General features: G+C 47.6%; 1 protein-coding gene, 1 long non-coding RNA gene and 1 other non-coding gene across 3 annotated transcripts; 1 reads left to right on the top strand and 2 right to left on the bottom strand.

Annotated features, from left to right (window-relative positions):
- Nucleotides 1-9545: 9545 nt before the first annotated feature.
- On the top strand, nucleotides 9546-20154 carry LOC103784551 (uncharacterized). Its single transcript, XR_001338278.4, has 3 exons — nucleotides 9546-13866; nucleotides 14860-15004; nucleotides 19883-20154. It is a non-coding gene; the product is annotated as an uncharacterized LOC103784551 (long non-coding RNA).
- A 1114-nt stretch (nucleotides 20155-21268) lies between these two features.
- On the bottom strand, nucleotides 21269-109943 carry KANK4 (KN motif and ankyrin repeat domains 4). The gene is made up of 10 exons (XM_003809158.8): nucleotides 109615-109943; nucleotides 67219-67304; nucleotides 58945-60828; nucleotides 57214-57325; nucleotides 54031-54249; nucleotides 52465-52552; nucleotides 48264-48483; nucleotides 38219-38361; nucleotides 32617-32817; nucleotides 21269-23486 (listed from the first exon to the last, which is right to left on the bottom strand). Exons 2-10 carry the CDS (start codon nucleotides 67232-67234, stop codon nucleotides 23382-23384), a joined length of 2988 nt encoding a protein of 995 aa, XP_003809206.4. The 5' UTR covers nucleotides 67235-67304; nucleotides 109615-109943; the 3' UTR covers nucleotides 21269-23381.
- LOC112438325 (U6 spliceosomal RNA) lies at nucleotides 88663-88766 on the bottom strand. Its single transcript, XR_003026778.1, has one exon. It is a non-coding gene; the product is annotated as a U6 spliceosomal RNA (small nuclear RNA).
- Nucleotides 109944-113478: the final 3535 nt, after the last annotated feature.

Genomic DNA, 113478 nt, shown 5'->3' with positions numbered 1-113478 from the left:
TTGCGCCACTGCACTTCAGCCTGGGCGATACAGCGACAGTCAGTCTCAAAAACAAACAAATGGCCGGGTGCGGTGGCTCACACCTGTAATCCCAGCACTTTGGGAGGCTGAGGCAGGTGGATCACCTGAGGTTGGGAGTTCGAGACTAGCCTGACCAACATGGAGAAACCCCGTCTCTACTAAAAAATACAAAATTAGCCAGGCGTGGTGGTGCATGCCTGTAATCCCAGCTACTTGGGAGGCTGAGGCGGGAGAATCGCTTGAACCCAGGAGGCAGAGGTTGCAGCGAGCTGAGATTGTGCCATTGCATTCCAGCCTGGGCAAAAGGAGCGAAACTCCATCTCAAACAAACAAACAAACAAACAAATAATTCAGACCTTGGTCTGGCAAAGGAGGCAGCCACCATCACTAGTGTTTGACAAAGACTCAGAGGCAGAGGCAGTCAGGGGGAGCAGAAAAGCGTCATAGTGAAATAAAAAGCGATGGCCTCAGGTATGTGTGTCCTCTGATTGGAAGTTGTTGGCATGGAGAGGCTAACTAGAAGCAGGACTTCTTATGTGAGGGCTTTGAGGAATATCTTTTTCTCTGCTTGGTCCTGAGTTTGGAGCAAAAATAGGGAAATTGGCCGTCGCTGACCAACTCTGACCGTTCTGGGCCAATTGCTGCAAAGGTTGTGGTTTGGCTTCCCCAGTGATTGCTGCAGAAGTTGTTGGTGAGAATTCTGTTGTCATGTATGCTTTGGCCATTGTCTGTTTGTATATTGAGTCTCTTCCACCTGAAGGCCTAGGATGAAATATGTATTTCCCTGTATCCTCCATTGCATTCTCATTTTTACCACCACAAAACCATATCCCTTCTCTGATTAGTGAAGTTGAGAATCTCTTCATATATTTTTCAGCCATTTAGAGTTTGTCTTCTGTGAATTGCTGATTAATATCTTTTATTTATTTATTTATTTATTTTGAGATGGAGTCTTATGCTGTTGCCCAGGCTGGAGTGCAGTGGCACGACCTTGGCTCACCACAGCCTCCGCCTCCTGGCGGGTTCACACAATTCTACTGCCTCAGCCTCCCTAGTAGCTGGGATTACAGGCGCCAGCCACCATACCCAGCTGATTTTTTTTTTTGTTTTTTCTTTGAGACAGAGTCTGGCTCTGTTGCCCAGGCTGGAGTGTAGTGGCACGATCTCGGCTCACTGCAACCTCCGCCTCCCGGGTTCAAGCGATCCTCCTGCCTCAGCCCCGCTAGTAGCTGGGATTACAGGCATGTGCCACCATGCCTGGATAATTTTTGTATTTTTAGTAGGGACGGGGTTTCGCCATGTTGGCCAGGCTGGTCTCAAACTCCTGACCTTAGGTGATCTGCCTGCTTCGGCCTCCCAAAGTGCTGGGATTACAGGCGTGAGCCACCGTGTGCAGCGCGAAAATTTTTGTATTTTTAGTAAAGATGGTGTTTCTCCATGTTGACCAGGCTGGTCTCAAACTCGACCTCAGGTGATCCACCCGCCTCGGTCTCCCAACGTGCTGGAATTATAGGCATGAGCCACCATCAGTGTTCTTTCATCAATTTCAAAAACAAACAAACACCTCTTTTCTTTTTATTGCTAGTTTGCAGAAGTTCCTCATATATCTGGTTAGTAATCCCATTTTTTTTATTGTTTTTATTTTATTTTTCTTTTTTCTGAGACGAGTCTCGCTCTGTTGCCCAGGCTGGGATGCAGTGGTGGGATCTCGGTTCACTGCAGCCTCTGCCTCCTCGGTTCAAGCAACTCTCCTGCCTCAGCCTCCTGAGTAGCTGGGATTACAGGTGTGTGTCATCACGCCCAGCTAATTTTTGTATTTTTAGTAGCAATTCACCATGTTAGCCAGGCTGGTCTTGAACTCCTGACCTTGTGATCCACCAATCTTGGCCTCCCAAAGTGCTGGGATTAGAGGCGTGAGCCACTGAGCCCGGTCAATGATCTTTTTTTTGAGACGGAGTCTCACTCTGTTGCCAGGCGGGAGTGCAATGGCGCGATCTGGGCTCACTGCAACCTCCGCCTCCCGGGTTCAAGCAATTCTCCTGCCTCAGCCTCCCGAGTAGCTGGGACTACAGGCACGTGCCACCATGCCCGGCTCATTTTTTGTATTTTTAGTAGAGACGGGGTTTCACCATGTTGGTCAGGATGGTCTCGAACTCCAGACCTCGTGATCCACCCACCTCATTCTCCCAAAGTGCTGGGATTACAGGTGTGAGCCACTGCGCCAGGGCCCGGTCAGTGATCTTAAATTTCAAATGGTTCATCTGTGTTTTTCAAACTTACGTTATTTGTATTTTCGTGTATTGCCTTCAGGTGTTTTTTAAAAAATTTTATTTTTAATTGTGCTTGCAATCACATAAGATTTAACTTGACATCTTAAACATTTTTTTTTTTTTTTGAGACGGAGTCTTGCTCTGTCGCCCAGGCTGGAGTGCAGTGGTGCTATCTTGGCTCACTGCAAGCTCCGCTTCCCAGATTCACGCCATTCTCTTGCTTCAGCCTCCCGAGTAGCTGGGACTACAGGCGCCCGCCACCACACCCAGCTAATTTTTTGTATTTTTAGTAGAGATGGGGTTTCACCATGTTAGCCAGGATGGTTTCAATCTCCTGACCTCATGATCCACCCGCCTCGGCCTCCCAAAGTGCTGGGATTACAAGCGTGAGCCACTGTGCCTGGTCGACACCTTAAACATTTTAAGTGTACGGTTCAGTAGTGTGCTAAGTATATTCATATTATTGTGCAACAAATCTCTACAACTTTTTCATCTTGCAAAACTGAAACTCTATGCCCATTAAACACTAATTCCTCCTTCCCCCTACTTCTAGCAATCACCTTTTTACTTTCTGTTTCTATGATTTTTCTTTTTTTTTTTTTTAGGGACAGAGTTTCACTCCATCTCCTAGACTGGAGTACAGTGGCATGATCTCAGCTTACCGCAACCTCCGTCTCCTGGGTTCAAGCGACTCTCCTGCCTCAGCCTCCTGAGTAGCAGGGAATTACAGCCTCGTGCCATTACTGCCCAGCTAATTTTTGTATTTTTAGTAGAGATGGGGTTTCACCATGTTGGCCAGGCTGGTCTTGAACTCCTGACCTCAAATGATCTGCCCGCCTCGGCCTCCCAAAGTGCTGGGATTACAGGCATGAGCCACCATACCCAGCCTGTTTCTGTGATTTTTTTAACTATTCCAGATACCTCATGTGAATGGACGGATACAGTATTTGTCCTTGTGTGACTGGCTTATTTCACTCAGTGTGACGTCCTCGAGGTTCAGCCATGTTGTAGCATGTGAAAGAATCTTCTTTTAAAAAGGCTGCATAATATTCCTTTGTATGTTTATACCACATCTTCATGTACTCACCTTTAGATGGACGTTTTTGTGGTTTTCACCTCTTGGATATTTTGAGTAATGCTGTAATGAACATGGATGTGTAAATATCTTTTTGAATTCTTGCCCCAAAATGGAATTGCTGGATCATATGGTTTTGTTTTGTTTGTTTATTTTTTGAGACAGAATTTCACTCTTGTTGCCCAGACTGGAGTGCAATGGCATGATCTCAGCTGACTGCAACCTCCGCCTCCCAGGTTCAAGCAATTCTCCTGCCTCAGCCTCCTGAGTAGCTGGGATTACAGGTGTGTGCCACCACGCCCAGCTAATTTTTTTGTATTTTTAGTAGAGACGGGGTTTCACCATGTTGGTCAGGCTGGTCTTGAACTCCTGACCTCAGGCGATCCATCTGCCTCAGCCTCCCAAAGTGCTGGGATTATAGACATGAACCACCCTGCCCAGACCAGATCATATAGTAATTCTACTTTTAAGTTTTTTTTTTTTTAAACAGCGTATTGTTTTGTCACCAAGGCTGCTATGTAGTAGCATGATCACAGCTCACTGCAGCCTTGGCCTCCTGGGCTCAAGTGATCCTCCAACCTCAGCTTCCCAAGGTACTGGGATTTCAGACATGGGTCACTGCATCCAGCCTATTTTTAGTTTTTTGAGGAACCTCCTTACGGTTTTTTACAGCAGCCACACCATTTTACATCCCCATCTACTACCAGATTTGTAAAGAAATAGAAACATCCTAGGGACTTAGAAGCTCCCAGCCCACGTGTCTTTGTCTTTTTTTTTTTTTTTCTTGAGATGGAATCTGGCTCTGTCACCCAGGCTAGAGTGCAATGGCACAATCTTGGCTGACTGCAACTTCCGCCTCCCAGGTTCAAGGGATACTTCTGCCCCAGCCTCCCCAGTAACTGGGACTACAGGTGCACGCCATACTGCCCGGCTAACTTTTGTATTTTTAGTAGAGATGGGATTTCACCATGTTGGCCAGGCTGGTCTCGAACTCCTGACCTCAAGTGATCCACCTGCCTTGGCCTCCCAAAGTGCTAGGATTACAGGCGTGGGCCACTGACTACACCCGGCCGTGTCCCAGGCAGCATAGGAAGAGAGTTAGAGGGTACCTGTAGATCACCAAATTCTTGCAACCACCTCGCCTGGCCTGAAAGGAGACTTCTTAAGGGAGGTGATAACTGAATCAAGTCCTGAAGGATCCTAGGACTTAGCTCAACAAGGGCAGGAAAAAGGGCTTCCAGATAGAATAGCCTGCCGGGTGTGGTGGCTCACACCCGTAACCCCAGCACTTTGGGAGGCCAAGGTGAGCGGATCACGAAGTCAGGAGTTAAAGAACTGCATGACCAACATGGTGAAACCCCATCTCTACTAAAAATACAAAAATTGGTCGGGCATGGTGGCGAGCGCCTGTAGTCCCAGCTACCTGGCAGGCTGAGGCAGGAGAACTGCTTGAACCCAGGAGGCAGAGGTTGCAGTAAGCTGAGATCACACCACTGCACTCCAGCCTGGGCGACAGAGTGAGACTCTGTCTCAAAAAAAAAAAAAAAAAGAAAGAAAGAGAAAGAATAGCCTGAAAAAACCTAGAGGAGAGAGGAGGACTTGTTTTTTGAGATGGAGTTTCACTCTTTCACCCAGGCTGAAGTGGCACGATCTTGGCTCACTGCAAACTACGCACTCCCCGCCTCCCCTTGGGTTCAAGCAATTCTCCTGCCTCAGCCTCCTGAGTAGCTGGGATTACAGGCATGCGCCACTACACCTGGTTAATTTTTGTATTTTTAGTAGAGAGGGGGTTTCATCATGTTGGCCAGGCTGGTCTCAAACTCCTGACCTCAGGGGATCCATCTGCCTCAGCCTTCCAAAGTGCTAGGATTACAGGCATGAGCCACCGTGCCCAGCTGGAGAGAGGACTTGACTCATGCAGAGAATTATTTCTCCTTTAGTATGGCTGGGGCTTAGAGATATTTAAAAATCCATATTTTTTACTTCTCTATTATTAGCTTTTAAATGACAGTATGCAGACATTTAAGCTTTCTGTATGGTAGTATAAAAACAGGGCAGCAAAACTCCAGGCTGTTAGGGATTGTGACATCTATCTCTCTTTTCACTGCAACAATGGAGGATGTGAACTCAATACCGGTGGCCCAAATATTTTTATGCCAAGAAAGACTTTCCTTGACTTGATAGATGGTCTTAGTGGGAAAACCAGACATTAAAGAATGTTAAGGCTTCTGAGTTATATGAAAGGGACAATACTGTGTTCTCTGAACACCTGAGAAAGAGGACTGAGGAGCCTCACACTTCAGATGAGACATTGAAGAAGTCTAGAGATGTTATTATACAACAGCCTCACCCAAGTCTATAAACAAATAGGGATATTTCAATTATTTGCTTAACTTGCATAAGAATATGAAAAGTAGGCCGGGCATGGTGGCTTGCGCGCATAGTCCCAGCACTTTGGGAGGCCGATCCCCTGAGGTCGGGAGTTTAAGACAAGCCTGACCAACATGGAGAAAGCCTGTCTCTACTAAAAATACAAAATTAGCCGGGTGTGGTGGTGCATGCCTGTAATCCCAGCTACTTGGGAAGCTGAGGCAGGAGAATCACTTGAAACCCAGAGGTGGAGGTGGCAGTGAGTCAAGATCGTGCCACTGCACTCCAGCCTGGACGACAGAGCGAGACTCCATCTCAAATAATAATAACAAGCAATTAAAGCTGCTAAAAGTCAATTATTTATTTATTTATGTTTTGAGATAGAGTCTCGCTCTGTTGTCCAGGCTTGAATGCAATGGTGCGATCTTGACTCATTGCAACCTTCACCTCCTGGGTTCAAGCAATTCTTGTGCCTCAGCCTCCCTAGTAGCTGGGATCACAGGCGCTGGATAATTTTTTTTGTATTTTTAGTAGAGATGGGGTTTTGCCATGTTGGCCAAGCAGGTCTCGAACTCCTGACCTCAGGTGATCCGTCCAACTTGGCCTCCCAAAGTGTTGGGATTACAGGTGTGAGCCACTGTGCCCGGCCAATTTTTAAATTAAATCTTTCCTCTAAAATAACCATTGGACCTTGCAGTCATTTTGTTTCTAATCACCATATATACAAATGTAAATTTTTATGAATAAGAATTTCCTTTATTTAGTCCTATCCTCCTTCTCCACCCCACCCTTATGGTAGGACAGGCTAGCAAGACTGGAATTAATAGACCAAAGGGTCTGGTCATTTTATGGCTTGTGCTACGTATTATCCATATTACTTTCAAAAACAGAGTTAGTGATTTATACTGTCTCAACTGAGAGAGCTGGCTTTTCACCTCTCCCTGTCAACAAAGGGCATAATTTAAAACACATTTTAATGAAGAAAAAAATGGTACCTTGCGATGCTCAATGTTGACTTCTAGTGTGATGAGAACACCTCTGTTTGTATTACTTCCACCATACTGCACTCATCTAGCTATGCAAATTGGGCTTTTAATTTTGTATCTTTTTTTTTTTTTTTTTGAGGCAGAGTCTTGCTCTGTCGCCCAGGCTGGAGGGCAGTGGCATGATCTCGGCTCACTGCAAGCTCCACCTCCTGGGTTCATGCCATTCTCCTGCCTCAGCATCCCCAGCAGCTGGGACTACAGGCGCCTGCCACCACGCCCGGCTAATTTTTTTTTTGTATTTTTAGTAGAGATGGGGTTTCACGGTGTTAGCCAGGATGGTCTCAATCTCTTGATCTCGTGATCCGCCCGCCTTGGCCTCCCAAAGTGCTGGGATTACAGGTGTGAGCCACCGCACCCGGCCTTTTTTTTGAGAAGGAGTTTCACTCTTGTCCCCCAGGCTGCTGTGCAATGGCACAATCTCGGCTCACTGCAACCTCTGCCTCCTGGGTTCAAATGATTCTCCTGCCTCAGCCTCTTGAGTAGCTGGGATTACAGGCATGTACCACCACACCTGGCTAATTTTTATATTTTTAGTAGAGATGGGTTTCACCATGTTGGCCAGGCTGGTCTCAAACTCCTGCCTTAAGTGATCTGCCCACCTTGGCCTCCCAAAGTGCTAGGATTACAGGCATGAGCCACGGCGCATGGCCGAATTTTGTATCCTTAAATGCGCTTTATGCTGGGCGTGGGGGCTCACGCTTATAATCCCAGCAGTTTGGGAGGCTGCAGCAGGAGGATTGCTTGAGCTCTGGAGTTTAAGACCAGCCTAGGCAATATAGTGAGACCCTGTCTCCACAATACATTACAAAATCTGGCCAGGTGTGGTGGTGTGCGCCTGTAGTCCTAGCTACTTGAGAGGCTGAGGTAGGAGGATTGTATGAGCCCAGGAGGTCGAGGCTGCAGTGAGCTGTGATCACACCACTCCACTCCAGTCTGGGTGATGAAGTACACCCTGTCTCAAAAACATAAAAATAAGGCCAGGCGTGGTGGCTTACGCCTGTAATCCCAACACTTTGGGAGACCGAGGCAGGCAGATCACCTGATGTTGGGAGTTTGAGATCAGCCTGGCTAACATGGTGAAACCCCATCTCTACTAAATATACAAAATTAGCTGGGCATGGTGACGCACACTTGTTATCCCAGCTACTCAGGCTGAGGCAGGAGAATCGCTTGAATCTGGGAGGCGGAGGTTGCAGTGAGCCGGGATCATGCCACTGCACTCCAGCCTGGGCAACAGAGTGAGACTCTGACTCCAAAAAAAATAAAAATTAAAAAAATGTGGTTTATCTTATTTTTTTACAGGGCTAAAGAACTGGGTCTATTTCACCCACCATATCTTTTATTCCCTCTAATTTCATGTTTTCAACTTTTTCTTTCATTGGCTTTAATTCATTTTTGATTCATTTGTGTGAAGTGTCCTTTATTATATCTGCTTGGGGTTTATTTTTTTTTTCCTTTTTTTTTTTTTGGAGACAGAGTCTCACTCTGTCGCCCAGGCTGGAGTACAGTTGCATGATCTCGGCTCACTGCAACCTCTGCCTCCCAGGTTCAAGCAATTCTCCTGCCTCAGCCTCCTGAGTAGCTGGGATTACAGGCACCCACCACCATGCCCAGCTAATTTTTTTTTGTATTTTTAGTAGAGACAGGGGTTCACCATGTTGGTCAGGCTGGTCTCAAGCTCCTGACCTCAGGCAGTCCACTCGCCTCTGCCTCTCAAAGTGCTGGGATTACAGGCATGAGCCACTGTGCCCGGCCTCATTTATTTTTAAAAGTTACAAAAATGGAATTAAATGAGAAGACAGACATCAGACAAGATGATGATAGTTAAAATTTAAGGGGAAAAATAAGACTCCATGAAAAAGATACAAACCAGCCCTTTTTATCTTTAATTAAATAGAAAATACAAACTAATTCTTTTAACTTTTATTTATTTATTTATTTATTTTGAGACAGGGTCTGGCTCTGTCACCCAGGCTGGAGTGCAGTGGCGCGATCTTGGCTCACAACTACCTCCGCCTCCCCAGGCTTAAGCAATCCTCCCACCTCAGCCTCCCAAGTAGCTGAAACTACAGGTGTGCGCCATCACGCCCAGGTAATTTTTGTACTTGTTGTAGAGATGAGGTTTTGTCATGTTGCCCAGGCTGGTCTCGAACTCCTGGGTTCAAGGGATTCACTTGCCTTGGCCTCCCAAAGTGCTAGGATGAGCCACTGCGCCCGGCTACTTTTATTTACTTTTTGTTAGAGGTAAAAAGAGAATAAAGGTGGCCAGGCACGGTGGCTCACGCCTGTAATCCCAGCACTCTGGGAGGCCAACGTTGGGAGATTACTTGACCGCAGGAGTTTGAGACTTGCCTGGGCAACATAGTGAGACTCTGTCTCTATTTAGAAGAATAAATATAAAAGAGTAAGATAAAGAACTACCCGTAAATATGTATTAAGAGATTGTTATAGACTGAGTGTTTGTGTCCCCTCGAAATTCATATGCTGTAGCCCTAACCTCCAATGTGATGGTATTTGAAGGTGGGGCCTTTGAGAAGTACTTAGGTTTAGATCAGGCCATGATAGTGGACACCTTGCAGTGGATTAGTTTCCTTATAAGAGGAGGGACAGAGAGCTCTGTCTTTATGAGCACACACCAAAGAAAGGCCATGTGACCATACAGTGAGATGTCAGCTGTCTGCAAGCCAAGAAGAGGGCCCCACCAGAACCTCACCGTGTTGGCACCCTGATTTCAGACTTCCAGCCTCCAGAATGGTGAGAAAATAACAGCCTGTTGTTTAAGCCACCCAGTCTATGATACATTCTTAAAGCAGCCTGAGGTGACTAAGAGAGAAGTTTACTAGGAATGGGTATAGAAATTTTATTTAAATGTATTTTCTGGGTTTTTTTTTTTGAGACAGAGCCTCGCTCTGTCACCCAGGCTGGAGTGCAGTGGTGCAATCTCGGCTCACTGCAACCTCCGCCTCCCGGGTTCAAGCGATTCTCCTGCCTCAGCTTCCCGAGTAGCTGGGATTATAGGCACCTGCCACCATGCCCAGCTAATTTTTGTATTTTTGGTAGAGACGGGGTTTCACCATGCTGGCCAGGGTGGTCTCAAACTCCTGACCTCAGGCGATTCGCCCGCCTCGGCCTCCCAAAGTGCTGGGATTACAGGCGTGAGCCACCGCGCCCAGCCGTGAAATGTATTTTCTTTTTTTTGAGACAAAGTCTTGCACTGTCACCCAGGCTGGAGTGCAGTGGCGCGATCTCGGCTCACTGCAACCTCCATCTCCCAGGTTCAAGCAATTCTCCTGCCTCAGCCTCCCAAATAGCTGGGATTACAGGCGCCTGCCACCACACCTGGCTAATTTTTGTATGTATTTTGAGATGGAGTCTCGCTCTGTCACCCAGGCTGGAGTGCAGTGGCGTGATCTTGGGTCACTGCAACCTCTGCCTCCCGGGTTCAAGCGATTCTCCTGCCTCAGCGTCCTGAGTAGCTGGAACTATAGATGCACCCCACCACGCCCAGCTAATTTTTTGTATTTTTAGTAGAGTCAGGGTTTCACCGTGTTAGCCATGATGGATTTTTGTATTTTTAGTAGAGAGAGGGTTTCACCACATTGGACAGGCTGATCTCGAACTCGTGACCTCAAGTGATCTGCCCACCTCGGCCTCCCAAACTGCTGGGATTACAGGCGTGAGACACCACGCCTGGCCAAAAGGTATTTTCGTTGTTTTTTTTTTTTTTTTTTGGTTTTTTGAGACAAGGTCTCACTCTGTCACCAAGGCTGGAGTGTAGTGGTGTAATCTCGGCTCACTGCAATCTCTGCCTCTTGGGTTCAAGCGATTCTCGGGCCTCAGCCTCCCTAGTAGCTAGAATTACAGGCGCATCCCATCATGCCAGGCTAATTTTTGTATTTTTAGTAAAGATGAGGTTTCGCCATGTTGACCACGCTGGTCTTGAACTCCTGACCTCAAGTGATCCGCCCACCTTGGTCTCCCAAAGTGCTGAGATTACAGGTGTGAGCCATCACTCCCAGACTAAATGTATTTTCAACATTAATAAAGGTGAGTATATATATAGTTTCTCTTTTGACTTAATAATTATATTACAAAATTTCTTTCTTTTTTTTTGAGACGGAGTCTCACTCGGTCCTCCAGGCTGGAGTCCAGTGATGCGATCTTAGCTCATTGCAACCTCTGTCTCGGTTCGAGTGATTCTCCCGCCTCAGCCTCTCAAGTAGCTAGGATTACAGACATGCGCCACCACACTCAGCTAAGTTTTTTTTTTTTTTTTTTTTTAATGTAGAGACAGGGTTTCGCTATGTTGGCCAGACTGGTCTCAAACTCCTGACCTCAAGTGATCTGCCCGCCTTGGCCTCCCAAAGTGCCAGATTACAGGCGTGAGCCACTGCGTGTGGCCCAAAATTTCTTAATATAGCACCATCTTTGATTCTTCAATTTCTGGAATAAACTCCACTTGATCTTGTGTGTTATTCTTTTTTTTTTTTTTTTTTGAGACAGAGTTTCACTCTTGTTGCCCAGGCTAGCGTGCAATGGCACAATCTCTGCTCACTGCAACCTCTGCCTCCCAAGTAGCTGGGATTATAGGCGTGCACCACCACGCCCAGCTAATTTTTGTATTTTTAGTAGAGACAAGGTTTCACCATGTTGGCCAGGCTGGTATCAAACTCCTGACCTCAGGTGATCTGCCCAGCTTGGCCTCCCAAAGTGCTGGGATTACAGGTGTGAGCCACCATGCCCAGCCTGCTGGCACACATTCTAAAGAGAGCCAACTGGCACAACCTGAGGACTTCTGAGAGGACCAGAGCACCAGTGGCGTCCCCATCCACCTTCCCTCCCTTCTCCTCCAGGTTACCTAAGGGAACCCCAGAGGAATTCAAGGAGGATGGGGTGATTCTGAAGCTACGGTCCAGCATGGCATGCTATGGTCTTGAAGCCTATGAAATTCACTCTTCAACAAACTTGGCATCTATGTTAAGCATGTGAATGTAGAGAGTTATCAATCAACAATCGCCTTTAAGATTATTGTAATCCCCTAAGTACTTCGGCCCCAGGTAGCCACCCACTGCTGGATGTCAGAGGACATCCCGGTGCTCTTTCCTGCCTGCACCCCTAGTCTGGAATGCTTACCCCACGTCTCTGCTGAGTGAACTCCTTCCTATTCATGCTTCAAGACCCAGCTCAGTCCTGGCTCAGCTGACCCCTTGGTTCCTGTGTTTGTTCCCTGCTGGGCTGTGAGTGTTTTTATATTTTGTTTTTCTTATGTCCATTTAGATTTGAATATGAATGTTTTATTTTATTTTACTTATTTTTTATGTTTCTTTGAGACAGAGTCTTGCTCTGTTACCTAGGCTGGAGTGCAGTGGTACAATCTTGGCTCACTGCAACCTCCGCCTCCTGGGCTCGAGCAATTTTCATGCCTCAGCCTCCCAGTAGCTGGGACCACAGGCACCCACCACCATGCCCGACTAATTTTTTTTGTATTTTTAGTGATGGCCTCAAGCAATCCTCCCGCCTCAGCCTCCCAAAGTGTTGGGATTACAGGCGTGAGCCACCACAGCCAGCCTCGAATGTGAGTGGTTTTTGTTGTTGTTGTTGTTGTTTTTTGAGACAGAGTTTCGCTCTTGTTGCCTAGGCTGGAGTGCAGTGGCACAATCTCGGCTCACTACAACTTCCGCCTCCCAGGTTCAAGCGATTCTCCTGCCTCAGCCACCCGAGTAGCTAGGACTACAGGCATGTGCCACCACGCTCAGCTACTTTTGTTTTTTGTTTGTTTGTTTGTTTTAGTAGAGACGGGGTTTCACTTTGTTGGTTAGGCTGGTCTTGAACCCCTGACCTCAGGTGATCCGCCCACCTAGGCCCCCCAAAGTGTTGGGATTACAGGAGTGAACCACTGCGCCCGGCCTCGAATGTGAGTGCATTAAAACCCAGATCGGGTCTGATTGGGGTTGGCACCCAGGTGGCTCCATAATTGTTGCTGTCCTGAATTATTGCCCTCTTTGCTACTTGGACCGAGCCCCATCTTGGACCACCGACTTCCTCTGACTCCTGGTCAGGCTCCTGGGTGGCAAATCCTGGCCCCTGGTATGGTCCCGCCTGCCTCTCTGTCCCCTTGTCTACCTGACCAGACCTCTGAACTTCAAGGCCTGGATGCCCTGTCTCTCCTCCTGTGAGGCTCTGTCCTACCTCACGTTGGGACCTAGGGCACTCTGTTGTACAACTCCAGGGAGCACCATTGTGTCTTCTGTGAATGGCAGCTCCTGGAACACAGTGCGCCCTCAATAGGGCATGTCAGCTGTGGGCTCAGACATCCTTTGGGTCTGGCAGTGCTCCATTTCATGTGCCCTGTCACCCTCACCCCTCTTTTTCCATCCCACTTCTCCTAGCTGGACCAAGCTAGGCGTCATCTACAAGCCCAGTGTGCTGACCAGGGAATGTGTGGGGCTTGGGGCATGGGGACAATAAATAACATCACTTTTCTCATTTCCCAGGCAGGGAACCAATTGAAAGATAAGATACCATAGACAGACATCAACTTTATTCCTGACTAAAGCTCAAAAGAAGGGCGTGGCGTAGATTTACAGTGACCATCCTAACACTCACGCGCAGAGTCACATGGTCCCACACTGGGCTGGACCAGCCCTGCTAAGCCCACAAGAGGTGGGGAGAACAGCAGCCGCTTCCTCTTTGTGGGGACCAGGCCTGAGCTTCCCTCCGTTCCTGTCCCGGATCTGACCACTGGGATTGTGGGAGAGGGTGTCAAAGGACAGTTTTCTCCCATAGTTTTCCCTTCCAGGGAGAAGAGTGGAAATCCCCTCATCTCAAAGGCAACATGAGATTGGAGAATGTACTCTCAAATCCCCAAACAGCAGCAGAAAGGCCCCGCAGCCCTTTCCAGACCTCTCCCAAGCGTGGAAATGGACCAAGGGCTGGATGGGGCTCAGAGGGGAGGTCAGGCGGGACTCCCTCAAACAGCAGCTGGGGTTCCTCTGTTCCAGGCCCAGCTCTCACTGAAACAGGAGAGGGTGTGAAGGAATGGATTTGGAACTGTCAAGAACTCCTTCCTTAGTGGGCAGTGGAGGTAATGCGGGGTTCAGACCATCTGTGCCCTGGACAGAGGCCTCTTTCTTCCCCAGGAATGCTAAGCACATGGGCATCCTGATACCTCAACTCCTCCAGTCCCAAATACTCTGCCTGTTTGTCCCCTTTGTCCTGAGCCACCCAGTAGGACCTGCAGGTCAGGCACTGACTTCATGTCAGGTCCCCGAAGCAGTTTTGTTCTCTCAGCAGTGTCCACTGGCCTGCAGCCAGGCACCTCTCTCCCCCAGCCTGGGTCACTGGCAAGGGAGCAAGAAGAGTTCTGGGCTCACAGCAGGCAGTGGAGTGTAGTCACAGAGCCTGATCTGTCTTTAAATCCCAGATCCTTTGCTTACTAGGCTGTGTGGCCTTAGGTGAGTTACTTAATCTCTCCGTGCTTCAGTTTCTGCATATGTAAAACAGGGATAATATCTAGCTCACTGGGTTATGATGAGACGTAAGTAACTTCATACAAACCCCTTAGGACTGATGCCTGGGCATTTCTAAGTACTCAGTGAAGGCAAGCTGCTGTTTTTATGGGCCCAGGTCTAGGAAAAAAGAATCAAACAGCCAGGGGAAAGGGGATGCTCTCCACTGTATATTAAGTTCTATCATAGGGACCATTTTAGCTAAACACAGAAAAACAGAGGAGGGGGCTGGGTGTGGTGGCTCATGCCTGTAATCCCAGACCTTAGGAGGCTGGATTGCTTGAGCCTAGGAGTTCCAGACCAGCCTGGGCAATAAAGTGAGACCCCCATCTACAAAAGATACAAAATTTAGCTGGGTGTGGTGGCGCATGCCTGTAGTTCCAGCTACTAGGGGGCAGGGTGAGGTGGGAGGGTAACTTGAGCCTGGGAGGCAGAGGTTGCAGTGAGCTGAGATTGCGTCACTGGTCTCCAGCCTGGGTGACAGAGGGAGATCCTGTCGCAAAAAAAAAAAAAAAAAAAAAAAAAAAAGACAGAGGAGGAACAAGGAACAATTATCCCCCATTTTACAGATCAAAAGCTGAGTGAAGAAGTGGTCCAGCTGGAATTCAACACCTGAGATATCTGACTCCAGATACCAGCCCTTCCTTGCTTCCCACTAGCTGCCTAACCCAGAGAGGAGATTGGGAAAAGATAAACAAGTTACAGAATTCAAGAGTAGGTATCATCTGGGGTCTTCCTGAAGGAACAAGTGTTGCTCCAGAGAAGCCAGAAATTCTTATCTCTGCTTGGCTCTAACCACCTCTTTAGGCTTTATGACTGGAGTCCCTTTGGCCCCTTAACTCCACAAGGCTGACCCTGGTGATCAGCAGCTGAGATCTACATGATACGGTCCAGACACCAGAAGGAGACTGAATCTCTCTCCCAAATCTCAGCTCTAAAATTCCCAAAAGAGGGCCTCATGGGCCCAGGCAGTGTCTGGTGTCTGTCCTGCAATGGCCAGGAGCCAGGTTTTCTTGTAGGAGTGTGACAGCTCCTCCTACAGTCGGGGATCCTGGATGGGGCTGAGGAGAAGTTCCAAGGCAAGGAGGATTGGCATCTGCTCCATAAGTGCATTCTTCTCTTTGCACTTGATCTTTTGTCTACCTCATAGATCCTTCTTGTTCACACTTTCAGCCTGTCCTTTTTTTTTTTTTTTTTTTTTTTGAGACAGGGTCTCGCTCTGTCACCCAAGCTGGAGTGCAGTGGCATGAACTTGGGTCACTGCAGCCTCCATCTCCCAAGTTCAAGTGATTCTCCTGCCTCAGCCTCCCAGGTAGCTGGGATTACAGGCATGTGCCACCACACCTGGTTAATTTTTTTGTATTTTTAGTAGAGATAGGGTTTCACCATGTTGACCAGGCTGGTCTTCGACTCCTGACCTCCTCAGTGATCCACCCACCTAGGTCTCCCAAAGTGCTGGGATTACAGGCATGAGCCACTGTGCCCAGCGCTTTCAGCCTGTTTTGACCTCTGTTCATGCAAATTTTACCTTTCCCTTTATGCCTCACTCCACCTCACTCTCTTCTCCCGGATCGCACCCCACTGTGACTGCCTGAAATGCCACATGTTTCTTCATTCAGATTTCTCAGATAATTCAATGGTTCCACCCATCATTCCACACCAGGCCACTTCATAGACAATGACTCACTTAAGGACAGGCTGCCTCAGGGTGCACAGCCTGTATTCAGGAATCTGCTAGAGCAGCACATAGCTGTACCTTCTGCAAGGCTGTGGGCTGGATGACTCCACTGTGGGCGTGGAACATGGGCTGGTGTCATAAGGAGACATTCTTTATGCCTTAGGCATTGAAAGGATACTCCTTCCGAAAGGCCTTTCCCAGCATTTCCCCCTGAAATCCACTAACCATAGCATTTCACTGTTGACACTGCCGTGTGGTGCTAAGTGCAGTTGTCTAACTCCTACTGCCACAGGGATTCAAGTGTACAATGGCTTACACGTGTGAGAAGATTATTTCTTGTTCAGATATCAAATGCAGAATAAGCAGTCCATAGAGGAGATGACAGCTTTATGGTGTTGGGGACCTATGCTCCTTCTGACTTGCTGTTCTATCATCCCTTGGACGGTGGCCTCATCTCCTTGGATCAAGATGGATCACTACCACATTCCAGCCAGTGGGAAGGGGGAAATGCATTTCCTTTTCCTTTAAATGTGGGAGCCAGAGTTTGCACACCTCACTTCACTCACACCTTGCCAGTCAGAACGTAGTTACAGGGTCACATCAAGCTTGAAGGAGAGCTGGCAAATGAAGTCTATTTTGGGTGGCCATGTGCCCGGCTAAAAGTTGGGAATTCTATTAAAGAGGAAGAGGAAGAGAAGAATGCATATCCCACCATTCTGTCACCGTTTTTGACTGCTCTCCACTCACTATCCAGTCTGTCACATGCTGGCACATCCCATTCCTGATGCCTTGCCTATGGGGCTCTATTCTTCATCCCCACCAATACCACCATGCACTGGGCCCTTCCTGCTTTATACCCACTGTCTCATTAGAACATCCTAGCTGATCCCTTTGCTTTCAGTCACCTTCTGTGATCATTCTATTAATAAATAGCAAATCTGATCATATGCCCCTATTGTTTAGAAATCAATGGCTCCCCACTGCCCATAGCAGTAAGATTTTGAATCCTTTTTTTTTTTTTTTTTTTTTTTGAGACAGGGTCTCATTCTGTCACCTAGCCTGGAGTGTAGTGGTGAGATCACAGTCATCGCAGCCTTGACCTCCTGGGCTCAAGTGATCTCCCCACCTTAGCCTCCCAAGTAGCTGAGACTACAGGCACACATCACAACGCCTGGCTAGTTATTAATTTTTTTTTTTTTTTGGTAGAGATGGGGTGTCACTATGTTGCCCAGGCTGGGCTCAAGTGATCCTCCTGCTTCAGCCTTTCAAAGTGTTGGGATTACAGGTGTGAGCAACTGCATTCAGCTGAGTGCAGATTTTTGAATTCCTGAAGTTGTATGCAAATTTTGCCTTCTTTTTTTTTTTTTATTGCAAAAACTTTTTTTTTTTTTTTTTGAGATGGAGTCTCACTCGCTCTGTCACCCAGGCTGGAGTGCAGTGGCACAATCTTGGCTCACTGCAACCTCTGCCTACTGGGTTCAAGTGATTCTCATGCCTCAGCCTCCCGAGTAGCTGGGGATTATAGGCGTGCACCACCATGCCCTGCTAATTTTTGTATTTTTTAGTAGAGATGGGGGTTTCACCATGTTGACCAGACTGGTCTGGAACTCCTGACCTCAATGGATCAGCCCACCTTGGCCTCCCAAAGTGCTGAGATTACAGGCGTGCGCCACCGCGCCTGGCCATTTTACTTTTTCTTTCTTTTTTTTCTTTTAGAGATGGGGTCTCAATCTGTCACCCAGGCTGGAGTGCAGTGGTGCGAAAATAACTCACTGGACTCAAACAATCCTCCTGCTTTAGCCTCCTAAGTAACTAGGATTACAGACATATGTCACCATGCCTGTCTATTTTTTATTTAAAATTTTTTTTTGTAGAGATGAGGTCTTGCTATTTTGCCCAGGCTGGTCTTAAACTCCTGGCCTCAAGCAATCCTTTCGCCTTGGTCTCCCAAACTTTTTCTGTTGAGGCCTTTGCATTTTCAAAGGGGTCTGTTATTCCCCTCAAGTTACAGGCACAAGTCCAAATTCCAAGTATCCGTGTACGAGTGTGGTATGTTTCCTGACCTCCCTTTCACGTCTCCTGTTTAGTCACGTCTCCTGCGTAACTGAAACTAAAGTCATTTTGAAATTGTCTCCATTGCCCAACAGGTCACACTTTTTCTTTTTTTTCCTTTTTTTTTTTTTTCGTGATGGAGTCTCACTCTGTCGCCCAGGCTGGAGTACAGTGGCGTGATCTTGGCTCACTGCAACCTCCACCTCCCGCATTCAAGCGATTCTTGTGCCTCAGCCACCCGAATAGCTGGGATTACAGGCGTGAGCCAGCGTTCCCAGCCCAGGTCAGGTCATGCTCTTTCACATGCCACATCTTCCATCCACCTGCTGTTATATCTAAACTCCTAGGCATCGTTATGGCTTAGCTGAAAAGCCACCTCCTCTGGGAGGCTTCCTTGACTCCCTTTGTCCCAGTCAGTCTCCGCAGCTCGACTCAGGCCTCCAACACTTGTCACATTTCATAGTGGTCGTTAGCTTACATCTGCCCCCCACCAACAAACCATTAACTCTGGAGCCCAGGACTCTGAATGGACACTCCACAAATGTTTATTGAATAAATGTCACTCATGCTAAAAAAAACTGGAGTGCTGTTTCTAACATGTGAATCTGAGCATTGCTTCCTTTTTGCGGAGGAGCGGGGAATGGTGTCTGGCTGTAACCCAGGCTTGAGTGCAGTGGTGAGATACTGGCTCACTGCAGCCTCTGCCTCCCCAGTTGAAGCGATTCTCCTGCCTCAGCCTTCCAAGTAGCTGGGATTACAGGAACATGCCACCACACCCAGCTAATTTTTGTATTTTTAGTAGAGATGGGATTTCACCATGTTGTTCAGGCTGATCTCAAACTCCTGACCTCAAATGATCTACCCATCTTGGCCTCCCAAAGTGCTGGGATTACAAGCATGAGCCACTGTACCCAGCATAGGCACACTAACATTATTTGAATGGCCCAAATCAATGTTCTCTCTTGTTTTGGAGCTTTATTCTTGCTTCTTCCTCGGCCTGGAACGTTCTTCTGCTCCCTTTTGCCTGGCTAGCTCCTACGTATCCTTCAGATAGTTAAAATATCCCTCAGGAAGTCTTCCTGGATCCCCTCCCCACTTCTAGGTGAAGGGGGGACTAGGCTGAGGGCCCCATCTATGCACACCCCCAGCACCCTATGTTCGCCCAGTTGCAACGTGGCTCTCACTGCAAGGCGGTGGCTCATTTGTCTTCCTTCCCTGCTCACATGCAGTGCACTCTGTGCCTAACTCACCCGCTGGCGTAGCCCCAGCCTCAAGCACAGCACTTGGAAGGGAAGAGGTACCTGATAAATGTGTTAAATGTGGGTTAGAGGAATGGATTTCTCCATTTTAAATCTTGATTTCAATAGCTTTCTGTTGCCTTTGGAATAAAGCCTTACCACAGCTTTTACAGCACTTTCTGATGTGGTCTCCATGTAATTTTAGTCTCGTCTCTTAAAAATATACCCTTTGATTTCAGTGTCCCACTCAAACATGGTAGCCACACTGAACTGAATGAAGGCCCCCAAATGCCTGCTTTCCCTTCTTTCAGCCTCTGCAGTGAAACTGCCATTGCAAACTTGTAACAGACAGTGAAAGAGATCTGACCTAACCAACTTCGTCTTGCTTCTAACCTCCAAGCTGTCCTTGTTCATTCCTGGGCACAGGCTGAACTGACTTTGGGAGGAAGTTTATAGTTTAAAACAAAGACGATAACAGCCCTTTCCCAAAACAAACCTCCTTCTTGCCTGGGGACTAGACTGCCTTTGCAGGACAAGAAATTAGCCACAAGATTAGAAATTATGGTTTAGGAGTCATGCAGCTGGAGACTACCAGGTTCTGACCCTCCCTAAACTGCTCCTCAGATCAGTGCTTGAGACATTTTGCAGACCCTGCACTTGATGGATCGGCTGGCACCACCCAGATCAATAAACTGGCTCATCTGATCTTGCGGCCTCCACCCAGGAACTGACTCAGCGCAAGAAGACAGCTTCGACTCTCTATGAGTTCATCTCCAACCTGACCAATCAGCACTCCCGGCTCACTGGCTTCCCCCCATCCACCAAGTTGTCCTTAAAACTCTGCTCCCCGAATGCTTGGGGAGACTTATTTGAGTAATAATAAAACTCTGTTCTTCTGCACAGCCAGCTCTGCGTGAAATTACTCTTTCTCTATCGCAGTTCCCCAGTCTTGATAAATCGGCTCTGTCTAGGCAACGGGCAAGGTGAACTCACTAGGCAGTTACGGCAGTACTCTTCTGCCTGGCACACTCACCTCTCATTCCGCTTCCTTTTCTGCCTAACATCCAGTAATCTTTAAGTTCATTGGCCCTTTCTCCAGGAAGCCTCCCTTGACTTTCTAAGGCCAGCTCTGTTGCCCTTTAGTGGTACCTCTCTGGGCTTCCTTCTGACCTTCTATGTGTTTTCCCTAGTGGATGATGAGGCAAGAGACTGAACTGGACTCACTGTGATGTCTCTAGTGCTGGGAACAGTGTCAGGCACCTGGCCGGTTTATAAATATATACATATATATTTGAGACAGAGTCTCGCTCTGTTGCCTAGGCTGGAGTGCAGTGGCACGATCTTGGCTCACCGCAACCTCTGCCTCCCGGGTTCAAGCAATTCTCCAGCCTCAGCCTCCTGAGTAGCTGGGATTGCAGGCGCACACCACCACACCTCGCTAGTTTTTAAAAATATTTTTGGTAAAGACAGGGTTTCATCATGTTGTCCAGGCTGGTCTCTAACTCCTGACCTCAAGTGATCTGCCCGCCTCAGCACCCCAATCAATAGATATTTTTAAATGAATTTTAGAGCTGAGGGACAGTGACAGGAAGGCAGGCTGTGCTTGTTCATCTCACCACACTCTGAGCTCAGACATTCCAAAGGAAAGAAATGGTTATAAAGGATGAGATCATACGCTCATGTCCAAAACTCAAGATTAAAATAAAATTATTAAAAATCTCAGAAAGGATGGACAGTCTTTTGATAGTGATGAATAAGTAATCTTCAAGCTCTAGAAAACCCAGTTTGCTTTTCCTGGTAAATAAGTTGTTTTTAATATGATTTCATTTTTTTAAAGTGACCCAATGAAAATTGCCACCTAATATGAGATGCAGAAATAAATCCTAAACAGGCAACACACGACACAGACCCCATACTGCTGTCTGCAGAGACAATAGGAAATAAGACCCGCACTGCAAATTCCCAAGAACCAAGAGCAAAGATATGCAAAGAAATTTTGAGACAGAAGACTGAGAGGCAGCATTTTAATATAACAAACAATAAGGATAGGCCAGAGGCTTGCTACTCAAAGTGTGATTGTGGCTCGATAGCATCAGCATCTCCCAGGACCTGGTTAGAAATGCAGAATCTCAGGCCCCACCCCAGACCTACTGCCTTCTAACAAGATCCCAGGTGATTTGTATGCACATAAATGTTCGTGAAGCACCGGGCTAGAACATTTATTAACGTAGGATGTTGCTCTTACAATGTATTTTGAGGTCAAAATAAACTCATTTAAAGCATTTTTTTTCTCATTATTTGCTCCATTCTCTCCACCTCTGAGTTGCATCAACACGTCATTGTGTTCTGGGACTCTGAGCCTCTCTTATGAATCACAATGGCAAAAGAAGTTTGCTGTACCATTGCTGTAGATGGCCTTAATGGGTTACAAATTGGATTTTTTTTTTTTTTTTTTTTTTTGAGACAGAGTTTCGCTCGTTACCCAGGCTGGAGTGCAATGGCATGATCTCGGCTCACTGCAACCTCCGCCTCCTGGGTTCAAGTGATTCTCCTGCCTCAGCCTCCCAAGTAGCTGGAATTACAGGCGCCTGCCACCACTCCCCAGCTAATTTTTGTATTTTTAGTAGAGATGGGGTTTCTCCATGTATGTCAGGCTGGTCTCAAACTCCCGACCTCAGGTGATCCACCTGCCTCGGCCTCCCAAAGTGCTGGGATTACAGGTGTGAACCACCGCGCCCGGCCACAAATTGGATTTTGAAACTTCCATCAGCTGCTTCTTGTGCAGCACCTCCCAGGAGGTAGGTTGTATGATAATTTCTGTTTTTAGAGATGATGAAATTGCGGCCCAAGGAGGTTTCACGACTCACCAAAGGGGCACCCAGCAAATTGGCATCCGAGCCAAAATGAGAATGCAAGCTTTTGGGTTTCCAAGGTAAAGCTCATCAAACTTTGACATTACTTCTTTTTATATAAGGGGCTTTTTTTTTTTTTTTGCATAAGAGATTTTAAGAAAGAGCAGATTTAAGAAAGATTCGGATGACTTCACGTGAGCTACTGACCATATAAACCTTGCATGTGCTGGCCCCAGGGAATATGGAAGCTTCGGAAGGTATTGCTCTGCCCTGCCTGGGTCCCTTGCTCCTATTGCAGCCAGAAGTCCCAAAAAACCTCAGAACAGATATTTGCTTCTAGGGGATATGAGGGGAAAGCACCGGGAATTACCATGAGGTAATGGATACGGCTATGCAGGTGGCTTCTTGATGACAATAACCCATCCTCAGGAGGAAGCTTTTTTTTGTTTCTTCCACAGACTCAAAATAGCTGAGAGAATCTGACTCTGCCCAAATACATGTGGTGTGTGTCATTGGATTGAATTTCTTTGTTTTCTTTATTACATAGCAACTTACTAGATAATAAATTTCTTAATTAATTCCAATTTCCCTGGAGCAAATTGGAGCCACTAGATGACTCAGAAATAGTCAAGACTGTACATATGGCATTGATGCCAAAGTGCTTCTTCTACCCTGTCAGATTTTAAGATTTCTCCGTCAACCCCATCGAAACAAAGCTCCCAAATGGTGCTTGTTCAGTTTCACCAGTCTGCATGGTGATTCTTCTAGGGTCCCCTACAGAATGCTTGCCAGGGGGTTGGCTTAAATCCCCTCCCATCTATAGACATGCATATCAATGGGACATATTTGTATACACTTGCTTAAAAAACAAAAAGATAGTGTACTTTAAAATTCCATGTAAAAAGTATTGCTTTTCTAATGTGCTAATGTGCTTCTGCCTGCCTGCTTGCTACACAATGTTACAGAGGGTAGAGTCATGAGGAATTCAAGGCTGAAGATGTTTTGGATGTTTGGATGACACCGATGTACCCCTCACTTTGCACCTTGAACCCTGCTCTGAAGCCCGTGTAGTTTTGGGGCTTGGCCTAAGGCAAAAACTACAAAGCATCCTAATGAGCAGAATTATACAACAGGAATGTATGTGCATATTTGACATAGTTTCTTCTCTAGAGGGGTGGCTCTCTGGCCTGTGACCTCTGCCCTCTTCAAGGGCAAGGGAGGAGTCCAGAGAAGAAGGCTTTTGTTCCCCACGGCCAGTTCTTCTGCAGCCCCTACAGCCCCAGGGACCTGCCCTGCTCCGCGTGGGCTCTCAGAAGCCCAGCAATTTCCATATGGGTGGGTGACTTCAGAGCGATGGACAAAGCTGTGCGGCCAGCCTACGGGAGAAAAAGGAAAGGAGAAATAAATATCATCCAATCTGCCTCCTGCCCAGGGGAGAAGGGCAAGTTGGGAGTAGGGGGTATGCCTGGGACACAGGTGTCTATTAAGGCTTCCAGAGACCTCGGTAGAGAAGATTCAAATGGCATGAGGATCACCAGAAATACGGTCCCTTCCACAGAAACAATAGTGACTCCTGGGAAATCTGTGACAACAGAAATAAAGAAGGGCCATCTAGTTTTTAATGCTCTTTTTTTTTTTTTTTTTTTGAGATGGAGTCTCACTCTATCGCCCAGGGTGGAGTGCAGTGGCGCAATCGGAGCTCACTGCAACCTCCGTCTCCTGGGCTCAGGTGATCCTCCACCTTCAGCCTCCCAAGTAGCTGGGATTACAGGTACACACCATCATGCCTGAAAAATTTTTGTATTTTTTGTAGAGACGGGGTGTCACCATGTTGCCCAGGCTGGTCTCAAACTCCTGGGCTGAAGTGGTCTGCCCACCTTGGCCTCCCAAACTGCTGGGATTATAGGTGTGAGCTACTGAGCCCAGCCCCACTTTTTTCTACTTTAAATTGGAAAACAGGAAATAAAATAACTCTTGCTGTTCCATTACATGTATCTAAGTGAAAGTTCGCATTTTGGTGTGTTTTCCTCCAATCTTTTCTCCTGTGCAAATTTGTTGTTGGTTCTTTTTTTTTTTTTTTTTTTTTTAAACCTGTCTCACTATGTTGCCCAGGCTGGTCTTGAACTCCTGGGCTCAAGTGGCCCACCCATATTGGCTTTCCAAAGTTTTGGGATTACAGACATGAATTTGTAATCCTGTCCTGTCCTGCACCTGTCCTGTTGTTGGTTTTTAAATAAAGGAATTATATTGTATACCAACTTTGAATTTGCTTTTATTCTTAATTTACCATGATATGCTATAAGATTTTTATCCATTCTTACATAGCCATTATAATGCATGATTTTTCTTTTTGGCCGTGTAATATTCCATAATTTACTAATTTTTGCTAATTATGGAAATATTCCATAACTTCCTTTCAGTGGAAATGTATGTTGTTTCTAAGTCTCTGCCATCATAATCTTAGTGCAAAAAGCATTTTCCCATTTTTAATTATTTCCTAAGGACTGGTTCTTTTTTTATTATTATTATTATACTTTAAGTTCTAGGGTACCTGTGCACAACATGCAGGTTTGTTTGTTACATATGTATATATGCGCCATGTTGGTGTGCTGCACCCATTAACTCGTCATTTACAGTAGGTATATCCCCTAATGCTATCCCTCCTCACTCCCCCCACCCCACGACAGGCCCTGGTGTGTGATGTTCCCTGCCCTGTGTCCAAGTGTTCTCATTGTTCAATTTCCACCTATGAGTGAGAACATGTGGTGTTTGGTTTTCTGTCCTTGCGATGATTTGCTCAGAATGATGGTTTCCAGCTTCATCCATGTCCCTACAAAGGACATGAACTCATCCTTTTTCATGGCTGCATAGTATTCCATGGTGTATATGTGCCACATTTTCTTAATCCAGTCTATCATTGTTGGACATTTGGGTTGGTTCCAAGTCTTTGCTATTGTGAATAGTGCCTCAATAAACATACATGTGCATGTGTCTTTATAGCAGCATGATTTATAGTCCTTTGGGTATACACCCAGTAATGGGATGGCTGGGTCAAATGGTATTTCTAGTTCTAGATCCTTGAGGAATCACCGCACTGTCTTCCACAATGGTTGAACTAGCTTACAGTCCCACCAACAGTGTAAAAGTGTTCCTATTTCTCCACATCCTTTCCAGCACCTGTTGTTTCCTGACTTTTTAATGATCTCCATTCTAACTGGTGTGAGATGGTATCTCATTGTGGTTTTGATTTGCATTTCTCTGATGGCCAGTGATGATGAGCATTTTTTCATGTGTCTTTTGGCTGCATAAATGTCTTCTTTTGAGAAGTGTCTGTTCATATCCTTTGCCCACTTTACAAGAAAAAGGACTGACTCTTAGAAGTGGGCTCAGAGGCTGGGTGCAGTGGCTCATGCCTGTAATCCCAGCACTTTGGGAGGCCAAGGCCGGTGGATCACCTGAGGTCGGGAGTTCAACACCAGCCTGCCCAACATGGAGAAACCCCATCTCTACTAAAAATACAAAATTAGCCTGGTGTGGTGGCACATGTCTGTAACCCCAGCTACTCGGGAGGCTGAGGCATGGGAATCCCTTGAAACTGGGAGGCAGAGGTTGCAGTGAGATGAGATTGCGCCATTGCACTCCAGCCTGGGCAACAGGAGTGAAACTCCATCTCAAAAAATAAATAAATTAATTAATTAAATTAAATAAAAAGAAGTGGGCTCACAGCATTAAAGGACATGCACATTTTCACCTCCTGATCTGTGATGTCACAGCACTCTTTACATTGACACGGTGATGCAGGAAGCTGGCAGTCCCACTGTCTAAAGAAGCTGCACCCAGAGGGCTCTCATCAGGCACCACCGGCCTGACTGAGCAGCTGCAGTCTCTTATGAATGAGCTCAATCCCATGTACAGAATTCTGAACTCTAAACAGCTCCAAAAACCACACTCTTTAGATAACTTCTTGGGAGCTGAAACCTGACCTGAGGCTGTTGGCCTACTGTGAATATTTTGACATTTTGCTGCTGTAAAGGGTTTGATGGGTAGAGGACACCCAAGACCCCACTAGATTGTTCTTTATTGCATATGCACAGATTTACTTCCTAAAATATGGACAATTCTTTCACAGAAGCAGGCAGGAAGTGTAGGAAGTGTAACACCCAGCTGAACACTCTTCAGGCTTTTTCCCATGCACGGGGATAGAATCCAGTGGCCATCAGGGCTCCCACGCATGCAAATAACTATAAAGCACGGCAAAGCACTAAACAAGTCAGAAGACAGGAACAGAGTGAGCTCAGGGGAGAGGACGGGCACTGTGTGCCAGGGCGGGGTAGAAGATGGCTCGGGGGGAGGCAGAGGAAGGAAGTGGCATTTCAGTGGGACCCCCGAAGATGGCACATGGGCTTCTCAAAACATACAAACTCTTTCCCCGAAAAGCCCTCATGACTCCCTGGACTTTTCTTTTACCACTCGTTGTATGCTCGTATTTGTGAGGTTATGTGATAAATTTCGGTCTCCATGAGGTCAAGAACTTGATCTGGCCTGTTCACTGCTACATGTTGGCACCTGGCCCAGGGCCTGGCATTTGGTCGGCCCTCAACAAACAATGTTGAAAGAGAGAATGCTGCACAAGAACCTAACGGTATTCATTCAAGCTGATGGAATCTAAATCCTAGTGAATGGGTTCTTACATTGGAAAGTACTGGAACAAAACAAAGATTTTAAGCAGGGAGTCCTGTAAAAGCCTCCTAAAGGAGGAGCCTGGGTTTATGTAGGCCCGAGTTCCTGCTCCTGAACTTCATCTGCTGTGCCTTGTCAATCCTAAGCCTCTATGTAAACACAGAGTATGTACTGACAGTGTTTACGGAGAAGAGCCACAGGGCCAGTCCCAGGGGAGGTGCACCTTTTAACAGGGTCCATCTGGAGGAGAGCCTGCAGCTGTGGACTCCTCGACTGCAGACATGGAGAGCAGAGGACCCCATTCAGCTCAGGAGGTGTGGCCAGAGAGACCACTTGGCGAGGGTTAGTGTTCCTCAGATGCCTCTGCCAGAACTCTGGGAACAAGCCCATGCCATGCAGCTCCCATGGGAGCCAGGTATGGTGAGCCTCTGCTCGACAACACTCCAGAGCTGCTCTAGGAGACCCCGACTGAAGAGATGGGGAACTAGCCAGGTATGGTGCAAAATTTGCGTGTAACTTCAGGGATTCAAGAATCTGCACTTGGCCAGGCGCACTGGCTCATGCTTGTAATCCCAACACTTTGGGAGGCTGAGGCGGGAGGATCACTTGAGCCCAGGAGGTCAAGGTTGCAATAAGCCATGATCGTGCCACTGCACTCCAGCCTGGGCAACAGGGTGAGACCATACCTCAAAAAAAAAAAAAAAAAAAAAAAGGAAAGAAAAAGAGAAGGGTGCAGGCAGCTGGCACAACTGTGTGTGTATCCATGTGTTGGAGAGGGCTGTCTTTGAATTCATCACTAGTCCACTATGCATCACCCAAAGATGAGCAAGGCATAACCTCTGCCTTCAAGAAGTTTTCAATCTGATGGGTGCTTTAAAGAAGCTGCCAAAATGAAGGGTGGGCTCTGGGACCCAGAAGAGGCTGGGTGGCAGATTTCCTCAAATTGTCTTTAAATCTAGGGAAAGGGCCTGGCCAGCTGTTCTGGGAGTTCTGCATTTATACCGAACTTTAAATGTTGATGAAATAAACCAATTTCAGGACATGAATTCTCTCCCAGTTTTCCAAAGACATTCCCAAATGAGCTCTGCTGCTAACATCTAAGCCTCCATAGGAAAGATGAATACGGAAATGATATGGTGGGTATGATAAGGGCCAGACTTTCCCTCTAAATGTGAAGCACCAGGTACAAGCCTTGGTGCTTGGTAGAGCCTTGTCAAAAGCTCTCTTTTCCCACTGAAATGTCTCACCCTGTGGATGGAGACACTGTGCTCCCCAAAGTCACCCTTGGGAATCTGCATGTGAATCAACCCTGACCCAGGTGGGCAGCATGTGACCCATCCATGAGTGGGGTCTGGAACCCACCTTACCTGTGGGCCCATTACCTGCACTACCTGGGCACCACTGTGCCGGCTGGGCTTTCCCTAACTTACTCCAGTTTCTGCCATGATAGATTTCCTCCTCCATTTCCTGATTGGCACTCCAGTCCCTCCCTTCCAGGCTTATGGCCTACCCGAACTCCAGCCTGCCCGGTCCTCAGCCTGGCCTGGCTCTCCCTGATCCAGCACTTCCCCAGGATTAGTTACCTAAACCCACCTGGATTTCAGTGTTTGCCTAAACCAGGCATTCTCAATTGCAGCACTATTGATATTTTGGACCAGATAATTTTTTTTTTTTTTGAGACAGAGTTTTGTTCTTTCACCCAGGTTGGAGTGCAATGGCGCAATCTCAGCTCACTGCAACCTCCACCTCCCAGGTTCAAGCAATTCTCCTGTCTCAGCCTCCTGAGTAGCTGGGATTGCAGACGCGTGCCACCATGCGTGGCTAATTTTTGTGTTTTTAGTAGAGACAGGGTTTCAAAATGTTGGCCAGGCTGGTCTTGAACTCCTGGCCTCAAGTGATCCGCCCGCCTCGGCCTCCCAAAGTGCTGGGATTACAGGTGTGAGCCACTGGACCTGGATGGATAATTGTTAATTCTTTGCTGTTCCTGTGCGTTGTAGGATGTTTAGCTGCATCCCTGGCCTCTACCCACTAGATGTCAGGAGCATTTGCTCACCCACTTGTGACTAAAATTGTCCCCAGACATTGCCAAATCTCCCCCAGAGAGTAAAATCACCCCTAGCTGAGAACCACTAGACTGAACCAAGTCTGTCAGTGGCTTCTCCCTTCGGGGGTCAGTCGCCCTACTCTGATTGGTTCCCCTAATTCAAGACCTTTGTTCTCCCTGCTCCCTCCAGACACTGTCTGTAAATGCCATGTTCCCTGCTGGTTGATGTGGTGTTTTTTTGTTTTTTTTTTTTTTTTTAGCTATCACTGTTCATCTATTCATAATTAAAATAGTTACCATCCCCTGTGTGCTCCTAGATGTCAGATTCAGCCTTTATAAACATTACAGTATTTAGATAGAGTCTACTGCTGTCCCCATTTTACAGATGAGCATCTAGAGGCCCAGAATACTTAGGTCACCTACCCAAAGGCACCTACCCAAAGTCACTGAACCTAGATTCAAACTTATGAGTGTTTAATTTTTTTTTTTTTTTTTTTTTTTTTTTTTTGAGACAGGGTCTCACTCTGTCACCCAGACAGGTGTTTCCTGGTATGATCATGGCTCACTGTAGCTTCATCTTCCCAGGCTCAGGCAACCTTCCTGCCTCAGCCTCCCAAGTAGCTGGGACTACAGGTGCAAGCCACCACAGTCAGCTAATCTTTTTCTATTTTCTGTAGAGAGGGGGTGATATGGTTTGGCTGTGTCCCCACCCAAATCTCGTCTTGAATTCCCATGTGTTGTGGGAGGGACCTGTGGGAAGTAATTGAATCATGGGGGCAGGTCTTTCCTGTGCCATTCTCATGATAGTGACTAAGTCTCATGAGATCTGATGGTTATTATAAGGGGGAGTTTTCCTGCACAAGCTCTCTCTTTGCCTGCTGCTATCCATGTAAGATGTGATTTGCTCCTCCTTGCCTTCCGCCATGATTGAGACTTTCCCAGCCATGTGGAACTGTAAGTCCAATTAAACCTCTTTTGTGAATTGCCCAGTCTTGGGTATGTCTTTATCAGCAGTGTGAAAACAGACTAATACAGGGGGTCTCACTTTGTTGCCAAGACTGGTCTCAAACTCCTGGGCTCAAGCAATCCTCCTGACTTGGCCTCCCAAAGTGTTGGGATTACAGGCAGAAGCCACTGCACCTGGCCTCATGAGTGTTTAAAGTCCATGCTTCTAACAATCATGCTTGAGTTGTCTGAAATGCAACAGATCCCACAACTCTTCCACCATCAGAAAGCAGCCACTTAGCTCTCTCATACCTGTGACAGACCTCCAGAGATACCCAGGAGAGCTCTCAGATCCACTGCCTGATTATCCTAGCTAAGCAGGGACTTCCAAAGCTCATGCCTGCCTGCTTGTCCCACAGGCCTCCCATCTCAGGCCTCTTCGGGCATCAGCAGTGGCTACTCCTTAGAGGGCGAGGGGCCTTTGATGTACAAACCTGTTCCAGATTAAGGGCTGCCTCCTTCTCCCCCAGGACAACCCAGCAGGGAGCTCATTAACACAGATCCTTTGACCACATAATGTTTGGAAAAGGAGGCTCTGGTTTCCAGTAGCCCACCCCTGTTCCCATATGAATGTCAAGAAGGTCAGTGCCCTCTAATGATCTTAGAAATGGCTTTGGGGTGAAGCTAAGCTTCACAGGACCTAGAGTCACTGGATGGGTGCCTGCTGTCTGGGTGTGACTGAGGGACTCAGCAGCTTAAATTGCTGATGAGTCAATCTTTGGGTAGTTTAAATGTGGCCCAGTAAGAGGTGCTGTCCCTGGGTAGGGAGAGGACTCTCTTCCCCTCTCCAGGTTTTTGTTCCCTTTGAATTGTGGCTGTTAAGAAAGCATAAAGTCATCTGCTTAAATCATTAAATTACAGTGCCAATATTAAGAAGTCAGACCTGGGCTTGAATCTCTGCTCTGCAAATCAGTAGCTTGAAAATCTTAGGACAGTTACATAACATCTCCAGGCCTGTTTTCTCATAAGTAAAAAGTGGGGATCGATATCTATCTCACTGGATTACTGAGAGGATTAGAGGTAATGCATGGGAAAGGTTTAGTTCCCAGGAGCACTCTAGAAATATTATTATATCTACTGTAATTATCAGGAACAAGGTCACTTACTGTTGACTTACCTCCAAAGTTTAGGGGTTCACTCATTCATTTGTTGATTGTTTCAATGATATGTGGCGGGCACTCTACCAGGTGTGGGGGATTCAGCAGGGAGCCAGAGACATGGATGCTTCAATGTGACAACAGTGATGATGATGGAACAGTTAAGGGTATGGGCCCAGGAGTTTAATGGAGCCGGGTTCCACTAGCTGAGTAATCTTGGGTATGTAACCTAACCATTTGATGCCTCCTCCGTCTCCTTGAGCAAAGTGGGGCAGCAGGAAGACAGTCAATCTCACAAGATTGTTGCGGGGTTTAAATGAGATGGTCCATGGCAAATGCTTAGTACAGTACCTGACACAGAGTAAGCCCTCCATATGTGTTGGTTACTATTGTTACTGATTAGTTACTATTGTCATCATCATCATTGCCATCACCTTACGAGGAAGTTTATTTAAGAAGCCTGTGACTGACAGTGCAACTTCAAGTAGGCTGGCTTGATGGAATGGGCTGCTTCAGAAAGTGGGTCAGTGTCCGAGAGGCACTTTCAGTTAAATGACTACAGAGATGACTCTGTAAGGTTGATTCCTTCTGAAGGCTTTTGAGTCCCTGCTGGACAGCAGAGCTTCCCCATCTAAGCTACTGCCTCAAAGCCCACATGCTGTTATTGCCATGACCAGATGAGACTCAGGGCCAAGCCAGGCCTGGGAATATTCACCCAGGATGGTGTTGTGAAAGGTCAGGGTTGTGGGTTTCACGGCTCTAAGACTCCAAACATTTACCATGAATCATCTCATTTATTTATTTATTTAAATTTGTTAGAGACAGGGTCTCACTCTGTCACCCAGGCACTGCACCAGGAGTGCAGTGGCCTGACCATGGCTCACTGCAACCTCAACCTTCTGGGCTCAAGCAATCCTCCTGCCTCAGCCTGCTGAGTAGCTGGGATTACAGGCGTGCACCACCATACCTGGTTAATTTTTTTTTTTTTGAGACAGAGTTTCACGTTGTTGCCTAGGCTGGAGTGCAATAGTGCGATCTCAGCTCACTGCAACCTCTGCCTCCCACGTTCAAGCGGTTCTCCTGCCTCAGCCTCCTGAGTAGCTGGAATTACAGGCTCCCACCACCAGGTCCAGCTAATTTTTGTATTTTTAGTAGAGATGGGGTTTCATCATGTTGGCCAGGCCGGTCTCAAACTCCTGACCTCAGGTGATCGACCTGCCTCAGCCTCCCAAAGTGCTGGGATTACAGGTGTGAGCCATTGCACCAGGCTATTTTTTTTTTTAAGAGACAGGGTCTCACTGTGTTGCCCAGGCTGGTCTTGAACTCTTGGCCTCAAGCAATCCTCCTGCCTTGGCCTCTGAAAGTGTTGGGATTACAGACGTGAGCCACTGTGCTGAGCCTCTTATTTAAATCCCACAACAGCCTTAGGAAGCTGATTTTGTTGCATTGCCATAGGATTCCTTGAATTCTGCTGGCTGGCAAGGCACTCTGAGGAGGGGAAGTTAAACAGCTACTTTTTTTTTTTTTTTTAAGAGATGGGGTCTCCCTATGTTGCCTAGGCTGGTCTCGAACTCCTGGGCTCAAGTGATCCTCCCGCCTCAGCCTCCCAAACTGCTGGGATTACAGGTATGAGCCACCCTGCCCAGCAACAGCTACTTGTTAATTGCCTGTAAGTCTCACCTTGTCAGTCAGGCTGCTGTCGCAGGCTGGGTGTGCCAGGAGCAGCCGCACCAGGTCCACGTTGCCATGGTGACAGGCCAGCATGAGGGCCGAGGATCCATCGTGGTCCTGCAGATTGACATCTGCCTGGCAGCTAAGCAGCGCTTGAACCATGTCCTCCCTGTCGTGGCTGACTCCCAGCATCAGCGCAGTCTGGCCTCCCTGCATGCAGAGCCACAGGGATGTGGTGAGGTTGCTGCCAGTGGGGAAGGACCCCCTCTCCAGCCTGGGTGTGCTCATCAGAGACTTCTCAATAACACAACCACTGATTTGAATCTCCTGCCCTCGATATGGGACATAACCTTCTCTGCTTGGCAAAATTCTACTCTTTTAAGACTAGTCAAATGCTACATCCTCTCTAAAGCCTTCTCTCACTCCCCAGGCACGGGAATCCTAACACAGCACTCACCACTTAGTATTGCAACTTGTCAACTTCTCTTTCTCATGGATTGTGACATTGTTGACGGCAGGGACTAAGTGTTTTTGTCCCTGTCTCCCCAGTGTCTAGCACCAAGAATGTGCTGATAAATGTTGAATGACGGAACAGATGAAGGTTTAATGCTTGAGCATCATGGCTTCTTACTGCCTGCCCCAGCCTGACTTTCCCCAGGAAGCCTTCTCTGCTCAATGCCTCTGAAATTTTCAGTTTAAGGATACCCAGAACCCTCTTCTCTCAACACGATCTCTGGTTGCATGTCCTGTGGTCATTTCTACTCTATAGACATTGACAGTAATCTTGGGCATCTCTGTAATCATAGGTGGACGTAGCAATGAGCTGGAATCAGAAAGCAAGCTCTAGTTCTACTGTTTCCTAATGCATGATTCAGGCCACATCACTGTCTTCCTTGATTCTTGGTTTTTCTTTTCTTTTTTTTGAAGATGGGGTCTTGCTGTGTTACCCAGGCTGGAGTGCAGTGGCACAATCACAGCTCACTGCAGCATCAATCTTCTGGGATCAAGTGATTCTCCCACCTTAGCCTCCCAAGTAGCTGAGCTCATGGGTGGCACGTGCCACTCAATATACCTGGTTAGTTTTTTTGTTTTTTTTTTTGTGAGACAAAGTCTCACTCTTGTCGCCGAGGCTGGAGTGCAATGGCACGATCTCAGCTCACTGCAACCTCCGCCTCCAGGTTCAAGTCATTCTCCTGCCTCAGCCGCCCAAGTAGCTGGGATTACAGGCAGCTGCCACCATGCCCAGATAATTTTTGTGTTTTTATTAGAGACAGGCTTTCCCCATGTTGACCAGGCTGGTCTTGAACTCCTGACCTCAGGTGATCCGCCTGCCTTGGCCTCCCAATGTGCTGGGATTACAGGTGTGAGCCACTGTGCCCAGCTTGTTTTCCTTCTCTTAAAAATTAATGTAACAATTGGGGCCGGGTGCAGTGGCTCACGCCTGTAATCCCTGCACTTTGGGAGGCCAAGGCGGGCAGATCACCTGAGGTCAGGAGTTCAAGACCAGCCTGGCCAACATGGTGAAACTCTGTCTCTACTAAAAAAAAAAAAAAAAAACACACAAAAATTAGCTAGGTATGGTGGCGGGCGCCTGCTATTTGGGAGGCTGAGGCAGGAGAATCACTTGAACCCGGGAGGCAGAGGTTGCAGTGAGCTGAGATTGCACTACTGCACTCCAGCCTGGTCAACAGAGCAAAATCTGTCTCAAAAAAAAAAAATTAATATAACAATGATTTGTCCTGTGTACCTCACAGGGCTTTTGTGGGAATCAAGTGAGATAAAGGATGTAAATATAATGATGTACAGTAATAATTTTTCTGATTACAAATTGACCATCATTTCCCATAGATTTTCTTAATTTTGTTATATACACTATATGTGTGCGTGTTTGTGTGTGTGCGTGTGTGTGTGTGTGTATATATATATATATATATGTATTTTTTTTTTTTTGAGACAGAATCTCGCTCTATTACCCAGGCTGGAGTGCAGTGGCATGATCGTGACTCACTGCAACCTCTGCCTCCTGGGCTCAAGTGATCCTCCTACCTCAGTCTCCTGAGTAGCTGTGACCATAGGCATGTGCCACTACATCTGGCCAATTTTTTTTTTTTTTTTGAGATGGAGTCTTGCTCTGTTGCCCAGGCTGGAGTGCAATGGTGCAATCTCGGCTCACTGCAACCTCTGCCTCCCGGGTTCAAGCCATTCTCCTGCCTCAGCCTCCCGAGTAGCTGGGATTACAGGCGCCCACCATTACGCCAGGCTAATTTTTGTATTTTTAGTAGAGACGGGGTTTCACCATGTTGGTCAGGCTGGTCTTGAACTCCTGACCTCAGGTGATCTGCCCACCTCGGCCTCCTGAAGTGCTGGGATTACAGGCATGAGCCACTGCACCCAGCACATCTGGTCAATTTTTGTATTTTTTGTAGTGATGGGGTTTTGCGATGTTGCCCAGGCTGATCCTGAGCAGTCCACCCACCTTGGCCTCTCAAAGTGCTGAGATTACAGGCATCAGCCACCGTGCCTGACTGTGCGTATATTTCTTTTCTTTTCTTTTTTTTGAGATGGAGTCTCGCTCTGTCACCCAGGCTGGAGTGCAGTGGCGTGATCTTGGCTCACTGCAATCTCCGCCTCCTGGGTTCAAGCGATTCTCCTGCCCCTCAGCCTCCTGAGTAGCTGGGAATACAGGCGTGCATCACCACACCCGGCTATTTTTTGTATTTTTAGTAGAGATAGGGTTTCACCATGTTGGCCAGGCTGGCCTCAAACTCCCGACCTCAAGTGATCAGCCCGCCTCGGCCTCCCAAAGTGCTGGGATCATAGGCGTGAGCCACCGTGCCCAGCCCCCAGCTGTTATTAAAGCCAGATGACATATGCAGATGGTCCTCACATCTGCCCCTCTGCCTGATGCAGGGCCCCTTCCTTCCTCATTGTCCTCCCGGTCCCTTTCAATATAATTTAATTCAATGAGCATTTATAGAGAGCTACTATATGCTGCTGCACTGCCCTGGAGATCCAGAGAGAAGCAGCTTTTTCCTAGGAATACACTCCCAGTGTATTCCCATTTAACCTGGTACCTCTGCCTCTCTTCACATGTGAAGGCGCAGGGGGAGCTAAAGGGAATGGCTGCAGCTATGCATTCTCACCCCTCCTTTGGTGACCTGGAATGAGTCCCTTGCCCTCCTACAGCATCAGTTTCTTCTCTGTACAAAGAAGGGGTTGATTTTGATCCTCTTGCAAGCAATCCCTCTTACAAGAGGGACAATTTAGAAAATAATTAACGTATTTATGGGAAACATTAGTTAAAATGAAACATTAGCTGTATTGAGTCTTATGGGACAGGAGTTGTAGGTGACTAGAATACCTTGAAAACCAGAAAGTAATCTATAAACATCGGCTTCTGGACGTCACTAGGGTTGCTATTAGATGAAGTATGCAACGGTGACTTTGCCATCGGGTTAGGTTACTATCTGCAATCACTCTGGGGGAGTGTAGGACAGTGGTGCTTAATATATTGTTAGGAGTCCATTTTCCATAAGTCTCTTGCTTTTTTGCACATCTTGTGAGTAAAGCACACCACAATCTGCCCTTTTGCTCTAGACTATCTTTTTAAGGCTGTTTATATAGTGAACAGCCTTGGAAGCTGGAGATATTGTCTTCTTTGGAGAAAAGGGCAGGCAGGCTTACTGTCCATTATCAAAGCTTCAGGTTCCCTACACTCAGGTGTCCTGTCCTGTAACACAGCCCACTCCATGCTTAGCTTTGTGGCCCTCCTCACACTGCCCTGTGGGAGCTGGGATTTGGGCAATGCTGATGCTGTGGCTACTGCTTCGGCTGTGGGTAATACACAGTCCTTTGTCTCGGGCACAGAAGTCTCATGTCTTCTGCCAGCATCCACAAAACTGTAGCAGGCTACCTTGTTAGCTTTAACGTGGGGTAAAAGCCCAGACTCTTCACAGTTCTCAACAGTTACCTTATCATCTATGATCACTCCAGGGGAAAGGAGAGTTAAACATACTCCATTCATTCCTGTAGGTTCAAAAAATGGGCAAATGACCTTTTGAGGAGTCCCCGTTGTTCCATGTGGAGCCTTGTCTAACTCAAAGCCCTTCTGGGTAAGGACCACACCCCCACCCTGTGTTCTCAAGCAGAGGGCCCCAGAAGATGAATAGAGACATTCCAACCCTCTGTGCTGCCTTTGCTGTCTTAAGATCCTTTTTGGAGTGAACCCCAATCAACTTGTACTTAATCACTCCAGGAAAGATTCAGAGGCCGGGCGCGGTGGCTCACGCCTGTAATCCCAGCACTTTGAAAGCCCGAGGCGGGTGGATCACCTGAGGTCAGGAGTTCAACACCAGTCTGGCCAACATAGTGAAACCCCATCTCTAAAAAATACAAAAATTAGCTAGGCATGATGGCGGGTGCCTGTAGTCCCAGCTACTTGGGAGGCTGAGGCGGAAGAATCGCTTGAACCCGGGAGGTGGAGGTTGCGGTGAGCCGAGATCAAGCCATTGCACTCCAGTCTGGGTGACAGAGTGAGACTCCATTTCAAAAAAAAAAAAAAAAGATTCAGAGTACCCAGTCTTGGCTCAGTTTAAAAAGTTATCAGAGGTGTCTAGAGTAACAAATGGGCTACTTTGGTAGTGCATGAGTTTCCTGACACTGGAGGTCCTGGAGCTGGAGACCAAGCAAAGAAGCAGGAGACCACCTGGTAGGATTTTGCAAAATAATAAGGGGTAGACCTAGGTGACATTTAAGGGCTCTTCTGACCTAAGGCACAAGTGATCCAGTGAATTAGTGGAGCCCACGTGTCCTGAATCCCTGGCTATTACATTTGTGTAGGGCCCCACTGGGTCTTCGCAGCAACTGCTGCTCCCAGCCTGGCCCATAGCACTGCTCCTGGGGACTGGGGCATGATTTGTGTGTCTGGAATAATACCACTCACAATTGTTGGTGCAGAGGTAAGGCAGATAGGAGTGTTTTGGGATCTGGTTATTTCAAGGGCTGAGGCAGCATGCCAGGTTGATTGATAATGACCTGCAGAACTCTATAATAAGCCTCTGAGCTAAGCTGAGGCCTGGAAAGTGGGAATCCTTATACCCCTAGGAATGATCAGCCAGTGCTTCTGTCTGCCCTGGCTATCCACACTTTCCTTCAGTCTGAGGACTCATGACCTTGTTAAAAGGCTTTGGGGTGATAGAGGTGAGAAGTTCTTTAAAGGACTGGACCTCCAAAGAGCCTAGTTAGGTGCCTGTGGGCCAAGATCAAGGTGGGTCACCTGTGAGGGCTTTCTTAGAGCAGCCAACTAGCAAATGCCTTCTCAAGATGGCAACTGGGAATGTTGGTTCTAGAGGTTGCATCCAGATGGAATTTGCTCAGTTTCAGACTGGGACTTATATTAGAAGCTCACTGACCTCTGTGCAAGCCTGGCTGGGTCTCGGGAGCCTATAAGGAAAACTGAATATTCAGGCTTTGCCTGATGCCATTTGGAGGTCCCAGCCTCCTTGGGTTAAAAACTACATGGATCTGCATGGAATTTCTCACCCCACTAGCAGAATAAAGCGGGAGGTGCCCCTGCATTTACTGAAGAGGAGATCATGTTCATTCCACCCACCTGAGTAGCTTGAATGTTCACATTTCCTTCTCTTAAGAGCTTCCAGACAACAGCCATGTCTTCACTGGTCTCTGCGGAAGCCAAGGGAGTGATCATTACGGCAGTGTAGCCAGCTTTGTTCTGATGGTCCACATTGCAGACGCCTGCAAGAGAAGCAATGGGTGCTGGAAAGGCTCCTGAGGGGCCAGGAGCCAGACTCCACTTTAGCCGTTTCAATGGGACACTGCTTGCTGGTTAGAAAGCCATGGACTAGAGCAATGCTTTCCACAGCTGGAGCCAGCGGTTTACATTTGTAGCAGCCTTTAAAGATGGTTTCTTGTCTTCTCTTTTTTTTCTTTCTTTCTTTCTTCTTTTTTTTTTTTGAGACAGAGTCTTGCTCTGTCACCCAGGCTGGAGTGCAGTGGCTCAATCTCGTCTCACTGCAACCTCCACCTCCCAGGTTCAAGCAATTCTGCTGCCTCAGCCTCCTGAGTAGCTGGGATTACAGGCGTGCGCCACCACACCTGGCTAATTTTTTTTGTATTTTTAGTAGAGACGGGGTTTCACCATGTTGGTCCGGCTGGTCCCAAACTCCTGACTTCGTGAGCCACCCTCTTTGGCTTCGCAAAGTGCTGAGATTACAGGCATGAGCCACTGCGCCCAGCCAGCTGGTTACTTTTCTTGACAAGTTTTCTGAGGATACCCAGCAAGGGAGGCCCACAACAAAGCCAGAGATGGCCAAAGGGCCAGTGGCCATGACTTCATCTCCTAAACTGGAGCACAAGATGTTATTCCCATTTTACAGATGAGGACACTGAGGGCCAGAGAAGTTACATTGTCCACTCATGTGAAGGTGAAGTGGGTCAGGAACACTCAGGTCTGTCCGGCTCTGGTGCTCATCCCTCACCTGCCCATATGCCTGGAATGCCACCTATGGCTGTGCATTTTAGGTTTCACACTCACTAGCTCACGTTTGTGTGTAACAAACTAGTGGCTGTGTTTGTAGGTCCTTTCCAAGGGCCTAGGGGTCTACTGTGCCAAGTACCAGGAGGGTGAACAACACCATGGGATAAACGTGGGAAATCTTCTAGGAACAACCATCTCACTTGAAAAATGGAGGGAAAAAAAAAACTCCACAATTTTTATATTAAAACAATTAAGAATTACATTTCACAATACAATGGAAACCTGGCATTATTTGTTTATTTGTTTATTTTTCTTGAGACAAGGTCTCACTCTGTCACCTAGGCTGGGGTGCAGTGGTGCAATCTCAGCTCACTGCAACTTCTGCCTCCCGGGTTCAAGTGATCCTCCTGCCTCAGCCTCTCGAGTAGCCTGTAGGTGCCCGCCACCATGCCTGGCTAATTTTTGTATTTTTAGTAGAGACAGAGTTTCACTGTATTGGCCAGTCTGGTCTCGAACTCCTGATCTCAAATGATCCACCTGCCTCGGCCTCCGAAAGTGCTGGGATTACAGGTGTGAGCCACTGTACCCAGCCAAAAACCTGGCATTTTTTTTTTTTTTTTTTTTCAGACAGTCTCTCTCTGTCGCCCAGGCTGGAGTACAGTTGCATGATCTCGGCTCACTGCAACCTCCGCCTCCTGGGTTCAAGTGATTCTCCTGCCTCAGCCTCCTGAGTACCTAGGACTACAGGCGTGCATCACCAAGCTCAGCTGATTTTTTATTTTTTTTAAATGTATTTTTAGTAGAGATGGGGTTTCACCATGTTGGTCAGGCTGGTCTCGAACTCCTGACCTCAAGCAATCTGCCCACCTCGGCCTCCCAAAGTGTTGGGATTATTACAGGCATGAGCCACTGTGCCTGATTAAACCTGTATTTTTTTTTTTTTTTTTTTGAGACGGAGTCTCGCTCTGTCACCAGGCTGGAGTGCAGTGGCGCGATCTTGGTTCACTGCAACCTCCGTCTCCTGGGTTCAAGTGATTCTCCTGCCTCAGCCTCCTGAGTAGCTGGGATCACAGGTGCACGCCACCACGCCCGGCTAATTTTTGTATTTTTTAGTAGAGACCGGGTTTCACCATGTTGGTCAGGCTGGTCTCAAACTCCTGACCTCATGATCCACCCACCTCAGCCTCCCAAAGTGCTGGGATTACAGGCATGAGCCACGGCGCCTAGCCAAACCTGACATATTTTTAAGACTAAGTAGTAAATGAGAACTTTAAAGAAAGTTCTGCTTTGTAGCCCTGGGGATATGTATCCATATTCCTCCCCACCTAAGGAGAGGTAGGGGATCATCAGGCATAGACCAATACCTATTATGTAAATGACCCCACCTCTCAAGGGCGATGGGAAAATCAAACGTCTTTGTACTGTTGCTTATCTGAAAATATTATGTTGCTCTTTTTGTTTGTTTGTTTTTTTGATAGGGTCTTGCTCTGTTGCCCAGGCTGGTGTGCAGTGGTGCGATCATGGCTTACTGTAGCCTCAACCTCCTGGGTTCAAGCAATCCTTCCTTATGTAGCTCCTTTGGGCAACAGAAAAACAATTACACTTAATCAAGTCACTTAGCCTTTCTTAGCATTTCCTCCTATAAAATGGGGATAACAACACAACCTACCTTATAGGTGAAATTTATTGAGTTTATTTATTTATTTATTTATTTATTTATTTATTGAGACAGGGTTTGGCTCTGTTGCCCAGGCTGAGGGTGAGTGCAGTGGCACTCACTATAAGCTCTGCCTCCCGGGCTCAAGTGATCCTCCTACCTCAGCCTCCTGAGTAGCTGGGACTACAGGTGCATGTCACCATGCTCAGCTAATTCTTTGTGTTTTTTATAGAAACAGGGTTTCACTATGTTGCCCAGACTGGTCTCGAACTCTTGGGCTCAAGCCATCCATCCACTTTGGCCTCCCAAAATGCTAAGATTACAGGCCCGAGTCACTATGCCCAGCCTAATATATTTAAAGCACTTAGAACAAGCTTGTCCAACCCATGGGCCATGGGGCCACTTATGGCCCAGGACAGCTTTGAATGTGGCCCAACACAAATTCATAAAGTTTCTTAAAGCATTATTTTTAGCTCATCGGCTATCATTAGTGTTAGTGTATTTTATGTGTGGCCCAAGACAATTCTTCTTCTTCCAATGTGGCCCAGGGAAGCCAAAGATTGGATACCCCTGACTTAGAATCATGCCTAGTACACAGTAAACACTCAGTAAGAGTTCACTGTTATTACTATTATTGTCCAGAATGATATTCTCATAAGGTTTAGGTATCATTGTAAAAATATGGTTTATGAAAAAAATGTCAATTAGTGCTATTTGCAAGTTCTGTGCAAGTGGAAAAAAGCAACATTTGTTTGATATTCCCTCCACCCCACAATTTTCCTTTCTTTTTTTATTTTTCTAGATGGAGTTTCACTCTTGTTGCCCAGGCTGGAGTGCAATGCTGCTATCTCAGCTCACTGCGAACTCCGCCTCCCAGGTTTAAGCAATTTTCCTGCCTCAGCCTGAATAGCTGGGATTACAGGCATGAGCCATCACGCCCCACTAATTTTTGTAGTTTTAGTAGAGATGGGGTTTCTCCATGTTGGTCAGGGTGGTCTCGAACTCCCGATCTCAGGTGATCCGTGCACCTCGGCCTCCCAAAGTGCTGGGATTACAGGCATGAGCCGCCGCGCCTGGCTACCCCATAATTTTTCAAACAATTTTTCAGAAGTGTGCCATAATAATACCAGGCCGTCAGTGGAGACAGAGGCATCAGTCTGCCTCATTTATCAGCAGTTTTCCCTCAAGCTCCTTGGACCACTGCCATGAGCCGGCAGGTGATGGAAGCTAAATAAAAACTCCATACATCTCATAGCTCTGTCCTGATACGGAAGTGAACGTTTGCACTACCTTATTAATAACTTTATTTCTACACCTTGATTATTTTCTGTTTGCTTTTAAGATGTGTAAAGGAGCCTCAGCTTATCAGTTCTCTTTTATCTCTTTAGAAACATGATTTTTAGCTCAGTAGAATGAGGTCTGACACCTGCTCAGGGGCTCAGGAAAGGGACTAGGAGGGGCTAAGGACCCAGGATTTTATTTATTTACTTATTATTTTTGAGATGGAGTCTCACTCTGTTGCCCAGGTTGGAGTGCAGTGGTGTGATCTCGGCTCACTGTAACCTCCGCCTCCTGGGTTCAAGCGATTCTCCTGCCTCAGCCTCCCAAGTAGCTGGGATTACAGGCATGCGCCACCACACCCAGCTAATTTTTGTATTTTTAGTAGAGATGGGGTTTCGCCATGTTGGCCAGGATGGTCTTGAACTCCTAACCTCAGGTGATCCACCTGCCTTGGCTTCTCAAAGTGCTAGGATTACAGGTGTGAGCCACTGCATCCTGCCAGGACCCAGGACTTTACAGAAGATGCTTCAGAGCAGCCATCAGGCAGCAAAGCCAACTCTCCCTGGAGGTGACAGAGGAGCAAGGCTCTCGACAGACATCCTCGGACTCAATAAGCCCTGCAAGGGCATTTGGCAAAATAAAGGACGGATCACTTGGGGTTGAGCCGGCAGAGGTGCACTCTGGCTCTATTCTCAATAATGAGTCACTTCTGTACAGCCCTTTACAGTTTGTAATTTTTTTTTTCTGGATGCTTAACGACTGCTTCTAAGGACACCCCAGGTTTGGGAGTGTGACAGATCTGTCATCCTCAATATCCCTTCTACAGATGAGAGAAAGTAACGACTCTCTCAACCCATTCTCCCCAACCCCCTTCTTACTTTACCTTTATGCTATTTAGCTATTTCACTATGTTAAAGGGAAAAGTTTCCAAACCACTTTAAAGTCGATGAGTATTAAGTGAATTCTTAGCATCAGCAGATATTTATACCACCCAAATTTTAGTTGTCTCTTCTCTGTCCTGGCCTGGCCCACCCAGAAACTTCTAACAGGCTACAAGACTGTGAGCTACCTAAAGACAAGGGCCATATGTTACTGGTCTTTGGATTCTTCATGCACATAATGGATGTTCCCAAAGTCTCAGTGTCCCAGAAGCATAGATAGGGTAGTAGAAAAAGCCCAGAGTAAGAGACTGATCAATCTTGGTTTGAATTCTGGATTAGCTTCTTACAGGCTCTGTGACCTTCACTGCATTACCTGACATCTCTGAGCCTCAGTTTCCTCACTGGAAAAGGCAATTAAGATCTGCTTCACAATTCCTGCAAGGATTGTACATGACAGTGTGTATGTATATCACACTAAGCCCAGTGTCTGGGATGAGGATGACATTGAAAAAGCGGTAGCTGCTTTATTCACATTCTACACTGATGGCTTCTAACGTTGAATATGGTAACGGAACACAGAGCCATGCTCCATTTAATTATGTGCCTTTCTCAATTGATCTACCATTTTGATGGTATCCATGCATCCATGAAGAACTGAAATCAATAACATCAGCTCACTGTTAGCTATAATTTAGTCTTCTTTTGATGATGTGAAAATCAGAAACAACTTCAGGCTCTCATTATGTACGTTGCCTTTCCCGTTCAGCTGAAGAGACTCAAAGCTGCTTAGCAGAATTTTGAAGACTTGGAAGTTTACTGGAATTTAACCTAGCTCCCAAGAGTCATCCGTCACTCATTCATTTAGCAGACGTTTTCACTCAACACCTACTAGGAACCAGGAACTGGTCTAGGTGTTAGGGAAACAGACAAGACAGACAGGAGCCCCTTTTGAGTGAATTAACATTCTGTTGGGTAGAAATCAAAAGCAAAGAGTGTCTCAAGAAAGAAAGAGGGTTCTCTCCTACACAGAGGTAGGGGCAGCCACTTTAGACAGAGGCACCAGGAAGACTTCTGAGGAGGTGACACTGGGGCTGTGACTTGAATGACGAGAAGGAGCCAGTCACAAGAAGAGCCTCAGGGGGAAGAGTCCAGGTAGAAGGCAAATACAAAAATCCCAGGAGGGAATGACCTTGGTGAGTGAGGCCAGCGTGGCTGGAGTGGAGGGAAGGAGGAGATGGTGGCGGCAGCAGAGACGGCCCAGGCAGGTGGGAGCCAGGGCAGGTGGGGTCCTGAAGGCCAGGCTGAAGAAGCCGCGTCTCATGCTAAGAGCAATAGGAGGCCACAGGAGGGATTTTAGCCAGACAGGACCCAAGTTAGGGAAAGCCGTTGGATCCTAAATTCAGACTTTTGATGTTCATTTAAATTCCCACCTGAGGCCTCCTAAAAGAAGAGTTATGCTCTACCTCCTAGATGGCAGAAATGAAAAGAGGAATGGGACCGACTTTTGTTTTTTTTTTTTTGAGTCCAGGTCTCGCTCTGTCACTCACACTGCAGTGCAGTGGTGTGATCACGGCTCACTGCAGCCTCAACTTCCTGGGTTCAAGAGATCCTCCCACCTCAGCCTCCTGAGTAGCTGGGACCACAGGCGTGTGCCACCACGCCTGGCTAATCTTCGTATTTTTGGTAGAGATGGGGTTTCACCATGTTGCTCAGGCTGGTCTTGAACCTCTGAGCCTAAGCGGTTCACCCGCCTCAGCCTCCCAAAGTGCTGGGATTATAGGCGTGAGCCACCACGCCTGGACCAGTATTGACTTTAAACCCTGGTAGCACACTTAGTTATTGGGTGATCTAGGGCAAGTTTGCTGACTTTTCTGAATGTCACTTTCATGGTCTGTAAAGAGGGATAATCATACTATTCTAATAATAAATTTTTATTATTAAATGAAATAATTATATTCATTATTATATAAATTATATTTATAATTATAAAGACAATATAATTTATAATTAATATAATTTATAAATATAATTTATCATAAATTTAAATTATATTTAGCAGGTGCTAAATACTTAGCAGAAGGCCACATCTGTGGGGATCATTTGGGGTTTTATACCTCTTGTATGTACCCTGCTAGACAGCCCCATACAGCCTTCCTAAACTCATAGATGACATTTGACCGAGGCCCATGCACTTTCGCTCAGCCTCATCATGCACCTGTCTTTGATTGACTGTTAACTACCCCTTTCCAGTCTGTAACCCTGATTCTACTCTCACTTTCCTGAGGAGATCGAGGCCATCTGAGGCCAGTGGCCTCCACCTCCCTGCTCTCCTCAACATCTCTCTGCACTGTTACCCACTTTCTCCTTTTTTTGCTTCCATCTCAGAGAAATGAATAGCCCAGCGTCTTGCCTCGGCTGCCCTCACCTGCCTCCGCTGTGGAGTCCAGGCTTTCCCGGCTCCTCCCAGACCTTGCTTTGCCAAGTGGCTTCTCTCTTTTGTATCTTTCACCTTCCTCCTTCTCTCTGTCTCTGATTCTCTGTCAGTCTCTATCTCTTCCTTTTTCTCTCCCTCTCTCTCTTTTTCTGCCTGTCTCTGTCTCTCATTCTCTTCCTCTCCATCTCTCTCTTTGTCTGTCTCTCTGTCTCTCATTCCCTGTCTCTGTCCCCCACCTTATCTGTTCCTCTTCTTTCTTGGATTCTTCTTCTCAGTCAAAAAATATGTTCAGAGCTCCTCTCCCCAAACAAACACACAAAACCAACTCTCTGAAGGCTCTCCCACCTCCTTCAGCCAAGACACCCCATCGCTGCCTTCCCCAAGCCTGTCGCTTTGCTCCTTACACTCTGCTAGCTGGTTTCCTCCCAACATGCCCCTAAAGCAGCTGTCTCCAAAGTCACCAGTGGCACTCTCCGTCCCCTCCATCTGCCAAACCCAGGCATCATCCTTCAGGGACCCTGCAGAATCTGACACAGTTGACAATCTTTGTTTTTCATGGGCTGTTCTTCCCCATCAGCCACAATGCTCTTATTTCTTCTAGTTATCACACGACTGCCTGGGTCTCCTCCACTGACGTGTTCTCTCTCTCTCTCTGCACAGGATAACCAAGAGCAAAAGAGGACTCCTCTCCTAAAGGCCTCATTGCATGTGCTCTGGCTGGCCCCACCCAAAGCTCTGTTGCCCTTTCATTTTGCATCTGGAATTCTCAATAGCCTTTGCACATTTCCGCAGAGATGATCCACTGGAAACTAAAAATCTGCCCCAAACTGAATTATCCTTTCTGCTTCCTCCACTTTGGTCCTTCTCCTCTTGCAGCCCACTGCCTTCTCAACCATCCAGGCTTGACAGAGAGCTCCAACTCACCTCACCAGTCCGGCACTACCCTCCCAATGGCTTTTTTTTTTTTTTTTTTTGAGACAGGGTCTCTCTCTGTTGCCCAGGCTGGAGTGCAATGGCACTATCTCAGCTCACTGAAACCCCCACCCACCCCATGCTCAAGTTATTCTCCTGCTTCAGCCTCCTGAGTAGCTAGGATTACAGGCATGTGTCACTACCACCCAGCTAGTTTTTGTATTTTTAATAGAGAGAGGGTTTCCCCATGTTGGCCAGGCTGGTCTTGAACTTCTGACCTCAAATGATCCACCCGCTTCGGCCTCCCAAAGTGCTGGGATTACAGGCGTGAGCCACCATGCCTGACCTCCCAATGGCTTTTTGCTGTTTGGTTCCTACCATCCTCACCTATTACAAGCCCTCACTACCTCTCTGTGGACCTCTGCAATGGCCTCCTGTCTGCCCTGCCACCTCCTCTCCTGCTCCCTTCACTAACCCACCCCTACTGTCAAATGACTCTTTTAGAGAATTACCCTGGTTATGGAGTTTCCTACAAAAAAATCTGCACTGACTTCCTGGGACCTTCCAAGCAGGGTTCAGCCTGGCACTCCAGGTCTTCCATTTCTCTATGTGGTGGCTCCAACTCACCCTTCCAACCTTAATTCCCATCCCATCCAAACTAGAAGCTTTCTAGTCTCCAGGCATTTTTCCCTGTCTAACCTCCATGGAGTTCCTTCTGCCTGGAAGACTGTCTGCCTGCTGGAGCCCTACCTGCTCCAGTGCACCTTTGCTGCTCCCTGAACTAGACACGCTCTCATTTCAGTTCCTAAATCGCATTCTCTATCTCTCTTTCATGAGCCACTATCCAGCTCCATCCCAATTGCTAGGCTGTGAGCTCCCAAGAAGCAGAGGGCTCACCTGGCTCACCTTTGCATCCCTGGTAGTAGCCAGTATGGACCTCATGTGTAGTCAATAAATATCTAATGAAAGATGAATGAATCAAGTTGAGTCAAATTGGTCAAATGGAGCCATGACCTTTGTTAAAAAGTATCTTCTGAAGATGGGAAAATGCCATTTTCCCTAGAGGCAGTACGGTATATAGCTCTGGAGGTGGACAGACTGAGTACAAAACCTGACTCTACCCTTGACCAGCGCTGTAACCTGAGCAAGTTTTATAACTCTTGAGCCTCAGTTTCCTTAGCTGCAACATGAGAACAATACCCACATCACAGGAATGCTGTGAAGAACAAATGAGGCAAACACAGGCAAAGTGGTCTAGTCCAGTTCCTGGAACACAGAGGGAACTTTCAACAGTGAAGCATTTCCTTGCCAGAAAGAAATGTGGTACAAGAATTGCCCTTCAAGTCATTCCATCAAAAAGACACCTGCATTTATATGCTATCACAGCACAATTCACAATTGCAAAGACATGGAATCAACCTAAATGCCCGTCAACCAATGAGTGGATAAGGGAAATGTTATGTGTGTATATATATATAATAAATATATAATGTATACATACATATACATATACATATAATAAAATGTTATATATATGTATATGCACAGACACACATACATACATTCCACGGAATACTACTCAGCCAGAAAAAAGAACAAAACAATGTCTTTTGCAGCAACTTGGATGGAACTGGAGGCCATTATTCTAAGTGAAGTAACTCAAGAACGGAAAACCAAATACTGCATGTTCTCATTTAAATGGGAGCTAAGCCACAGGTACACGAAGACATACAGAGTGGTATAATGGACAATTATACCAGAGAGTCAGAAGAGGGGAGGGCGGAAGGCAGTGAGGAAAAGCTACCTATTGGGTACCATGTATGCTATTTGGGTGATGGGTATACTACAAGACCAGACTTCACCACTGTACAATTCATCCATGTAACCAAAAACCACTTGTACCTTTAAAGCTATTGAAATTTTTGAAAAAAATTTTAAAAATTGCCCTGCTCTTCAAGGAGGGACCCAGACTGTATGAATGCAACCACTTCTGACCTGTCTCCAGCAGCAGCTTCGCGATGGAGAAGTTGGAGTGGGACACGCTGTAGTGAAGGGCCGTGTTCCCGTTGCGATCGGCCAAGTTGACAAGCAGCTTCAGGAAGTGTGGGGAGTGAGGCTGGACCTCGTGGAGGTAGGAGGCCACCACAGCAGGGCTAGACGACTTCCGGCTGGAGACGCGGAACCACTCTTGACTGATGGTGTTCAAGCTTTGCCTCTGAAACCCCAAAAGAGACCAATTCCAAGAGGTTCCCCGGCCAGCAAGAGTTCCTCCCTTACACAAGGAAAGACAGCTTTGGCCTCTGTGCCTGCAGCTCCCTCCAGCTTGCCATGTGATTTATTCCTGAAGGGCTCAGAGCTGGTAGGGTTAGGAATGCAGCAACATACTTTGTACTTGTGCGATCAGCCCCCTCTGGGAGTGGAAAGGAAGACTGGGAGGACAGCCTAGTAACCAGTAACAAGGCACTTAACTGGAAAAAGTTTGAGTCTGCGGGAAGTTTAGCTCACACCCCCCAGTAAGAAGTTTAGCTCACACCCCTGGTATGCGCACAATTACAAAGGCCCTCTCCTTCCCCCTCACACAGCCAGCCCACAATGACCTTTCCCCAGACTCTACCAGGACACCTGCTTGTGTTTAATAGGCATAGCTGGAAAATCGCAACATCTTACTAATGGGAAACATGCATGCGAAGGCAAACAACATCTCCAATTTATGCTTGAAATAAAACCCAAACAGGTGTGCTTGACATGTTTGGCTTTTAAGCTTTGCAAGGACCTTGAGAGTAAATGGTTTAAGAACCCACGGCAGGACCCTGCTATCTGCAGCATTCAGCTCCTCTGGGACCATGAACGAGAAGAGTTCCAGAGCCAATGACATCAACTCTTGTGTGTGACATGAGCTCAGTGTTTAAAGGGTATTTACCTAATGGGGAAGAGAAGCTATTGAGAAGTGATTATGATAAATGATTGCATACTCATGCTGGGAAGAGTCCTAGACTTGGGAGTCACTGAATCGATGTGACACAGTTTAATCCCTGGCTCAGCCGGGCGCAGCAGCTCTCGCCTGTAATCCCAACACTTTGGGAGGCCGAGGCGGGTATATCACCTGAGGTTGGGAGTTCAAGACCAGCCTGACCAACATGGAGAAACCCTGTCTCTACTAAAAATACAAAATTAGCCGGGCATGGTGGCTCAGGCCTGTAATCCCAGCTACTCAGGAGGCTGAGGCAGGAGAATCGCTTGAACCCAGGAGGTGGAGGTTGTGTGTGAGCGCACCATTGCACTCCAGCCTGGGCAACAAGAGCGAAACTCCATCTCAAATTAAAAAATAAAAATAAAAAAATAAATAAATAAATAAATAAAATCCCTGACTCAGCTGTGGGACCTTGGAAGTCATACAACCTTTTTGATCCTTACTTGCCCTGTTATAAAATAGGAGTAAAAGGGGACTGGCCCCTTACCTTCCATGGCTCTACAGAGTGAGGTCCTTACACACCTGCTTCTTCCTCTAAGATGGGGGCAAGGGAGACAGTATCTGGTGCTTTGATCTTAACATGGGTGTGGTGCCAGGCTTGCATATCCTCTGATCAATTTTCTAGAGCAGAATCAGTGGAATCTTTTGTGGCTGAAACACTTTAATAAATCAGAGTATCTCCTTTATCCATGGGATCTTCAAGAAAATCTGGAGAAAGATCCTAATATTAAGGAACAGAGGGGTGGATTTTGTTTTTTGTTTTTGTCCGTTTGTTTGGTTGGTTGGTTTCTTTTGAGAGTCTCGCTCTGTGGCCCAGGCTGGAGTGCAGTTGTATGATCTCAGCTTGCTGTAACCTCCACCTCCTGGGTTCAAGCAATTCTCCTGCCTCAGCCTCCCAAGTAGCTGGGATTATAGGCGCGGGCCACCACACCCAGCTAATTTTTGTATTTTAGTAGAGACAGGGTTTTGCCATGTTGGCCAGCCTGGTCTTGAACTCCTGACCTCAGGTGATCCGTCCATCTCGGCCTTCCAAAGTGCTGGGATTACAGGCGTAAGCCACTGCGCCCGGCCGAGTGGTGGATTTTGAATGAAGAGCTAAGAAAGACCTTAGTTCGATAATTCAATTAAGAATAAGTGACAGGAGTTTTGATCAATATCCACATCACATATTGGTTCTTTTTTTTTTCTCTGTGTTTTTGTGACAGGATCTCACTCTAGCGCTAAGGCTGGAGTGCAGTGGTGCAATCACAGCTCACTGCAGCCTCAACCTCTGGGGCTCAGGCGATTCTCCCACCTCAGCCTCTGAGTAGCTGGGACTACAGGCGTGTGCCACCACGCCAGGCTAATTTTTTGTATTTTTTTGTAGAGACAGGGTTTTGCCATATTGCCCAGGCTGGTCTCAAACTCCTGGGCTCAAGTGATCCACCTGTCTTGGCCTCCCAAAGTACTGGGATTACAGGCGTGAGACACTGGCCCTGGCCCTACATATTGGTTCTTTAGGGAGCAACTATTTGTCAAATCAGCTAAGATAAAATAACAAAAATGAGTTGGGTAAGAAATAAACACTGATGAATTGATGGTTTTTACTTCTAGGGCTCTTTTGCAAAGGAGAGCAAAATGGCTTTTAAAAATGCTTACGGGTTGTTCCACCATGGGTCTTACAGCTGCTCTCATAACTTGGGAAAATGTGTCTGTGCCAATATCCCTTGATTAAAAGTAGAATCACTATGTGTTTAAATCTCTGTAAGCCATGAAGGTGTGAAGGAGCCAATGCGTATTTTCTTGTTTTCAGTTTCTTGACCCAGAGGTACACTTCAAGAAAAACAGTAATGACTACAGAATTAAACGTCAGGGTTTGAGACGAATGGAAACATGCCATCCACCACCTTCATTTTACTGATGAAGAAACAGAGACCCTGAGCATCGAACTGACTTGCCTAATATCTCACAGATGAGGGTCCTGGGAATAGAACCTTCAGTTCCCATTCTACATGCTTTTCACACTCTGCCCACAGTCCCCTCAAACCACAGGGCCATGGTGAGCCTAAGCCACAGAGTTTGATGACAGACACTCATGGTGCATTACCTAATGACGCATGGGAAGCGCCTCTGAGCCCCCGGCCTGCTTTCTTGTGCATATCCATGGGCTCCACTTCCTCAGTGTGACCCATCACTTCAGGCAGCAGTGCTTGGGTAAAGGAGAGAACACCCAGAGGAAATGGGCCCTGGCCTGCACACTCACATCACTGCCTCACACTGTGCACTGTACACTCACACTACTCACACCACTGCACACTCACACCACTGCCTCACACTCACAACACTCACACCACTGCACACTCACACCACTGCACACTCATTCCACTGCCTCACACTGCACATTCACACCACTGCACACCCACACCACTGCCTCACACTGTGCACTGTACACTCACACCACTGCACACTCATACCACTGCCTCACACTGTGCACTCAACACTCATACCACTGCACATTCACACCACTGCCTCACACTGCACACACATACCACTCGCACCACTGCACACTCATACCCCTGCCTCACTGTGTGCTCACAACACTCACACCACTGCACATTCACACCACTATCTCACACTGTGCACTGCACACTCACGCCACTCACACTACTGCATACTCCCACCACTGCCTCACCCTGTGCACTGTACACTCACAGCACTCGAACCACTGCATACTCACACCACTGCCTCACACAGCACACTCACAACACTCACACCATTGCACATTCACACCACTGCCTCACACTGCACACTCACACTGCTGCATATTCACACCACTGCCTCACACTGTGCACTGTACACTCACACCAATGCACACCCACACCACTGCCTCACACTGCATACTCACACCACTGAACATTCACACCACTGCCTCACACTCACACCACTCACACCACTGAACACTCACACCACTCACACCACTGCACACTCACACCACTGCCTCACACTGCACACTCACACCACTCACATCAGTGCACACTCACATCGCTGCCTCACACAGCACACTCACACCATTCACATCACTGCACATCCACACTACTGCCTCACACTGTAAACTGCACACTCACACCACTGCACACTCACATCACTGCCTGCCTCACACCACTGAATGGGACCAAAGTCACCCTGGCAGAGCTAACGTCCTAAACAGAAGGGAAATCTTTACACGACAATGAAAAATTAGAGTACCAAGAGCTGGTCTGTGGTGGTCCCAGTTTCTGGCAGATGCTGGCTCAGTGCCCGGCATGCATTAAGAAATTCTTCTGAGGGTTTATATCTAAATAAAACAAACATATATACACATATTTATATAATCATTCTTCAAGTTGATAAACAAGACTTTCACTCTCCTCCTCTTTCACATCTCAGCAGCTCAAAAATCCAAACTGGGCAACTGCCCTAGGAGAGGGTGAGCTGCAAAAATCTGGAGTGACCATGGTGTGCGCCGATGTGACTTGGCTTCTGAATGCTTCTGAAGATGAGCCAAGTGTGTTGCCCATTTAATCCTGCTTTTGTCAGGGGCTGGGGCCAATAACCAAAGCATTTAGGTGGGGGGTCGTGGTAGGGGGTGGTGGACAGGCCCAACTGCATTTCCTGGCATGCTGGGAAGGGGAGGCCTGTCTTTCTGACTTTGGACCAAACATTTTCTGCCTGGGAGACTGGAAAAAAAAATCAAAGAATCCAATCCATACCAGAAAATTTCTTCAGGTTATTCTTCCATGAAGGACACCATAAGTACCAACAGAGTCAGTAATATGAGACTCATTGAAGCTGGGGTGTCCACAGTGACAAGCACTCTTCCTGCGTTGATCTGAAGGCAGGCTCAACACCAAGAGGCCTCAGGTGAGGCTTAAGGGCACTGCTGGGCTCGAACTCCTAACCTCAAGGGATCCTCCCATCTCAGCCTCCCAAACTGCTGGGATTACAGCTGTAAGCCGTGGTGCCTGGCTGCTCCCATCACTTTAAAAGACACATCACCGGCCAGGCGCGGTAGCTCATGCCTGTAATCCCAGCACTTTGGGAGGCTGAGGCGGGTGGATCACAAGGTCAGGTGTTCAAGATCAGCCTGGCCAACATAGTGAAACCTCGTCTCTACTAAAAAATACAAAAAAATAGCTGAGGATGGTGGTGAGCAGCTGTAGTCCCAGCTACTCAGGAGGCTGAGGCAGGAGACTCACTTGAACCCAAGAGGCAGAGGTTGCAGTGAGCCGAGATCGTGCCACTTCACTCCAGCCCGGGTGACAGTGCAAGACTCCGTCTCAAAAAAAAAAAAAAAAAAAAAAAAAAGACACATCACTTTAAAAGCCAGCATGGTCAACAGGACAGGCAGAAAAGCTTATGGGTAACAATGAGAAGGACTGGGGCCGGGGTCCCTGTTCTGCTAGCTGTGTCCCCACACTTCCCTAAGTCTCTGTTTCCACAACTGTAGAGTGGGGAGGTCACAATAACTTCTGCCCTGCAGGACTGTTGGAAGTTGTATATAGGATAATACTTGTAAAGTCCTTCACAGTTTCAGCACTAGGTAAATGTTGACTTTACAGGTAGATATCGGCTGTGACAGTACATTCCATGAAAGCAGGAGCCATATATCTACTTCATTCAACCAGTGCACAGTGTGGGCATGAAACAGAGACTTAAACAACACTGGCAAATGGATGGGTACATGAATGAACAAATGATCGCATGAACGGGTAGATATATGCCCTTGACCTTTTTCAGAGGAACAAGTGCCCGCGTTTGTGTCCATTTTCTCACCTCTCGGCCTTGGAGTGGGGGACTTCTTCCCCAGGCCCACTTTCCTGGGCAGCATGGCAGGTGCCCTCAGGGATGCCCTGCCCAGCCTCGCAGGTGAGATGGGCATCTTTGACATGCTTGTGATCTGGGCCGTCACACTTCTTCTCTGCCTCGCTGTCAGACAAGTCCTCTGGGGTGCTGTCCTCACCGCTGGTCTCCTCACTTGAGGTGGTCTCATACCTGAGGTAGAAAACAAAGGTCACTCGTCCTGTCTTTCCTGCCCAGTGCCTGTGTCAACACCAGTGAGAGCTGGGTGGGCCTCGCGTAACACTCCGCAGCTTGCTAATCTCCTCCCCCACTCTCTACACCTGCCGGCAGGGTGACAGGCTCCCAGGATTCTTAGTGTCAGAAAGACATGCAGTAAAGGGCCCTGGCTCTGGTGCAGAGAGGCTATTTGGGGAGACTCAATTAACTGTGCTTATTGTCAAAATAATTAACTGTGCTCATTGCAGCAAACCCACGGGCAGCCTGTCCCCTCATTGGCTGATGCATTCGGTGATCTAGACAGGCCATCCAGCGTTCTCATGAAAGCATTTGCTTGCGGAATCCTAATGTTAGGTCCGGAGAGGGGCCCAACTCCAGCCAAACATCCCCACCTCCATCCTGAATTCACCAAGTTGCCTGCAAATCTTCACATCTCTGGATGAGACCAAGACCTCCCTTCAGACTGCTCCAGCCCAGCTTGCACCTGGCAAGGCATGAACTCCTCCACACCTACATCCAGTGCTCTGTGGGATACCCCAGCACAGCACCTGCCTGTCTTTGCTGCAGCCTGTTTGAACTATTGCTTGGAGCAGCAAAAAGGAGAGCACAGGCCACTTGACTCGTGGCCCTCTTTCCTGGTAGTGACCCTTACGTTCAATTATAAGTGACTCTGTTGAGTTGGCAGACCAGAGGCCATGGAGGAAAGTCCTGGAAGATTTATTGACTCCTCTACTGATATTCAACAGGAGATCCCTAATGGAGAATGCTGGTGGTAAGATGATTTCAGGTTCTTGGGCCATTGGACACAGCCACAGAGACTGGTGGCCATGGCCTCCATTGAACCCCCTAAGGACCCTTCTCTGAATGGTGGCCTCTACATAAGCCCCTGTGCTCAATGGATTTGTAAACTGAGTCTGCTCCCTGCTATGCTTGCATTCTGTCTCACTTAAACCCCAGACATTTCTTCCTCTATTATGTATGGAACAGCCTTTCATGTTTGTGATTAAGAGAGTGGAGGGCATATTACATTTACCAAACAGTGCTCATCTTGGAACTGCTTCCATAAAAACTTTGCCTGGAAGTTCACTTATTCATTCAACAGGAATTTATTGAGCACCTACTATATGCCAGGCGCAGTTCTAAATCCTATACCAAAGTCCCTGCCCTAGTGGAGCTTATATTCTAGAAGGTAGAGTCAGAAAATGAACATGTAAACAAATATTATATTTAGGTAGTGATAAAAACAATGAATAAAATTTTTAAAAAAAGAGCCATAGGATAGAGGGATAAGAGGAGTGGCTACTTTAATTAGAGCAGAAGTTCCTAACCTTAGTGATACATTAGAATCATTTGAGGGTGTTTAGAATTCCCAGTATGTGGACTGCACAAAGACTAATTAAACCAGAGTGTTCAGGGAAAGGATCCAGACACTGGGATGTTTTAAAAGCTCCCCTGGTGTTTCCAGCATGCGACCAAGGCTGAGAATCACCGTACTGGAGTAACAAATGCTGAGGAATGTCCAGGAGAGGAGGCCTTTAGCAGGGAAACAGCAAGTGCCAGGGCCCTGAGATGGGCCTGACCTCAGCCTGTTGGAGGGAGGGAAGGAATGGCAGTGGCAGGGGCTAAGGCTGGGCAGAGCCATGATTTGGTTCTTCCACATTTGGATGCAGAGTGGGGACCATTGGGGGCGTTTAAGCTGGGGAGAGACGTGACCTATACTAGGCTTTGAGATTAGGCTGATTCTCCTTTTCTGTACATGAACTGTGAAAGCACATGATCCCGTGTCAGATGTTAGTGGAAGTGGGAACAGCAACCCTCCTGTGACACCCAGTTCATCATTTTTTTTCTTTGCTTTGCTTTTTTTTTTTTTTTAAGACTGAGTCTCGTTCTGTCACCCAGGATGGAATGCAGTGGCACAATCTCGGCGGTTCACTGCAACCTCTGCCTCCTGGATTCAAGCGATTCTCCTGCCTCAGCCTCCTGAGTAGCTGGGACTACAGGTGCATGTCCCCACGCCCAACTAATTTTGTATTTTTAGTAGAGATGGGGTTTCACCATGTTGGCCAGGCTGATCTTGAAATCCTGGCCTCAGGTGATCTGTCCACCTGAGCCTCCCAAAGTGCTGGGATTACAGGCATGAGCCACAGCGACTGGCCCCAGTTCATCATTTCTGATGTTTCCCCTTGTTGGCGTCTAATGTCTTCCCTTCTGGTGTGACTCAAATTAGCAGGGATTCTGAGCTCTCTGGGCAGCCTTCAGGGTTTGGGCTTCCACAGCATCCTGTGCTTCCTCGCCTAACAGAACTTATCTCAGCACATCAGCATTTCATCTTTATTTCTGTTATCTGTGAGCTAAAGGCAGAGACCTTTATTTATTTGACTTTTTAATCTCCACGACCGAGCGCACTGTTGGCATTTAATAAATGTTTGTTGAATGACTGATTTAGAAAATATTCTAAATCAAACATTCAATTCTATAGAATATATGAGGTTTTGTTCATGTTCTAAGCCAATAGTCTAGTTGTTTTTCTTCATCCCCAAACACTTGGGTTTGGCTTGCAGGAAGTTAAAGGAAGAAAAAAATTAAATGGATGAAATTTGAAGTTCCACGAATTAACAGAATTTGTACTAGTTTCAGTTTTATGGTTCAGGTTAAATGTCTTCCTCTATATCCCCAAAACTCCCAGAAGCCACCTGGAGTCCTGGCCCTGGGGAAGACCAAAGCCAAGACATATTAAAAGCAGAGGTTCCAACAGACCACCACAGCTGGCAAGAAGCCAAACGCATGCAAACCCGAGATGGAGTTTTAAAGGGCCATTGAAATTAATTCCCTTGAAGAGGAATGAAAACCAGATGCCTCCCCCTAGGAAAAGAGAGTGCAAAGGACAATAGCAGGAGAGGTAGCAAGAAAGGCAGTCTGAGCTTCACAAGCGATGCTTACCCACCGTTAACCCCAACAAACTGAAGGTTCTTTTTGGTCCCATTACCTCCTGCACGGAAGCCATAGTCTTTCTTTTTCATTATGGATTTAAGGCTGGTCGATGGGGAGATCTCTAGGCAGACACAACATCACAGGTTAGAATGATCTTGGGGATGCATGGGAATGTAGCAAAACCAGGATATTGCTTTGAGGGGACAAGGGTTGCAGGTGTGTGGAGAGGTAAGGAGGGACAGGGAACCAGATCATGTAAATCAATGTTTTGGGGACCTCTTGGAGGGGCCTTGCTTTCTGCTCAATGTTGGGAGAACTGTCTCTGTTAACAATGCCCCTCTAGGTGTGGAAGAAAAACCATGTGGTGTAGGTGCCATTGTTGTCCCTGTCTTACAGCTGGGAAATCTGAGGCCCAGACTTGCTCAGTGAATGGGAGTGCAGGAGCAGAACGTAGGCCTCTGGACTCATGGTCTAGCACCCACTTCTGCTCAAGGGCACCTCAGTGGTCCTTCCTGGCTCTCAAGTGCATACTGACACTAGGGTTGTGGGGGTGGTGATGACACCGTGCTCACAGTAGATACACGAGCAAGGACACAGATCTTGCAATGTGCTCAACAGGACAGGAGGCGGCTCCCAACGGGGAAGGCTAGAACTAGCACTGAAACAATGAGAAAGCAGCCAAATTGTGATTTGTGGCAGGAAGCAGACTCGCATGCTGCCCTGCAAAGCAAAACGTGGTTCCACTTTACCCGACAGTGAAGAGGGTTTGATCTGTTACAACAGGAAGTGCTGCTCAGCCGAAGGGCCCATTTCCATATGTGAGCAGCACTTAATCTCCTGCCCCTGTACACACACACACGCACGTACACACACACATGCACGCAGAGAAAATATTCAGTGAACTATACCAGATATCAATATAATGCTCCTCCAAAACCAGGCTAGAGAAAACCTCTACTGTGCAAGAACCAGAGAGGAACACAGGAATGCAAAAGCCCAGGAAGAGGTCTGGAGTCCACGCAGCAGGGCCATTCTTGGCCCCAGACACTGCCTTTGCACAATGCAAATGAGAACAGCCCCCTTTGGGTGGATGTGGTGCTGCAGCGCAAGGCTTGGCAAATGGAGTGTGGGCTGGCTTTCAACTCTCATTTGCCCTCCCTGGCTGGCATCTTTGTGCCCTGTGCTATCCATACAGCTGTAGGCAGTGGGCCCATAGTCAGACCCAACCTTAGAGCAAAGGCAAGAGTAGAGGTCCCGAGCCTCCACTGTCACACACATCAGTTTTTATTCCACTGGGTTCCTGGAAGTACTAAAATCTTTTTTTCTTTTCTTTTTTTTTTTTTTTGAGATGGAGTCTCGCTCTGTCACCCAGGCTGGAGTGCAGTGGTATGATCTCGGCTCACTGCAACCTCTGCCTCCCGGGTTCAAGCGATTCTCCTGCCTCAGCCTCCCAAGTAGCTGGGATTACAGGCGCCTGCCACCATGCCCGGCTAATTTTTGTATTTTTAGTAGAGATGGGTTTTTGCCATGTTGACCAGGCTGGTCTTGAACTCCTGATCTCAGGAGATCTGCCCACCTCCGCCTCCCAAAGTGCTGGGATTACAGGCCTGAGCCACTGCTCCCAGCTGCTAAAATCTTTTTAAAAACATGTTAATATAATTGAAAACCTTGTTCCCTCTGCCTCATCATGTGAAGGAGAAATGGCTCCCTGTCTCAGGCCCCTATATTGATGGTATTTACCCACTGGCGGGGAGGAGGAGGAGGCCGGCGGCTCCTTGGGTGGGTGAGCCTGGGCCGAGTAGGCCGACAGCAGCAGGTTGAGGGAGCTCAGCAGCTGGCTCTGGATGCTGCTGAGCTTGGAGGCTGGCTGCTTGATGGCGCTGGCCAGCTCCGGGTACCCGTGCTCCAGGCAGTTCCACTGCTCCTGCAGGAGCTCCTGGATCTTCTTCACATACTGCCCAATAGTGGCATCTGTTGGCGAGCTTGGTGGCCTTCCCCGGTGCTCCTTCCCTGGGAGATTGGAACTGGCCTCCTCCCTCCCTGCTGGGGGAGTCTTTCTGTCGCTGCCCCACAGAAAGCCTCCTGCTCCCCTGGTTCCTCCCTGAGGGCCTCCTTCCTGTTCAGTGCCTGCTTCTTCAATCCTGAGTTCAGTGGAGAGGAAGCTATGTACAGAGGAGGTAAGGACCTGCTCGGGTCCCTGTGGCAGTGACAGCTGGGGCAGAAGCACACGTTCTGCTGGGCTCTGATTCCCTTGTTTATGACCATCTGGCCCCCATAGGAGGCCATTCTCCTCTCCTCGGTGCCCCCAGCTTTCAGACTCCATGCTGCCTAGAAGGTTGACTTCAATGCCCTTATCACACGACTCCCTGGTCAAGAGTCCATGGACAGGGTCAGTGTTCACCATCGCGTCCGTCTGGCCCTGAGTGTCTTTGGCGTTCTCTTGGTGAAACTGTCCTTCCAGTTGGGCTACAGTGAACTCCAGCTCTCGAATTCTTTGCTCCCTAGCTTCGATTTCCTCTTCCTGCTGCTGGAGAGCAGCTCTGATCTGTGCCAGTTCCTCGGTTCTTCCAGACAACTCTCCCTCCAGGGCCGAGACCTGCTGTTTCAGGCTGGAGATGCTGCCTGCATCCACCCTGGCAAGGCCCAGGCTTTCCTCAGTTACCCTGATGCCAATGCTTCTCATGTCCACCTCTACAGGTGGCGGGGGTGGAATCTCGCTGATGTTGAGCTCGATTTCTTCCAGGAGGAGCTCATTCTCAGGGATGGGTGATGGCAGAGGTGGCGGGCTTGGCGTAGGGGAGCCAGGGGTGAACAACACCTCTGCTTCTCTGGCATTGTGTTCATCTTCCTTGTCCTCTAGAACTACAAGCGCATTCTGGAATGAGAAAGGAGGGCCTGGGAGAGGGAGGTGATTTGGAACCTTCACCATGCCCTCTGGAGGCTCAGCTCCCTCCTGGACCAGCTCTGGAATCCGAGTTGATGCTCGTGGGCTGGAGCTGTGGAAACCTGCCAATCCTTCTGCAGGTTCAAAGGTGCCATCACAGACACTGCCTTCACCCTGAAGGGGAGGGAGGGCAGGAGGGGCAGGGAGCCCCAGGCTCAGGCCTGGCTCCTCAGAAGCCCTGCTGTGCAGCAGCGTGGCAGGCATGCTGGATGCTCTCAAGAGCTGGGGCCGTCCACTCCCAAAAGTGAGCTCGGCATCCTCTGGCTCAGCAGCTTCCAACTGCCTGGTGGCCTCTGCCAACAGAGCCCTCCTGTGGTAGCTCACCTCACTCCTGCTTGTTGAGGCCTGGGGGGCATTACCAAGCGGCGGTGGCTGGTTTTGCTCCTGTGTCCCAAGTGATGCCTTCCTTGGCACCACGGGAGACCAGTTTTGGAGGGGCGGGGCTGCAGGGGGGCGAGCCCCACTGTCAGGAAGGCTGAAGTTTCGGGGCAGAGTGCTAAATTTGGCCTGCTTGGCCCTTCTGTGGATAGGAATTCTTTTGATAGTGTTTCCCTTCTCGATGTCATCCACATACTTGAGGAAGTCCAGGTCTAAATGAAAGCCATATGGGGTCTCCACAGAATAAGGGTGGCTCTTCAGAGGGTCTTTCTCTTCATCCCCCTGAGAGGACTGGCCTTTGGCTGGGAGACATAAGTTAAAAAAAAAAAAAAGCACAAATTTAATTAAGCATTACAGGGCGATGAGGCCTAATATCTCTGATTTTAACTTAACGCTGTCACATGAGACTTCTCCTAAATGTTCTAGCCTCTAAATTATGCTGAGATGCTCAGTCTTTTTGGCTGTATTGGGAAATCATCTTATTAAATCAATGTGTACTTAGCCAATGTCTGCAAGGAAACAGGGAGAGGGAATGGTTTCCAATTTGCAGTATGTCATCTGGGTTTCTACTGGGGAATCTGCCTGCAGACTGGCAAAACCAAATGGTCTTGTACTGCTTTTCTGGGTTTGAATCACATAATTGCTGAACTGAAGTGGCCAGGAATTTGCCAAATCAGGGTACTAATTGGCAATTACGGATATGGAAGGGTTTAAAGGATAAGATGCACAAGTGGCTCAGCAGTAAAAAAGAAATCTGCAAAAACAACCCTAACTTGCATGACTCAAATTGGTAGAAGTAAATCTTGCTAAAGCTGGAGGTATCAATGAGTTATGCCGTTTACATTATTTAAGCTTGTGCAGATGCCTGTGCCTCAGGTATGCACAGATCAGAGAGAGCTGGAACAAGTAATCATCCATGGCCTACGCTCTTTGCATGTGAAAACTGCCTAGTGCTTAACAAACACGAAATTCACTTTCATAAACCCATGCCAAGTAAGGAAATACCTACTTTGGCCAGGAACTCAATGAAGAAAGAAAGAGAGAAAGAGAGAGAGAGGGAGGGAGGGAGGGAGGAAGGAAGGGAGGAAGGAAGGAAGGGGAAGGGGAAGGGGAAGGGAAGGGAAAGGAAAGGAAGGGAAGGAAGGAAGAGAGAAAGAAAGAAATCGCATTTTTCACACACTAGATAAAAGGTGGTAAAAGGGCCAATTAATGTCAAAAGGGACATTGGTATCCATCCTCCAAGAAGAATGGGACTTGACTTTCCAGGGCAACCCATACCCTGGGGGGCCATCATGATGAGGAAGTTCTCCATTACACCAAGGTTCCAGGATCTCCTTGCAGCATCCACCTGTTGACTCCAACAGAGGACACTGGAAACAAGCCAGTCCTTCGACTATCTGCATCCATAGGGGCCTGTTGCCAAGCAACCTCTTCTTCAGGATAAATAGTCTTTGTTTCTTCAATATTCCTCATGTGACACCCCTAATTACCTCTGTGACATTATGCTAAACAGGCTCTGAAAATATTGAGCTCAGGAGAGAACGTTAATGGAGAGTACAGAGGTTCAGAATACAGATTCTGGAGCCTGGTCTAGATCTCTGCTGTGTGACCTTGGGGAAGTTACTTAGCCTTCCTATGTCTCATCATCTGTAAAGTGGGAATAATAACAGGTAAAACAAGATTATTGTGAGGACGGTCGGGTGCGGTGGTTCATGCCTGTAATCCCAGCTCTTTGGGAGGCCGAGGCAGGTGGATCACTTGAGGTCAGGAGTTCGAGACCAGCCTGGCCAACACGGTGAAACCCCATCTCTACTAAAAATACAAAAAGTTAGCCGGGCATGGTGGCAGGCACCTGTAATCCCAGCTACTCAGGAGGCTGAGGCGGGAGAATCGCTTGAACCCAGGAGGCAAAGGTTGCAGTGAGCCGAGATCGCACCATTGTACTCCAGCCTGGGCAACGATAGCAAAACTCCATCTCAAAAAAAAAAAAAAAAAAAAAGACTATTGTGAGGACTAGTTAATTAATAATAAAGTCTTTGGGACAATGCCTCACACATGATAAACATTCAGTTTATCTTTGTGGAATCCCAAAATATAGACAATGGAAGCCCCATAATGGAAAGTGACTTATATGACTCACTGCTGGTCTCCACAAACATGTTGTGACTGGTTGATTGCTTGGTTTTAAGGGTAGTAGACCCTAGGTTAAAATTACAAAATAGCTGTGATTCAATTCACTTACCTCAACCGCCCATTTATTGAGCACCTATGTGCTAAGCTAGACCCTAAGGACACCAAGATGAATCAGGTTCAGCCTCTGTCTTCAAAGGATTTATGATGAGGCAGGAGAGACACAAACACATACAATGCAGTGAGATAGGGAGAGTAACAGATGCATGCTTATAGTACAGGCTTCTTCCCTGACTTATTTTTCTAGTTTCTGCAGAATTATTTTTTTTGGACTTGGAAAACAATTTTTCCTAGGTAGGAGAGGGATGAGTTTACACAAAAGTGACATAAGACTGGCTGATAAATGAACAAATAGGGACTTGCCAGGAGAACAAAAGAGTAAAAGACATTGTAGCAATTTATCTTCAAGATGACCACCACCAATTCCTACCCTCTTTGGACAAGCAAGCTTATTTTATAGTTAAAGGTGGAGTCTACAATTCCAGGCCTTTGAATCCGGGCTGGCCTGCAACTGCTTTAACCAAAAGAATATGGCAGATGCTGAGAGATCTTGAAGGCTAGGTCATAAGAAGCCCCATAGCTTCCACCTGGGTCTTTTACAATGCACACTTATTGGGAAGCCAGCTGCCATGTAATAAGTCCACCTTTCCTGAGACTGCCATGTTGTGAGGAAGCCCAAACAGCCCCACAGAAAGGTCAAGTGGAGGGAGGGAAGGAAATGCCCAGTCAGCCCCAAGCAGTTCCAGTCATCCTAGCCCAGATGCCATGCATGAGTAAAAAAGTCTTCAGTCTTCATCTGACTTTAACTACAGGAGGGACCCCAAGTGAGAATCACTGAACTGAGCCTGTATTAATAATAAATAATTGCATTAAGCCACCAAGTTTTAGGATGGCTTGTTATGCAGCAATAGATAGCCAAGACAGAAAATCTAGATCTCCACAGAGAATGTGCAAAGGGATGGAGGGTGAAATCACACAGTATTTCAAAGTTCTATAAATGCAGCTGATATGGCCAGTACTTAAAACATGGTAGAGAAAGATAAAATTGGAAAGGACAGCAACAGCCAGATCATGGAGCAACTTGTATGCACGCGAACAAGCTTTGACTTTACACTCTAGGTCATGGGAGTCACTGAAGGGTTTTAAACAAGGGAGTGACTTGGTTGAATGTGATTTCAAAAAGAGCTTCTTGCCAAGGATTAACAGAAAGGCAAACCAGAGGCCCCAAGATCAGCTGGGAGGCTGCTGACATGGTTAAGGTGAGAGGAGCTCAAGGTAATGGAGGGAAAGGGACGGGTTTAAAAAAGTTGCAAATAGTGGCGTTTCCTGGGGCACATTTTCTTTCTTTCTTTCTTTCTTTCTTTTTTTTTTTTGAGATGGAATTTCGCTCTTGTTGCCCAGGCTGGAGTGCAATGGTGCAATCTTGGCTCATTGCAACCTCCGCCTCCCAGGTTCAAGTGATTCTCCTGCCTCAGCCTCCTAAGTAGCTGGGATTACAGGTGCGTGCCACCATGCCTGGCTATTTTTTTTGTATTTTTAGTAGAAAGGGGGTTTCACCATTTTGGCCAGGCTGGTCTTGAACTCCTGACCTCAGGTGATCCACCTGCCTCGGCCTCCCAAAGTGCTGGGATTACAGGCATGAGCCACCACGCCCGGCTGACCCACACAATTTTTTTTTAACCAACTTGCTCCCCCACCTTCCCATCCCCTCGCAAAGAAACACACTGGCAATTTTAGTAAATGAGAGCAATATCTTGTATTTCTCTCCATTAGTTTTCCAAGTTGCACTGGCTGTACTCTTAGACCTACTGGTCTGCTCAACAGCCCCACAGATTATAAGGACAGGCCAAACAGAGAAGAGATATTTATCTAAAGTTAAGTAGAGAGCAGATTTATGACCTAGAAGGCAAAGAGCTCTCCTAAAGGAGAGGCTGCATTATTTATCTGCTTATTGCCTCAATTCACTAGAAATGCACCGATTTGCCCAACGGCCTCTGGGCGCAGGTCCAGAGCACAAATACAATCATAGCATAAAATAAGAAACAGCAGATTCAAAGGCAGAATCCTCCACAAGGGAGACGAGGGCAAGTGAGGCTGAGCAGCTACCAAGGATGACGGGTTTAATAGCAGGTTTAATAGGTGCTTTCCTAAGCTAGCACGCGCGCACACACACACACACACACACACACACACACACAGTGATCCATCATGCTGCCTTGCCTGCCACCTGCCATTCTGCATTCCTTCTCTTTCTCCCAGCACAAGAGGAATGCTGGGCTTTGATGAGGGAGTTTGAGCTGATAAGCTGAGAGACTACCCTCACATGCGGCTCTGCTCCTATTCATTCTACCTGGTGACAGGTATGCGGGAGCTCAGAATTCCAGGCACTGGGCCAGGGTGAGAATCAGTTAGGAAGACCTGACTCTGTTCAAAATGAAATTCAGATCAAATAAACCAACACACGGCCAACCTGGCTGGATTTGAATCCTGGCTGTCATCTCCCACTTGTGTGATTCTGGGGCAATTATTTCATTTCCCTCTGCCTCGATTTCTCCATTTGTAAAGTGGAGATAATAATGCCTAACTTACAGAATTGTTGTCATTATTAGCACAAATGCACTAGAGAACACAGCCCAGAGTAGGCGCTCAATGAAGGACCCTAACAGCAAGGATGGGCTGGTTCTGAATGCGGCAGGCGAGGATTCACTGAGCATGTGCTGTCTCCCTACAGCTCAAGAGTGAATGAGAGTCCAAGAAAATAATTCTGGACAAAGTGGGAAAGTGAGTCTGGGGAGAAGAAAAAAGAAAGATAGAGGAGGCTCAGAGCTACCTGGAATTCCTTACGGAGTCTTGCTTAAGAGAACAACAGATCACTAGATCCTTGTATAGGACCTACAAACACAGTCAGCTTCAGAGTTACACACAGACAAGAGAAAAGGGGACTTCAAGGGGACAAGGTAAGGAGGGAGAATCACAGTAATTATCTGAAGGGACAAGTGAAGTAAAGCAGGTGAGCGAACCAACCAGAGGCATTTAGAGTGTGAAAGAGAAATTCAAAAGCCTATATTCAGTCTCTGAAGTAAATGGGGAGAAACAGAAACTAGAGAGAAAGTGGCTGAAAATAAAGCCAGAAAGAAGGGGAGTAAAATGAAACTCTTCCAAAGGCCAAGACAGGGAGGGAAGCCTTCCCCTCTGGGAAGGCTTGTCCCTGTTCTGGGAGGCCTATGGCTGAAAGGAGGGAGCCTTTCTTGGGCTCATATGGGCAATCACATGGACAGCAGACCTCCCCAGTGTGCTGAGAAGGGACTGAGAGGCAGCTGGGCTAACAGGCCCCCGGAGCTTTGAGGGAATGAGTGGGTGTTCTGTGGGACCACTGCCAGGGATGCACTGAAAAGGCAGCTCTCTGGGGAGAAAGGCAACTCTTGAAATAAATGGGAACTGCATTTGGAAGAAGAGGCAGGGCGGGAACTAATGTCAGGTCCCTAAGTCCCGTGCCCGTGAAGGACCATGTGATTCAAGGGGAATTAGAGGCTCTCTTTTTCCTGATATATGGTGATCTAGAAAAAAACATTTCATTAGAAGTCAGGAGACTGGGGTCTAGACTGTGGCCTTCTACAAGTTTCCTGGGGACAGGAAGAGGGGAACATGCAGACATTCATTATGCTAGGTAGTTGTTACTCAACAACTCTCCATGCATTACGTAATTTAGTTCTTTACCAACCCTATGAAATAGTATTAATACCTGTTTATAGAAAAGGTGTTGTCAACTGTTTGCAAAGATAGCCACAATAATATCTGACCCTTGGGGTACTCCTCTACCACGCTGACACTAGATGATGGCCTTATGACTTGTGTTGGCCGGTGGGTCAACAGCAATATGACATATGCAGAGATTGGAACATTATCTGCACATTGGAGTCAGTCTGTTCTTGTGTTGTGCTTGAACTCTTCTGTCACCATGTGAACAAGCCCTAGCCAACCTCCTGGATGATGAGAGACACATGGCCAAGTCATTACTGATACCCCAGATATGTGAGTGTGGCCGTTCTAAGCCATCCAGCTCCCAGCCAAGTCACCCAGAAGCCCATGGACATGTGAATGAACCCAGAAAAGATCATCCATGCCAGCCCAAACCAGAATAATGGCCCTGCTAACACACAGAATCTTTTGAGAAATAATTAACATCTTTAAGTGACTAAATTGTTGGGCTGTTTGTTACACAGCAAAGCTAACTGATACATGTGAGGATTGAGGATCAAAGACATTAAATGACTTGTAGAATCACTTAGGTATAAATGGAGGCTTACCATATTGTGCCTCTTTCCTAGGCTAGGGCTGGAGATACACAAAATCTGAAATACATGCTTGAGCCTACCAGCACTGCCTGTTTGAGGGATACCTCCTGCAGGCCTTTCCTAGGCTATTTCCAGGATTTGTGGCAACAATTCTTTCCCAGCCCAAGTGCTTATCTTAAACCAGGCCCTACAAAGCAGCTTGCCTACCATCTGTCTTCTCCATCTTTGGAGCGCTGACCCTCAGTGTCTCAGGCACTCTTCATCCAATGAGTCTGTAAAACTTGTTGAAGGTTCTGAAAGAAAGGAGGATACAGAAGTGGTGACTCTCATTAGAGTTTGAATAAGTATTGGGGAAACACAGCACTAAACAAAGTAACATCCATCCCTGCCTTTCTCCCAGGGTGCCCATGAGCTCACAGCCCTCCAAGGAGGAAGATTAAAAACCTGTACACATTTCTAGAGCCCAATTCTGGGTGTTTCTTCATGGAATATTAGCAATAGTTGACATGAAAAGAAGTGGAAGTATTTGGTCCAGCGGTCTTGCTTGGCAGATGAGGAAACTGAGGCTGAGGAGTTAATTGCTCTAAGGTGTCTCAGACTATTCGTGAAGGTGCTAGTATCAGACCCAGGCTTCTGATACCAGCACAGGGCTCTTTCCATAATCTCAAGAGTTGAAATCTACCTATCCCCATCCTGGGAAGGGACTTATAATCCACTTTGCGAAAAAGCTGGAATCAGAGTACCTATAAATGATGTGTGACATGTCAATCAAACAGAAGACAGAGATGACATAATTGCAAGTACTGACAGGGAGCTGCTACTTAGAGGTGATTTCTAACCATGGGCAGAACAAGGGGAAGTTCAACCTGGGTGGCCTGAAGACATGGGTAACTATTCAAGCAGAATATTGCCCTGGCTCTGAATTAGTGTGCCTTGAGGTTTGACCATAAATTCTCCCCAAAGTTTTAATCCATTTCCAGGACTCTTTCTTCAAACGGTAAACATCCTAGCTCCTGCCCCCATTACAATGAATCACCCAGGAAATTGGCTTTTTATGATTGTAACTCCACATACATCAGAATAATGAATTATCTGTGACACCGCAGCAGTGGAAGCAGGGTTGTTTTAGGAATTCCAATGTGCTTGACAATGAACTCCAGACCAGGAAAGTGAACCAGTGATGAGGGAAGGACTGGGAGAAACTGAGAGTGAAAGAAAAGGATGATGGGTGGCCCCCAGAAACCAAGGATGGAAAAAAGGGGACAAACAAGTAACTGGAGAAGAGGGCTGGAAAAGATGAGGCCTGTCAAATAAGAGAGAAATGCCAAAGTTTGCCACCAGAAAGTTTAGCATCACTTCTTCCTGCGAGTGCTGCTTCTGCCTCATCTCCTCCAGCCCGTTTGCCAAGCAGCTGCCAGACAGGCCTTGCCCTATCCAGGTGGATGGAGCCCCAAAGGGCAGGCATGTTTTCTAGAAGCAGAGACAATCCTTGCAGAAGGATTGGCACACTGAGTACCTTGCTTACCTCTGAGGCAGCAGGCAGTGCACCAGCACATCCTGGTTTGTTGAAAACAAAGAGCTAGAGAAGTTAGGGACAAGGGAGCTGAGAGTGTAGGTGGTCTTGCAGAGGCTGAGAGTGGCCGCCAAGGAGGCAGACGGTGGAGAGGTGTGGAAGGTTCTAACCTGGGGTGAGGCAGGCTTGCCCTTGTTATAAAGAGAAGGCTCCCAGGCAGAGAACACCGCTGCCTCTCTCACCACCCCAGCTCTGCAGTCTGCAGCAGGCGATGCTGGCATGCAGGAGGCAGTGGCAGGTGAAGCCTGCAGAAGAAAAGAGTGAGGTGGCAAACCCTAAGCTTGACCCTTCATCTCCACCATCGCAGCCTCTCCTGCTCCTGCTCCCCTCTCCCTCCCACCCCTGTAACATTACTAAGCAACAGGCAGAGCTGGGAGTACTTGACATTCATGAATTATCTCATGCAATCTTTACACCATCACCCAAAGAGGATTATTATTATTCCTATTTTTAAGGGAGGGAGACTGAGGCTGAGAGAGTTGACAGGGCTGATCCATGTCACATAACAAGCAAGTGTTGAAGCAGGATGTGCTCTCAAGTCTAGCCGACTCCAAGCCTCGGTTGGGAACAAAAGTGATTTGTAAGCCTTTGTCCACCCTGTAAGTCAGCCGGGTTCCCTGACACTATGACTGATCTTTAGTTCCCCCTGTGAGGGGAAATGCTTCTGACTGGTGTTTCTCTGCCTCTCCCACAGTAAACACAAAAAGCCTCTGGGCTTAGAGGAGAACTGCTCTCTTGTAAAGCCTCCTGAGCCAAAGGAGAGCTCTGCTTCTCCAAGGCTGGAGAAGCTCCTACTGCAGAGGAGGGGGCCACTTGGGTACAGCTGGACTTTTGGCTTCACAAACTCTCATCCTCAGCCTAGGGACTTTTCAATCACACGCCTAGCCTTTGGTTAGAATTAGGAATTCAGCCCGTTGTATATCAGATCATATGATTTTAAAGAATTATTCAGCACACATTAGGTCAAACTTCATTAAAAAGAACTCTGTAGAGACCTCGAAGATTTCTCTTAGACTTGGATTTCTCTTAGACTTGGATTTCAGTAAAATTAATCATTTCAAGGCTACAGAAATTAAGTGGAGCTGACACCCAACTCTCAAAGGAGGGGTTTCTCGGCAACTTTTTACTCTAAAGGGCTCATAATACAGGAAGGAAGGAAGGAGGGATCTGTCGTGTGCACAAGTCACCACTTCCAGCCCCGACTCCCACCCCCAGCCTTCCGCACTTTCCTCCATGGTCCTAGCAACAGACATCGCGGAGCTTAGCTAAGGGAGTTTCCTTCCAGTGGGCAATGCTCAGTGTGGTTAGGTTAGGTAAAAATAACTGCCACATCAACATATGCATGCTACCTTGTTTGCAATAAAACAGAATATGAAAATAGCTTTATGGGACACAGTTTCCCTTTAAAATGGAATTTTGCAACTCTCTGGAGCATTTAAAGCTTTGACATAAAGCCATTTCTTTTGATCTCAGCTCACTGCAATCTCCGCCTCCTGGGTTCAAGCCATTCTCCTGCCTCAGCCTCCCGAGTAGCTGGGATTACAGTCGCGCGCGCTACCATGCCCAGCTAATTTTTGTATTTTTAGTAGAGATGGGGTTTCACTATGTTGGCCAGGCTGGCCTTGAACTCCTGACTTCAGGTGATCCGCCCACCTTGGCCTCCCAAAGTGCTGGGATTACAGGGGTGAGCCACGGCACCCGACCATAAAGCCATTTCTTACCCATTCTGTTAAGTTGTATCCCCACTGTTCAGAACCTTTAAATACCTGGTGTTATTATGTTACTTTTCATTTGTTTTTGTCCTATGCCAGGGTCAAGGATCCAGAGTTAGGGCCCAACCTCTCTCCATAGCTCATCATATTCTAGATGTTTTGGGCATACATAGCTTGCTTTCTCTCTAGCTCTTCTCCCCTACTAATCTGTAAGCTTGTGAAGGTCAGAATTATTGCAAGTCTTATTCCCATGTCACCCCCAACTCCTCATGTCTAACTCACGGCAGACACTCAGTCCATGGTTCTTAGATGAACAAAATAAAAGGAACAAAATTGTCTGTCTTCAAAGGGAACCCATGGAAAGAAACTAACAAGAGCTAAGCACTTACACTGGGAATCAGCTACTGGGTATACTTTCTCATTTCATCCTCATACAAGCAATCCTAGGAAACAGGAACATGTCCAAGTTACAAATGAGGAAACTAAGGCACAAAGAGTCCATGTGGCTAATCCAAAGTTCTCCAGTTAATTAGGAGCAGGATAGCTTGTGTGACTCCATCATTCCACAGTGCCTTTCCAAGCCTATGGGGCGGTAAGGAGGTGAGGACCAAGGCTGACCATTCAAAAATCCAGCAAAGAAGTGGTCACTTGGCAGACAGCGATGATAGTCCACGTGCAGCTACCAGGCCAGACTGGAAACCATTCCAGCTGGGTCCACCCTCAGTGCCCAGGAGCATGTGTTTCCCCAGGTAAGCCCAACTCCTGCAGCATTTATCCGCACCCTCTCCTCTCCACACTTACTCCTTTTATGATGCCATTTTCAAGCTCATTTCTAACCTCAAATCCAAATATAAAGAGACCTTCCCTTACTTAGTCTTGAAACAAACCTGGTTCTGTACTTTTGTTCTCTTCAAACCTCTTTTTATTCTGCAATAATAAAAATGTGGTATTTCATCCCAGAGCAGGCTGCATGCCAAAATAAATAGCACCTTGGATTTCCTTGAAAAGACAGCTTGGCTCAAGACTCAGCCTCATTGCCACGAGAATTCTTGGAGAATTCAACCTTACAAAGTCAAGTATTTAGCAAGGTAGTTCACCAAACAACAACCCTGCCAATCCCTGCATGATCCCTTGCAAAGACAAAGCACTCTTTCCATAAGAAAAAAAAAAAAATCACCTGTACCTTGGACTGATCATGCCAAGATGATGAGAGCTTCCTGTTTCCCCATCCCAGGACCCCGGCCTTTCAAGTGCAAATATTCCCTGTGCCAAGAAGCAGGAGGCATCTGACCGCTGCTTCTAAACATTGAGAGGGCCGAAGCCGGGACACCAGAGGAGGTGAGAAGCACTGAGAAAGATTCTGCCAACTGAGTTCTCCAGTGGGCTCACCTCCTGCCGACCTGGCAAACAGAGATAAGTCCTGCTCAATAAATGACACATTAACACGATCTCATTAACTCCATTCCCACGTTTTTTGCAAGTGTCTGTCATTTTCGCCTGCATTGCAGCAGCTGAATCTGGAGCTTCATGAAGAAGAGAAAACAGTCGGGAGGAACGCTGTGCCCACATTACCTTCCCTTGCATCCTCCTGCTGCATAGCCCACAGCAGGGAGGACTCGTTTCCTTCCCAGAAAGCCAGGTTTCGGCTGCAGGGCCGGAGCTGATAGCTCGCGCCTTCAGCACAGCTGTGTCTGTTTCGCTGCTGTTAAAGGACTTGGTCAGGTGATCCCTGACCTTGCTGGAAAAGCAAATACTGACTTCCTTTTTGCTCCCGGGAATAGGTGAGTGGGGTCAGAAACGAATTCACTGCTCAATAAACTAAGACTGGATCTTGCAGAAAGAGGAAGAACGCTCAAATCCTTAACTAGAAAGTTAGCTCCCAGAGCTGCCATCGCTTCCGAGGAACACATCTAGAGACATCCAAACAACACACAATCTTCCTTCTTGACTCCTCCGAATCTGGCAGCTCATCTGAGCAGCTATAATTAATTATGAGCTTCTTCCTCCCTGCAGCTGATGTGGCTCATTAATGAATTTGTTCCTAATGAGGACGTAGCCTCCTTAGAGTTGAAACCCTTCAGTAGTGCATCACTTTCTTCCTGGCTCCGCTTTAGAAACATCCTTCCCTACCCCCTCCTGGGGCCCCAGGACCACATGAAGCCTCTGATCATTAAACAAACGGAAATCTGTCGGGGCAGAGCCGAGACAGAAACAATGACCAGTAAATTCCTGGGGCTGGACTGGCAGCTCCTTATTCCTGCTGCTCTACCAATCTGCTGCCCTAGAGCACCAAAACACGCCCAGTTCTGGCAGGAATGAAAAAGCAAGGAAGTACCTGCTGTGACGACCAAACTACTGTTCAGTGGATCCACTTCCAGGCAGGGTTTCTAACTGCAGCGCAGACCAGAGACTCCGAGAGGCGGGATGCAGGAGCCAGGGAGCAGGCAGCTGCCAGAGGAGCAAGGTTTCAGAGTGTCCCGGGCAAGCACAGTGGAGGGTCTTCCTACAGCCCAAAGCTGCTGCAGTTCTTAGGAGCAGAGACAGGTGTGAGGTGCAGGCACCAGACTCTACACTCTCCAAACCCTGTGCTGCTCCCGGACCTGAAGGAGCGGGGATGGTCCAAGAGGGGCCAGGAAAGCGTCTCGGTTCCTTTATGCAGACTCAGTAAAAGGATTAGAGGGACCTTGTTCCTTCGCCTCCTGGTGCTCTAACCAAGTGAGGCTGTGCTGGGAAATGAAGCCTCACAGTAAGACACATCACATGCAGCCCTGACCTTCACTGACACTGACTGTCTGGATGTGCCTTCCAAGACCAGAGCAGGTTCCTGTCTAACCCATGCTGAAATTGATGCTGGCAAGGAGTGTCACCCTGAAACGCTGCCTGCATCGAGCCTGGTACACTTGCAAAGCACTTTCCGTCCTGTGTCTCATTTATCCTTGCATCAATGCTTGAAGCAGCCAGACCAGGGATGAATCTCCCCATTGTAAAGGTGAAGAAAATGAGAGACAGTCTAAGTGGTTTCTCTTGGGTCATCCAAGAGCAGAGTGTCCTGGGGGTAAAGTTCTCTGTTCTTCCCATTGCCCTGGATCAAGTTCCTTACTTTTCTTGGAAGATTCTAGAGACTCTTGCTCAAGATGGAGGTTAGGAGACTTTGCAAAGTACACAGGATGACGTGGTGGTAGGCAAGTCTATGGAATACCAACATCACTTTTCTCAACTGGTAAAAGTATTTTTCCAGTTAGCTGAGTACGCAGACCAATCATCAGAATAAAAAAAGAATCCAAAGTATACCTTGAACTCTAAGGGTATAGAAAAAATATACTGCGGAGCAAACTGCTTCTCTGATACACTTCAAATGATCATTGACTATCCTTTCTAAACTGGCTAGAGAACAGCTGGAGGCACGCAGCATTTCTCTAAGATGCAGATGGAAGAAAAGCCCTCCATGTTACCAGGTCCGACGCCTTTCCAGCCATCCGCCCTTCCCCTCTGGTCTATCTATGTGAGCAAGATAAGCACTTTCTTTCCCTCTCCTGGGATAAATTCTTCCTTATCCAGGACAGATAGGTGAGAGGTTTTCCTCCAGAGCCATGCCTTGCCTGCAAGACCCCACATTCTACCTGGAATGCTGTTCACTTTCTCTGCCCGTCCAGTTCCTCCACTCAGACATCCCCAAGTGCAGTGACCATCCTTCCAGCTGCGACTGTCCCTGTCTGCTTGCTACTGCAACATGTGACATCATATTCTAATTGCTGCTTCTGTATCTGTCTCCTGGCCAGCATCACAGGCTAACTGCTCCATAAAGTTTGTGAACTGAACTTATCTACAATCCCAGAAGCTCTGAACACAGGCGACCTCTCCAGCCACTTTCTTATATGTCGAGGGAGCACTCTGCTATTCCCACAGCCTCCAGGCCTCTTATCGGATTTTAAAAGACTACAGAATGAGGGAAGGTATGGGTTGAGTATCTTTTATCCGAAATGCTTGAGACCAGAGGTTTTATGGATTTCGAATTGTTCTGGATTTTGGAATATTTGCATATACACAATGAGATATCTTGGGAACGGGACCCAAATCTAAAAAGGAAATTTATCCATGTTTCATATATTCCATATCACACTGCCTCAAGGTAATTTTAAACATAATATTTGTAATAATTTTGTGCATGCAACAAAGTTTTGACTGCACTTTGACTGTGACCTGTCACAAGAGGTCAAATGTGGAATTTCCCACCTATAGTGTCATGTCAGTGCTCAAAAAATTTCAGGATTTTGAGGCATTTTAGATTTTGGTTTTTCAAATTAGTTCTACCTATAGTAGTCCCTGCAACAGTGCCACCAATTAGCTTGGCTCTGATGCCAGGACAGAAGATACACACACACACACACACACACACACACAAGATGCACCCATCCACACATCCACACTCCCTCATCACATTCCCTTGACTTACCCAGACCTCCTCCTTCTGGGGAAAGGTTTGCATGTTTTGTCCCCTCCAAAATCTCATGTTGAAATGTGACCTCCAATGTTCGAAGTGGGCCTAGTAGAAGGTGTCTGGATCATGAGGTCATGAAGCTGGATCCTTTTTATTTTTTTAAATTTTTTTTGAGAAGGAGTCGCCCAGGCTGGAGTGCAGTGGCGCGGTCTCAGCTCACTGCAACCTCCACCTCTCAGGTTCAAGTGATTCTCCTGCCTGAGCCTCTTGAGCAGCAGGGACTACAGGCATGCCTGGCTAATTTTTGTATTTTTAATAGAAATGATTTTGCCAGGTTGGCCAGTGTGGTCTCAAACTCCTGACCTCAGGTGATCCGCAGGTGGATCCTTCATGAATGGCTTGGTGTCCTCCCCATGACAATGAGTTCTCACTCTCTTAGTTCACATGAGAGCTGGTTGAGCTGGTTAAATGAGCCAGGCATGGCCTCCTCTCTCTTGCTCCCTGTCTCACTACGTGACACGTCTTTTCCCTGTTTGCTTTCCACCATGATTGGAAGCTTCCTGAGCCTTCACCAGAAGCAGAAGCCAGCACCGTGCATCTTGCCAGCCTGAAGAACTGTGAGCCAAAATAAACCTCTTTTCTTTATAAATTACCCAAGTCTCAGGTATTTCTTTATAATGATGCAAAATGGACTAACACAGGCTCAGTTCTTGGGCTCAGCATAAGGTGCCCACTGTCTGTGTCTCTAAGGGGAGAAGAAATTCTTCTGTCTTGATAACTTTACCCAGGACACTCATTTGAACTCATGGTCAAGCAGGGAGGTGAGCAGAACAGAGAATGTTATCCTCTATTTTCCAAATGAGGAAACAACCTGTTCCCAAGGTTACAGATCTAAAAAAAGGAAAAAGAAAAAAAGGGCAAAGCCTCAACTCAAACCCATATAGTCTGTCTCCCAGTCCAATACTCTTTCTGCTAAACCACACATCCTGAACCAGACATGCAGGGGAATTCAGAGGACACACAAATAGCAGGATATAAGCTCCAATGCTGGTGCTGTCCAGGCACAAGTTGGCCTCACCTTGAGGGAAGGTTTTCATGAGAAGCCACAGCCACTTTCTCTAGAGGAGTGTGCTTTTTCGGGGGGAATTCTCCCCATAGTTTTGCCATGTCTGGGATACCAGCATCCCCCACCCCTATGCCTTACTCAGACGTATGTCTTAAGACCAGCAGCCAGCTTCATGCTCCTATCAAGCCACACAGACCATCTCCTGAACCAAACACGTTTATCCACAAGAACTTTCCCGACAAGAATCACGGGACCGGAGGGAGGTTTGGCTCCTTTTGCAATTTAGAAATGCTCAACTTCTATGGCCCAGGTCTCTTCTGCCCCATGATGGAAAAAAAGGTGAACTGTCCAAGTCCAGCAAGATGGGGGCTAGGCCAGAGGGGGAAAGAGGTTCAGCTATCCGAAGAATGCGCCTTTTATCTAAGCAATCCCTTAGGCTTTTGCACTTTACTCAGAAAGGTCAGCGCTTTGGTAGGCTGTATGACTGCACAGGGCTGAGAAGGGCACGCTTGTTAGGTATTCACACACTCAAATAAAGCTTCTCTGAGCAGACTGGTCACAGACACAGTCATTCCCACAGAATGCAACTTAAATAGGCAGAGAAAGAAATTATGCATGTGAGACCTGTGGGTGCAGCCATCCAGGAGGGAAATCAGCTATTCTAAAGATTGACTCTACAAAGCAGATGTAATTTTCTGAGGGAAGAAGCCGGGCCAGTTGTAGGGAGAGAGGAGGCTGCATTCACCAATGAAAAATGCTCCTTGGAGGGAAAAAAGGCATTAGACTTGCAAGGAAAAAGACCCCCACTCCACATCTCTTTTTTCATTTGGATGCTTCCAAAATGTTCTTGGTCCTTGACTTAAACATACCGTAAAATCAAACTGCCAATTGCCAAATGAGGAAGTGGCATGAGCAGGCAATTCATCAGAGAAGAAATACAAATGGTTAATATTTGAGAAATGTATAACCTCACAAATTAATAAAAAAGATGTCAGATAAATCTTGACATGCCATACCCTACAATGAGCCGGGTACGCTGGTCCAATCCAAACAGCACCCTATTCCCAAAAAAACTCTGCCAAGCTTGTCCAACTCGCCTTATTTTGTTGTTGTTCTGTTTTGTTTTGTTTTAGGCTTTTAGTGCCTGAAGCCATGGGTTTTAGTTTCTGTCTCTAGTGATAAGTGGAAAAGAGGGATGAGGAAAGGTCTTTACTGGCCTAACCAGAAACAGAAATTAAGAACCCGTGAGTGCATTCTCTCCCTTGGACACCCCTGCGTACTGTTACTTCTATTGTCCAAAGTCAAAGCAGAGGCCTAAAGCACTTGCCCAGGTATCGAGACCATCAGAGCCAAGATTCGAATCCATGTTTTTCTGATGCTAATATGCTGCTCTTAACCATGGTACAGCAGACTCTCTTATGAGTTAGAAAAATGTTTTTTTCAAAGAGCCTCAGTGTTGATGAGGAGGGGACTCACCCTCCCCAGAAGATTGCAGCAGAGTGGGGGCAGCTGCGGCCAAGAGAGGAACTTCAGGCCGTGGCAATACCTCTGAGCACACCACGACTGTCTCCCAGTACACTGCCTGCGTGTCCAATGGCACTGTCCAGTTTGTGCATGTGCATAGGGGAATTCAAAATCAAATACAGCAAAATACAATGGTGAGGACAGAAGAAGACAAAAAAAGGTCATAGTCACATGTGATTTCTTTCCTTGGTGGTCTAGGAATCATAACTATTATGATGTATTCTTGGAAAATAAAAAATAAATTATTTGGGGGGAAAGAGATGGGAAGTCAACATAATTCTGCCACCTGGCTACAGCAATTTTCATGATCACCTATTTTGCATATTTAACATAATTGAAGGGCAAGTTCTATAGTGGACTTGTAGCCTGGGCTCCAAGTCAAGTACTAGCTGAAACGCCAGCTTTGCCAATGACTGACTGTATAATCTTGCTCACATTACTGAACCTCCCTGTGCCTCAGTTGCTTTGCTTGTGAAATAAGACTAGCAGTATTTCCTATAAGTCACGGAGCTGTCAGAAAGATTAAATAGGATGACAATACATGCAAACCACTTAGAACAGAGTCCGGTACATAGTCCTGTTCAATGAGTAAATACATTGGTTATTTTTAATATAATAGTAGAAATTCAATTATAAATTCAATTATAAATCCAATTTTGTATTCAAAATTCTATTATATAGCCATTTTTAAAAGTATAGTTTTACCTGCTTTGTAATGATTACTATAAATGGCTATACAAACGTCCATTGACTTGCACCTTATTTTCCAAACCCCTCCCTAGAGGGGGTCATGCCACCTCCTGTTTAATTCTCCCTTCAATGCTACCACAGCAGCCAGCCTGACAGACGGTCCTCACTCAGGTCTCCAGGGAAGACCCCATTTCCAGGTGGCTGGATCTCAGCTGCATGGGCTTTGAGGTAAGACAGGCCAGGTTCAAATCCTGGCTGCATGACCCTGAGAAAATGTCCTTATTCAAGAAGAGCACAGCTCAGTACACCGTGTGAAGACCGCAGGGGATAAGGGATGCAAAGTGCTTGTGCTGGTGCCCAGGATATAATAAACACTCAATACATTTGGCTACAATTACTTTTTAAAACCCACAATGTGAAGCAAGGAAAGGGCAAGGATCATATTTGTTTTCTTTCTCACCCCATTTTTAACACTTAGCATGATGGGAATTCAATAAAAACATGTTGAATCAAATAAATAGATGGATGGATGGGTGGATGGATCAGAGACTGTCAGAGCTGGAAAGGATTTTTTTTTTTTTGAGATGGAGTCTCACTCTGTCGCCCAGGCTGGAGTGCAGTGGCGCGATCTCGGCTCACTGCAAGCTCCGCCTCCTGGGTCCACGCCATTCTCCTGCCTCAGTCTCCCAAATAGCTGGGACTACAGGCATCTGCCACCATGCCTGGCTAATTTTTTTTTTTTTTTTGTATTTTTAGTAGAGACAGGGTTTCACCGCGTTAGCCAGAATGGTCTCGATCTCTTGACTTCATGATCCGCCTGCCTCGGCCTCCTAGAGTGCTGGGATTACAGGCAGGAGCCACCACACCTGGCCATTCCAATCTCTCTGTGGTCTCACCAACACCTGGTTTATGTTTGTTTGCTTTAAATTATAGCCATCCTAGTAGGTGTAGTAGGTATGAATTGGTATCTCACTGTGGTTTTGATTTGCATTTCCCCAATGACTAATTGTGTTAACTATCTTTTTCACGTGCTTATTGGCTTTTGTATATCATCTTTGGAGAAATGTCCATTCAAGTTCTTTACCCATTTTTGAATTGGCTTGTTTGTTTGTTGTTGCTGTGTTGTACAAGTTCTTCACATATTCAGGATATTAACCTCTTATCAGATACATGATTTGCAAAAAGTTTCTTCTTGATATATTTTGCAATAACCTTGTATATGGTATAAGATAAGCTTCCAGCTTCATTTTTTTGTATAATTTAACTAATTAATTAATTTTTTTAGACAGGGTCTCACTCTGTTGCCCAGGCTGGAGTGCAGTGGCACAATCATAGCTCACCACAGGCTCAAACGCCTGGGCTCTGCAATCCTCTCACCTCAGCCTTCTGAGTAGCTGGCACTACAGGTGCATACCACCAGGTCCACCTAATTTTTTTTTTGGTTATTGAGACAGAGTCTCTCCCTGTCACCTAGGCTGGAGTGCAATGACGTGATCTCAGCTCAATGCAACCTCCACCTCCCGGGATCAAGTGATTCTCCTGCCTTAGCCTCCCAAGTAGCTGGGATTACAGGTGTGCACCACCACGCCTGGCTAATCTTGTATTTTTAGTAGAGATGGGGTTTCACTGTGTTGGTCAGGCTGGTCTGGAACCCCTGACCTCAAGTGATCCACCCACCTTGGCCTCCCAAAGTGCTGGAATTATAGGTGTGAGCTACCATACTCAGACAACTGTATTTTTTTGCATGGGAATATTCAGTTTTCCCAGCACCATTTGTTGAAAAGATCACCCTCTATTTCCAGAACATTTCACCACCCCAAAAAGAAATGCCCTACTCGTTAGCAGTTATTCCCTATTCCCTCCACTCCACTCCCCATTCCTCCCAGCCCCAGGAAACCATGAATTTACTTTCTGTCTGTATAGATTTGCCGATTGAGGACACTGCCTACAAATGGAATCATACAACACTGTGATCTTTTGTGACTAGCTTCTTTCACTTAACATGATGTTTTCAAGGTTCACAAGAGCTAAAAAGGATTTTTTCAGGTCACCTAATCTAACCCTGTTTTCAATGTCACACAGTACCTTGGTAATAGAGTCCATACAAGGGCCCGTTCTGTGTTTTCTTCCTTAATAACCATGACCCTAGAAACACGTGAACACGCAGGAGGTATGGCAAGTTCTCAATGAGAACTGCACTCTAAGCCTCTCCTTCAAGGTTTTATGTCTGCCCTTACATGGTGCCACTTGACTAGACCAGTATTTCCCCATATTACCTATTGTTCAAATCCTACCCATTCCTCTCACCAGACCCCACCTCCCCCAGGAAGCCATCTGGAGAGCCTATTTGGGTAGAATTCTCTAATTTCTGAAATCCTATAGTAAATAACTACTCTTTAATCGGTGTGAGGCCACATGGGATTAGGAATCCAATTTGTAACTATAAAAGCCTTCCTCCAATTGAGAATGACAAATCTCTACTTTAATGGGAGGTGAACCCTGAAAGGCTTCAGAAATCTCAGTTTGATATATCTGGACATGTTTTGGATCACCTGTTCTACACAAGGAAGTCAGCTGATCACTGATTTGTCAGCCTGCTGGACAGGGTAGTGGCAAAAGTCAGCTTTGGAATCCAACAGACACGGGTTCAAATGCTGCTTTTCCTATATATTGAGACCTTGGGCAAGTTAACTAACTCTTCTCATGGTCCCTGTCTAGTCCTGCCATCCACCTTTGTCACTGGATAATTGCCTAATGCTTCTTGCTGGACTGAAAGCTCCCTGACAGCAAGAATCAAGCCTTCTTCTTCTGGGTCTTTCACAGTTCCCAGAGATCTCTTAATAGGGCCCTAGAAATGCCCCTGCCATTAAGTGTCTCAATCTTTGTGTGTGTGTGTGTGTGTGTGTGTGTGTGAGACAGAGTGTCATTCTGTTGCCCAGGCTGGAGTACAATGGCACAATCTCGGCTCACTGCAATCTCTGCCTCCCAAGTTCAAGTGATTCTCCTGCCTCAGCCTCCTGAGTAGCTGGGATTACAGGCATGCACCACCACACCCTGCTAATTTTTTTTTTTTTTGTATTTTTAGTAGAGATGGGGTTTTGGCATGTTGGCCAGGCTGGTCTCGAACTCCTGATCTCAGATGATCTACCGGCCTCGGCTTCCCAAAGTGCTGGGATTACAGGTGTGAGCCACCATGCCCGGCCTCAATTCTTTAAATCTATAATTCCCAAAGCAGAGTCCCTGGCCCAGTGATAGAAACTAAGGGTTTCTAAAAGAATAAAAAATGCATCTCAAATATGTGTATTCTCTTCAATTCTTACAAGCAAGTGTATTACATGGGAATTCATTTTTATAAGGAACTAGGAACATAATATGTGAGTTATTGAGGGTTAATAAGCCTTGGCATTAATAAACAAAAATTAGTGTGTTAGAAGAGTTTACTGAGAATATTCATTTTCTATTCTGTAAAGAAGGGTGACCACCATCCATCACTAAACAATACAGAGAAACTCCTGTGTATGCACCCAGCCTAAGAGGTGGAATTCCAATTCTCAGGAAGGGCGTTTTGTTATTAGTGCAGAAGACATTTGTTGTGTGCTTTTCTTCAGCTACCCAGCACTTTTGTGAACACCCTTCCTATACTTGGTTATTTCCTTCTCAGAAGACCCACTTCCCCAAGATTGAAACTGGAATTTACAGCAAGTGACTATGGGGAGACGGTGGCGTGATGTTCAGCTACTTCATATCCCTTAATAAATTCCTCTTCTATTATAAATAGATAGGCCTGCTAGAGCAGGTTCTGGTGTTTGCAACCATGACCCTTAATGGCTACAACTCAGCATCGGCAATCTCTTGGTTTTAAACTGCTTCTACTCTATTAATTTACATTAATTATAAAATTACTTTTAGGAGTTTCTGTTGATTGTTGTCCTGAGTATTTGCTGCATTACTTTGATTAGTTTTCTCTTCTCCTTTAATCCTTTGTTACTACCAAATTCTTTCCCACTGCAAAGTAGGAGTGAGTGGACTCAGTGGGCCACAAAGTCTTTTGCTCCCCTGAACTGGGCTACAGTCCAGAGGGCTTGGAAACCACAACTTGGAGTAAATGTTTCCTAGGAATTCAGCTCCACTTCCTCCCTCCTGGGTCACTTCAGCGAAAGCCTCTCAAGGGTAGGCACAAATACTCCACAGGGGGGCACCCCTGCACCCACCCTCTTCGGGCAGCTCCCATCCAAGCAGCATCATCCCTGGTCCAGAATTCAGCAGATGCCTCTGCAGGCATCAGCTGGGTGCCACAGCTCGAGTTGCAGGTGCAGACAGTTTAGAGCTTGCGTGGGCTGTTGCATCTGCCTTCTGGGTTGGGAGGAAGGTTTTTGTTGGCTCAAATATGCACAGCCTGCACATTCAGGAAAATCAGTTTAAACCAAACTGAGGCTAAGTGATCCCCAGACACCTGGGTGGAGAAAGCGATGTTTCCAGATTTTTCAGGCGGGAAAGCTCTTATTATTTCACAATGCCCCACCTAGCCCTCTGGCAAGTTCTGTCTGACAAGAAGCGGACATGTGTGATGTGGGTCCAACAAAGATGGTGACCACCCAGCCTCGGCAGCATGCCAGCCAGAGGAAGGGCAGGTATCATCAGAGATGAATCAAAGAGACTTGAGGAGAGATGAAGTGCACTAGGAACTTCTCTGAACTTCAACTTTCCCTTGAAAGAGATGGGATTCCTTCAGTGTACCATCCGGTAATACAAAGGAAGGTTATATATTGTTGTGGCCTGGGTTTTGTTTTGCTTTAATGTGGGCAAAGTTACTAAGAAAAGGCATTGCCAAAATTGACAATATCACCCAGGTTTATATCACCCCACGGAGCAGCTCAAAGGTGTCACAGAATGGTGGGGCATTTGGAGCATAGCATAGGCAGACTTTTATTAGTGACTCCACTCACATCTTTTCTTTTTTTTTTGACATGGAATTTTGCTCTGTCGCCCAGGCGGGAGTGCAGTGGCGCCATTTTGGCTCACTGCAACCTTCACCTCCCGGGTTCAAGCGATTCTCCTGCCTCAGCCTCCAAGTAGCTACAGGGACTATAGGCGCCCGCCACAAAGCCTGGCTAATTTTTTTGTATTTTTAGTAGAGACAGGGTTTCGCCATGTTGCCCAGGCTGGTCTCAGGCAATCCACCCGCCTTGGCCTCCCACAGTGCTGGGATTACAGGAGTGAGCCAGTGCACCTGGCCTTGCTCACATCTTTTCTTCCAGCCAGGTTATGGGCTCTTTCAAATCAAGGTTCCCCTTTTGTGCTCCTGGGTATCCTTTATGTTCAATCAGTCCACTGATTATCTACTGTTGGGAGGAGAGAAATATAAAACAGGGTCTTGGACAACATTTGCACCCATAAAGGGGCAACTGAGGCTCAATGACCTGCCCACCTCATACAGCAGGGCCAAGGTCACAGTCTGCTTTTGAGACTCCTAACCCAGTGCTTTCCTTTACAAATCTCATGTACTGGTCCTCAGTGTGATATTGGAGGACATGGAATTGATGGTTTCTTTAAAAAGAATGTGGCCCCTCTCCCTCTCCCTCTCCCTCTCCCTCTCCCTCTCCCTCTCCCCTCTTTCCACGGTCTCCCTCTGATGCCGAGCCGAGGCTGGACGGTGCTGCTGCCATCTCGGCTCACTGCAACCTCCCTGCCTGATTCTCCTGCCTCAGCCTGCCGAGTGCCTGCAATTGCAGGCACGCGCCGCCACGCCTGACTGGTTTTCGTATTTTTTTGGTGGAGACGGGGTTTCGATGTGTCAGCCGGGCTGGTCTCCAGCTCCTAACCGCGAGTGATCTGCCAGCCTCAGCCTCCCGAGGTGCCGGGATTGCAGACGGAGTCTCGTTAACTCAGTGCTCAATGGCGCCCAGGCTGGAGTGCAGTGGCGTGAACTCGGCTCCCTACAACCACCTCCCAGCCGCCTGCCTTGGCCTCCCTAAGTGCCGAGATTGCAGCCTCTGCCTGGCAGCCACCCCGTCTGGGAAGTGAGGAGCGTCTCCGCCTGACCGCCCATCGTCTGGGATGTGAGGAGCCCCTCTGCCTGGCTGCCCAGTCTGGAAAGTGAGGAGCGTCTCTGCCCGGCCGCCATCCCATCTAGGAAGTGAGGAGCGCCTCTTCCCGGCCGCCATCACATCTGGGAAGTGAGGAGCGTCTCTGCCCGGCCGCCCATCATCTGAGATGTGGGGAGCACCTCTGCCCTGCCGCCCCGTCCGGGATGTGAGGAGCGTCTCTGCCTGGCCGCCTCGTCTGAGAAGTGAGGAGACCCTCTGCCTGGCAACCGCCCCGTCTGAGAAGTGAGGAGCCCCTCCGCCCGGCAGCCACCCCGTCTGAGAAGTGAGGAGCGTCCTCCCTCCTCATCCGGGAGGGAGGTGGGGGGGTCAGCCCCCCGCCCGGCCAGCCGCCCTGTCCGGGAGGTGAGGGGCGCCTCTGCCCGGCCGCCCCTACCGAGAAGTGAGGAGCCCCTCTGCCCGGCCAGCCGCCCCGTCCGGGAGGGAGGTGGGGGGGTCAGCCCCCCGCCTGGCCAGCCGCCCCGTCCGGGAGGTGAGGGGTGCCTCTGCCCGGCCGCCCCTACTGGGAAGTGAGGAGCCCCTCTGCCCGGCCAGCCGCCCCGTCTGGGAGGGAGGTGGGGGGGTCAGCCCCCCGCCCGGCCAGCCGCCCCGTCCGGGAGGGAGGTGGGGGGTCAGCCCCCCGCCCGGCCAGCCGCCCCGTCCGGGAGGGAGGTGGGGGGATCAGCCCCCCGCCTGGCCAGCCGCCCCGTCCAGGAGGGAGGTGGGGGGATCAGCCCCCCGCCCGGCCAGCCACCCTGTCCGGGAGGTGGGGGGCGCCTCTGCCCAGCCGCCCCTACTGGGAAGTGAGGAGCCCCTCTGCCCGGCCAGCCGCTCTGTCTGGGAGGGAGGTGGGGGGGTCAGCTCCCTGCCCGGCCAGCCGCCCCGTCCGGGAGGGAGGTGGGGGGATCAGCCCCCCGCCTGGCCAGCCACCCCGTCCGGGAGGTGAGGGGCGCCTCTGCCCGGCCGCCCCTACTGGGAAGTGAGGAGCCCCTCTGCCCGACCAGCCGCCCCATCCGGGAGGGAGGTGGGGGGGTCAGTCCCCCACCCGGCCAGCCGCCCCATCCGGGAGGGAGGTGGGGGGGTCAGCCCCCCACCCGGCCAGCCGCCCCGTCCGGGAGGGAGGTGGGGGGGTCAGCCCCCCGCCCGGCCAGCCGCCCCGTCCGGGAGGGAGGTGGGGGGGTCAGCCCCCCGCCCGGCCAGCCGCCCCATCCAGGAGGGAGGTGGGGGGGGTCAGCCCCCCACCTGGCCAGCTGCCCCGTCCGGGAGGGAGGTGGGGGGATCAGCCCCCCGCCCGGCCAGCCGCCCTGTCCGGGAGGTGAGGGGCGCCTCTGCCTGGCTGCCCCTACCGGGAAGTGAGGAGCCCCTCTGCCCGGCCAGCCGCCCCATCCGGAAGGGAGGTGGGGGGGTCAGCCCCCCGCCGGGCCAGCCACCCCGTCGGGGAAGTGAGGGGCGCCTCTGCCCGGCTGCCCCTACTGGGAAGTGAGGAGCTCCTCTGCCCGGCCAGCCGCCCCGTCCGGGAGGGAGGTGGGGGGGTCAGCCCCCCGCCCGGCCAGCCGCCCCGTCCGGGAGGTGAGGGGCGCTTCTGCCCGGCCGCCCCTACTGGGAAGTGAGGAGCTCCTCTGCCCGGCCACCACCCCATCTGGGAGGTGTACTCAACAGCTCATTGACAACGGGCCATGAAGACAATGGCGGTTTTGTGGAATAGAAAGGGGGGAAAAGTGGGGAAAAGATTGAGAAATCGGATGGTTGCCGTGTCTGTGTAGAAAGAGGTAGACATGGGAGACTTTTCATTTTGTTCTGTACTAAGAAAAATTCTTCTGCCTTGGGATCCTGTTGATCTGTGACCTTACCCCCAACCCTGTGCTCTCTGAAACATGTGCTGTATCCACTCAGGGTTGAATGGATTAAGGGCGGTGCAAGATGTGCTTTGTTAAACAGATGCTTGAAGGCAGCATGTTCGTTAAGTCATCACCACTCCCTAATCTCAAGTACCCAGGGACACAAACACTGCGGAAGGCCGCAGGGCCCTCTGCCTAGGAAAACCAGAGAACTTTGTTCACTTGTTTATCTGCTGACCTTCCCTCCACTATTGTCCTGTGACCCTGCCAAATCCCCCTCTGCGAGAAACACCCAAGAATGATCAATAAAAAAAAAAAAAAAAAAAAAAAAAAATTAAAAAAAAAAAAAAAAAAAAGAATGTGGCCACCGTCCCCAGTTTAAATGTGGAATAATGGAGTTTTTATTGTGGTAAAGTGTGCCAGAGAACTGCTCATACTTCTGTTGGTGATCTTTGCTTGCAGCCTCTGGCTGCAGGGAAAGTATAACGCATAACAATAAAAATAGTTGCCAACATCAATTAAGTATTGACTCTGTCCTGGGTAAGTCCTTTACCCATCCTTACTCAGTGCCTAGGACAACCTGGGCACGACTCCTCTGTAAACCAGATAAAGATGCTGCCTCATGGCCCAGCCTCAGTTCAGGGCTGTGTTCAAAGAATCAGCAGTTAAGTAGAAAAAAGTTAATTGGAAGCAATCCAAACCTTCACTGCGGTCTCTAGAGAAAATACCAAACGGGAAGTGCATTCTTAGCACGAAGCAAAAGTCTTAAATTTTTTCTTTCCCATCTCTGCTGTTCTAGGTGTCTATTTCCAGCAGAGCGACTGCCCCAGCAGCAGTGTGTGCCGTTCCCCAACATCCTTATGTGAATCCTCCCACCTGGTTCTTCACTCCCTCACCTCCCCCGCCTCTGGCATCTACTCATCCCTCCACTGCCAGCCTCTCTCTGGCCCCTTCATTGGGAATTCCAATATTGGCTCCATTTGTCCATGGCTTTTTCATCACTGAATGACCTCAATCTGCATAATAATGGAGGGAGAACAGCCAAGAAAGCTCTGCCAGAAGTGTCCTTTGTAGGAAATTACTTAGAAGGCTCCAAAAGCACAGAAATTATTTTTGGTGGTTTTTTTGGTTTTTGTTTTTGTTTTTTTGAGACAGGGTCTCGCTCTGACACCCAGTCTGGAGTGCAGTGGCATAATCACAGGTCACCGCAGCCTCAATCTCCTGGGCTCAGGTGATCCTTCTGCCTCAGTCTCCTGAGTAGCTGGGACTACAGGTGCACACCACCACGCCCAGCTAATTTTTGAAACAGTGTTTTGGCATGTTGTCCAGGCTGGTCTTGAACTACTGGGCTCAAGTGATCTACCTGCCTTGGCCTCCCAAAGTGTTAGGATTATAGGCGTGAGCCACCACATCTGGCTGCAAAGATGTTTTTAATACTCATATGTTGATGGCTTTATTCCCTGTACACTCATTTTATAGATTAGAAAACTAGGGCTTAATAATACTAGTACTAGGCCAGGCTCAGTGGCTCATGCCTGTAATCCCAGCACTTTGGGAGGCCGAGGCAGGTGGATCACCTGAGTTCAGGAGTTTGAGACCAGCCTGGCCAACATGGTGAAACCGCGTCTCTACTAAAAATACAAAAATTAGCCGGGTGTGGTGATGCACACCGATAGTCCCAGCTACTCAGGGGGTTGAGGCAGGAGAATAGCTTGAACCCGGGAGACGGAGGTTACAGTGAGCCAAGGTTGCACCAAGCTGAGATTGCACCACTGCACTCTAGCCTAGGTGACAGAGTGAGACTCCGTGTCAAAAAATAAATAAGTAAATAAAAAGTACTAGTAAATACTTACACTGTTATAATAATAATTATTATTATTGCTAGCTAGATACTGTTGTCCTATATTGTACAAATGCTAACTTATTTAATTTCAGGATGACCATATTAGGTAGGTGCTATTATATCCTTTTCACAGATCACAGGTTCAGGGGCACAAATCTAGTAAGTGGCAGGACTGGAATTCAAATTGAGGTTTGTCTGACTCCAGAGACCGAGCTCTTAACGACAGTGTTCTTTGCCTTTTGGGTCCTATTTCTGTAGCCATCTATGAAGCAAGTAGCTTTCGGAAGTCTAAATAGAAACAGAAAGAACCAGATAGAAGGATTTAGCAAAGGAACGAATCTAGCATTAAATTCCACCACCAGCCATGCTATTAAACATCAGGCGATTATTAAAATATAAACATGGTTGGGGACACGCTGGGTCTCTAAATAAGACCAATTTACTTGTGAAGGAATAGCTAAAAAATTCAGTGACTTTCTAATCCACTGCAAATTATTTAATCAATAAAACACAATTACTTTTCAAGTAATCTTTGAAAGTTCCAAGGAGTCTTGAGGTGTTTAATTGCTATTTAACCAGATAGCAGCAGTTGAGTTACACAGATATCCATTTCATATAAAATGCTCTTTGCAGATGGAACACTCTGTCAAATTTTCCATTAGAAAGACATATTTTCAGGGCAGATACAAGGGTTTTAGGTTACAGATTAATTTCGTTTCTCTGTTGTTCTCTAGGCAGGGCAGGAGGAGGGTGGAATGGCTGATGCAGGCATCCACAGCTCCTGCCTTGTTAACTTGGGAGCACGATGGTCCTCCCTGTCAATAATAAGCAATGGATACAAAATCAGAATCACAGGGATAGGAATCTGTGGGGCCTTTTCTTTTTTACATATGAAATGCTTCATGAATTTTCGTGTCATTCCTTGTGCAGAGGCCATGCTGATTGTCTCTGTATCATTCCAATTTTGGTATGTTTGCTGCTGAAGTAAACACAGGAATCCGTGTTCTAACCAGCCAGCCCTCCAGGTAATTTTTATGCACACGATAGTTTGAGAAGTACTGTTCTAACCTACTGTTAAAAATCTTTGGTAAACTGTAGTTCAGTGTTTCTCAAACTGTAGTATGCCTATAAACCTGAAGATCTTGTTAACATGCAGATGCTGATTTGGTGGGTCTGGAGTGGGGCCTCATAGTTGGCATTTCCAACAAGCTCTCAAGAGATGCTGATCTGCTGGTCCCAGCACCAAGTAGCAAAATGTGTGGTCAGGGTATTTGTCTGGTTGGGGAGGAATGGGAAGGAGCTCAACAGCCCTAATCATGATTCCTAGCACCAGCACTTGAAACCGTGTGACCTTGGGTAAGTCACTCTAGCCCTTGAAGCCAGCTTCCTCAGCTATAAAATGGTAAAAAGTAACACTCTCCACTGTATAAGGCTGTTCTGATGGCTACATGCCTATACTTTACACAGTACTTGGCATGTAGAAGACACCGAAATACAAGCTGTGGTTGCTGTTGTTTTTGAGGGAAGGAAGAAACTGGTAAGTGCCCAATAAAGGTCAGTTGTTTTGTTATTATTTATTGAAAGTTGTTGTGTGGTATATTAGGCACTGTGCCAAGTATTACACTATTATTATTTACTCTTCTCAAAGACTCTATGTCTCTATGTATTATTTTTTTTTTCTGTTTAACAGAATAGGAAGCCTAAGCTCAGAGAGGCTTAGTAACTTGGTCATAGTCACAAAGATAGTAAAAGGCAGAGCTAGGGATGAATTTAGGTGTTCCTGCCCAAGATTTTTTTTTTTTAAGACAGTGTTTTGCTCTGTTGCCCAGGCCGGAGTGCTGGATTACAGTGGTTAAAATCACAGCTCAATCTAGCCTCGACCTCCTAAGTTCAAGTGATCCTCCTGCCTCAGCCTCCAGAGTAGCTGGGGCCACAGGTGCATGCCATGATGCCTGGCTAATTTTTAAAAATTTTTTTGTAAAGACAGGCTCTCATTATGTTCCCCAGGCTGGTCTCAAAGTCCTGGCTCAAGTGATTCTCCCGCCACAGCCTCCTAAAGTGTTCAGATTACAGGCATGAGTGACACACCCAGACAACTGCCCAAGCTCTTAATGGCCCAGACTGAAGCCTGGTTCTGTCTGTGCCCACCTGAGTCTAGGAAAGGTGGTGAGCTGGTACCTGATGACCCCACAACATGGCACAGTACAGGACCAGGGGTGCAGAGGTAGAGAATGGGCAGCAGCAGACAGAAGCCTCAAGGAAGGATTGCCAAGGAGCAGAGAAAAATCAGGCACAAGAGAAGGGGCGGGACCAGGCTCCAAAAGGATTTAGACACCCAGCAAGCAATCAGGAATAGAGCCTACAGTGATGAGGACCGTGTCTTCTTTACTTCTGTTTCCCAAGTGCTTAGTACAATGCTGACCATAGTGCTGCCTCATAAAGATGTAGCAGCTGAATTAATGGATTATTTAAATAATGGATTAATTCATATTTTGAGGGTAGCAAATGATTTGAAATTTGTAGGCAGGATGTTTTGGAGTGGGAGAGAGATGTTCACCTCTGGACTTTTCTTTTTTAAAAGAGTGAGCCGTTCAAAATAGAAGAACAACTGGAATATTTCCCTTGGAGTGCTGCCAGTGCACACAATGCCTCCTTTTCTTCCCAGGTCAGAAGGCGTTTTGGGCCCAGCCCCTCGGCATGTGTGTGCAGCCTGCAGCCTGTCCGACATACTTACCCGCTTGTGCTCTGGAACACAAAGGCCTCCCACCTGCCAAGCCCAACACAAATGCCTCCTTCACCACAGTCCTCTGGTGTATGTGGGTTCAGCTGCTGCTGCTGCTGAAAGTCCCCCTCCAGGGCAAAAGTGAGGCTCCGGTGGCTCCAGTCTCTCCACGACTGCTCAGAGAAAGAGACCACAATGCTTTCTCAACCATTGAGTCCCCTTCACTGGCCACAAGGCATGAAGTTCAATAGCTCAGTAACTTGAGGAAAGAAGAAAAGAGACCCTTTTCTGTTCAAAGACCAGCCTCGACAGATTGTGTGCAATCATCCATTTATCAGAAATTCTTCTTCAGGCACTGGGCTAGGTTCTGTGGACTCATGGATGAAAAAGACAGGGTTCTTTTCTTTAAGGAACTCACCGTCCAAAATGGGAGGCAGAGACCTAAACAAGGACCTATGTGGTGTTAGAGAGGTGTGGCTGGAGCATCTCAGAGGATCAGAAAAACATCACAGATCTGGTATTTTTGAGCTGGGCGTTGAAGGATGAGTAAAAGTTCAGCAGGCAGATGGGAGAAGCAGCTCTCTAGCTAGAGATGAAAACATGTATGGTGGGCTTGAAGAATGACCAGCAATCCTGGCCTAGAGTACAGGGTCGGGGAAGTGGATGGCGGAAGACAGAGGTTGGAAGTCAGCTCATTTTATTTTCTAGAATAGGAAACCATCAAAAGTTCTTAAGCAGGGAGGAACAAGACGAAAGCTGGGTTTTAAATACAACTCTGACTGCAATGAGGGGCGTATGTCCCCAGATTCTGGACTATTAGTAGACATTCAATAAATATTTACAGAATGAACAACTGATTTCAAGAGGGAAATAGCAATTCTCGCAAGCAGTCTGGCCAGACTTAATACCTTTCCCTAAATGCTCCTTTTATTTATTTTTTTTCTTATAAGAGAACAGAAGCTTTTCTTCTCCTGTACTGAACCATTACAAATGTATATAATCTGAAATTGCAGGCATAATTACATAACGTCTTACATGGTTGGCAGTTTCATGAGTGCTGGCTTTGTCTTCCTGACTGAGTTTCGGCTCCGTGACAGCTCAATGCCTTTTGTGTTCTCTCAGCATTGCCCAAAAGCATCTATCATGTGCTGGGAACACAGTAGGCTCCAGGTAAGCAGAACATGAAACAGACTTACGGAGCACAAGAGCTGGACAGGCTCCTGCAATTACCGAGTTCAACTCTCTCATTTCACAGATGGGGAGACTGGGAGAAAGAGAAACATATGCACTATGTGGAAATGTGTGCACGCTCCTACTACTGCGTTCTTGCATTGCACAGCAGGGACCTGGGCTCAGTTAAGATTTTCAGGTACTAACACCAAAGGTCCAGACATAGACTGAAATTAACCAGTGATGAACCTGGCCAACAGCAAGGTGAACAGAACACCGACACACAAACAACACAGGCACAGAAGAATGTCTGACATACATGAGTGGTATTCAGCACCCACTGCTTATTAAATTATGAAAACAGTGTAGCCTGGACTAGACCGGACAGAGGCAAGAAAGCACAAAGATTAAGGGTGTGGGCTTTGGAGTGTGTGGATCTGGGTCTGAATCCCAGCTCTGCCACTTACCAGTGTGTGTTTAGGTTCCCTAACTGCGCCCACTGCCTCTACTGCCAGCCCAGTGTCCAAATAGCTAACACGAGAAAAAAAAACAATTTCCTCCTTATAGGATTACACAGATGAATTGGGATGAGGTATGTAAAATGCTTATCACAGTGCCTGCAGTGGGGATTGAAAGGTGACCAACCAGAGAGAAAGCAAGGAAGAAAGCACTTGGCACCTAACAGCTGGGACAAGGGAGAAACCTGAAGCTTAGAGATGTAGATTCAAGAGCCATCCATTTCCGTGTGATCACCACGTGGTTGGGGGTGGGGGGTGGTGAGAAGCAAGAGCAAGCAGAGGAGTCTGAGGAGCACCCCTGAAGACAGTCATGCATGGGGAACAGGTAAGAAGGAAGAGCCAGGATGGGGTACAGCTCAGAAACACAAAGGGGGTCAGTTTTGAGAATACTGTTCTATGGTGTCAGATGCTACGGAACTTGAAGACCATGTGAGGCTCGGGCTTAGTTTCAAAAGAGCAGAAGGCAGACGTCAAGGGTTGACAAGATGGTTGAAGCAGCAGATGGGCTACGCTTTGGCTGTTTTCCAGTGCAATTCAGGAGAGAAAGGGACAGTAGCTCCAGGGAGGGACAAGGTGAGCTCTGGGAAAGGCGAGCATGTTTGCAGGTCTGAAGGAAGAAGCCGAGGGAGAAGGATGGACTTCTAGATGCAAGAAAGAGGAGCTGGCATAGGAGTCGACATTTACTCCAGGCACTGTGCTAAATAAAAGATGCAACACATGTTGAATTTACTCATTACCACTACCTTAGGAGCTAGATGCTTTTATTATTTTATTTCATATTTTACAATGAGAAGACTAGGCAAAGAGAGGGTGCCTATAGACTGAATGAGCCCCCTCTAAAATTCGTATGTTGAAATCCTAACCCCCAATGTGATGGTATTAGGAGATAGGGATTTGGGCAGATAGAGCAGATGAATGGGGTTAATGTCCTCATAAAAAAGTCCCCAGAGTGCTCCCTGGCCTCTTCCACCAACTGAGGACTCAGAAGAAGACAACTGTCTATGAACCAGGCAGAGGGTTGTCCCCCAGACGTGGAATCTGCCAGCGCTTTGACCCAGGACTTCCAGCCTCCAGAACTGTGGCAAATAAAATTTATTAAAATTTATAAGCCACCCCGTCTATGGTAGTTTGTAATAGCAGCCCAAATGGACTAAGACAGAGGTGAAATAGTTTACCCAGGTTAGCAGTAGGAGAATCTGAGATTTGAAGCCAAAAGCTCTGGCTTAAGAGTTCATGGCTTTTACCCAAAGGGCCAGTCTGCTAGAGTTTCTGGAGGTGGGAAGAGAAGGCTTTCAAGGTTTGGCTTTGGCAGGGGAGTGGAGAGCAAAGATGGAGAAAAACAGCAAGGTGGGAATGAGGAAGTTTAAGCCACATGATCTCCATCTTCTCAGGTAGGAAGAGGTCAAGAGCTGAGACTGAGGGCTGTGTGAATGGACTTGGGAACTTATGAAGTGTAGATGAGGTTTGCAATAGTCAGTGAGGATACTGGGATGAGAGGCAGCTGACACACATGGAGGATGCCAAGTAGCAGATGAAGTCAAAGGGCATGGATTTAATGGATCCAGCAGTCCCAAGACAGGGTCAGAGAAATGGGACAGTAAAGTTTAATCTAGGATGGGGCTGACAAAAGTCAAAGGAGTTGAGAGAGGGAGATTGTAGGGCACAAAGAAGGGCATGATAGCTGGCATAATGGGGAGGGGCGGTATTTTCAACATCATGTCATCCATACCAACAAGTGCAAAGGTGAGGACAGGGCGAGCAGCCATGATGTGTTATAGCTGAGGTTTGCTGACCAGCCCCCCGACCCAAAGACACCCTAATTACAAAGGTGCCCAAAAGCACCCACCGCCCATCCCAAACTAAGTCGTCTTGGTTCATAACTCTGCTGCCCAATATTGTAGCCACCAACTACATGTTAGTGGCTAACTACATGTTACTTAACTAACTACTGAGCACTTGAAATGTAGCTAGTCTGAATTAAAATGTGCTGTAAGTGTAAAGTACACCTGAATTTCAAAGACTTAATATGAAAAAATGAATACAAAATTTCTCTTTTTTTGGTACTGATCACATGGTGAAATGATAATATTTTGGATATATTGGGTTAAATAAAATATATTAAAATTAATTTCACCTGTTTTCTTTTTATTTTCTTTAATGTACTCCTAGAAAACTTAAAATGTATTTCAAATTCTTTTTCTTTTTTTCTTTTTTTTTTGAGACAGGCTCTCATTCTGTCACCCAGGCTGAAGTGCAATGGTGCAATCTCAGCTCACTGGAACTTTCGTCTCCCAGGTTCAAGCGATTCTCCAACCTCAGCCTCCCAAGTAGCTGGGACTACAGGCACACACCACCATGCCTCGCTAATTTTTGTATTTTTTGGTAGAGACAGGGTTTCCGCATGTTGGCCAGGCTGGTCTTGAACTCCTGACCTCAAGTGATCTGCCCACCTTGGCCTCCCAATATGCTGGGATTACAGGCATGAGCCACCATGCCCGGACCTTCAGATTCTATTTCTATTGGCAAGAGCTGGTCCATATACCAAATTTGGGCTAAATGAATGTTTTAGGCCCATTTAACCAAGAAGTTGATCTGAATAGCAACAGAACTGATAAGTTTTGATTTGTTGGACATGGGAATGGAGTGCCAGGGAGCTGTGACCTGAAATAAGAAAGAGGTGCTCACTGGGATACCAGAAGCAGATTTTTATGATGTGCCACTGATGGGGGCAAGAAAAGGGCCAAACATCCAAAATGAGACCAAATGTCAAAAAAGCCCACAAGCCTTCCAGTGATGACAAGGAGGACCCTGGACCTGCTTCCAATCTAGGATTCTCCCCTTCTAGCTCTGCACTGGGCCTTAACTTCCCCAGCTCCTGTCTGCCCCCTCCACTGACCTCAGGTGACCTCCAAACCGCCCCACCCAGCCCCATCCTCTTCGCTTGCTCCCACCAGTCTCTTTAGGACACTAAGCCCAACAACCTCATGCATTCCAAAAAGCCTTTCCCAATCAGCCAGCACTGGGGCCGATTACCCGCCCCCTCGCCAACAGCCTCCCCTTTCAGGAGATTCCTGCCAACAATTAAGAAAGGAGGCAATATGATACAGCGCGACCGGCATGGCTTGTGAGCCAGGAAATCCAGATCCTAACTCAGATTTGTCCAATTTCTGCTGTGTGAGTTTAAGGCATATCACAACTTCTCTGGGCCTCAGCTGCTTATCTGCTACCTACTAATACTGCCCTAAGTCTATAGACTTGCCAGAGGGTTCAATGAGATAATGGGAGTACAAGTGCTTTGCTAAAGACGAAGTGATATCCAAATGAAAGGGAATATTGTAATCTAGAGAGGGAAGCAGAAGAGATGTGAAAAAGGAAAAGGAGGGTGCAGGAAGGAGGTGTCACTTGCAAAGACAAGCTGTGAATCCCCTCCATTGTACTAAGAGGGGCTGACCTTTCCTACGGCAGGAGGGCACCTCCACCTCCCCAAGAGCCAGCACAGGCCAAAGCCTTCCTATCAGAGAACACCACATACCTGGCTTCAGAAATTTTCCTGCAGCTGAATAAATAAAAGTGATTCCAGGGAAAATGTCCTAAACAAAACTCGAATGCAGCTGTTAATGAATTGCTTGAGATTTTTTTTTTCTTTTTTGAGACAGAGTCTCGCTTTGTCACCCAGGCTGGAGTGAAATGGCGTGATCTCGGCTCACTGCAACCTCCGCCTCCCGGGTTCAAGCAATTCTCCTGCTTCAGCCTCCCAAGTAGCTGGGATTACAGGTGCCTGCCACCAAGCCTGGCTAATTTTTTTGTATTTTTAGTAGAGACGGGGTTTTGCCATGTTGGCCAGGCTGGTCTTGAACTCCTGACCTAAGGTGATCCACCTGCCTCAGCCTCCCAAAGTTCTGGGATTACAGGTGTGAGCCACCATGCCTGGCCCTGCTTGAGATTTTAATGTTACACAGCACTGAAAGGAGGATTTTAAGCTCCACTGTGAAAGTTATAACTCATCCAAGGTTCACTGGCCCTCTGAACCCTCCTGCAACACGGTGAAGGAAGAAAAATGGGGAATCCAAAGAATGGAAGATGTTAAGCAGGGGTTGCTTTCTCTTGACGCTGCATTGCGCTCTGATAACCCAGTACCCAAAAAGCTGCTTTGAACACATTCACATTTTATTTAACCCTCAGTAGAACCTTTGAAGGAAGGAATTATCATCTCCATTTAAAAGAACTGGCAACTAAGGTTTGGAGGTGCCCAGTGGGGATTCAGGACTAGCTCTTTCTATTTAGTAGTGTTTCCCATTACAGACTCTCTCTCTCTCTCTCTTTTTAAGACAAGGTCCTGTTCTGCTGCCCAGGCTGGAGTGCAGTGGTGCCATCATGGCTCACTGTGGCCTCCAACTCCTGGCCTCAAGCGATCCTTCTGGCTCAGTCTCCTAATTAGGTGGGACTACAGACATGTGCCACCATGCCCGACTAATTTTTATTTTTATGTTTTGTAGAGATAGGGGTCTCACTATGTTGCCCAGGCTGGTTTCAAACTGCTGGCCTCAAGCGATCCTCCTGCCTCAGCCTCTGAAAGCATTGGGATTACAGGCATGAGTCACTGCACCTAGACCACAGATTTTCTTTACTCAAACCCAGACATAATTAATGACTTGCAATATGTTCAAGATGGAGTATGAGGGAAAAAACAGCAGGACAATAGGTAAGCCCCATTTTTATTTAAAAAACTTTCTATACAAATATATCTGGATATGTATCTAGCTCTATATAAGAATATGTAGTTACATATCATATATATACAGTGCCAAACTAGATCAATTTCCTCCAAACTGGTCCATATGCTCTAACCACCAGTTCTTGATAGTTTAAAGTTTTTGCCTTTATATGCTTCTATATTATTTTATTATTATTATTTTTTAAACAGATTCTCTATCCCTGTTGCTCAGGCAGAAGTGCAGTGGCATGATCATAACTCATTACCTCTATATATTTTTCAATGTTTGCTGCTAACTGGTATGATATTTATAATAATTTTTAATAAAAAAATTCCCAATAGTGTTCACAAAGCCTTTCAAATTGTAAAGGCCACCCCCTCCAACATACACATTATTTGGAGGAATAGTAATATAATATAACATAATAATAATTTCTTTTCCTCTCCTCCTTTTCCAAATTATTCCTAAAAATTCTCTTTGTATTAGTTTCTGTAGCAATTAAACGCACAAACACACACAAACATTTCACTCTGTCCTTCTTTTTAAGCTTAAAAGGATAATAAAGTAAGATAGTAAACATCTTACAATACAATAAATATTGGCCAAGGGTGGGTGTTTTGGTGTCATCCCCAGTAAAGATGCCAGACACCGCAGCTGAGAGCAAACAGGCCTACCCGTCATTCCATCTTTCCAGATGTCCTGGCCCCACCTTCACTTCCTCCAGGTTCCTTCCCAGGCCATCATGCAGGAAGCATCCCATTTGCCCCACCTAACTGCTTCTCAACCCACAATCAAAATTTTCCTGAGGAGTCCAGTGCGGTGGCTCACACCTGTAATCTCAGCACTTTGGGAGGCTGAGGTGGGTAGATCGCCTGAGGTCAGGAGATCGAGACCAGCCTGGCCAACATGGTGAAACCCTGTCCTACTAAAAATACAAAAATTAGCCGGACGTCGTGGTGCACACCTGCAGTCCCAGCTACTTGGGAGGCTGAGGCAGGAGAATGGCTTGAATCCAGGAGGCAGAGGTTGCAGTGAGCTGAGATCGCAGCACTGCACTCCAGCCTGGGTGACAGAAAGAGACTCTGCCAAAAAAAAAAAAAAAAAATTCCTGAGGAGTAGTTAAAATTCATTTCCTAATCTGATAAACAGACTATAATGTGAATAGTTTAGAATTTCCTTTTTCCTCCCCTGTAACACATTAACATTCTGAGAACATTGTAATAACTCCACAGTAAGCTTATGGCAGAGATTTCAGACAAGCCAGTTGGCTGTGGGACCCCAGCCATCACCGAAGGTCCACTGCTTACCTTCCAGCCAGGTGTGGCCATGGTGGGAGTGACTCAAGGCTTGTGTTGCCAGACCTGATTTTTTTTTTTTTTTCAAAAGAAGCTAGACATGTAGATTTATGTAAAATCTGATTTTTAAATGTTGACAGAATTCTTCTTTTTTAAAAAATACTATGAAGGTCAAACAGAACCCAAATGCAAGCCAAATGCCACCCATGTGCCTGCCAGCTAGGCCCTGAAGGCTGTCTCTGCATACCTCTCTAGCCTCATCTCCAATTCCTCTGCCCTTCATAAATGCCACTCACACCTCACCCCCTGCCTTAACACCCCTGTGCCTTTGCTCACCCCGTATCTACCCTGTAGGATGCCCTTTTTTGTCTTTTCTATCAGACTGGCAAGTGGCAGGTTGCAGCTTGGTCTCTGGGCCCCAGGAACCAGCATTCACCTCTGCCTGCCCTTTGCTCCTGGTCTCTAGCGCCCTAGGGAAAAGTGTTTTCTGCATGATTCAGGCTCTGCTTTGGAAGGCTAACTACAGTTATGATGGATGACAGTGGGGACGCACCTTCCCCAGAGGCTAACAGGAAAGCCGGCTGGAGAGGCTCACACAGGCGCCTGCATGGAGAGGGGCCTAATGACCTCCTATTGCCCAGGGCGGCTGCCTGGCCAGATAATGTGCCTTCTGCAGTCAGGACAAGAGCATGGGTGGGAGGATCCTCTAGAGAGCCCTGAAGTGAGGCTATGCTGGTTACCAGAAAACTCCTGAGCAGCTGCACACCCTATCCCTCCTCACTCACCAGCCAGGAGCCTGGGCCAGGTGCTCCTGCTCCTGATCTCTCTCCTGGTCCAGGTTGGAGAGAACTATCCTGATCTCAGGAGGAATCACAAAGAATCTAGCCAGGCTGACATTCTCAAAAGCCCAGCCACCCTCTCAAAGGAGCAGTTTCCAGCACCCACCAACACTCATCCCAAGATCAGAGGGGTAAGGAAAACTCTGGTTTCCTGCTACCACCACCACAACCACCACCCCCAAAGTCAAGCCAGGGAGGGAACACCGAGGGCACCTCTCCCCAGGGAACTCAGCACCTCAGAGAACTTGCCTAGAAGGCAACGATCTGGGAAAAATGTCACAGGGCCCAACCCCTCCCAGAGCAAGGCAGATTCCTAAGTCCCCTCCCACCCAGACTTGGCATCTAAGCAGCTGGGGTGGAGGAGCAGGGTCCCCCTGACTTCTGATTCTCCTGCCTCTTTTTCCTCCATCTCCTCCCTTAGGGACCCTCCCAGAACCTCCCTTGGGGCTCCCAGGGGCTTTCAATCCTCACCTCCAGGATAACTTGAAGAACACCAGGTGTTTTAGCCTGTCTGGGCTGCTATCACAAACTACCATAAGATGGGTGGCTTCCAAACAAAAGATGTGTGTATGTCTCACCATTCTGGAGGCTCGGAGAATGCCATCAGCGTGCCAGCATGGCTGGGTTCTGGTGGGGTCCCTCTTTCAGCTTGCAGACTGTTGGCATCTGGCGTGTCCTCATATGACAGAAGGGCTGACAGAGCTCTCTCTTCTAAGAGCACTATCCCATTTGTGAGGGCTCCACCTTCATGACCTAAATTACCTCCCAAAGATTCCATGTCCTAATACCATCACACTGGGGATTAGAACATCAACATATGAATTCTGGGAGGACACCAGCTTTCAGACCACAGCACCAGGCTCTCATTGAGAACCCCAGGCAGACCTGGTAGCATCCACAGGCAGTTTAGCTCAATAAATCCTCAACACACCAGTGAGGTAGGATCTTTTAACCTATTTTAAAGGCAAGAAAGTTAACTTCAAAACCACTTTATAATTAGAAAGGAAAAAGAAACCTTCAACTGAAAGAAGACTACATTACTTAAATTTTTTTAAAAAAGCTAATTTTATTAACTAGTTATTATGTGCCAAGGGCTTTAAGTGCACTATCTCATTTCATCTTGGGTAACCCTATAATACAATCTTTTTTGTCCCCATTTTACAGATAGGAAGCTGAGGATAGGGCAGCGATGTGACTTAGCCAAGGCCGGGGGAATTTCACTCTTCCACGGGCCACACTGCGATGGGCTAACAGGTTCTCCTTCCAGGTAACACATCTACATTTTAACAAGAGCTGCCTGGAGAAGACAAAGTAGCCCAAAGCAATGGTTCAAAAGCCGGGAATTTCTCTGCCAGTGGGCAGAGCTCTCAGGGCAGGAGCCTTTTGGCACCAACAATCATCACCCGAAGGCGGCCACCCACAGGCCTGGCTGACACAGGGCTCCATTCAGCAGTCGGCAAAGCCAAGGGACATGGGGGTAGAATGAAGAAGAGGATTAGGTCAGGGAAGGTCAGCCCCGAGGCAGGCACTACAGCAAGGCAAGCAAGCACCTGAAGAAGAATGTGCTCCTCCCCTGTTCCCTTGTCCCAAATATCAGTCACTTAACCACGTGGAATCATCAGTCCCAGGGCAGGGCAGCAAACTAGGGCAAAAGTCCTCACTCAGCTCAGTCACTCAATCCCCTTGCCACCCAGGGCCTGCCACCTGCCTTCTCTGGTTCGCTCCTCAGTTGTAAGACAAGGGGGACGATCTAGGTAAGTGGTAAGGTTTCTTCCACCCTCAACTAATACAAAATTGCGTAGGAGCCTAGTGCATCTGGCACTTGGAGCAGCAGCATTAATGGCCAAGGTAGGATGCAGGGAGGACTGGAGAGAGAGGGAGAAAGCAGCAGGGGCCAAAGAAAGGTGAGAGACAAGCTCTAGGTGACGGAGACCAGAAAAGGGGTTTGGGGGGCTGGGGTGCCAAGAATGGGCAAATTCCCTGAAAGGGGGAATGAAAGAAACAATTCATTTGCTTTTATCAAGGTTCTACTGAGAAGGCCTCCATGACAGATGCGGCACTGGGCACTGGGAAGGGGAGAAGGAGCTTCTATACAGAGGGACAGCCATGCACAGCAATAGCAATTAGCTCTTCACAAGGCCAGAGCCAGGTACTATGATGAGTAGTGCCTGCTGCTCATGTTGGAGAGAAATCAGGGAAGCCTTCCTACAAGAGCTCACCTGAGAAGATGGGGACAATTTCACCCAGTCTAAGTCTAGTTCCTCCCACCCAAATGGAAAGAACTACCCAAAATGGCGCTGAAGCACTAGAGGGAGAATAGGTAAAATTAGGCAAGCACCATTATCTCCATTTCACAAATACAAAAACTGAGGTTCAGCATGGTCATGGCCAGGTAGCAGAGCTGGCATTAGAACCCATTCTGCCTGACTCCACAGCTTTTACTTGTAATTTCTATTCTGTCATCACTCCTGCAGACTATATGCCTGTGAGTGGGTTAAGGGTGGGAGGGGAAGGGAACTGGCGTGAGAACAAGCAAAGGCCAGAGAGATGGATTGGGGAAGATGAGGATGGATAGTAAGCACTTTCCTACCAAAAGAATATGGCAGCCAGAGCTTTCCCAAACACACTCTTCCCAGTTGCCTGTAGTAGGTTTCAAGGACAAGTTTCTAGAATCAGGCAGATGCAGGCTGAGCTCCTGGCTCCACCACCTGATATCTCGGGTACCCTAGAGCAAGTGTTTAACCTCTTAGAGCTTCACTTTGCTCACCAATACAACAGGAATGATAACAGTCATACCTTATTGAGTAGTGGGTAAAGATGAAACAACTGCTATATTCAAAGGTCTTGGCACGGTGTCTGGCACAAGTTCGATAAAAGGTAGCAAAAAAACCCACAACCACTACTCTAATAAATATTGCTCCAGTAGACGCTCCTGTTTCCTGGCTTCCTCCTCAAAATCAGCATGGGGCCAGTCCTCCACATCCTCCCTCCTCCTCCTTTGCATACCCTCCATTTCAGAACCCACTTCAAAGCTACTTCTTCACCAGCTTCATCTCCTTCCTAGGATTCTAGTTTGCACTGGATCAAGGGATTCATCAGTTAGTCTACACAAACTCCTTAACCTCTCGGGATCATCATTGCGCGCTAGGTGGTTGTTCCAGTAGATTGCTTTGCATGGGATTAACCAAGCAATCAGCTCAGGGGCTGGTGGGTTTGTGGGCTGATAGAATTACCCAATGAGTCAGCCGTGTGTGCCTGCAATTTGTAAATTGACCTCTAGATAACATCAAAGTCTTCTACCCAAACCACAAATTCTGTGCTTTTGCAAATTTGCCAACAATTAAATAAAATTTACTACTCCTTAAGAATGTCTTCCACTAATTAGACAGTGACAGATGAGTATATAAAAAGTCAGGGTGAGGGAGGGTAGGAAATTGGGGATAAAGCTTACTGACTTCCTGTCGGAGGTCTTAACCTTTTTTGTGCCTTCATCCCTTTGGCAGACTGATGAAGCCTATGGATTCTTTCTCAGAACATTTAAAAATGCATAAAATAAAATGCATAGCTTGACTACAAAGAAAACCAATAATATTGAAATATAATTAATAAAATTTTTTAAATTGTGTAATATAGTAATATATTCTTCTTTATTAATGCATTAAATAACAAGCTCTGGCAGCAGGTACAGTAACTACTATAAATACAAAGCCATCAGGGACATAAATAATATTTCAAGATATCTGTAGCAGCTAAAATGTAACATGAAAATATCTGTGATTTCTAGTGGTGACAATGTCACAGGGACTGCAAATACACTGTGGATTGTTGCCTACATTCATAATACAAGAAAATCCTAAATAAAGATGCTTTTTTTCCCCTATCCAAGTTTACAGACTCCTCTGAATTCTATACGGGAACCCCTTGGGGCTCTTGACCCTAAGTTAAGAATCTCTGTTAGATCCTTTATGGCTCAGTAAGTATTTGTACTGGGCACATTTCTGAGTTCCAGCTCACCCTTCTCTCCTTCTTGAAGAATCTCCACCCACACCCTTTCTGCCTCAAAAGTTCTTCACATAGGACTCTCTTCTGCCCACCCCTCTCATCCAACTGGCCCAAGGAGGACCCCTGCCACAGTGGCATCCCATGCCCTGGCTGCCTGGCACCTGCCAAGACACAGACTGGAGAGAAAGCCTCACTTGCAGAGAACCAGCTCAGACATCAGGATGCTCTCTGGAACTTGAAGTCAGCAACAAAAGAGAGCTTCGTGCAATCATAGGGCAAGGGGTGGGTTGGCAGGTGCTGTGTTAATCCATGGCACTTAGAATGTAGGCCAGTGACCAGCTGTACTGGTGGAATGACCTTGAACTCAAACTCCTCTCCACGGCATCAACTGCCTCAAGGATGCTTGGCCTCCTTCCAGACCTGTGCTTAGACATCAATACAGTGGTCCCCCCAAACCCCTGTTATCTGCAGTTTCGCTTTCTGAAGTTTCAGTTACCTATGGTTAATGAAAGTCCAAAAATATTAAGACATTTTGAGGGAGAGAGAGAAAGACCATATTCACATAGTTTTTGTTACAGTATTATTGTTATAATTGTTGTCTTTTGTTATTGTTGTTAATCTCTTACTGTGCTAATTTATAAATTAAACTTTATCACAGGTATGTATGCATAGGAAAAAGCATAGTATATATAGAGTTCAGTACTATCCGTGGTTTTAGGCATCCACAGAGGGTCCTGGAATGTATCTCCCATGGGGAAGGAGGTACTACTATACTGCATTTTATGGCTTCTCAGTCTCTTCCTGGAACCACAACTCAAGGGAGTCTCTGTTTTCTGTGTTACGAGAGCCCCAGGTCAGCACCATTTTATTAATATAGACAAAGAAGCGGAAGTTTAGTAAACTTGAATAATGTTCTCAGGCTCACGGGGATAATAAATGGTGAAGCCATTTTCCCTTTCTGTTCCTCTCACTCCCAAACACCCTATTATGGAGGGGCAGGTGGGTAATGCCTTTTGTTATTATTTTTTATTTCAAATCACACAAATGATCCATGAAAATAATCTCTTAAAAATTCAAACATTATACCGCATGTTCTCATTCATAAGTAGGAGTTGAACAATGAGAACACATGGACACGGGGAGGGGAACATCACATACCGGGGCCTGCTGAGGGTGAGGGGCAAGGGGAGGGAGAGCATTAGGACAAATACCTAATGCATGCGGGGCTTAAAACCTAGATGACGGGTTGATAGGTGCAGCAAACCACCATGGCACATGTATACCTACGTAACAAACCTGCACGTTCTGCACATGTATCCCCAAGCTAAAAGTAAAATAATAAAAATTTTTAAAAATTTAAACATTGATAAAATGCCCTCCCCATTCATACTCAACGTCGTACCTAATAACTGTAGACCCTGACCACACTATTATATTCAGCCACTACCGAACTTGCCATTCTGTCTTTTTGTTTTGTTTTGTTTTGATTTGTTTTGTTTTTGAGATGAAGTCTTGCTCTTGCCGCCCAGGCTGGAGTACAGTGGTGCAATCTCGGCTCACTGCAACTTCCGCCTCCTGGGTTCAAGCGATTCTCCTGCCTCAGCCTCCTGAGTAGCTGGGATTACAGGCATGTGCCACCATGCCCAGCTAATTTTTGTATTTTTAGTAGAGATGGGGTTTCTCCATGTTGGCCAGGCTGGTCTCGAACTCCTGACCTCAGGCAATTGGCCTGCCTCAGCCTCCCAAAGTGCTGGGATTACAGGTGTGAGCCACTGCGCCCGGCCTCCATTCTGTCTTTTAAACCTTTCCCCAGGAGTAGGATGGCTACATTTTCCAAGGCAGAAGGGAGAGCGGGGTGGAAAACACCAATGAACTGAGCGCAGCGCCTGAAAACACTCAGCCCTGCTGTCTGGTGCCCTGCTAGGAACATCCAAATCGATGGCACCGAGAGCTGGCGTCTCCGGGCTGCTGGGCAGAAACCAGGATGTGGAGGGGAATCGGCACCGAAGGCTGCTCTTTTATCCTTGTGTGGAGCAAATTCTCCCTATGCTGTATTTCTCTCCCCCCTTGTCGTTTGACGTCAGAGCCACAAATCAGAAATACATACCAAAGGAAACTCTGCAGACACAAAGGATCCTTCCACGCAAAGGGGGAAAAGCCACAGCCACATTAAAAAAAAAAAAATCTATCCAACCAACAAGTTTTATTTACTTTTGGGGAAAAAATGAGGACAGTGATGGAACTGGGATTTGTGTTTTCTCCCACAATGCCTGTGTCTCCAGAAAGCTATTTGAGGGGGCAGAGCCCAGGGCCTGGGCGAGACAGTGAAGCGATCCTTTTGAAAACAGGACTTCTTTCTCTTGGAGAAGGAACGCTCGGCCAGCTTCTTCAGACGCCACCAATCTATAACTGCCCATGTATCACATTCACCATCTACGTACTTTAAATCTTGGGACAGCATTTATTTTATCCTGGAAACTGTGACAGCCCTATTTTTAGCCGGAGGGCCCCTTTTCTCTCCTTTAATCCTACTTTGAAATATTATCTGTGTAGACTGCAGGCTGTTCACAGAAAGGCCCATTAGAAGCCTCTTAGTCCAAACTTGGTCTGGGAGATTGGCGTCCTGAGGCACAGAGAGTTTATGGACCAGCTGTAAATCACACAGCTGCTTGGTGGTGAATCTAGGCTCCAATCCCAGGATACACTGACCTCCAAACCCATGCCTCTTCCCACAAACTCTACTACAGTGTAGCACAAAGTGGTTAGCCGTCTGATCTCCAAAGACAGAGGGCTCTGTGAAATCCCAGTTTTATGGTCATTTAATATGGACCATGACCCTGGGCAAGTCACTTAACCTCTCTGAGCCTCGATTTCCTTACCTACACATTGGGGATTATGGCAGTAACTAACTCTAGGATAAGGGTGAGGCTTGACTATGCCAGGGATCGACACACATGTACATTATGATATTGTACTGTTCCTGTTTCACACACAATCGAGTGGCTCTGTGATAACTGTATCCACGCCACCATCCAGAAATTGGCAAGGATTGTTCTCAAACCCATTGTACAGATAGGAAAATTGAGTCCCCCCGCCCACAGATGACATAACTTGCACAACATCAGAGTTTTAAAAGTAAGTATATAGGTGGAGGCTGCAGTGAGCCATGTTCACGATACTGCACTCCAGCCTAGGTAACAGTGAGATCCTGTCTCAAAAATAAATAAATAAAAGTAAGCATATTCTCAGCACTAAGAAGTCCTAAATATCCTCCCCACCATACCTACCGAAGTGCAGGTTGAACTAGGAGTAAAAATTGCCTCTTCCCTTCCCCCTGCAGAGCAGAGCCACGAGTGCACAAGCACATACTCCATGGCCCTTTCTTGTAAACTGGAATCAGCACGGGTCCTGGCACAGAGCAAAGGCTCAATGCAGTTTCAAAGAATGGGTGAATTCCTGAATCAATGAAAATCCCAATCTGCTAAGAAAGGGGCCAGGCAGGCAAGAGCTCTGGTAGCAGCAAGCAAGAACCCCGTTCTCTCCTTAGCCTGTTCTGCAGGAAGAAACCTTTGACAAGGTCAATAGCTGGGCCTCTGATCTCAATGGTCCACCAAGGGCGTTCCCCAATCTGGCCCACATGGCCCAATCCAGGACCCAGGAGGTAACTGTGAAGCACAAGTGACCCTCCTCCAGCTAAAACAGATGTAATAATATTGCAGGCAAAGGGCGGTGAACAGGCCAGGGAGAGGGCCCATCTGTCTTCCTAATTGTCAACTCTGCCCATAATAAGATTTTTCTCCCTGTCACACCTTAGGCTGCTACTGAACTGAAGCAAAACCAAGATATCCATCTTCCAGCCATGAGCAGTGGCCTTCATAAAGTACCAGGGACGAAAAGAGGCTGCTTGGCTAAGAGAAGCAGACAGAGCTGGAAGGAGCTTTAAACTGCAAGTCAGGAGCTTAGGAATCCCTACTCATAGCCAGCTGTGGGTACTTAGGCAGTCGCCGCACCTCACTGAGCATCCATTTTCTGTAAAATTGAAGTCCAAAGTTTTGGAAATGGGTTAATGGAGCAGGGAGGTGTGAATCATGTAATATTGTATCAAGATATTTTAGGTTTTATGCAGTTGGAGGAGAGTATCCATAATTTTCATCAGAATCTCAAAGATCTATGCAATAACCACCATCCCCTCCCCACATAAAAAAGTTAAGAAATACTGGACAGGACAGTTTCCATCCAACTAGCATTTTTTGAACACCTTCTATGTGCCCTGCTCTGTGCTAGGTACTTGGAGAGCCCTGCTTTTAAGGTGCTCAGTGTAGCTGATGTTTGCTGTGACAGAAGCATGTCCAGGGAGCTTTAGGAACAAAGAGAAAGCAGCATTTGCCTCTATCTTGTCAGGAAGGGCCTTCTACAGGGGAAAAAACCTTATGTTTAATGCCGAAGTTCAAAGCTAAGAGTGCATTCACTGGGTGGGCAAGAATAATATTTCAGACCAAGGGTAGTAGTATGTGCAAAGGCAACGCGTGGCCCAGGAACCACTTGAAGCATAATTGTGCTGAACATATTGAGGGTGCTCATTGCAAGGGGCCGGGAAAGTGTTAGAGCCAGAAGTGAGGCTGGGAAGGCAGGTAGGGCCCAGATGAGGAAATGCCATGTATGCCACCCTAAGGAATTTTACACTGTCAGCAAGTTCTTTCTAGTTTTAAAAGTCTAGGATGAGCCACCACTCCTAGCACAAATCTCCCTAAATGTTGGGCAGAGGCTTTGGTTCACTGTGAGCTGAATGGACATTAGGGAATGAACCGCTCGCTGCTCTTGGCACCACGAGCAGGCATGGGCTGTCTGACCAAGGTGCACACATGGGGCAGTGAGTCCAGCAAGCTGCTATTGGTCTATCTCTCTCCTTCTCCCCACACTATGATCTAGCCAGGGGACTTCCAACTGCTCATTATTACAGTTGAGAAAGGAAGGCACTGACTGGACCAGTCAATGGGATGCACAACTAAAGGACTGCCCATTTGGGCCCCTGGTAGTAACTCAGCCAACAAAGGCTTTCAGTTCCTCTAACCCACTCTGCTACTCACCTTAGGCCCTCTCACACGTGGCTACTTCTGCCTAGAAGGCTCATTCCACTCTCTCCTGTCATTCTGCAGACTGACCGACTACTGGACCTATCAGGTTTTCAGGGTATCTAGTCCTTTCAAAGAACTCAGCACTGGAGAATTCTCTATTTATGTGAGTGATTTGATTCCTGTTGGTGTTGGCCACTGGAATGCAAGCTCCATGAGGCCAGAAGGTGCCAGTTTTGTTCACTTCTGTACCTCACTACGTTGACCAGTGCCTGGCACAGAGCATTTGTTAATTGAATCAGTCTGGTCTGATCCCCGAGCCATTCCCCAAAACTCGCTTTCCCCAGGTCACATTATGGTCCAGTGAGGTGGGAAGGCTGGGCTTGAAAAGGCAGTATTAGAATGGACTCTGCCTCCATTCCCAGTGTAGCTTTCCTGTGTCACGTTTTGAGAGGCTCTAAGCAACCTGGGCTTGATTTACCCAAGCAGGTCCTTGGGAATCGTGTTTAACTCAAGATGCTTTCTCCCCATGCCTCAGCCGGGTCACTGGCTGCATCCGATCCTCCTCTGGCCCTATTTGGTGGATAGGACTTTGCCCAGGCCTCAGGGGGTCCTCCTCCCTCTCCTGGAAAATACTCCCTCTTTGCCCTAAAGGCTTGCACTCCAGGGCGCTTAGGAACTAAGACTTGCGTTTGGCAGCCCCGAAGGATGCCCAGGGCAAGAGTTAGGTTCAGACCCAGCGTAGCGGCCATGGGCTCGACTTTCCAACTCCCATTTCTGGCCAGTATGCGGGGTCAAAGTACCCAGAGTCACAGATTTGACCTTACCGGAGAGGCAGAAGGGAAAGGAGCCCACAGGAGGCATGCGGGCTGGGCAAAGCGCCCTCGGCGGCGTCTAGAGCACTCGGAGCTGCCCCATTGCCTCCGCCCAAGGTCGCGGCCCAAAGGGAGCCCTGGAAAGTTCAGCCAGGGGCCGAGGAGTGCCAGGGTTGGCACAACGGGGAGACTTTTGAGACAGGAGAGAGACTAAGCTCGATTCCAGGTAGCAGTGGGAGCCCGCGGCAAAGAGCGCCCAGTCCCGCAGGCTGCATCCCAGACCGCAGAGCCCAGCTCGGAAAAGCTGGGCGGGGGCTGCACCACCTGAGTCGCAAGGACAGCACGGCCTCCCCCTCCTCACCAGTGTCCTCCACCCCCAGAATTGGGGCGCGGAGAGCCAATCTGGGCTGGAAAGGGAGCGGCGCCCACCTTTGGGCAGCCCGAGCAGCCCCCCTCCTTTTCCGTCGCAGACCCCAGCCTGGGAGGCGGGGGCGCGAGGTCGGCCCAAGCTGCCGCAGCCACTGCTTTAAACGGAGCCGGGGACGCGGCGCTGGGGACTGGGCGAGGCGGGTGGCAGAGGCAAGAGGAGAGTGGTCGAGCGCCGGGGCCAACACTCGGGTCGCGCAGGGCGGGTGTTGAACACCCCAGCAGACGCACTGCCGGGGACTGGGGTCGCAGAGTCCCTTACCTTGGCGAGCTGCGGAAGTCCTGCGCGAGGCGGCCCGCGGTGCACGGGGCCGGGGCAGCTAGGCGCACACCCCGGCTTCGGGGCGCACGCAACCTCCGGGTGCACTGTCCGCGTCCCAGGCGCGCACCCCGGGGCTGGCGCACCCTGGTCGTCCGCGGCGCGCACACCCTCCAGGCGCCCTCTGGCCGACGGTCTCGGCCCTGGCCCCGGCGCACCCCTGCGGGCACACCCACCGCGGCGGATGCGGGACTGGCCAGGCGCCGCCAGCCGCGGCTTCGCCCCGCGTCGCCAGCTGCCAACAGCGCCCGAGTCCCCGCCTTCGCTAGGGGAGAAAAAAAAGACTCCTGACGCGGCGCGGGCTTTGGTGTGTAGGAAGGGGCAGAATTGCGAAACCGAGGGGAGGGTCTTAGCCTCGATAAACTCAAAAGCCCTTGATAAACATGAGCTTAGAAGAAAAACTTTTTGAAAAGAGACCAAAAACTCCTAACCTGTTCATAGCGCTTTTCAGATTCCCAAAGTGCTTTCGTATGCGTTTATCTCGGTTCATCTAGACATTTCCATCCTCATTTGATAGGTGCAGAAACAGCACCAGACAAGGTAATGACTTGCCCCAGCCAGGACTGGAACCTAGGTCTGGCCACTGGGAAGCTGGGTGCAGTAAGTTAGGTCCTCGCCAGCGGATGTGGGCCAGTGAGGGCTGGGGTCCTAGTAACAGAACTTTTACCTCTCCTAAATCGTCTTTTCCCATCTCCTTTTTTTTCTTCCCAATCCTTGCTGTAGTCCCACTCAGGAACCCTAAGTCTTTCATTTCACACTCCGACCTCCCACCAAAGGTTTGTTGTTGTTGCTGTTTGAGACGGAATCTCGCTCTGTGGCCAAGCTGGAGAGCAGTGGCGCGATCCCGACTCACTGGAACCTCCGCCTCCCTGGTTCAAGTGATTCTCCTGCCTCAGCCTCCCGAGTAGCTGGGACTACAGGCGCACACCACCACGCCCAGCTAACTTTTGTATTTTTAGTAGAAACAGGGTTTCACCATGTTGGCCAGGAGGGTCTCGAACGCCAGGTGATCCGCCCGCCTCGGCCTCCCAAAGTGCTGGGATTACAGGCATGAGCCACGGCGCCTGGCCCACCAGAGTTTTTTATCAGTTCAAAATGTTTGCGTTTCAACCTCTAACCTTGAATGAACAGTTCACTAAGTGCCTGGTGGGCGTTGTGCACCGTAACCCTAGGAAAAAGGAGCTGCTGCTACTCCTCCTTTACAGATGAAGACAACAGAGATAGGCAAGTAGAGGGCCGTGGAGCCCGTAAGACTCCGGATGCCAGCTCTGACCCCCACAATGGGCATCCTTCATGGGCCCATTGGCAAGGGCTAACACTTAGGCAAAGGGGTTTCGTTTTTGACATTGTGACCCAGATGGGGGAGTACTTTCTAGGACTTTCATTTTACGTTTCTATAGAAATATGGTTATTTGAACGATTTCACTTCCACTAGAGCTCCACTGGAGCAAATCAATATCCCAGAGCAATAATAAATGGCAGCAGAGACTTGGTCCCAGCGTTGGGACATAGTAGGGAGTGGTGGGGACTGTGGTGAGCTTGATAGCAGCTCCAGGCTCTTGCCCAAGGGAAGGGGCTGCTGCTACTCAGCTCAGTCTATTTTGTCATCTAGGGAAAGGGATTCATGTGGCCAGATCCTCCCATTTTTAAAAAGAAGCCATCAGCCGGACACGGTGGCTCACGCCAGTAATCCCAGCACTGTGGGAGGCCGAGGTGGGTGGATCAGCTGAGGTCAGGAGTTTGAGACAAGTCTGGCCAACATGTGAAACCATCTCTACTAAAAATACAAAATTAGCAGGGCGTGGTGGTGCATGCCTGTAATCCCAGCTACTCAGGAGGCTGAGGCAGGAGAATCACTTGAACCCAGGAGGCAGAGATTGCAGTGCACCGAGATCGCACCACTGCCCTCCAGCCTAAGTGACAGAGCAAGACTCCGTCTCAAAAAAAAAAAAAAAAAAAAAAAGCCATAAGTCAGATATTTAAGTGACGGCCCCAAATTTGTTAGGAGCTCATTTGTATAATGCTAAACACTTTCTACATAGGTCAACACTGTTCAAGCCAAAGGAAATGGCTTTATGGATCAGATCCAGCCTACAGGCCAGGGGTTTGTGCTCTCCTGTTTGGGGGCACTTCACACTATTTTCATTTGGGCTTCCCAACATCCCTGTGGGATAGACCCAGTGTGGATCATATTTCCATTTTAGGGAAGAGGAAGCCCAGTTCAGGTGGGCTGCAGAACTGGCCCAAAGTCACACAAGCAAATTGGTGGAGCTGGAACTGAAACCAGACATTCCACAATTCCTGGTCCTGGAACCTTTTCTCTGGGCATTCTCTGATCTCATGGAGAATTTGTTTCTTGGTTCTGGGCATTGTGAGCCAAGTTAGGCATGGGGCTGGCACTGGGGTGTGGAGACAGCACCTTTCCTGGGAAGATGGAGCGGGAGTGCCAGACTGCTGTCCTCGAAAGCAGGAGACCAGTCTGATGACTCAGAGATGAGACTGTGTCTTGAGGGTAAAGCTGAGTCAGAGAAAGCAAGATCTGAACTGGGACAGCCTGGGCTTCTGAAGCCCAGGTTAGGGTATTGAGAAACTGGGAGAAAAACAGACTAAGCAAATCCTCTATCCCCACCCCCACTCCCCCCCACCTCCCCACCCCACACAAAACCAGAAGCCCCAGATACCGAGACACCAGCAAGAACATTGCTTACTATTCCTGTCATGACAGGAAAGCATCAGGAGTTAGACTGTAAGGGGGTCCCCTGTATGGTCCTGGAAAGAGGGAAACTTTTTCAGGCAGCAGATCTCTAAAATCTCAGGTTTGGGCATCTCCACTGCAGGACCCAGCCTGGGCCTTTCAGACGGAGTGAGTACTCATGTTGAAAACTGATTTAGAATGGGCACAATGCTACTGCAGTCTGATCCTCCGTAATCAAAGGACTGAGCAGCAGACAGAATGGGGCATCTCTGTGCCTTTACTGGAGTTTGGGGTCATGTGTAGGAGGATTAATACTAGTCACTTTTGTGAACCCAGAAAATCTGAGACAGTTCTCAGTTAATTTAGAAAGTTTATTTTGCCAAGGTTGAGGACGTGCCTGTGACACAGCCTCAGGAAGTCCTGATGACATGTGCCCAAAGTGGTCGGGGCACAGCTTGGTTTTATACATTTTAGGGAGACATGAGACATCAATCAATATTGTAAGAAGTACGTTGGTTCGGTCTGAAAGGTGGGACAACTTGAAGCAAAGGCAGGAATACTCTAAGTGAAGTGGGAGGGAGCTTCCAGGTCACAGTTGCGTTCTTTGGAGTTTCTGATTAGCCTTTCCAAAGGAGGCAATCAGATATGCATCCATCTCAGTGAGGAGAGGGATAACTTTGAATAGAATGGGAGGCAGGTTTGCCCTAAGCAGTTTCCAGCTTGAGTTTTCCCTAGTGATTTTGGGGACCCAAGATATTTTCCTTTCACACTATCTACCATGTACTGGCATTTCACATACATGACACAATCTCACTGGGACTCACAACAAAACTGAAATAGCTATTCTCTTATTGAGGATCTGAGGCACAGTGTTACTTGCCTGAGGGCACGCAACTAGTAAATTGGGGAGGTAGGATTCAAACTTACATCTTTGTGACCCAAATATAAACCTCTCTAACTGTAGACCTGGAAATTGGGGCCAACATGGAGATGTATCACTCAGATCCCACTTTAAGACAGGACTGCCAGGCTGCAGCCATGTGGTTTGCTGGCAGCCCCCAGTGTGGTGAGCTCCTGCAGTCAGTGGTGTATTGGTAATGTTTAACAACCAG

The sequence above is a fragment of the Pan paniscus genome, chromosome 1 (genome assembly GCF_029289425.2).
Source record: "Pan paniscus chromosome 1, NHGRI_mPanPan1-v2.0_pri, whole genome shotgun sequence".
In the NCBI taxonomy this organism is placed as follows: domain Eukaryota; kingdom Metazoa; phylum Chordata; class Mammalia; order Primates; family Hominidae; genus Pan; species Pan paniscus.
This window is presented reverse-complemented; position numbering and strand designations above follow the sequence as displayed.

Excerpts from the sequence above, each read along its gene's own strand:
- KANK4 (XM_003809158.8), bottom strand. Across the intron at positions 57,326-58,944 it reads CTCCTCCTCCCCGCCAGTGG|AGATCTCCCCATCGACCAGC; the intron begins GTAAATACCATC and ends GTGTCTGCCTAG. Across the intron at positions 52,553-54,030 it reads CCCCACTCCAAGGCCGAGAG|ATATAAACCCTCAGAAGAAT; the intron begins GTGAGAAAATGG and ends TGTTTTATTTAG.